Source organism: Aquarana catesbeiana, linkage group LG06 (genome assembly GCF_042186555.1).
Source record: "Aquarana catesbeiana isolate 2022-GZ linkage group LG06, ASM4218655v1, whole genome shotgun sequence".
Classification (NCBI taxonomy): Eukaryota; Metazoa; Chordata; class Amphibia; order Anura; family Ranidae; genus Aquarana; species Aquarana catesbeiana.
The window spans coordinates 20,463,875-20,608,053 of NC_133329.1; the positions used below are offsets into that span (position 1 = coordinate 20,463,875).

Sequence of the window (144,179 nt, forward strand, 5' to 3'; positions counted from 1 at the left end):
CAATGTAGACCTAAAAATTTTCACCAAAATCCTTGCGAACCGGATGAAACCCCTCTTATCAAAAATCATTGGCCCGGAGCAAGTAGGTTTTATGCCTGGTAGAGAAGCCAGAGACAACACCACCAAAGCATTAAATTTAATACACTATGCCAGGAGCTCCAAAATCGAGGGCCTTCTGTTATCCATGGATACAAAAAAGGCCTTCGATAGGGTTTCCTGAGACTATATGTTCTCCACTTGCTCACATATTGGACTAGGAAACAACATGCTAAATTGGATAGGAGCCTTATACCAACACCCCAAAGCCAAAATCAAAATAAACAACACACTATCAGAACCAATTAACATCCACAACGGCACCCGCCAAAGATGCCTTTTATCACCATTACTCTTCATACTTACATTAGAACCACTAATCAGAAGCATAAATTTAACCACAGACATTAAGGGATTCCAAATAAATAAAAAAGAATACAAAATAGTAGCCTATGCAGATGATCTCCTATTTTTTATCTCGCAGCCACACATCTCCATTCCCAACCTCCATAAAATATTTAAGACATTTGGATATATTTCTAATTTTAAAATTAATCAAACCAAGTCTGAGGCACTCAACCTCTCACTATCCCCCAACCAATTGACCATGACAAAAAAGAACTACAATTACAAGTGGGTACGAAAACATCTTAAATACCTAGGGGTTAATCTCACTACAAATATAGATGACATATATGAAGCTAACTATACACCCTTACTGCTCTCAATAACGAAAGACCTTAAAAATTAGTCCACAAAATTATTCTCTTGGTTTGGTAGAGCTTCCATACTGAAAATGACAATTCTCCCCAGACTATTGTATATCTTTAATACCTTACCAATACGTGTCCCAAACGCATTCTTTACCAAACTTAGATATTTACAAGGAAGATTTCTATGGGCAGGAAAAAACCTAGATTAAATTAACGACTACCTACCTCCTCCAAAAACAAAGGCGGCATAGGTCTACCTGACTTCAAAAAATACCATAATGCAACCCATATCACCAGACTGATAGATTGGCATTGCCATGGGGACAATAAAGACTGGGTTCAACTGGAACTCTCTTACAATAAACAACAGCTACTATATTTCCCATGGACAAACCATGCTAAATCACTCAAAAACACGAAACACCCCCTGATTACGACCACAATAGACATTTTGCACAAAATTGCTAAAACACATAACATAGCCTCAATATCTGGCCCACTAACACCAATTGAGGGCAACCCAGATTTTTCACCTGGGATGACTCAAAGATGTCTCCCGAGACCCAAACACAGCTTAAAGTTCCTAACATCCCACTGCTTTCTTGGAAATAAGATGAGATCCTTGGTATCATTTCAAGAAGAATACGGGGAATCATTTCCTGGCCTATGGTTCTACATGCAATTAAAAAATTTCCTGCTGAACAGTAAAAAAAGAGCTTCATACTATCTACCCATGACACCTCTAGAACATATCTGCTACAAACGTTCCCCGATTCTTAAAACCACTTCCATGGCTTATAACTGGCTGACCCAATCGACTCCTATAGACAGCCATAATCATAAAGAAAAGTGGGAAATGGATTTGGGAACCAAATTCAGTGATGCTTAATGGGAAAAAGCTTGTATCTTAGCTCATAAGTGTTCACTAAGCACGAAGGCTCAGGAAATATCATATAAAATACTAACCCAATGGTATGTGACACCGCAAAAGGCCAGGAGGTGGTTCCCTACAACCTCAGACACATGCTGGAGATGTGGTACAGAAACAGGCTCATTTGTGCACATCTGGTGGACATGTCCCCCAATCCAAGATTACTGGAGAAAAATAATATTTTGGATAAAACACATTACTGAGACCAAAATAAACTTAAATGCCGCAGCCTGCCTGATTCATATTAACACATATACACTGAGCAAGTACAAAAAGACCCTCACCAGGCATCTCTTAAACGCAGCTAAAACCTTGATTCCATTGCATTGGAAATCAACCCACACCCCAGGAGTTAAAGATTGGTTTGACAGAGTGCATTATACCTATAAAATGGAAGAAATTCTGGCTATGCAAAAAGAAAACACCAACTTTAACAAGATGTGGCAACCCTGGTATCTGTTTACATTATCAGACGAATTTAAAACAGCAATCATACCGAACTAATAAACCCTGGTTTTAATAGATAGGAATATTTAACCTGTATGCTGCTTTCATTTATTATCTATATCAGAATATTACATATATCTTTAGAAATGTGTATTTTAGTCCAAATATACCAAACCAAATTGATATCATAATGCTCTTTTCTCATCCTTATCCCCCCCCCTTCCCCCTTATTTTTTTTTTCTCTCTCTCTCTCTCTCTTTCCTCTCTCCCCCCCTCCCCCTTCCCTTTTACCCAATTTTCAAAATATTTAAAATATTATTTTCTAAACTCAAATTTTTCAGAATATATATGCAATGTCAAATTGTTCGCTGACATAATGTTACATGTTTAAATAGATGTTTATTATAATATAACATGTATGCTGAATTTGCTTTCAATAAACTTTGATTGTGATAAAAAAAATTAAAAAATAACGATGATGATGAATGTTATTGGCTGATTGTAACCAAAGAGGAGGAGCAGTAAAATAGCTAGAACTAAGTACACACGTACTTTGGCTTATGGTTTGTTGAAAGTTCTAAGAAGATTCGACAGAGCAGCTAAACTATACGACATCGTACAGTTTAGCTGCTCCGTCGAATCTTCTATGAATATTCGACAGACACCATAAGCCTTCAATGACAGATTCAACTTTAATTAATTTGGATTTTTGGACGAATGCAAGTTTTTAACGAAAAACAAAACAAAGAAAAACAAATTTCGGGAGTAACTAAATAAAGTTATTTTTCGGATGAAAACGAAATTCCGAAACAAAATTTTTCAGTGTGCACATGTCTAGGCAGGTCAGTATTATAAGGATATTAAGATCTCAAAGACTGTTTTCATCCTTTCTTATATTTTCCCCCTACAGGTTATCTAAAAACTAGGAAAATGAATAACAGCAAAGTGAAAGTGGCTGTGAGGGTCCGTCCTCTGAATCAGAGGGAGGAAGAACTAAACTCAGAGTGTGTTGTTCGGGTCAGTGGAAACCAGATTACCCTTCTGCCACCCATTTCCTGCAAGAAAAAAGACAGAAAAGAACCTTGTACCTTCACATATGACAACTGTTTCTGGACAGAGGATAGACATGATACTGGGCAGGAAGATGTTTTTGAACATCTCAGAGATGGAGTTCTTGAGAACATATGGCTTGGTTACAATGTGTGTATCTTTGCTTATGGCCAAACAGGATCAGGAAAAACATTTTCAATGATGGGAACAGAAGACCAACCTGGTATTGTGCCAAGAATCTGCTCTGCTTTATTAAATAAAGAGTCCAATGACTTGGAAACAATCAGGATTGAGGCCTCCTATTTTGAGATATATAATGAAGAGGTGAGAGATCTTCTAAGGTCGGAAGAAAAGCAAAGGAAACTAAGAGTTAGAGAAGACCAACTACTCGGTCCATATGTTGAGGAGTTATCTTGTCATGCTGTTCGAAGCTATGAAGAGATTAAATTTCTGCTGGACCAAGGTAACAAACAGAGGGCCATTGCAGAAACCAAGATGAATGAGCAGAGCAGTCGATCCCATTCCATACTAACACTAACTGTTACACAAATATGTAATGATCCCAAGTCTGGAGCCTCCAGAGAGTTGGTGAGTAAGGCCAGCCTAGTAGATCTGGCAGGAAGTGAGAGGTCCGATAAATATGGAGCCCAAGGCAGTCAGCTTAAGGAATGTTGTAATATCAACAAATCCCTCTTAACTCTTGGTCAAGTCATAAATTCATTGGCTGTAATCTCAGAAAATAAAAGGAAGAGTCAATACGTGAATTATAGAGACTCTGTGCTCACATGGCTGCTAAAGAACAATTTTGGAGGAAACAGCAAGACGATTATGTTGGCCACAGTCAGTCCTGCAGCAGATAATTATCAGGAAACGCTCTCTACCCTAAAATATGCAGAGAGCGCCAAAGGAATAGTCAACCAAGCCGTGGTGAATAAGGATGTGAAATCCAAAGCCATAGAGGAGCTACAAGAGGAAATAAAAAGCCTCAGAAAGCAACTTACAACAACAGAGCAAGTGAAAGAGGCAGAAGTACAAAAACTGAAGTCACAGTTAGAGGAAAAAGAACATCTTCTCAGTGATCTGAAAACCTTGTGGGAAGAAAAGCTGAAAAGGACTGAGGTTGCCACACAGGAATGGCAGAAGAATTTAGAGAACATGGGTGTCATTGTTAAAAAACAGAATGTCACATTTAGTAATGAATGCTATCTTATCCAACTTGGTACACCATTAATTATCCATAATATAAATGATATCACCAACATTGTCTCTGGACCTTCTCAAGACATACAGATCTCTAGTGCTGAAGGTGAGTGTGAACATTGTGAGATCAGGAAAAAAGAAGGAGAGGTTTTTCTAACTCCAGTCAACAACTCAAAAACCTATGTCAATGGCTGCTTATCTAAGACAAAGACCCAGCTGTGGCATGAAGATAAAATGCAGATAGGAACAAATGTATTTGTTTTAAACCAACCTAGCAGACCAAAGCCAGAACATATGAAGACAAATGTTTCATCTGAAGCTGAGGTTCAAACATATGATGAATTGAATACAGAAAATGTCAGGTCATCCATATTATCTGAAAGAGAAGGCTGGAATAGTAACATGATTGAGAATGAGAAATCCGAGACTAAATCAGCATTTTACAAGGCAACTGAAAGTTCTGCACCAACCATTCCAGCCTCTGATGATGATCTTAACTCTACTGAGAAAAAGAAAATATCTGATATGTTCACCCCAATCTCTAAAGAGTCAAACAGTCAACCTATTAAAATGAAAGTTAATACCACCAATATAGAATATTCGGAGATAGGTGATGGCACAAAAGTACAAGACTACATGGTTCCATGTTCACCGCAGTATGGTGAGGCCAGTTCTCAAACTTCTGAAATTTTAAGGAACAGTAATTGCTTGCAGAAAACTATAGATCTGGAAGAGCATTCTACTTTACCAAGGTATTTTATTATTTATTTCATGACACATGTAATAGTAAATTGCAGGTGATATATGACACATAAAGGCATATAGTATATCAGAAATTTCTTTTATTTTGGGTATCCTGTAAATACCGTTGTTAATCTTTACTAAACTATGCTGTAACTCGGTCGGGTCTTTGTAGCTGGGCACGTATATTGCAAATGTTTCTTAAACTCCAGTGTTCTAATAGTTTAACTTAAAGATATGTTGAAGCATGGGTGCCACGCAAAACATGAAAAAAAGTTGAATACACAAAGTTATGGATTGAAAAATGCAAGTGAGTGCCAAAACTATCATCATAGCAGCCAATTGGGTTGCTCTGGGGACAATGAGAGCTTGGCTATCTCTGACAAAGCCAGGGTTTTAACATGATTTTTTATTATAACTAACTCCTGTAGGAAGGCCTTGTAAAGGAATATCCCACACTCCGATTGAGTGCTTCCGTCATATACCATAGTCTAAGCACCAAAAGGTGGAAGCATGATGTCAACACAGCCAGTAAGAGAATCACATTGGAGTGGGAGTCTTTCAGTGGCTGCAGCCTCTATTCTCACTGGCTAAGATATTCTGACTCTCTGCATTACACCCACTACAATGTACTCTAATTCTGAGCTGGACTCTAGTAACTAACCTGTTGTAACACTTATAACCAATGTAATAGAGGGTTTGGCATTGACCTCCAATGAAACAGGAATATTCACACTAATCATCAATATAATGGGAGTATTTACACTGATCACTAAGGTAATAGTGGCACTAAAACTGACCATCAAGACAATGGGGTTCACAGCACTCACAAATAATTTAACAAGGGCATTCACACTGACCACCAATGTAATGTTCTTCGATAAATTATAGTGTTGTTATTTTTTAATGTGTGGCAAAATTCTGACTAATTGACCACGAACATGAGATACAATTTAATAATTCTTATGTAGCAATAACTCTCGGTGGAGCTGCTGGTTTAAAGCGAGCTGTTACCGTCACCTTCGTTACCTTTATTTCACCAGAACCGGGTCTAGGTTCCCGTTGAATTCACCACCACACAATGCAGGCACTGGACACTCGAGTATCTTTTCCAAAGCTTTAATAAACTTGAATTGAAGGAAGTAGCAGGAAAGAGGTAGAAGGAAAGTTGTAAGGAAGCTCAAATACCTTTTCTTAGTGTTCTTTATGTAGCGTTAGTGATTGAAGCTTGTAGCTGATTAAACTCTCTCTGTAGAATTGAATTTTTTCCCACCTGGATAGGTTTCTCTCACCAACCTAGCAGCCAGTACTAAGCACAAACAAAAGTCTCTGCCACAGACTTGATTGGAACAAACCCATACGATCCTCTGCCATAGGATGTAATGGTTTATGGTGAATATCAAACACAGCACTAGAACCTTTAAGCCAACCCGGCAGTACTATGCGGTAGGATTACTTTAGGATACGTCCTCCAACTGAGTCACCAGGCCCCTCTCCAGACCAGCACTCTGCATGATCCGTCCATGACGGGTCCTCCCCTGGGATCTCCTTAGTTGTCCAGCTTCTTCACATAGGATAGACAGCCCAGGACCATTCCTCTGCCGCTGTGGTAGGCTCCACACAGGCTTTTGGGCCCACCCACACACTGCAGCGACGTGGGCCTCCCGATCGGAGGACCACAAGGTAGTATTCTTAGCGCATACCTGTAGGCCAGGAGGGCCAGTAGGTGGACGGAAAATGACCTCAAAACATGGCGTCTGTCCCATAAATACCCTCTCCCAGGATGCAAATCGGAGGACCACCTCCACCGAGTTATCCCCGGGACAGAGGAGTACTTATACACTTTAACATGTTGCTTTTCCAACACCGACCTATGGCGACAACGACACCCACAGGCACAGTGTGAAACTACATGCAACTCAGCCAATCTGGAACAGAGGCAAATCTCACTACACATAAACAGATAACCCGCTAAATTTACCTATCAGAGGTAGATAAAAAATCTACCAGCGCTACACTTATAACATGTGTAATCCATATGAGGATGACCGTTCATGGTAGATCCCTCAATAACAACAAGATTGAAGATCTTCCTGTTATTGTTGATTGCCAACAACTCATTAACTGTTTCCAGTGACAGACAAAAACTAGTTGGGCTATTTTTGCGTCTTCCTTGCGTTCTGTCTGAATTTAGTTGGTATGTTCATTTGAGAAAGGTTTTCTAGATTCTCCCCAACCTTGTTCTATTGTATAAATTCAGGAAGAACAATAGGTTGTAAACTCTCTTAAAGAGAGTGGATCCATATACGTTATACATTGCCACATGACATGTTAGGGTTTAGGAATTTGGAAAACAAATAAATATTTTATACATAAACTATCCCAAGCTGCAGAGATTTTCCAGCAAGTCCTAACCGTTTACAATCAATAATAAGCACCTTTGTTACTCAGAGGTTCTCATTTCAATTGTGGATAGGATTGGTTCTCTTTCTCTGTGATTATCTCTAGTTATGTTCAAATGTATCACATAATTGGACCAGTGTTACACTGGTCACATATAGGAAGATCTGATACCTTGGAAAGAGTTAATCCACCCTTGCGTGATTCTCTGCTCACCTAGAATTCTGATAACTAACTTATTGCATGTCATTAAATCTCCCTATCACTGGTAGTGATGCTGATATTAAAGAGAAACTTCAGTCTGCTCACATAATTTGTAATAAAAACATATTTGCCATTCTGAAGCTTCCCTCCAACCACTTTTCATTTTATTTTATATATACTGTGATTCTGTACTTGCCAAATATGCTTCAGAAATCTCCCTCCACTGAGCCTGCATTCATTTTAACTGTGGGCAGCTGAAGCTGCTGCCTGTTCACTTCCTGGATTTACAGAGACACATAGAGGCACACCTCCAGCTATGCAGCTCTGATTGGCCCTCTTATGACTCATTGTCATAAACAGTATGGAGATTCTCTGGGACAAAGCAGTGGTCACAAGGTTTCTCATGAGGAGCATGGACCTGAGCAGCAAGAATTTTGTTACTCAAAGGAGAAGGTAGACTGGCGCAAACAAATCTTTAAATGGCCAAGTGGGAGGAGGATGTCATCTACTCTCACAGGAGCCCCCACCTTATCCTGTGGGCTAGATATATAGATGGCATCTTCCTCCTGTGGAATGGTGATGGCCAGGAGCTTCATGAGTTCATGTCCTCTCTCAATATAAATGATCGAGGGATTCACCTGAATTTTGAGATGAGTCAAACTCAGATACACTTTCTGGATCTTACTTTGACCATCGAAGGGGGTGTTTTGTCCACATCCACTTTTTTTAAGGATACCGATCGCAATTCCTACATCTCATTGCAGACCTGTCATCATAGGCCATGGCTGAATTCAATACCTAAAAGCCAATACATGAGATTACGTAGGAATTGCTCGGATCCTGATACGTTCCTGGCACAGAGCGACATTCTCACTGACAGGTTCCTAGAGAAAGGCTATACCAAGGAGAAGTTGTTGCCTGTGCTTAAAGAAGTATGTGATATGGACAGGGAAGTTTTGTTGCGGGACAAGTCACAGACCAATAATTTAGGCCATGATTTTGGAGTACCCTTTGTCACCACCTATTCTCTTCAGCACAAGAAGGTGAGACAACTGGTCTCCAAACATTGGCATATTATCACCAATGATAGGATTTTGAACCCGGTTTTGCCATCTAAACCACAAATAGTGTTTAGAGGGGCTCCTTCTTTTAGGAATAGGCTGGCTCCCAACATATTGGACCCTCCGGTTAACAAGACCACGTTTTTTGATCAGTTAACGGGTTTCTATAAATGTAACAAATGTCGTGTTTGTTCTTTTAACAACTGCCCTAGTAGGAGAACCCAGTCTTTTGTTTCGACTAGTACAGGACAGACCCATTCTATTAACCCATTCATCACTTGTTCCACCTTTGGGGTGGTCTATTTATTGCAGTGCCCTTGTGGCTTGCAATACATTGGGCAGGCCAAACGTCCCCTAAAAGTTAGGCTTAATGAACATGTTACTAACATCTTGACTGGATTCAAGAATCATTCAGTTTTCAAACACTACCGTTTGGTACATAATAGGGACCCCTCTAACACCCTCTTTTTAGGGATAGACAGATACAAACCCCATTGGCGTGGTAGTTCCATGGTGCGGGAAATTTCCAGGTCAGAAATGTCCTGGATCCATAGAGTTAAGACCTATACCCCACATGGACTTAACATCGACGTAGATGTCAATGCCTTCATTGACAATTCCTGATCTTTTTTGTCATTTAAGCCTGACTAGTACTTTCTTACTATAAATGTGTTGGTCATAGTATTGAAGTTTAACATATTTGGAGTATTATGTACTATTACATTAGATATTCAGGTTTTTTGGTTTTTTTTTTGGGGCTTATTATGATCAGTATATTATTCAAATTTATTGATGTGATATAATATGAGCTCTTTGTTTGTCTTATCTAAATTCAATATGGGATTTGGGGCCATTAATGTTCATCAACCTTTGGGTTGATGTTGTTATAAAAATTTTTTTTTGAGGCTGGTTTGATACTCTTGACCTTGCCTATGACAAAATGTGTTTTGGAACCCCTGTAAAGGCTCAAGGCGTTCTTTATTATAATCATATTTTTTATTAATTTGTGTATCTTTATTGTTTATTTTTATTTTTATTTATAGTTTTTTTTTTCATATTTATTTTGATTTTCATTTCATAATAATTCATTTCTTTAATTTTTTCATTATATTTTATTACTTTTCATTATATTTTATTGTAATATAATTATTGTTAGTATCGATAGAGATATTGGATATAAGTATTCATTTCTGAGCCTTCATTGCTTATTTAGCTGTTAGGGAGAGATAAGTAAGGGCTGGTGTGGTATTTATACTCCTTTTTGGGGTTACTGGGGTCCCCCTTCCCTTTTTTCCCCCTCTCCTAGAACATAAATAATGTTGGTGCCTGTATTTAAATTGACGCTTTATTATTTCCACGGCGGGACTCAGAGTGGCGTTCCCCTATGGGAACATACATGAGTTATGCCCATATCCAAGATGGCGCTCTGTGTTTACCGCAGCGGCACTCAGAGCGAGGCTTGGAGTTTGTATATTTAGTGGTGGTTTAGCACGCTGCCTGTTCCCCATTGAGAACGTCAGCCTATGATGAAACGCATTTGGGAGGGACGTGCTGACGTCACCACGCTGCCTCACAGAAGACGGGAGTTTGTTCGTATGCCGGCCGGCGTTGTGATTTTTTATCTTGTTACACTGTAAGTGTTATTTCTTTATTTTAATAAATAGTTTTTATGTATTACACTATTGCCATCATTTTTCATATATATGCATTGCGGAGCCCGAGTTATGGATGGCTTAATGGATTCCCGCAGCCCTATGCCAGGATGCCAGTTCTGTGAATAAATCAATCTGCCAATAAAGAGCCTGCTGTCTGGTAAGCAGGTTTTTTATGCGGTTTGCAGCACCTTGGTATTCCTTTCATCTTTTTTGCTGAATAGTTATATGCTCCAATTTATATTGAATCTGGTAAGTGGCCTCAGATCTGCACCTTGCTATTCCTTCATCTTTTTTGCTGACTAGTTATATGCTCCAATCTAAATTAAATCTGGTAAGCGGCCTCAGATCCCTTCCCTTTTTTTTTTTTTTTTCCATCTATCATCTGGTGGTCTATCACATGCTTCTTTGGTTTCATCTCTGGTAAGCGGCTTTTTTGTATGATTTTTGCACTAGCTCTTCATACACGAGATTTTTTCACTATTTTTCATGATTGATGTCACTCACCTCATTATTCTTTTTGGGCCTATGGCACGAGATATTGTATAAATTATATGATTTATCACTGGTGGAGTGTCATATTTATTTTTAAAAAATAAATAAAACCTATTTATGTCAGTATTACGCTATGTTATCTAAAAAAATTTTTTGGGTACAACCTTCGTGGATCCGATCCGATCTGTGAGTGAATTCTGTCCAGGACGTATCCGGAAAGGTTCCCCAAAGGCCCAGGCTGGGTTTATAGCCACCTGTCTTATTTGGTTTGCTATCTGGTAAGCATTTCATCTAACAGGAAGTGTGATACCTGAACTTTTACCATCAGCTATTATTGAAAACAACAATTTTCACCATTCAATTTATTAATATTTTGGTGTCGGACATTTTATCACAAGGACTGTTTCACAATTTATTTGATTGATCATTTTTTAAGCACGGCTTTTTTATATATTTGCTTTATTTGTGTAGTTCACTTATAGCTGCAGCTTCACGTTTAGGCTTCTAGCGCAGTTTTTCTTCTTTTTAACCTACATCAGATATGTCTGGTGCAGTAGAGGCACCATGTCCCGATGCCACCTGGGAATCAGCCCCCACCACCTTTTGTACCTGTGCCTGTTGCTGAACAGTGATCTGCACTGATCTGCACTTTTCACTGACCCACCTGTACCGACTCATTATAACTTCAGCAAACAAAAAGTAACAAACAGGGCAGGGTAAGTTTACACAAAAATCCTTATTTTAAACGAAACTCTTTCTGATTTGGTTTATTTAACTGTTTAAAACCTCCTGTTTCGATTGTCCTTAAAAATTGTTCCTCAAAGATACTTCATAATCAATAAATACATTAAAACGAATATCTCCGCATTACTACAGCAAACATGAAAAAATCCTTCAAGCTCGGTATGCAATGCCGGTAAAATGTTCCAACATTCAACGTCCCCTTTAAAACTCAAACAGCTCAGACTGTCACTTCCCGTTTTTTAAAGCACTATTTTTCTCTGCGTGTCATTTCTTATTTCTTTAAAACTGCTCTGAATTCGGCTTGTACGATGGAAATCTTCATTACTAAATAACTCCTCTCACTCTCTTCACCTTCAAACTTAACTTACCTTCCCCTCAACAATGTAGGATGTTTTTTTTAAAAACAACTTTAAACTACTCACTTACAAATCTCATCACACCGTAGGGCGTTCTATGAACATTCCCTTTTCTTATACAACAACCCCCTCCCATCTAAACACATCCCTTTTGCAAACTTCAAAATACCACTCCGATACCATTCCAAGAGTCACCAAAACATGTTAAATATGAACATGTATTCCAAACAAATTACACATTTTTCAAGCAGAATCAAGCATTTATAATTACAATTCTATACACAAATATTAGCAAAGGGGAGAAATCATATTATTCAAATACTATACCATTGTCACTTAAAAAAAAAACCCTTAGCAAACTTATATGAATATGTATAAATACTCACCAAATACCTAGACATAAACCAGGAAAATTGAATTCATTCTAATTTAAATTTGCCCCTTTAGGGACATCATATAACACAGTGAAAACAGGGCTGCCTTACCCCATACAGCCCCATATCCCACACAACAAATAAACAAATTGCCTTATATTCCTACGCAAAATGTGACAGAAAAGAAAAAGCAAGATTAGCAAAAGTTTGTGGGTCCCGGTAGTAATTGCCTTATTAACCCTTATTCTCCTTGCCAAATGGAGCCTAATATGAGGTTTTAAAACTTCTTAATAGCCCCACCAAAGGACAGGCTTCCCAAAAGCCACTTCGTAACAGGCATGGTCCGTCTCCCTTCTCTTTTTTTTTTTTTTTTTTTATCGACTAAGGTTTTATCAGAGCTGAGGCAAGAAAACAAAAATACCTTACCACAGGTGAATACCCTTATCTCAAGTCCTAAATTGAAAAATCTCAAGCAGTGCCTCCATCTGAAGTGGATAAAATGGTATACCTGACAAGACCAGCTAGGTATAATCACAGTAATTATCACACTCAGTACTGAGGAGATAGCTTCTTAAAAACACAAAAAGAGATGATGCAGAGGTTATGTTCAAAGCTATCTGATTTAATTCTGGGTGGATATACAATTTATATTTAAGTTATCATTAACCAATCATTGCATGGAACATGGGAGTGATTTAATACAGGGGTGTACATTTCATATCATTACATATCATTAATACTCAAATGCCCAACCCCTTAAACATGGCTGACATAGCAACTATAGTAACCATACCATCTGCTTCCATGACTCATAGTCATGCCTTTGGTGTTCCCCTTTACACAGGAAAATGTCCAAGACTGCTCTACACAACAAAAGCTTTATATAGAAAGGTACAGAACAAATATGCTGCTGTAAGCTACATTTTCCTATATGTGTGCCTTGCAAAGGTGTTACAGTCTGACAATACAGAACTTAACCACCTCAATACAGTGCACTTACACCCCCTTCCTGCCCAGACCAATTTTCAGCTTTCAGCGCTCTCACACTTTGAATGACAATTACTCAGTCATGCAACACTGTACCCATATGAAATTCTCATCCTTTTTTTTCACACAAATAGAGCTTTCTTTTGGTGGTATTTAATCACTAGTGGGTTTTTTATTTTTTGTGCTATAAATAAAAAAGACCGTAAATTTTGTGAAAAAAATGCCTTTTTCTTTGTTTCTGTCATAAAATTTTGCAAATTAGTAATTTTTCTTCATAAATTTTGGCCAAAATTTATACTGCTACATATCTTTGGTAAAAATAACCCAAATTAGTGTAAATTATTTGATCTTTGTGAAATTTATAGAGTCTACAAACTATGGTGCCAATCACTGAAAATTGATCACACAGATGTACTGATGGTCTCATTTCTTGGGACACTTTTTTTACAAAATTGTCATATTAACAGGTTATTTCTCTCTCAGAGCATATGCATACAGCAAATTACACCCCAAAATATATTCTGCTACTCTTCCTGAGTATGGCGATATCACATGTGTGAGACTTTTACACAGCCTGGCCACATACAAAGGCCGAACATTGAAGTAGCATCTTCATGCGTTCTACGAGCCTAAATGACACATCTCATTTCTCAACCACCATATACACTTTTGAAGGCCCTGGAGCACCAGGACAATAGAATTGCCCACAAACTGACCCCATTTTGGAAAGCAAACACCCCAACGTATAATCTATGAGGCATAATGAGTCTTTTGAAAGGTTCATTTTTTTCCAGAAGTTTTTGGAATATGTGGAAAAAAATGAAAACGCATTTTTTTTTACACAAAGTTGTCCATTTATCAGATATTTCCAACACATAGCATGTACGTAGCAAAGATGACACCCCAAAATACATTCTGCTACTCCTCCTAAGTATGGCGATACCACATGTGTGAGACTTTTACACAGCCTGGCCACATACAAAGGCCCAACATTGAAGTAGCATCTCCATGCGTTCTACGAGCATAAATGACACATCTCAGTTCTCAACCACCTATTACACTTTTGAAGGCCCTGGAGCACCAGGACAATGGAATTGCCCCCAAAATGACCCCATTTTGGAAAGCAAACACCCCAACGTATAATCTATGAGGCATAATGAGTCTTTTGAACGGTTCATTTTTTTCCAAAAGTTTTTGGAAAATGTGGAAAAAAATGAAAACGCATTTTTTTTTTTACACAAAGTTGTCCATTTATCAGATATTTCCAACACATAGCATGTACGTAGCAAAGATGACACCCCAAAATACATTCTGCTACTCCTCCTGAGTATGGGGATACCACATGTGTGAGACTTTTACACAGCCTGGCCACATACAGAGGCCCAACATCCAAGTAGCACCATCAGGCGTTCTAGGAGCATAAATGACATATATAATTTCCTGGCAACCTATCATTTTTGAAAACCCTTCATATTTCTAACACATAGCATGCACATACCAAGAATTACAATCCAAAATAAATTCTATTGCAGAAAGGGTAAAAAAAAAAGCATTACCTGTGCTTTTAGTAGTATCCACAGAGGAGAGCACTGGTCCAGGCAGCAGGCAGGGAGGTGCTTAGCGACAGCAATATTAACTATCCAGGCAGCAGACAGGAATATTGTCTACAGTCGGCACAGCACAGTCCATAGAAATTGTCCAGGCAGAGACAGCCAGCAAAGCCATAATATTGGTCCTGGTACACTGTTAACTGCAGACACTCATTATTGTACCGCTCTCCAGCCCTTCATAAACATACTGCCTCCTGCTACAGCTAATTATTTGCATAGTCCAGGTAGCGGTGTGGTCCATTCATGCGACAGGAATGGGCTTGGTGGCAGTAAGTCAGCAGCAGGCTGAGGGCCACAATTAGGTAAGACCTGTGCACAGGGGCACAGGGGTAGAGGCTTCGACCCACCCAAATCTCTATGAAGCCTCCGGACTCCAGACCCTAATTCCGAAACCCAAGGAAAACAAAAATAATTGTTTTCTCCAACCAGAAAAACAATTCTGGAGCCCCTCACATATGTGAGACCCCTGTGTACTACAGTAGCAGGGCAACAGATCAGTCCAAGCAGTAAGCAAAAGCATAGTCCATAAAACAGGCCAGGGTCGGTTCACATGTAAGCAGTCCAAGCGGTAGGCAGTAGAGTAGTTGATAAAACAGGCCAGGGTCAGTTCACGTGGAGGCAGTCCAAACGGTGGGCAGAGGCATAGTCACAAAACAGGCCAGGGTCAGTTCACATGAAAGCAGTCCAAACGGTAGGCAGAGGCATAGTCAAAAAACAGGCCAGGTTCAGTTCACATGGAAGGCAGTGGCATGGTTATTTGGGAAAGAATGGAAAATGGTCAGCACAGATGATGAAAATGGGGAAATGGTTAAAAATATGGGCTAATATTTTATGGATGTATGATAAAGTTGGAAGCATTCACCAATGCAAAGGCCAGGTTGGGAGGGACACTGGGGACAATGGTAGCTGGTATCTTTTCTAAATCCTCTTTTGGTGCACACGCGACAATTTTTTTGCCGTCTTCGGTCTGCTTCAGATGGTGGAATGCTGAAGGGGAAGTGGCGCTCATGGAGTCGGCAAACAGCCTTAGAGCAAAGGTCTTCTGGGGGGGGTCTTTGGTGATAGATGAGGGACATGACAACTTCTTCTATGAATTTTAGGAAGGGGGCGGGGCTTTCAATGGATTTGGTGTAGACTACTTAGGAATTGTAAATGGCCAAATGGATGAGATAAATTGCTACCTTCTTATACCAGAATCGGGACCTCCTTATTGACAAATAGGGCTGAATCATTTGATCGTTAAAATCTACCCCCCCCCCATGTAGAGATTATAATCTTGGACACATGTTGGCTTTTCAATGGGACTTTGTCTTCTTTGTACCACAATTGCAGTGTCTTCATGGATGGTGGACATCATGTGCACATCCCTCTTACCCTTCCACCTCAAGGCCAGCACTTCGTTGCATCTCAATGATGCTCTTTCCCCCCTTTGCAGCTTTTTGTTCGCTAAAGATTGTGGGAAGCCCTTTCTATTTTTTCTGGAGGTTCCACAGGCCAGGGTTTTTGCAGTGTATAAGTGTTTGAAAAGGGGCAGGCTGGTGTAAAAGTTGTCAACGTAAATGTGATATCCTTTGTTTAGAAGTGGGTATGCCAGGTCCCATACAATCTTTCCAGTTTTGCCCATGTAGGCCGGGCACTCAGGGGGCTGGAGCTGGGAATCTTTTCCTTCATATATGCGGAACGCATACAAATATCCCATGGCTCTCTCACATAGCTTGTATAACTTTACTCCGTATCTGGCCCTTTTGCTAGGAATATACTGCTTTATTCCTAGCCGGCCTGAAAAGGGTACCAGGGACTCGTCGACGCAAATATTCTGATCAGGGACATAGAGTTCTGCAAATTGTTGAGAAAAGAAATTTATCAGTGGACGAATCTTGTATAACTTGTTGTAATTTGGATGATTGTGGGGAGGGCACTGGGTGTTGTCGCTGAAGTGAAGAAAACCCATTATCATCTTGTATCGGGACCTGGACATTAGGGCAGAATAAATGGGCATATTGTGGATAGGGTTGGTGGACCAATAGGCATGTCCTTCATTTTTTTTTGTAATCCCCATGTTTAGGGTGAGGCCCATAAACACTTTGAACTCCTCCAAATTCAGATCTCTCCACTCAAAAGGACAGGCATAGGATGATTGGGGGTTGTTGGCAATATATTGCTGGGCATACAAATTTGTCTGGTCCACAATAAATTGCAGCATAGTGTCGGGCAAAAACATATGAAAGAAATCAATCTCTGAGAAATTTCGGGTGTTGGTCTGCACACCTAGCAGTGCTGTGAACGGGGGAATAATTGGCGATGCCGAGTTGGAAGGCAGCCATATTGGGTTGGCAAGACCATCTGGCATGTATGTAGAGGCCCTGGCTCTTGGGGGGTGTGACACTCCAGTAGTTGGATTGGAATTTCCTGTGCTGGTACTCAGGCGTGATGTGGCGGGACTGATACTGGGCCTGGGCATCTGTTCCTGGGGCCTATTGCCGGCGGCAGCACTGGTACTGGGCCTGGGAATTTGTTCCTGGGGCCTATTGGTGGTGGCAGCGCTGGTACTGGGCCTGGGAATATAATCCTGGTTTTTAGAGTGCCGTGCCCTTTTGGGAGGGACCCATTCTTCCTCTGAATCATTTGCCGATTCACTATTTGGTTCAAATGCCGAACTTGAATCAGAATCCGAATTGGAATCTGATGAGAACTCCCCGTTGCTCTCATTGGTCATGGAGAGGATCTGGAATGCCTCCTCACTGATGTATACTCTTTTGGACATGACGCGGTGTGACAGGTGGCAGGTGACAGTCACTGATGGGCTGTGCGATGGGTGGTAGCTGACGTTCACTGATCGGTGATGACGGTGTGACAGGCGATGGTCACTGATGGGTGACAGGCCACGGACAGTTACTGGTGATGGGTGATGGTCACTAAAAGGTGACAGGTGATCGTGATGGCTGACGGTCACTGATGGGTGACAAGTGATGGGTAACGGGTGATGGCTGGCGGTCACTGATGGGTGACGGGTGATGGCTGGCGGTCACTGATGGGTAACGGGTGATGGCTGGCGGTCACTGATGGGTGACGGCTAGCGGTCACTGATGGGTGACGGATGAAGGCTGGCGGTCACTGATGGGTGATGGGTAATGGCTGGCGGTCACTGATGGGTGATGGGTGATGGCTGGCGGTCACTGATGGGTGACGGGTGATGGCTGGTGGTCACTGATGGGTGACGGCTGGCGGTCACTGATGGGTGACGGGTGACGGCTGGCGGACACTGATGGGTGACGGGTGAAGGCTGGCGGTCACTGATGGGTGACGGGTAATGGCTGGCGGTCACTGATGGTGACGGGTGATGGCTGGCGGTCACTGATGGGTGACGGGTGATGGCTGGTGATCACTGATGGGTGACGGCTGTCGGTCACTGATGGGTGATGGGTGAAGGCTGGCGGTCACTGATGGGTGACGGGTGACTTCTGGCGGTCACTGATGGGTGACGGGTGATGGCAGGCGGTCACTGATGAGTGACGGGTGATGGCTGGCGGTCACTGATGGGTGATGGGTGATGGCTGGCGGTCACTGATGGGTGACGGCTGGCGGTCACTGATGGGTGACGGCTGGCGGTCACTGATGGGTGACGGGTGATGGCTGGCGGTCACTGATGGGTGAAGAATGATGGCTTGCGGTCACTGATGGGTGACAGGTGATGGCTGACGGGTGACAGGTGCACCGCTGATGGTCACTGATTTATGACGGGTGACAGGTGCACCGCTGACGGTCACTGATGGCAGTCCCTTATGTGACAAGTGCACTTTATTGGGTGACTGTGGTGACTGTTCTGATATCTAAAGTTCCAGACTGGAGAAAGCTGTGTGCTGACGGAAGCACTCATGCGGAGTGTGGGACCTTCCGTTACAATTGCCTTGTAAAATATAGTTATATTGTTTGGATAAATGAGGGGCCAAAATAGTGGACATTTTTTTTATAATATGAAGTGTAATAACCATCTGGTCCAGGAGCTGTAGAGGTTTTTAGAGATTTGATAATCCCAATTATCTCAGTGGCAAATTATGGGGCGTTCCAAGTTTTCAATTTGCTGTACCGACAGAGTGGGAAGCAGAACATCCCCACGCCATTCCAGAGAAGATTGCCTTGGTGGGGCTTGAGGACCAGACAGTAGATTTTTATAGAAATCAGAGAAAATTTCCATGACTTCTTAAGGATGAGTGACTCGATTACCATTTGAGTCCCGTAATTTATAAACATGGATGGGTTTATAGATTGTTTTATCTTTCTAGCAAACATGGTAGAGACAGAGTTGCTGTATAACTACATTTTTGCTTTGGACCATCTCAAGGCCTGTTCTGTGTCTGTAGACAATAAGGAATTGAGGGCTCTTCTTTTATCTTGCATTTGGTTATACAAATCTGGGGATGGGGATTGGACATGTTTGTAATATACTGTAGTTTGTCTAATTCCTTAGTTAAAGATTTAATATCAGTTCATTTTGATTTACTTTTGGCTGATGCAATATTGATTAGGTGGCCTCTCATAAAAGCCTTGTGTGCTTTTCATAGAGTGGTGGGAGGCATATCCGGAGATATATTATGAACAAAATAATCTTCTAAGTGTGTTGTAAGCTGTTGAGTAGGGATGAGCCGAACACCCCCCGGTTCGGTTCGCACCAGAACCCGTGAACGGACCGAAAGTTCGCACGAACGTTAGAACCCCATTGACGTCTATGGGACTCGAACGTTCGAAATCAAAAGTGCTCATTTTAAAGGCTAATTTGCATGGTATTGTCCTAAAAAGGGTTTGGGGACCCGGGTCCTACCCCAGGGGACATGTATCAATGCAAAAAAAACTATCGTACCTGGGGGGTGTCTATAGTATGCCTGTAAAGTGACGCGTGTTTCCCATGTTTAGAACAGTCCCTGCACCAAATGTCATTTTTAAAGGAAAAAATCTCATTTAAAACTGCTTGCGGGTTTAATGTCATGTCGGGTCATGGCAATATGGATGAAAATCAGTGAGACAAATGGCATGGGTACCCCCCAGTCCATTACCAGGCCCTTTGGGTCTTGTATGGATATTAAGGGGAACCCCGCACCCAAATTAAAATAAGGAAAGGTGTGGGGCCACCAGGCCCTATATACTCTGAACAGCAGTATACAGGCGGTGCAAACAAGACAGGGACTGTAGGTTTGTTGTTAAGTAGAATCTGTTTGTAATTTTGAACATTTTTAACGTGTTTAGCTCCAGCCAAAAAATCTTTTCTAAGCTTTTTGGAAAACATAGGGAAGGGTTATCACCCCTGTGACATTTGTTTTGCTGTCTTTCCTCCTCTTCAGAAGATTTCACCTCACTTTTTTGTCCCAATGAAAAATGTTTTTTGAAAATTTGGGTTTTTTTGTGGAACAAGGATTGGAAAGCATCAGTGGAAAGGAGAAATTGTTTTCCCATATTAACTCTTACAGGAGAGAATTTCCCTTCCTAGGGGTAGATTTCATCTCACTTCCTGTTGTCTCCTTCCGTTTGCAAGTAGGAGTCGTTTGCAAGTTAGATGTTTGAAAGTAGGGTCCTGCCCTATATACTCAGCAGAAATTTGGGCCTTAGGTGTTGCTGTGGCCACAACACTGTAAGCCCTCACAGGGCCCTGCTGTGAAATATTAGATCAAGAATTGTAATTACATGCCCCTGTTGAACAGGAGCTGAAAAATTAGGCCTTAGGCACTGGTGCTGGTGCCACAACACTGCAACCCCTCACAGACACTCTAGTTGGAACGCAGGAACGAGCCCTGCTGCAAAGTATTGCTTCAAAAATTGTAATTACACGCCCCTGTTAGACAGGGGCAGAAAAATTGGGCCTTAGGCACTGGTGCTGGTGCCACAACACTGCAACCTCTCACAGACACTCTAGTTGGAACGCAGGAACGAGCCCTGCTGCAAAGTATTGCATCAAAAATTGTAATTACACGCCCCTGTTAGACAGGGGCAGAAAAATTGGGCCTTAGGCACTGGTGCTGGTGCCACAACACTGCAACCCCTCACAGACACTCTAGTTGGAATGCAGGAACGAGCCCTGCTGCAAAGTATTACATCAAAAATTGTAATTACACGCCCCTGTTAAACAGGGGCTGAAAAATTGTGCCTTAGGCACTGGTGGTGGCGCCCAGAACCAAAAATGTTCTTACAAGCTGTCAGCGTGATGATTGAGGAGGAAGAGGATAATTACTCAGGGATAGTCACTCAGCATCAGCATAGGCAGTCTTTGAAGGGATCTGAGATTTCAAAAAAAATTATTCGGTTACATCAGCATCAGGTGCTTGGTAGCTGGTGGTGATCCAAGACTGATTCATTTTTATGAAGATCGACCGAGTCGGTGGACAGACGCACCCTGTGATCGGTTACCACGCCTCCAGCAGCACTGAATGTGCGTTCCGAAAGAACGCTGGATGCAGGACAGGCCAGTAGCTCAATTGCATACTGTGCAAGCTCTGGCCAGTGATCCATCCTCAAGACCCAGTAACCCAGAGGATTTTCGGTGGGAAAGGTGTCCAAGTCTGATCTTGCCCCTAGGTATTCCTGCACCATGTAAAACAGACGCTGACGATGGTTGCTGGAACCGATCATACCTTGGGGCTGCGGACCAAAAAATTGTCTGAACGCATCGGTCAGACGGCCACCTTCTCCACCGCTCCTTCTTTGACTGACCGAAGCCTCAGCAACACGTTGTCCAGAAACAGGAGTTTGTAACCTCCCAGTCTCTGGGAACGCGTTGCACAGACCTTTCTGCAAGGCCTCCCGAAGATGTTTCATCCTCTGCTCCCTCTGCGATGGCAAGATAAGGTCCGCAACCTTACCCTTGTAACGTGGATCAAGGAGGGTTGCCAGCCAGTATTGGTCCTTCTCCTTGATACCACGAATACGAGGATCCTTACGCAGGCTTTGCAGGATCAGGGAGGCCATGCAGCGTAGGTTTGCTGAGGCATTCGGTCCGGAGTCCTCTGGGTCACTAAGGACAACAACGTCCGCAGCCACCTCCTCCCAGCCACGTACAAGTCCATGTGTTCCTTGGGACTGATCCCTTAAAGGGGTTGTAAAGGTAAACATTTTTTCACCTTAATGCATTCTATGCATTAAGGTGAAAAAACTTCTGACAGAACCGCCGCCCCCAGCCCCCCCGTTTTACTTACCTGACGCCTCGAAAGTCAGCTTCGCGTTCCCGACATCTGTTCCTCCGCTCACCCTGGCCGCTGATTGGCTGCAGTGGATGGATTGAAAGCAGCGCAGCCATTGGCTCGCGCTGCTGTCAATCACATCCGATGACGCGGCGCGCCGGGGGGCGGGGCCGAGTGATACAGCGAGCGGCTATAGCCGCCGGCTGTATCACGGGAGCGCGCCCGCAAGCACTCACCACCGTGCGAGGGAGCTCGCATTAAGGTGGTGAATGCTTGCGGGGAGGAGCTGAAACAGCCGCCGAGGGACCCCAGAAGACGAGGTTCGGGGCCACTCTGTGCAGAACGAGCTGCACAGTGAAGGTAAGTATAACATGTTTGTTATTTAAAAAAAAAAAAAAAAACACCTTTACAAACGCTTTAAAGACTACTGCTGATGCTGAGTGCCAGGCTCCACCTCCACACTGACACAATCTTCCTCCTCCTCGTCCTCTTCCTGTGTGATCGGCGGGAACGCAGGAACACTGTCTGGATAAAGGGGGCCTTGAGAGCTAAGGAAGTCCTCCTCTTCCTGCCTCTGTTCTGCCTCAAGTGCCCTGTCCATTATTCCACGCAGCGTGTGCTCCAACAGGTGGACAAGGGGGACAGTGTCACTGATGCATGCACTGTCAGTGCTCACCATCCTCGTGGCCTCCTCGAATGGTGACAGGACAGTGCATGCATCCCTGATCATGGCCCACTGGCGTGGGGAAAAAAAACCAAGCTCCCCTGACCCTGTCCTGGTGCCATAGTCGCACAGGTACTCATTGATGGCCCTCTGCTGCGTGTGCAGCCGCTGCAGCATGGCCAACGTTGAGTTCCACCTGGTGGGCATGTCACAGATTAGGCGGTTCTTGGGCAGGTTAAACTCCTTTTGGAGGTCCGTCAGCCGAGCACTGGCATTATATGACCGGCGGAAATGCACACAGACTTTCCTGGCCTGCCTCAGGACATCCTGTAAGCCCGGGTACCTGCCCAAGAACCGCTGCACCACCAAGTTAAGGACATGAGCCAAACAGGGCACATGGGTCATTTGTCCCTGTCGGAGGGCAGAGAGGAGGTTGGTGCCATTGTCGCCCAACCACCATTCCTGCCTTAAGTTGGCGTGGCGTCAACCACCTCTGAACCTGCCCCTGCAGAGCTGACAGAACCTCTGCCCCAGTGTGGCTCCTGTCCCCCAAGCACACCAGCTCAAGCACCGCATGGCATCTTTTGGCCTGCGTACTTGCGTAGCCCCTTGAACGCCTACGGAGCACCGCTGGTTCCGAGGAAGAGGCCATGGAGGAAGAAGAAGAGGAGGGGGTGGAGGAGAGAGGTGTGTCACAATCAGCATTTTGGAGGCGTGGTGGCGGAACAACCTCCAACACTACTGCACCTTGTCCTGCATCCTTCCCAGCTGCCAGCAGAGTCACCCAATGCGCCGTGAAACTTAGGTAACGTCCCTGTCCATGCCTGCTGGACCATGAGTCAGCGGTAATATGCACCTTACCGCTGACCGCCCTGTCCAGCGAGGCATGGACATTGCCTTCCACATGCCGGTAGAGAGCGGGAATCGCATTCCGTGAGAAAAAGTGGCGTTTGGGTACCTGCCACTGAGGAACCGCACATTCCACAAACTCACGGAAGGGGGCAGAGTCTACCAACTGAAAAGGCAGCAGTTGAAGTGCTAGCAATTTTGCCAAGCTAGCATTCAACCGCTGGGCATGTGGATGGCTGGGAGCAAACTTCTTTCGGCGGTGCAGCAGCTGGGGCAGGGAAATTTGCCTGGTACAATCTGACGTCGGTGTACCAAAAGCAGATTGCCCACAAGTACTTGGCTGTGACACACCTAATTCTACACCTTCATTCCTCTCAGTGCAGGTCTCAGAGAGGACTGAAGGTCTAGTGGGGTTGGAAATCTCAGCTGATGAGGAGCAAGGAGAGATCCTCTTTGTTCTTTGGTGTGGGTCTTTTAGATACGCTTGCCAACGAACTGCATGGCAGGTCAACATATGTCTGGTCAAGCATGTGGTACCCAAGCGGGAGATGTTTTGGCCACGCGAGATACGCTTGAGACATATGTTGCAAATAGCAGTGGTGCGATCTGATGCACTCGTCTCAAAAAAGGCCCACACCAAAGAACTTTTTGAATAACGCGCAGAGACTGCAGCGCCCTGCACATGTGGAGCTTTGGGGTGTGATGCAGTCAATGTGCTGCCCTTAGGCTGGCCCCTGGAGGGCATCCTGCCTCGTTGGTGATGTGCCGCCTCCTCCTCCTCCTCCTCCTCTCTCCTATCAGGCACCCACGTTGAGTCAGTGACCTCCTCATCCCCTCCCTCCTCATCACTGGAGCAAACCTGGCAGTATGCTGCAGCAGGGGGAGCATGACTGCCAGATTGCTGTCCTTCTTGGGCACCCCCTCTGTCCGTGCTCATGTTACTGCCTTCATCGAGCTCAGTATCATCATCAGAGCCTTCCAAACGCTGGGCATCCTCCTGGAGCATGTACCCAACACTGTGGTCAAACAGTTCGAGGGAATCCTCATGAGGACATGGTGGAGCTAGGGAAGGAGTCACTGATGACATTGAGCTGAGGGAAGAGGCCGCTGCTTTGCCAGACAAAGCACCCTGGGCATGGGTGAGAGAGGATGAGGAGGATGAGGACGGCTTGGTCATCCACTCGACCAAGTCTTCCGCATGTTGCGGCTCAACACGGCCAGCTGCCGAAAAAAAGGCCAAGCGTGTCCCATGGCCACGTGCTGATGAGGATGCACCGTCTCCACGACCAGCACTAGACACAGAGCCTGCTTGCCCTCTCTTATTGGCTTGTGACTGTCTGCCTCTCCTTCTTGGCCTTCCAGACATACTAATGGCCTGTAGCTGCACTAAGCTGGGATAGAACACCTGTAATTTTCTTCAGGTAGCTTTATATACTGTAACCAGACAAGCCTGCCTGTCAGTAGGAAGATAACAGGAACGGATCTAGCTGAACACTGTGAGCAGGACGCACTGTACTAAATGTAAATAGTCTAGCTGCCTGACCGTGGTACTAATAGGATCAAATAGAACACCTGTAATTTTCTTCAGGTAGCTTTATATACTGTAACCAGACAAGCCTGCCTGTCAGTAGGAAGATAACAGGAACGGATCTAGCTGAACACTGTGAGCAGGACGCACTGCACTAAATGTAAATAGTCTAGCTGCCTGACCGTGGTACTAATAGGATCAAATAGAACACCTGTAATTTTCTTCAGGTAGCTTTATATACTGTAACCAGACAAGCCTGCCTGTCAGTAGGAAGATAACAGGAATGGATCTAGCTGAACACTGTGAGCAGGACGCACTGCACTAAATGTAAATAGTCTAGCTGCCTGACCGTGGTACTAATAGGATCAAATAGAACACCTGTAATTTTCTTCAGGTAGCTTTATATACTGTAACCAGACAAGCCTGCCTGTCAGTAGGAAGATAACAGGAACGGATCTAGCTGAACACTGTGAGCAGGACGCACTGCACTAAATGTAAATAGTCTAGAAGATAACAGGAACGGATCTAGCTGAACACTGTGAGCAGGACGCACTGCACTAAATGTAAATAGTCTAGAAGATAACAGGAACGGATCTAGCTGAACACTGTGAGCAGGACGCACTGCACTAAATCTAAATAGTCTAGAAGATAACAGGAATGGATCTAGCTGAACACTGTGAGCAGGACGCACTGCACTAAATGTAAATAACAGGAACGGATCTAGCTGAACACTGTGAGCAGGACGCACTGCACTAAATGTAAATAGTCTAGAAGATAACAGGAACGGATCTAGCTGAACACTGTGAGCAGGACGCACTGCACTAAATGTAAATAGCAGGAACGGATCTAGCTGAACACTGTGAGCTGGACGCACTGCACTAAATGTAAATAGCAGGAACGGATCTAGCTGAACACCGTGAGCAGGACGCACTGCACTAAATGTAAATAGCAGGAACGGATCTAGCTGAACACTGTGAGCAGGACGCACTGCACTAAATGTAAATAGCAGGAACGGATCTAGCTGAACACTGTGAGCAGGACGCACTGCACTAAATGTAAATAACAGGAACGGATCTAGCTGAACACTGTGAGCAGGACGCACTGCACTAAATGTAAATAGTCTAGAAGATAACAGGAACGGATCTAGCTGAACACTGTGAGCAGGACGCACTGCACTAAATGTAAATAGTCTAGATAGAAGATAACAGGAACGGATCTAGCTAAACTGAATACAGTGTATATATATATATGCAACACCTGGGATGCATATATATACACAATACACTGTAAGTGCAGCTAACTGACTGACTGTTCTGCCTAATCTATCTAACTCAAATCAAATGACACTGTCTCTCTCTCTCTCTATCTCTCAGCACACCGGAACACACACTACACAGGGCCACCGTGCAGGCGGCCTTATATAGTGTGGGGTGTGTACTAAATCCCCTGAGCCATAATTGGCCAAAGCCACCCTGGCTTTGGCCAATTACAGCTCTCTCTACTGACGGCGCTGTGATTGGCCAAGCATGCGGGTCATAGTGCATGCTTGGCCAATCATCAGCCAGCAATGCACTGCGATGCCGCAGTGAATTATGGGCCGTGACGCGCCACACGAATTTGGCGCGAACGGCCCATATCGTTCGCAATTCGACGGACGGTCGAACAGCCGATGTTCGAGTCGAACATGGGTTCGACTCGAACACGAAGCTCATCCCTACTGTTGAGTAATAATGGGATCTGTTAGTAGAGAGTAATTTATATGCCATTTATGGGGAGTAGGGGCTAGGACTATGTGTGAGGTGGTGAGAAAAGTAATGTGATGGTCGGACCAGGGGCAGGAATGGATGTCAGCATTAGCAGAGTTAGCTAAAAGGATTGGGGTCCCAAACATATAGTCTAATCTTGCATAGATTTCATGTGGATGTGAATAAAAAGTACACTATAAGCCCTGGAAAGGCGCATGCGTGGCAGCTCGTAAGATGGCTGCTGGCTATTAGAGCTCCGCTCTACCACGGCCCAGTAACCACCACCGGAGCCTTCTAAGCAGTCCCCCAAGCACCTAACCAGGACACATAAGCAGGGGGGACCCCCCGGATCCCACAGCTGAAAACGGCGCACGTCAGGAGGAACCTCACAAGCCAGATGACCGCGGCAGCCATCCTGGTCAGCTATGCCAAGATGGCGGTGGCTCCACGAGGCCCTCAAAGCATAGGGGAAGCAGAGGACTCCATCGCGGACCAAGACTCACTGCCACCACAATCACCAGGTACAGACTTTCCACCCCTGCCCCTGGCCACTTCTCCCTCATCCACAGAGTCCTTGCTGGGCAGACTGGTTTCCGGCCTCCCCACCACACCTATGATGGACCCGCACACAGGCCTGTTACTGTCTGTGACAGAAGCAAACTCTGTCACACCTACACCCTCTGATTTCCCCTCCATGATGGATGCTTTCTCTTAGCTTCTTTCCAAGAGCTTGGCCCTGAATGCAGCCCAAATTACCTCATCCATCCATGCTGATCTACAGCAGCTTGGGCTGAGAATGGACACAATTGAAAAGAAGGCTGACCAAGCAGTGTCACATATTAATCAAAACTCAGCAAGGATACAAGACATGCAGGATCAGCTTGAAACAGCTTTTGCAAAGATCAACGACCTCGAAAACAGATCGAGACATTATAACTTTCGCATCTGCGGGCTCCCCGAATCTGAAAAGGATGTACATGTATCTGTGAAAACCCTGCTGAGGAACCTTATACCAGACATCACAGAGCACTGCCTGGAACTTGACAGAGCTCACAGAGCCCTGCAACCCCCTCGATCGGATGGTCTCCCAAGAGACATAATTGTAAAACCCCATTTCTACTCCGTTAAGGAGGAGGTGATGAGGAAGTCCAGGGGCTCAGATAACCTCAAATTGCTTGGACACAGGATCCAGATTTTTGCAGCTCTATCACCATACACGGTACAAAAAAGACGCTCTCTCAAACCGTTACTCCAACTGATTAAAAAGAGATCACATATCCTACAGAAATAAAAGTTACGGCTTCTCCTCATTCGCAGAGGGAGAACGTCTGCTGCTTCAACTGGGCTTGATTACACAGGATCCATCCCCTTGCCAGACCGGCAGGAGCTCCACTTCATCTACAAAGAGGCCCTCACCAGCGAGCCCGCTGCAACCTACCTGGCTGAAACAAATCTCCAAACACCCTAAAGAAAATCTCCCTCCATGATGTGCTGGCCCCTCCAAGGATAAGGGCCCTGATCCGGAACTCCCGGTCCTCAGGGACCTTTCTGGGTTCTCTAATTATCTCTCCCTCCATGATCCTCCCATAACAGAACTGACACCTTTACTACACTGCCTTAACCGTACTCCAGTTCCCTGATGCATCAGGACAGGCAGCAGCCATTCCTATGAGTTTACAGGGCTGCAACAGGGGCAGGGGGGTAAGGGGGGGTAATCCTGGATCACTACTAGAAGAATGATAACTTCACTAGGATACCATCACTGGTCTGAATGAATGAATGAATGATTTGTAAACCGCTGCAAATGCGAACTGAATCGCCTCAAGTCGCTAACGCGTTTTGTGCTGTCATCTTCTTAGAAGAGGAAGGTCTTGAGTTTTTTCCTGAAGGCCAGATGGTTTCCTTCCATGCGGATGTGAGTTGGAAGAGTGTTCCATTGCCGAGGTCCCTGGACTGCGATTCCTCGCTCTCCCCTTGCTTTGTAGCGGTATTTTGGAATGAGGAGGATGTTTTGGTTAGATGATCGCAGATTGCGATTGGGTGTGTAGTGTTTTATTTTCTCTCTGAGGTATTGAGGGGCATTACCTTGTATGCATTTGTGGGTACTGTTAGCCAAAGTAGGCTCCTCAGGGATGGGGAGATGGACTCCCAGGGTTTTTTTCCTGTTAGCAGTTTTGCCGCCGCGTTTTGGATGGCCTGTAGGCACGCAAGCTGATATTGGGGTAATCCTATGTAGAGCGAGTTTGCGTAGTCGAGTCAGGAATTGATGATTGTTCCAACTACTGCTGCTTTGTCCTCTTCTGGGATGAAGGGGATGAGTCTGCGTAGCAGGCGGAGGAGATGGTGAGATCTGTTAACTACTGATCCTATTTGTGCATTCATTGTCATTTCTGAGTCAAGGATAACTCCAAGACTCTTGGCTTTGGTGCTCGGAGAGATGGTCTGTCCTAAGATGGTGGGAGGTGTCCACGGAGTCTTGTTTTTGGCATTTTGGTTAGCGTGTAGGAGAAGAAGTTCTGTTTTTGACCCGTTGAGTTTGAGGGAACTAACGGTCATCCAGTCATCTATCAAAGTGAGGCATTTCTCTAAATGCTGATGGTGGTCTTTTTGTCAGGTGATGCGAAAGTAGATTTGGGTGTCGTCAGCATATGAGTGGAAGCAAAGGTCTGATTTTTTGATGATTTTGAGGAGTGGGCGGATGTAGATGTTGAATAGCACTGGCGACAAGGGTGAACCCTGAGGGACTCCACAGGAGATTGTTCGGGTTTCAGAGGAGAATGCTCCTAATTTCACTGTCTGAGAGCGATTCTCTAAGAAGGATGCAAACCATTTTAGACTAGAATCTGTGGCTCCTGCTACTTCTGTGAGGCGGACAAGTAGAGTATTGTGGTCCACTGTATCAAAGGCTGCACTGAGGTCTAACAGTACCAGGAGGCATGATTCTCCGTCATCTGCTGCTTCGAAGGCATCATTTCATATTTTTAGAAGTGCGGTTTCTGTGCCATGGCCATGGCGGAAGCCTGATTGTAGAGTGTTCAGAAGTTGATGTGTGTCCAGGTGGCGTTGTAGCTGTTGTACTACCGCTTTCTCCATAATCTTGGAGATGGTGTTAAGGCTTGTTATCGGTCTGTGGTAGTTAGGGTCCTTAGGGTCGAGATTGGGTTTCTTTAGCAGGGGTTTGACAATGCCTTGCTTGAGGGTGGTTGGCACAATCTCTTCTTTGAACGACTGATTTATGAGGTGTGTTATAGTGGGAGCCAGGATGTCGGAGCATTCTTTAAGGAGTTTCGTGGGAATGATGTCATTTGGTGATGTGCTGTCTCGAAGGCTTCTCAAAATGTCTTTAGTCGTGTCAGTGGTGATTTGGGTCAGGAAGAAGTCCGGCGGTTGTGGGATGTTCATGTTGATATCCTCTTTTTTGCTTTGGTTGGGTAAGGTTGGTTGTTTTTTTTCTGTTGAATTGATTTCCGAATGTTGTCGATTTTGTCAATGAAGAAATTTGATAACTCATTGCAGAATTCTTGGGTATCGTTTGCTGGGGGCTCTAAGCAGGTGGAGTTCATTGACTGGGCGGCTATTTTGAAAAGTTCCCGCGGCCGGTTTAAGGCTGTTGAGATGGTGTTCGAGAAATGTTCTTTTTTGTCTTTGAAGATTGCTATGTAGTATTTCACAGTGAGTACTTTGTAGTTTGTATGGTTTTCCTTGGTAGGATGTCTTCTTCACGCTCTTTCAGCTCTTCTACGTTCTTGCTTGAGTAGGGTGAGAGTGCCATTAAACCATCTCGAGTTTTTTCTGCGGATGAGTGTTCTGCGTTTTGGCGCTACTGAGTCTGCTGTTTGTAGTAATGCCTTGTTTAGGGAGTTGAGTGTTTGTTCTGTTGAGAGGTTTAAGTTTAGCGATTATATTTTGTTTGATAATGTGGTTTTGAAGATTTCAGAGTGCAGTTTCTTCTGAGATCTGTTCCAGTGTGTTGTTGTTGCATGTTTCTGTTTTTGGAGGGTGGTGTTAGTGGTGATTTTAAATTTGATGGCATGGTGGTCTGTCCATGGTAGTGGTGTGTTGTCGAATGTGTTGATGTCCATATTCTGTTTGAAGATGAGGTCTAGAGTGTGTCCTGAGCCATGCGTGGGAGTATTTATCAGTTATTGAAAACCTAGTTCTTCCAGTTAGTTGATGCAGGCGGTCGCAATAGGGTCTTGGGTAGAGTTTGCCCAGAGGTTGAAGTCCCCAAGTACCAGAAGGTTTTTGGTTTTCAAGGTGTGCATTGAAATGAATTCAGTGAGTGGTGTAAGGAGATTGGTCTTTGGTCCTGGTGGCCTGTAGCATAGTAATATGTGAATGGTGTCTTGGGGAGTTGTTTGAAGATGCAGGGGGGAGTATCTCCATTAAAGGCACTGAGTTCTGTGAAGTTGGTTTGGTGAAGGCAAGGTGCGATTTGAAGATCACTGATAGGCCTCCTCCTTTTTTCCTATTCTATGCTCTGTTAGGATGCTGGTCTGGTCTTATCCCCTTAGATGGTCTTTTAGCACGTGTCCCTTGTGGGTAACCTTTAACCTTTATGGCACCCGAATGCTTAAAGTTTACTGTATAAGCTTGCCCCCTTCATACAGTCTTTACTACACAGCTGATATGGTTTGCTGTCTTGGCGGTGCAGTGGAAACTCTCATCACACAGCGGGAGAATATACAGTATCTTAGACCATAGATCTCTCAACGTATTGTGTCTGCCTGCCCCCCTGGGCCCCTATGTGGGAGTGGGACATGGTAGGAGACTCTCGGTTAGTTATTTGTTTTTAAGTTGATATCCTAGTTGGGATGTTCTGTTCTTGGGACTTATTAGACTGCTTTATTGTCTTCAGTTATCTTGAACTATAGGTGGCGGGGCACCTCCAGTGGGAACCAGGAGCACTGATAGTGCCTTTGGTTTCTTGCCCGGCTGTCCTACTGTAAGGGCACTGGTCCTCTCAGGTTTAGGGGTAAGGCATGGCCAGCCCATCCTGCCCCGGGGTTTGGGGGGGTCTGGGGACCCCCGTGTTATTACCTTTTTGTTATTGTTACATGCAGGAATGTATAATGGATCAGGTCTCTGTAACTTCCTTGTTTTCTCTTCTATTCTCTCTCACCCCTCTCCTCTCCTTCTCTCCCACTACTCATCTGAGTGCTCCCTGGCTCCCCGTTCGCCTCTGGCCTCTCCTCCCAGGTCTCGTGTCTAGGGCAAGCTCACCTCTCGGGACCCTCAGGGTTCTCTCCTCTCATCGGCTAGGTAAGACTTGTGACATAAGCATAGCTTCACACCTCCCATATCATGCCTGACCCTTATAACGTCTCTCCCACCCTCAAAATTATATCACATAATACCCAGGGACTTAACTCCCCTCCAAACGGAGAAAGCTATTCCAACTTTACCAGTCCATGCACGCAGATATTCTCTTTCTTCAAGAGACTCACTTCCCCATATCCTATCAAACCACATTTCTCCATTGGCACTTCCCTCCGCGACCAACAAAACAAAAGGTGTAGCCATTTGCTTTTCTAAACATATTAATTTCTCCCAACCAGAGACTGTTGTAGACCCTCGGGGACATTACATTCTAGTCTCTGGGAACATTGATGATGAATTATACAACTTTGTCTCCTAATACTTCCCCATCAAGGGTCATAAAATTTTTTTTGACTCTTTGCTACACAAGCTTCAACCACTCCTTAAAGGTACAATTTTTTTTGGTGGGGACTCTAACACAACTTTTGATTTCTCCCTGGATAAATCTGGAACCGGGATATCAAAACCCAAGCGCCCATCCAGACAAAGCGTTAGAATAGCGAAACTACTACATGATGCGGGATTGATAGACGTCTGAAGGGAAAGTAACCCTCATTCTAAAGACTACACGCATTTCTCGTACCCCATAACTCCTATGCCAGGATAGACCACATCTTCACACACGCCACTGTGATTCCTTTACTTGTGAGATCCAGGATTGTAGATACCCCCCTATCGGACCACTCAATGGTCACTCTGACCACCCAAAGATCCTTGGGTCATAGGGACCCCCCTCGCTGGCGCCTGCAGGAATTCATTCTTAGTGATCCAATACAGTCTATCATCATAGAGGAGTCCATTAAGGAGTACTTCAGCATCAATACTATGACTGACGTATCCCTGGCGACAGTATGGGCTGCACATAAATCGGTGATCAGGGGAAAACTAATTCAATTAACAGCCAAACTTATAGCAGAACACAAAGCAAACACGATTAAACTAACTGCAGATTTCCAATCCCTTGCGAAAGCACACAAACTAAACCCCACTCCGGAATCCCTAGCTAAATTAGACAAGGCCTGGGCCCTTCTCAACCTGACCTTAATGACAGCTGCTGAAAAGTACCTCAGGTGGACAGGAGCGAAATTTTATTCTCAGAAGGATAGGATGGGATCGAAACTAGCGGTCAAACTTAGTCCCAAGCCTCGCCCCCTGGCATTCCCGAAAATTAGGCTACCCAGAATCCTTCCAAGATTATGGAAGCCTTTCTTCAGTTCTATTCTAAACTCTACAAACCAAAACCCCTCCATCAAGTCAGTCACAGAGTGGTTTCCTTGACTCCCTCCCTATGCCTTCTCTGTCTAAGGACCATAGGGAATTACTTGAAAGCGCATTCACCCTAATGGAGGTCCTGGATACAATCAAATCTTTAAAAGTTGGTTCCTCCCCTGGACCGGATGGGTTTTCCACCGGGTACTATAAAAAATTTGGTCCCACCCTGGCCCCACATCTAACAAAGTTTTTCAACTTTCTTAGGGAAGGTTCCCCTTTGGGGGCAGATTTAAATGCAGCCTATATTTCGCTGATTTCCAAACCGGGGAAGGACACAAGCGAGGTTGGGAATTACCGGCCTATATCTTTGATTAACAACAATTTTAAGATTATGACTAAGATACTAGCAAATAGGATAGCAAGTTTTATCCCCTCATATATTCATAGAGATCAGGTGGGTTTTATTCCTGGAAGACAAAGTCCTGATCAGATTAGATGGTCCATAGACATCATCTCACTTCTTAAATCGCAATGGGACGGCGGCCCCCCTCAAAAGGGTTTCCTATTATCGATTGACCTACACAAGGCCTTCAATTCAATAGACTGGGCATACCTGTCTGATATCCTACGGAGATGGGGTTTTTTCCCATACTTTCTAAACCTAATACACTCAATGTACTCCAATCCATCAGCCCAAGTGCGCCTGATGGGCAGATACTCGGCCTCGTTCCCTATAGGACTGGGTACCAGACAGGGATGCCCACTCTCCCCTCTTCATTTCGCAATGGCTATAGAAACTCTGCAGATCATAGTAAAAAAAAAAAAAACGCAATGGGCGGGGTCCTGATGACCAGTATCGTTAGTCAAATCAGGTAACAGGTTACCGGCTCACCTAATAAGGTGGTGTTCCTTGTCAGAACAGGAGAAGTAGTCAAAATAAAAGGAGATTGGGGATAGGACCCAAGGTGTCCTTACCTTCAGTGAAGGAAAAGGAACAAACTGCGGTTTAACCTGATATAACTTTATTAGAACAATTAGTAGAAAAACATTTTAATCATTGAAAGGAAAGCATAAACAATAGGAGATTGCATAAGGTAAAAACTGGCAACGTTGTCAGTTTTTACCTTATGCAATCTCCTATTGTTTATGCTTTCCTTTCAATGATTAAAATGTTTTTCTACTAATTGTTCTAATAAAGTTATATCAGGTTAAACCGCAGTTTGTTCCTTTTCCTTCACTGAAGGTAAGGACACCTTGGGTCCTATCCCCAATCTCCTTTTATTTTGACTATAGAAACTCTGGCCATAGCAATCAGAGCAAATCCCGATATTAAAGGGGTGACATGCGGGGACCAGGAGCACAAATGTACACTTTACGCAGAAGACCTTATACTGTATATAACTTCCCCCCTAATATCCACTCCAGGCATATACAGAGTGCTGAGCTCATTCAGCAAAATCTCAGGTTTGAAGGTCAACATGAATAAATCAACTGCTTTAAATATCATGGTTCCTCCTGACCTACTATCACAGCTTACTAGCAACTTTTTCCCGGGGCCCCACGGCTATTCCCTACCTAGGAATCAACCTAACCCCGGATATAAATAACCTCTTTAAAGCTAATTATCACCCCATGATTATCAAATGTAGGGGAGAGCTGGAAAAGTGGTCTAGATGTGGTCTGTCCTGGCTGGACAGGGTACACGCAGTGAAGATGACTCTCCTCCCCCGTCTCTTATCTTTGTTCCACTCTTTACCAATCCCACTTACGAAGAGTTTCCTCAGTAACTTTCAGTCAGAGATAATACGCTTTGTCTGGAGCAACAAGGGTTATAGGTGCCTGTCCAGAATACTACTTTGCCTAAAGTCCCAGGGTGGAATGGGCTTGCCGGATCTCTGGGGATACTACCAGGCGGCTCGATTGTCACAAATTTCAATGATCTTCTCCAAGGGCCCAAAGCCTGAATGGCTCTCCATAGAAAGGAGGGCAACCCCCCTCAACACCATTGATTTTCTTCTGTGGTGCGATCCCAAACATAGACAAGCCATAATGGCTCCTACCCTATCTCACTCTATTTCATTAAGCACTAAACTATTCACACACACCTCCCTGACCTCTCCCCTGAGACCATTGTCTCATATCTTTCATAATGATAACTTCCCCCCGGGATTAAATATTCAGGCGTCCAGATGGTGGACAGACAAAGGTCTCTACCGGATAGGACACTTCCTTACCCCAGCGGGCCCTCTTACCTTGTCCTACTGTAAGCGTAAATTAGACATGCCTGATTTACACAAATCTCCCATTTCTTAAATTCCATCTGGATTACCAAACCGGAACCTCCCTCAATAACCCGCTACGAGCATTAGTGCTCCAATATTTCGGATCAGAAAGGAGGTATTTCCTTGATACATACGGCACTCCTGACGAATCTGGACAAGCCGTCCTACGCTAAGACCTGGGCGGAGGACACGGGCAGAACGTGGACAACAACAGACTGGTTCCAAACTTGGATACACTCCTACAGAGGTATTTGTAACATTTCCCTTATAGAAGCCAGTCTAAAGGTTCTGACCAGGTGGTATTATGTTCCCTTCAGATTGGCATTGATTTACCCTGGGACATCCCCACTATGCTTTAGAGGTTGTGAACTTGAGGGTACAATGCTTCATATTTTGGTGGACCTGCCCCCCGCATTAGAACCTTTTGCCAGAAAATCTTCTGTACAATTAGTAATCTAACAAATGAATCAGTCGCTCCCAACCCCCACATAGCCTTGCTTAACTACATCATCCCTAATTTATCTAAACACCTACAGGCACTCTCCTTCTGTATTTTGTTGGGAACAAAAACCACTATAGCAAAGGCCTGGAAGAGACCCACAGTTTCCTTTCAGTGTTGTAGGAGGAAAGTATCATGGATCATGTCTCAGGAGCAAATAGTGGCGAAGCTGAATGACAAAATTGGGAGGTTTAGTGCTACCTGGGAACCTTGGGCCACGTTCTGTAACATAACGCTCCTCCCAGGATTGAAATCTGGAAATGGAATTGCTCCTGCTCCCCTTTGAATAACATTCTGTTCTTCTCTGCTTTTCTCCTTCCATTTCACACATTTCCTCTTTCTCTTTCCTGGGACTACCTAGCCCCTTCCACTCCTCTAGTGCATTATGACCTGTAGTTGCCCCTGCGGGGAAATCTTTAGAGATTGATGACCGGACTGTCAGCGGGATCTCGTTCTCTCCATTATGGAATTTTCACACTGTCATCTTGGTAGTAATTTAGAAATGGAGGGCTCCATATCCATAGAGACCCTGGAAGTGGCAGTGGATCCGGAGGGGACCCTATGCACACCTACAGGAAGGTCCCACAGGGGTGGTGTGTATGGGACCTCTCGTGCCGTCCAGCAACCATCTCCCGGAGACAAAGTTCCACGTTTAATGTTGCTCCCTCAATGATAGGTTCCCCCTGACAGTCCTGATCAGATGGTACAAGCTCACTGAACTTAGCTTATCTTTATTTTTCTTGAGCTCTCCTCTAGAATTCTGCTATGTTACTTTATTTGTAATACTGTACTCATGATGCCATTGTTTTGACTTTTGATTGCCTGTACAGTCCTTAGTCACGCATGATTGTTTATACACTGTTCATCTTTTAAACTAAATAAAAACATATTGAATTAAAAAAAAAGTATAAGCCCTGATGCCCACATTATGGGCTCTCCAAGTATCTATTAATTGAAGGTTGTTTAAGAGATTTAGGAAATGCCTTTGATAGTACAACTCTGCTTCTATCAAGTACTGAATTTGCTGCCAAATTAAAATCTCCCCCTATTATTAGGTGTGGGGGATTATATCAAAAAAGTTTTTAAAAAATGTAGATGGTGTGTCATTTGGAGTATAAATTGAGGCCATAGTGATTTGATGGCCTTTGAGGGAACCTTTCAGTATCAGGAATCGACTATTTGGGTCCTTGTATATGTTAAGATAGCATAACATGAGATAACATAAGATAAGTTTCTATAAAACAAAAATAAATGTGCATGATGTATATCATATTTCCAGAAAGAAAAAATATAAACTCATATAACAGGCAATGTGATATACCAACTGGCGCCCTTTTAGACGTGTGGTCCATCTGTTTTCTCTGAACTGTCCTTTAAACTTGCAAACTTTCAAAACTTTTAAAACTTTTCTTTGAACTTGTTGAATAAAGTAGAATCCTTTATTCCAGGGATATGCAATTTGCGAACCTCCAGCTTTTGCAGAACTACAAGTCCCATGAGGCATAGCAAGACTCTGACAGCCACAAGCATGACACCCAGAGGCATGATGGGACTTGTAGTTTTGCAACAGCTGGAGGTCCGCTAATTGCATATCCCTGCTTTATTCCTTATCTTCCTTTAATTCTCATCTCTTTCTTAATGTCATGCTGGTGAAGGGGGGAAAACCATGTTTGTCATAGGATTGAGACATCTTCTTCTTTAGACATCCATATTCCTGAATGATTGTCGCCATCTTCTTTGATCACGTCGTGTGGCTGGAGTACCCCAAATAGGAGATGAACGAGGTGTGGTAGGCGGTCTTGATACTTCATCTGAATCCAGAAGTTCCAACCAGAAGATCTTTACCTTCCGCTACATTAAAGACTGTGTAGATAGTCCCTATATGACAGAAGTTATTTCCTTCATTTTGCGTCTCCTTTCCAGGGTAGCTTGGCAAATGCCAGGAAATATTTGGATTTTTATGCCATCCAATTCAATGTTGTGCATGTTTCTGGTGGCTCTTAATATGTTTTATACTGTGCATGAAGGATTTCATCACTAAAGAATGTCACGTGGAGGTTTGTCTGGAGGTGGTTTGGGACGCAGGGCCCTATGGATTCTGTCACTGGCAAAAGAATATGGAAGTGACCCAGGAAGAAGATCATGGAACAATTTAGAAACTGCAGGCATCAGATCAGAAACTGATTCTGGGATTCCATGAATCCTGAGGTTGTTCCTACGGTTACGATTATCTAAATCTTCTACCTGAGACAATAAGTATGAGTAGGGATGAGCCGAACACTCTCCGGTTCGATTCACAGCAGAACATGCAAACAGGCAAAAAATTTGTGCGACCACCGTTAAAGTCTATGGGACACGAACATGAAAAATCAAAAGTGCTAATTTTAAAAGGCTTATATGCAAGTTATTGCCATAAAAAGTGTTTGGGGACCTGGGTACTGACCCAGGGGACATGTATCAATGCAAACAAAATTTTTTAAAAATATCTGTTATTTCAGGAGCAGCGATTTTAATAATGCTTAAAGTGAAGCAATAAAAATGATCGTGCCTGGGGGGTCTCCTTAGTCTGCCTGTAAAGTAGCGCATCTTTCCCATGCTCAAAAAGTACCACAGCAAAATTACATTTCTAAAGGGAAAAAAATACCATTTAAAATTGCTTGCAGCTGTAATGTATTGCCGGATTCCGGCAATATAGATAAAAATCATTGAAAAAAATTACCACTTTGAGTCTGGTATATAGTAAGATAAACCCCGTACCAAAATGTAAAAAAAAAAATCACGTGGGGCCCCCCAAATCTATACCAGGCCCTTCAGGTTTGGTATGGATATTAAGGGGAACCCCGGGCCGAAATAAAAAAAATGGAGAGGGGGTCCCCCCAAAATCCATACCATATCCAAGCTCGCAACCTGGCAGGCTGCAGGAAAGGGGGGGTATGGGAGAACGCCTCCCCGTCCTGAACAGTACCAGGCCTCATGCCCTCCCCATTTTAAAGGGGACACCCTTGCCCAGTGGTTGTGGGGGTCTGCGGGTGGGGGGCTTATCGGAATCTGGAAGCCCCTTTAACAAGTGGGCCCCCAGATCCCACCCCCCCATGTGAATGGGTATTGGGTACATTGTATTCATTCACCAAAAAAAGTGTTAAAAAAGTAAAAATGACAGGAGAAAGTGTCCCGCAGTCCATCTTCAATCACAGTGTCAACAAATGGAAAAAAAAAACGGAAAAACTCTACCTAGATGGGAGGCATCCCCAAAACTGCAACCTTTTCGTGTACGGGGGTGAGATCTGGGGATCCCCGTGTTAAAGGGGGCTTCCAGATTGCGATAAGCCCCTCACCCGCAGATCCCAACAACCAAGGGTTGTGGGGAAGAGGACCTTGTCCCCATAAACAAGGTATTTTGGGGGACCCCAAAGCACCCTCCCAATGTTGGGGGCATGTGGCCTGGTACGGTTCAGGAGGGGGGCACTCTATTGTCCACCCCCGTTTTCCTGCAGCCTGCCAGGGTGCGTGCTGGGATAAGGGTCTGGTATGGATTTTGGGGGGACCCCACACCGTTTTCTTTTTTAAATTTTGGTGTGGAGTTCCCCTTAAAATCTATACCAGACTCAAAGGGCCTGGTATGTACTGGGGGGGACCCATTCCATTTTTTTCTTAATTCTGTCATAGGGTTCCCCTTAACCACATCAATACACTATATTATATATTTGACACTGCACTATATACCCTGCGCTGTATTATATATACACTACACTGACTGCACTATATACTCTGAACTGCAGTATATATACTATACAGACTGCACTATATACTCTGCTGAAAAATTGGGCCTTAGGTGTTTGTGGTACCAGAACACTGTAACCCCTCACAGTTACACTACACTGATTGCACTATATACTCTGAACTGCAGTATATATACTATACGGACTGCACTATATACTCTGCTGAAAAATTGGGCCTTAGGTGTTTGTGGTACCAGAACACTGTAACCCCTCACAGTTACTCTTGTTGGGCACAGGAATGGGCCCTTCTGTGAAATATTATTTAAAAAATTGTAATTACATGCCCCTGTTAAAAAGGGGCAGAAAGATTGGGCCTTGGGTGGTGGTGGTGCCACAACACTGTAACCCCTCACAGTTACTCTTGTTGGGCGCTGTGCGCTGTATTATATATACACTACACTGACTGCATTATATACTCTGAACTGCAGTATATATACTATACAGACTGCACTATATACTCTGCTTAAAAATTGGGCCTTGGGTATTGGTGGTACCAGAACACTGTAACCCCTCACAGTTACTCTTGTTGGGCACAGGAACGGGCCCTGCTGTTAAATATTTTATAAAAATTTGTAATTACTTGCCCCTGTTCAACTAGGGCAGAAAAATTGGGCCATGGGTGGTGCCCTAAACCAAAAATATTGTTGGAAGCTAGCATCATCAAGATTCAAGAGGAATAGGATAGGCAGTCTTCAAGGGATCCCAGAGCCATAGCAAATTCAATCAGTTACATCAGCATCAGGTGCTTGATAGCTGCTGATCCAGGGCTGATTCATTTTTATAAATGTGAGCCTATCAACGGAGTCTGTGGACAGGCGCACTCTTTGATCTGTTACAAACCCTCCAGCAGCACTGAATGTGCATTCAGAAAGACTGGCTGATGGATTTACCCTGACTGGATACATACCTGGCATTTGGAGTCTTCCTATTCAAAGGTATTTAAAGTGGAGTTCTGAAAAAAATTAAAAGTCAGCAGCTACAAATACTGCAGCTGCTGACTTTTAATAATCAGACACTTACCTGTCCCAGGGTCCAGCGATGTGGCCCTGCTCATCTACCCTTCCTCTCCGCGGTGCCGGCATTGTCATTGTGGGCAAACACTGCGCATGCACGAGCCATGCGGCGCACTGTGACTGGCCGGGCAATCATCTGGAACCTGTGACGTGTCCCAGATGATTGCCGAGAGGGAGGGGGGAGAGGTGAACTTACTTCCGGTGCCGCGGTGTCCGGGGAGGAAGTGGGAGCTGGAACTCTCTAAAAAGAGGGTTTCCGGTCTCCCCTCAAAAAAATGACATGCCAAATTTGGCATGTCAGGGGGTCACCTTCCCTTAAAGCGGACATTCAATTTTTGGGTAGAACTCCGCTTTAACACACATACTTGACCATTTCCACGGTGGTGGAAGCACTGAATATTGAGAACGTGGGAACACTTATGGAATAATTGGATTGTGAATTGATTGTTCGTTTCTGAACTTTGTTTTTCTTTCAAATATTTTTATTGGGTTTTACATTTAAATACATTTGATAACAGTAGAAATCATATACATACATTTCTACACGTAAGACCATATAGATTACTAACATTAAGGTTATGTACTAGCGTGTGTACAGATGACATTTAAGAAAATATAACCTGTCATGAATTAATTATAGTTCTGTATCCTCGAGTGGTGGTTGTTTGCATTTCCCTCTCACCCCTAATGGGATCATACTGTGATAGGCCGATTAGGCTAGTTCCTGGGTCAAGGTTTTGTATTGACCTGTGATTTCGCTGATTAAAGAGGCTACATTTTATCAAAATGGTGTTATGTGAGGACAATTCCAGAAAACATGGTACAGATTCCCGATTTGGTTACACAATCTCCAGCATTTGTTCGTGGAGTCTTTGAATATTTACATCCTGTATGGAGTCATGTACCAGCTATAATACATTTTTTGGAAATTTTCCCAGTGCTCCACACAAGATGACATACGGAAGCTCATATGTATGGACTTCAACCATTGCTGCAGAGAGAATTCTCTCATCGGGAATTTTTCCCATTAAGAGCCCTTGCACACTGGGGCGGTTTGCAGGCACTATTGCGCTAATAATAGCGCCTGCAAACCGCCCCGAAAGTGCCGCTGCTTGTATTCCAGTGTGCAAGCCCAGAGGGCTTGCACACTGGAGCGATGCGCTGGCAGGACGGTAAAAAAAGTCCTGCCAGCAGCATCTTCGGAGCAGTGAAGGAGCGGTGTGTATACCGCTCCTTTACCGCTCCTGCCCATTGAAATCAATGGGACGGCGCGGCTATACCGCTGGCAATGCGCCTCTGCAGAGGCGCTTTGCGGTGGTATTTAACCCCTTATCGGCCGCTAGCGGGGGGTAAAACCGCCCCGCTAGCGGCCGCATACCGACGGTAAAACGCCGCTAATAATAGCGGCGTTTTACCGCCGACGCCGCCCTCCGCCCCAGTGTGCAAGGGCTCTTACACATGTCAGGTGTTTTAGTCGTTAGCATGGGGCCGGTTAGAGTGTTATAAAAGAAAGAAATCCCACGGGTCAATTTGTTAGATCTCCCCTGAAGGAATTCCCAAATAGGATTTGGAATGTCTAAGGTTTCCTTGCATTTGGTAGCAGAATGGAAGTGACTAATTTGCAATGACCTATAAGTGTCTGAAGGTAGATTGCTTTGTCGTAGGCTTTGCAGAAAGTTTATACCCTGTTTACGACAATCTTTAGTATCAAAGCCCACAATTAACCATTTGTACGTTTTGACTGGGATATCTAGCTTGTAGGAATTTTCATTGTGGGTGTTACGTGAGAGTAAAGTACGCCAAGCTTTTAAAGTAGCTTCAATGATGGGGTGAGTCACATTGGAGGTCAGGTGAGGGGACATGAGAGACGCTGTTAGTATCGCTAGTAGGTCCTGGTGGTTTGTAAACTTTGTTCCATATTAACCCATAATTTGTCTTCTGCTAGTGTTATCCAGTATTTAATTTGGTCTAATAAGGATGCATTATAATATCCCAACAAGTCTGGCAAACCTATACCACCATTATCCCTCTTCATTTGTATAGAGGAGAGGGCAATTCTAGGGTTTTTGCTTTGCCAAATATATTCCGCAAGAGGGAGTTGCATTTAGAGAAAAAGGAGCTGAGGATGGGTATAGGGAGAGTTTGAAATATGTATAGTATCCTTGGGAGTACTTGCATTTTAAAGGCGGCCGCTCTCCCCACCCAAGAAAGATGAGTTTTCCCCATTCGCTTCAGCTCTTCGGAGATATTAGACAGTAAGGAGGGGAAATTAGACTCATAAATTGATTTAGCTGGGTAGGAAAGTTGAATGCCTAAATACGTTATTGATTTATTTCCCCATGTATATGAAAATTCATTTTTCAGAAGGTGTATTTGGTCTTTGGATAGTCCCATGGCAAGGATCTGACATTTACTGGGGTTGATTTTGTAGTAGGAGGCTCTCCCAAAGTCCTCAATCAATTGCTGGGTTCTATGTAGGGATTTGGAGGGGTTTGATAGTGACAAAATAATATCGTCAGCGAACAAACCTATTTTGTGTTCGCGTTGCCCCACTCGCAGTCCCTGAATAAGAGGGTCAGTTCTTATGGCTTCAGCGAATGGTTCGATAGCCCTGCCTCGTGCCATTCGAAAGGTCAAACGGAGTGGACAGGATGCCGTCAACATATACTCTTACTGAAGGGTTATAATACAAGGTCATGATAGCTGTATGTATAGCCCCAGATAGACCAAACTTAGTTAGCACCTGAGATAGGTACTCCCAAATAACTCTGTTGAATGCCTTCTCAGCATCCAAGGCGAGGAGGAGAGAAGGCACTCGACAGGCCTCAGCATGATGTATTAGGTTTATCATTTTCCTTGTGCCCTCTGGAGCTTGCCTCCCCTTCACAAAACTAACCTGTTCTGGTCCTAGAGGACGTGGCGTTAAATCTAAAACTCTATTTGCTAGTAATTTGGAGTATATTTTTAGAGTTTAAAAACGATATGGGTCTAAAGTTTTGGGGATGATTAGGCTTCTTCCCATTTTTAGGGAGAGACACAATGACTGCTTCTAGCATTTCCTTCGGAAAGTGTCCCATGGAGACAGCCTGGTTATAAAGTTGAACCAAATAGGGGCTAAGGACTGGGTTGAGATCTTTGTAGTATTCCGAGGAGAGTCCATCCATTCCGGATGATTTACCTAGGGGTAGGGATTTAATGATATTTAGAATTTCTTGTTTTTCTATAGGGAGATTGAGGTGGTTCAATGAGGTTTCATCTAATACTGGTAGGTTAAATTTTTTAAGGAAGTTAGAGATTACCTCTGCATTGGGTTGTGGAGTGAAACAATCCCCCTTCAGATTATACAGTGAGGCATAATAGTCTCTGAATGTTTGAGCTATGTCTGATGGATTTAGGGCAATTTTACCTGTTTTGTGATGTTGAAGTTGTGTAATTCTTTCCTTAGTTCTCTTTTGTTTGAGTTGCCAGGCCATCCTTTTCCCTGCTCTGTTGTTTTGTGAATAGGCTGCTAAGTTAAGGCCTTTGATGTATTTATCGTGTTCTGTTATTAAAGCTGCTCTGAGGTCCTCTCTGAGGAGCGTGAGTCTAGCCAGTAGTGTGTTTAGGGGGGATTTTTATGCTGGTTTTCAATTTCAGCTAAGAGGGTATTAATGTGTAGACTCCTTTTTTTCCTCTCTCTGGAGGCCATCTGTATCAACAAACCCCTAACAAAGGCCTTGTGGGTGCACCAGAGGTTGAAGACACTGCTGGAGGAGTCCGCATTGAAGGCGAACAACTCCTCCAGCCCTGCCCCACAGTATATAGGTATTATTTCTCCACAATGACATAGGTTTACCTGCATGGCTCTCTGAAAGTTCAAGAGATATCGGGGCATAATTGGACCATACAACATTGTGAATTTTTGCCTTTGTTACTCTCTGAAGAAGGTTTCCATCAGTAATAAATCGACACAATCGATCTAGATGGGGGAATCCTTTCCACTGTGTTATTGTATTCTGGCAGCGAGGACTCCTCTACTGTCAGAATACACTGATCGTTGCTGCAGCCAATTGGCTGTAGCACTGATCAAAGGTAAGTTTTCCAGCAAGCCTGTTAAAGAGAAGATGATCATTAGATTGACTTCTCTTGATCAGAAATGGCCCTAGATAGATCGAAATTTGGCTGGTCCCTACTGAACCCGCACAATTTCAACCCATCTATGGTCAGCTTAGAGCAAAACTAAAGGGAGGAATACAAACCTTCTCATAGCTCCATTGACAGCTTTGGCATCTTTTCCTATATGCTAGGTTTCAGCCATCTTCATTGGGCAATGAAGGATGAATCACTTCTGCACGTGCTCAGGCTCTAGTCATTCTGGCACATAGGGTCAGCTTGGCCTCTGTAAGCTGACCTCTGCATACATGATGGGGTCACTGTGAGCAGGTGGGTGGTTTTGTTTTATTGGAGAAGAGACATGTGTGTCTTTTCTGCAGTAAAATACCTGTCTGCTCACAGTGTATCATTATGTAACTTTAAGACTTTAATGAGTTTGAGAAGAATATGATGATTATGGAGGTTTGAAGGAGGAGCAGGAAACATTCTGAAACACACCCTAACTTGGATGCCATATATAGGTTCTACTAGCCATATCCAAATAATCTCTCCATTGCTATCACTTTGAACAAGTGTGCAAAGTGGCGGGAGTTATAAGAGATGGAATGGTTAGGAGGGTGGGGGTACTAAAGAGGAGCTCCAGGCTCCTGCAAAAAAAAAATTAAAGGTCAGTAGCTACACATACTGTAGCTGCCTTTTAATATTTGGACAATTACCTGTCCAGGAATCCAGCGATATCTTCACCCAAGCTGATTTTTTAATTGACTCTCGAGTGCTGCCACCACCATTTCCATGAAATTACCATTTCAGGAAAACTGTCAGTGAAGCCTTTTGGCCTCACAGCTGACTCTCCACTGCACCTGCGCGAAGTGCACCGCACTTTGTCATTGAGCTGGCTGAGGGGGTAGGAGGAGAGGGGGCAAACTCACCCAGAAGTGGTTTTGACAGGTACCCGCTCCCCCAAAAGGTGCCAAATGTGAGCTTTCCTTTTGGGTGGAGCTCCACTTTAAAATGATTGTAAAGGCTAAAGATTTGTTTACTGTACTGCATTCTCTTCAATAGTGTGAAAAATCTTTCCTGTTCGGCTCCCCCCGCACCCAGCCCCCCCAAATACTTACATGAGCTTGATCTCGATCCAGCAATGTGGTCAAGAGCAGCAGCACTGCTCTCTCTTTCCTCATTGGGCATGGAGGTAGCAGTGGCAGCCATTGGCTGCTGCTGCTGTCAATCAAATCCAGTAAAGAGGGAGCGGGGGGTGGGGCCAATAGATGCACACAGCCTGGCTTTGGATTAAGCCTGCATGAGTACCTCCATAGCAAGCGGCTTCTTATGGTGGCACTTGGAGATGAGGAGGAGCCAGGAGCGCCAGTGGGGCCCCCCAAAGAGGAGGATCGGGGTTGCTCTGTGCAAAATCACTGCACAGAGCAGGTAAGGATAACATGTTTTTTATTTAAAAAAAAGGAACCTTTACTATCACTATAAGTACAGATAATAATGGGTTGGGGTTGCAGGAAGAGTAATAGGGGTTTGGGAATGGTAAGTCTGGGGCAGTGGGTAGGCTGCCCAGTTGCTGATAATTTATTGAGTTTAATTGTACCTTATAATATGTCCTAATTGTATTAAGGTTAATACTTCTCTCTCTTTGTTATTGCAGTAATGAACAAATAAACAAATCCCCAGGATTTTTCTTCTGGGACAAAAATACTGAGATACAGTGGCTGCAAGATTTTCTTCCAAAGACTTCAATCACCGATGCCTCTATTTGCTGTATTTCACATCCTCCTGGGAATGACTGGAAAACTCGAGCTGAGAGGTCCTCCCCCATCATTCTGTGTCATTCGTCTACTACAGACACTGAGTGGACCTGTCCAGAGGAATTCCTTACACATTGCAGAGGCTTACATGGTAAGTAATATACAGTATTAGATTTCATCTGAGTTTATTTGGAGTTACAGCATTGTACTATGGGTTATTAGCTATGGTTAAGGCTACACTCCAAAATACGTAAGCCCTGTATTGTTTTGTGTTACACCTGGATTAATAAACTCAACTCATTCAATTGAGTTGTCGGATCTCTTTTACCTGTATGCTTGCCCAGATGATAGGAGGACAAGCCAGCGCACTGACGGCTCACCACCACGAGGAATTACAATAGGTGTCTTCTACTATATTATATATGTTAAGAATGTGGGATTAAAGCCCAGCTCATGCTAACTGGAACAAGCAGTGGGCAAAATAAAAATAAATGACATATAATACAGTCTGTCAGAAGCATTAACACAGCATTTATTTTTTCTGAGCTCCTCCAAGCCCCTCTCCCATCTTACCATAGTTATACTACTATTGATCCTGCCAGTAAGTCTATTTATTTGGTCTGTAACAGCTCAAAGTGGAAGTTAATTCCACCTCTTTCCAGGCAAAACTATGGGAAATTATGTTACATCTATCCTTTTTAAAAATGGTTTATTTTAGCCCTTCCCCCTCCATCATTCTGGCCTAGGCTACTTACATCTCTCAGGAAGATGCAGGATCAGTACACAGAGCGATCAAAGAGCGACTCGAACATTGGCTGTTCGCCTGTTCGTCAAAATTCAAACATTATGGGCCGTTTGCGCCAAATTCGAGCGGCGCATAACGGCCCATAATGCACTGTGGGAGCGCAGTGCATTGCTGTACGATGATTGGCCAGAGCATGCACCATGACCTGCATGCTTTGGCCAATCACAGCGCCCTCAGATAAGAGAGCCATAATTGGCCAGAGCAGGGTTCGGTCAGCAGTAAGGTGCATATTACTGCTGACTAGGGATGAGCCGAACACCCTCCCCGCCCGTTTGGTTCGCTCCAGAACATACGAACAGACAAAAAATTTGTTTGAACACGCGAACACCGTTAAAGTCTATGGGACACGAACATGAAAAATCAAAAGTGCTAATTTTAAAGGCTTAAATGTATGGTATTGTCTTAAAAAGTGTTTGGGGACCCGGATCCTGCACCAGGGAGCAGTGATTTTAATAATGCTTAAAGTGAAACAATAAAAGTGTAATATTCCTTTAAATTTTGTACCAGGGGAGTGTCTATAGTATGCCTGTAAAGGGGCGCATGTTTCCCGTGTTTAGAACAGTCTGCCAGAAAAATGACAATTCTAAAGGGAGAAAAAAGTAACTTAAAAGTGCTAGAGCTAGTGCCGGATATAATGAATTGTCGGGAAAAAAAGTCATTTAAAAGTCATTTAAAAGTGCTTGAGCTAGTGCCGGCTATAATGAATTGTCGGTAAAAAAAAGTCATTTAAAGTGCCGAATTTAAAGTGGATATAAACTCAATTTTTTTATATCATACTGTAGATTATAAGATTTCCTATCATTTGAGCCCAGTCTTGCCACACAGAGTTAATCCATCTCTGAGAAATCCTCTTTTATTGTTCAGTGAGAAAAATCTTGACAAACTGAGAAAAACTTTGTCAAATCCTCCCCCTTGCTGTGAGTGACAGGTGATTTACATCTTGTGCACCAGCCTAAGACATGCATTATTTTTTAATTCCCTCCCCCACTCCTTTCTTCAGCAGCTCTGCAAGGATTGGCTGTTCCACACCTCAGCATGATTCGGCATGCTGAAGTCATGTGGTTACTTTCCTGTCTTTTCACTGGATGTTAGAGATCATAGCAGAAGTTCAGTGTAAGAAATATTCACAGGAGAAAAATGCATATTGACAAGGGGAGTGTAGAGGTGGGCGGGCAATCTACTGACATCCCGACTCCACCCACTGAGCTCCAGACAACAGACCCACCCACAGAATCTGCAGTTTTCGGGTCTCATAACAGACAGAGGGGAGACATTTGACAGGTAAAGATACATGCAGGAGGCATGTATATCCTTATAGATAACCCCTATGGCAGTAGTTTAGAAAGGATGACATTGGGTTTACATCCACTTTAATGAATTGTTGGTCCGGCAATACACATAAAAGTTCATTGATAAAACGGCATGGAATTTCCCCACAGGGGAACCCCGAACTAAAGTTAAAACAAAAAAATGCGTGGGGGTCCCCCTAAATTCCATACCAGGCCATTCAGGTCTGGTATGGATATTAAGGGGAACCCCATGTCAAATAAAAAAAAAAAATGGTGTGGAGTCCCCCCAAAAATCCATTACAGACCCTTATCCGAGCACGCAACCTGGCAGGCCACAGGAAAAGAGGGGGGCAAGAGAGCGCCCCCCCTTCTGAACTGTACCAGGCATAATGCCCTCAACATTGGGAGGGTGCTTTGGGGTAGTAGCCCCCCAAAGCACATTGTCCCCATGCTGATGGGGAGAAGGGCCTCATCCCCACAAACCTTGCCTGGTCATTGTGGGGGTCTGCGGGCAGGGGGGCTTATCGGAATCTGGAAGCCCCTTTAACAAGGGGACCCCCAGATCCTGCCCCCCCTGTGTGAAATGGTAACGGGGTACAAATGTACCCCTACCATTTCACAAAAAATGTGTGAAAATGGTAAAAAAAGACACTACACGCCTTGGGACAAGTCCTTTATTAAAAAAATAAAACTGTCCCACAGAGTCTTCTTCTTCTCACGCTCTGACAAACCGAAAAAAAAAACGCAAGCCGCCTACGATCTGTCTCCATGGGAGGCACCCGCCGTAATGACGGGCCTCTCAGGTGACAGTTCTTTTATAAGTGAGGGCGGAGCCACACAATGTCATTGCCAGGTGACTCCCGCCCCCTCTGACATAAGGGGATATCTCTATGCTTTCCCATAGCGTCAGAGGGGGCGGGCCACCCGGTTACGAAGAAGACTTCGCGGGACAGTTTTATTTTTTAAATTTTTTTAATAAAAGACTTGTCCCAAGGTGTGTAGTGTCTTTTTTACCATTTTAACACATTTTTTGTACCCCGTTACAATTTCACATGGGGGGCGGGATCTGGGGGTCCCCTTGTTAAAGGGGGCTTCCAGTTTCCGATAAGCCCCCTGCCCGCAAACCCCCACAACCCCTGGGCAAGGGGTGTGGGGATGAGGCCCTTCTCCCCATCAACATGGGGACAAGGTGCTTTGGGGGGCTATGCCAAAGCACCCTCCCAATGTTGAGGGCATGTGGCCTGGTACAGTTCAGGAGGGGGGGCGCTCTCTTGTCCCCCCCTCTTTTCCTGAGGCCTGCCAGGTTGCGTGCTCAGATAAAGGTCTGGTGTGGATTTTTGGGGGGACCCCACGCCATTTTTTAAAAAACATTTTGACGGGGTTCCCCTTAAAATCCATACCAGACATGAAGGGTCTGGTATGGATTTTGATTGGTTCAGGGTTCCCCTGTGGGAAAATCCATGCCATTTTTATCAATGAACTTTTATGTATATTGCCGGACCGACAATTCATTATAGCCAGCACTAGCTCTAGCACTTTTAAATTACTTTTTTTCCCGACAATTCATTATAGCCGGCACTAGCTCTAGCACTTTTTAAGGTAGACTTAAGACAGCAAAAAAATCCTGGTGCCTTTGAGACTTCATATCCAAATCATGAGTGTCTGTACTGCAATGTTTCATAGCCCCTCTGCCTTGGAAGAGTGGAACTCCAACATTGATGGCGGGATCCTGGCATATCTAGGCCTGTAACTTGGTAAGACCGTGTAATGGTTGCACCGATTGGATCGGACCGCAAGACAGCACTTTTCAGCATGGTGAAGGACATTTCAGGAGAGTCTTATTTGTTGCGCATTTGTCTCAAGAGAGGACTTGGTTGTCGTTGCTTCTTCCGGTGGTGGTTGGGCGGGCCTCCGGACAGTCGTACATAAATACAAAAAAGAAGGAGATTGTCAGTGTACAGGTATTGGAGGAATACCAGACAGGAGCAGCGGGTAGGCCATTAAGATTAAATGCCCATAAGGGGTGTAATGTGGACGAGTAAAAGTAGGCTCCCCACAGGGAACAGAGTCCGAGCAACAGCCAGTATCATCCATGGCCCTTTATGGTAAGGATAGTCAACACTGCATGCTATTGCCAGGTCCCCGGGTTCACCACACCTGCTCACGGGGCTCAGGTTAAAGCAGTAGGCAGACTAGGGGAGGTAGAATTACATTAAGACATAAAAACGAAGTCAGGCAGAAATGGTAAAGCCTTACAATTCACAGCTCATCTCTGATATTCAAACAAAAGTTCCAGAAAACGAATACATTTACTTTTAAAGATATAGAAGAAGTTAGAACATTATCAGCTAATGGACTGGTACCATCACTTAAAGTGATTAAAGATAAGAATATGAAACAAAGAAAGTAGGAACGAGAAAGAAGAGGGAAAAAAAAATAAAATAAGCAAAAAAACAAAAAAAAAAACAAACATACAGGTTTAATGCTGCTTCAACCCAGCACTTTATGTCAAAGAGCACTGAATCTGCACTTATAAAAACAAACAAATATATAACTATCCTGAAGAATTATTATAAAGTGCCTTTAAAAATAATACATTGCAGCTTTTGCAGCAGCAACTTAGCAAAGAAAAAAAATAAAAATAGGTAACTCCACTCCCATATTAGTGATCAACAGGTGAACAGGATCAGTGTCACTAAAAATGTACAAGTCGGGTACAAAAAATAATTAAAAAAGGGAGAGAATAAAACAATGGTTGCCAAAAACGTTTAGAATTTAGTCAAACCCGACTGCACTTTATTGCTCAAAATTTTTTTAGAGGCTTTTTCCCAAAAATAACAAAAAATATAGTTCTAGGTCCTCTTTTAAATGTGCACAATACTCTACATTGGTCTCCTAATAGCTACCCACATCAGGACAGCAACAGGGTGGAGTTTACTAAAGCTGTGGCCCTAAGACTGTACCTGAATGAACCCACTAAGAAACCTTCATTTGAGATATTTGGATTGACCTCTTTTGATCTTGAGATCACCCAAATAGTTCACTTCACTCCTCCTAAGACATCCTGATTTCTAGCTCCCTTGTTATCTCCTCCCATGCCCAACATCAGGACCGCTCCAGAACCTCTGGAACTCCCACACCCCAATATGTTCAGCCAGGCCCTACCCTTTTCACACCTAGGTGATTTCTACAATAAAAAAAAAACCTCAGCCAGCTCCATATTCCCAGCCGCTATTATTTTTGTACCACCCTCCTCTCCTTAGATCATAAACCCCTTGAGCAGGGCCCTTCTATTCAGGCCCTGCACAGACTGTTGGCAAATCTAAATTCTGTTGCCCAAACTACTCAACTACCCAACTTTTAACTCCTCCCCGAATTTCAACGGAAGTTTCAGTAGGTGTAAGGGGATGTCAGGTTTGCTATAAAACCTTTCAGGGGTGATCGGGGTACATACCGGTGTTCCTGCTATATCCATGCCAAGGGCCAGAGGAGATGTACAATAGACTCCCCGAGGTAGTGTACCCTTCTGAGTACCATTTAACCTGATCCTGAAAACAGTGCATGATACCAGCACCAGTACCCTGGTCTCAAGTATTTTTAACTTTGTTTAGGACCAGTTATGGCACTACCCCAGCATCCATTAGACACGACTCCCTCTCTGCCAGCATTGTTGCCTTTTCCGATAGCAGAACACCTTCCTTTCTCCAGCACTCATCAGTACCAGTCATCTGAGGCTATCCAGACTCAAACCATCAGAACACGATGGACTCCAGGGTGTAACACAGTAGAGTCTGATAGGATAGTACCCAGATTGACCATGATATCTACACAATGTTCCATCCCTGCCATTAGGGATTAAAACAGTGCAAGTTAGATTTTGACGATCCTGGAACTGAATAAGGCCGAGGAATAGGATTGAAAGGGGAATCGGAGCAAGGACCTCTCCAATGGGGTCCTGCCTCTTTCAAAAAGAGAGAGAGAAAAAAGGACTATTGCGGTACCATAAAAAGAAAACTTTGTTTAAAAATATATAAATTTATTTCAAGAATAATAAAAAGTCCTGTAGGGGACATATATTGTACATATTAATGATTTGACATACAAAAACACAAACAATAGTGATTGTTTACAGCATTGTTGACACTAAGTTTAGTATAGCTAATGCCCACACAGGTGCATGGACAAGGGTTATATGGTGTGATACTTGCAGACGTGACCTCTACGGTTTCGCGGTCACAGCCGCTTCTTCAGGAGGCGTCTGGTAGTATAAAGTCTATGAAGGTGAAAAATACAGTATCAACATGACAAGTACAAATACATAAATGATTTTAGAGAATACACAACTTAAATTGGAGAATGTACTTAAAGTTTAAAGATTGCACTCACCACACTATAACCTGAAAGGTTTTCCTGGAGCGATATTGTGAGACACCCTCAAAGAGGCGTTCCCCCGGGGGCGGGCCAGGGAGGCAAATTGGGGTATAGCTATTATAAAAAATTCAATAGAATAAGGTTTTAAAGGGTCATACGGTATATTCTGTTTAGGGGTCACCCGGGAGTGCCAAAATTGAGGTGAGGGGAGGACCAGAAAAATGGGAGAGCAGAAAGGGAAAGAAAGGAGACAGGGAAGAGGGGAAGGAAAGAAAGGAGGGGGAGGGGGAAGAGGAGAAACATGAGAGGAGAAAAGGGAGACGGACAGGGGAGAAACTAAAAGGAGGAAAAGCAAAGGGGGGAAAAAAAAGGGGGAAGAAAAAGAAGGGAGGGGGGGAGAACAGAGAGGGGGGAGAAGAAAGGGGAAAGAAGGCGGACAGGGAGAAAAGAGAAGGAGGAGGGGGGAAAAAAGGAGAGGTATGAGAGGGGGAGGGGGGAAGAAAAAGGGGGGGGAGGGAGGGAATAGAGAGAAGGAAGGGCCAAAGGGGGAGGAGAGGATGTGGGGGGGAAGGGGGGGGAAGGGGGGGGGGGGAGAGGAGAAAGGGAAGAGGGGGGGGGGAAGGAGAAAAAGAAAAGAAGAAAGGGGGTTAGGGTGAAATAGATGTCCCAGTACACCTAATAGGAAAAAGTAAGATAAGAAAGAAGCACAAAAGGTTAATAATAAAGGAATTCATGGTAATAAAGAAATTCCTTTACCTATCGTTGCTGTGGTGAAAGCCTAGACTCAGAGACTGCTGAAACTCAGGTGGACGTGACTAGTGTAGTCAGTGGCTGGAGCGCCACATCACACTGTCACAGAGAATCGCTGCAATGAATGTAAATCAATAGGGGAAATATTAGAAACTGGTTTAAAAGGTAGACAGCAGTCATGAGATATTCAGTACCAGAGAGGAGGGGGGGATGCCATATAAGAATAGTGGGAATCCCCACCTAGCAAAGGGGAGCATAACATGGGTACTCACATGAGCTTCGGATAGCGTCAGCGAAATGCTGGGTGTCCACCTGAGGCTGTAGGCAGCTGGGTCACGGCATCTTAAATGCCTCCAACCCGGAAGTTTCTACGGCAGGAACGGCCGCCGCAATTGCTTCCGGGTCCGGTCCTCCACTATTACGCATGCGCGGGAAAGTCATCCAGCGCAGGCGCAAAGCTCAACAGTGATCAGTGCCTGAGCATTGATCAAAACGAAGCAGCAGCTGGGCTCATATTAGCCCAGCCCGCCGCCGGAGGAGTGCAAGCCCGCCACAGGGGGAGAATTAACTCCTCACATCCCTAATCCTGGAACTGAGTCATCCACCAATCTATTATGACTCATAGGCAACCTGGATACTACCCCCACCTGTCTGTCCTTGCAAAGTGATGCTGGACACAGCAAGTTGGCTTTCCTAACCCCTTCCCTGATATGTAGCACAAGACCTCCAAATGTGGTCCTGAGTATCTCCAGCTCCATAGTGTTTTAAGGTACCCAGTGCCCCACCTCCAGCTCTCGATTAAGCCTCTCTTTTTCCTAAGGATAGGAAATAGTCTGAATACCCGAATTGAAAACCACCTGCCAACAGGTACACTCAATTCTTTATAGAGGCTGCACACCTTATCCCTCTTTTATCAATTCAGTAATCAGACCAAGTTATCCTTCACCCCTACAAAATAAACTGCCTACACTATTCAGACAGGACTCACATGAATGACAGTGGCATAGTGCAACAATGGGGCACTGGTCTTCCTGGCATGCAGGACACAGACAACTAGTTAAGTTACACAAGGAGTCTGGGACAGGAAGGACACCTACAGGTATTAACAGAGGAGAATACGGCATGCTTACACATATATCGGAAGTGAGGGCCCTTGGAACAGCCAAGAGCTGGGAACACCCCACACAATCTTACTGCACAACTTTTTCTCCAAACTCAACCAAAACTATACAATACGAGGCCAGACCTATACAATTTCAACTTGTATGCAATCCGGCAGGCCCTCGTACTTCACATCTGCAGGTAAATCTAAAGGAAATTGGAAAACAAAAATTGCATAATGTGTATCTAACTCGAGGAACTTCTGCTACCAAACACAACTGGCCAAAGGGCAAATAAAAGTCCCTTGCAGCACTGACGTGCCCTTTAAAGCCATGAAACCCAATTATCGAATCTGAGGAATAAAACAATATTTTCCCTGTTCGTGACGATAGTCCTTCAAGTCAGCCTGGAGATTTTCCCGAACTCATTAGTTCAATCTCCCCTGTGGACTTTTCAGAAGCATTCTAAAAAAAATGGCTTAAAGTAGGGCTTATTATTTTTGTTATCTCAAGAATGATTAGAGCAGACTTGGATAACAAAAGAGAATATATGCATGATTCATTTGGGGTTTTAAATGGGGTGTTAAACTTGGCAGCGAGTCGTGGCTTCCCCTTTTTGTCATCTGCTGATAGATGACAATTCCCATCAGCTTCTGAGTATCTTGCCAGCAAGGACCGGGGCGATTGTATAAGGCCCCAATCCTGACGATTCCTCATCGTCCCCCCTGTTCATCACTGTCACTACTCTGGGGATGTTGGTCTAGTGGCTGTCCCTGCTTTTCCCTATTCCTCAGTAGGGATGAGCTTCGAGTTCGAGTCGAACCCATGTTTGATTCGAACATCGCCTGTTTGACCGTTCGTCGAATTGCGAATGTTATGGGCCGTTTGCGCCAAATTCGAGTGGCGCGTCATGGACCATAATTCACTGTGACATCGCAGTGCATTGCTGGCTGATGATTGGCCAAGCATGCACTATGACCCACATGCTTGGCCAATCACAGCGCCGTATGCACAGAGAGCCGTAATTGGCCAAAGCCAGGGTGGCTTTTGCCAATTATGGCTCATGGGGTTTAGTACACTCCCCACGCTATATAAGGCCGTCTGCGTAGTGGCCTTGTGCAGTGTGTTGCGGCGGCGAAGAGAGATAGACAGAGAGACAGTGTCATTTGATTTAAGTTAGAGTAGGCAGGCGAGTCAGTTAGCTGCACTTACAGTGTATTGTGTATATATATGCATCCTAGGTGTTGTGTATATATATATATATATATATATATATATATATATATATATATATATATACACACACTGTATTCAGTTTAGCTAGATCTGTTCCTGTTATTCTCTTCCTACTGAGAGGCAGGCATTTTTACAGTATGTACAGTATTTACAGTTAGTGTACTGTGTCCTTTGCAAAGTGTGCACCTTAGTACCACAGGCAGGCAGCTGCAGTATTTACAGTTGGTGTACTGTGTCTTCTGCACAGTGTGCACCTAAAGCTACCTGAAGACAATTGCTGTTCTGATCCTATTAATACCTACGACAGGCAGCTTCACTATTTACAGTTAGTGTACTGTGTCCTCTGCACAGCGTGCACCTAAAGCTACCTGAAGACAATTGCTCATGTTCTCATACTAATATTACCACAGGCAGGCAGTTGATTCTGCTAGCTGCAGTATCAGTATATATATATATATATATATATATATATATACATCCCAGCTTTGTACAGCTACATCTCACTGCAGGCCATTAGTATGTCTGGAAGGCCAACAAGGAGAGGCAGACAGTCACAAGCCAATAAAAGAGGGCAAGCAGGCTCGGTGTCTAGAGGTAACAGTGCTGGTCGTGGAGACGGTGCATCCTCATCAGCACGTAGCCATGAGACCCGCTTGTCCTTTTTTTTGGCAGCTGGCCGTGTTGAGCTGCAACATGTGGAAGACTTGGTAGAGTGGATGACCAAGCCGTCCTCATCCTCCACATCCAATCTCACATCCAATCTCACCCAGGCTCAGGGTACTTTGGCAAAGCATAGAGGTAAATAGGTCCGCGCTTAGGACAGTGTGAGAGCTGCTGCCTATCCCTAATTAGTACCCCAGGGGGTCTAATTGTTGAATAAGTGAGTGATATGAGAATAGAAACGGCGCTGCCCTCTAATTTAATAAGTGCTATATACCAGTGTGGTATGTGAATCCTAATGATTAAACAGTATGAGAGCTCAGTTAATAGCTGTCAGTGGTGCAGTCTATACCAGATATTCAGAGGTAACCGCAAAAAGGCAATAACACTAGTATAATAAACATTGCTAAGTGAGTCATATCCCCCCAATGGGGTAAATGTATCACCCAAAATAAAAGTAAAGTAAAGAGTAATATGGTGAACTGTGTGGTTAAATAGAAAAAAAAGATAAGTTTCCACACAATTCAAAAGTTTTGGGACAAGATGGCGCCAGGGATAATGTTGATTGTGTAATAAAAAATTATATGTGCATATAGTGCTGATGTGATGTCCGTGTTACCCCTTCCATGTGTATGTACAAAATATTAATTTAGGTCGTGAGTTACCCCAATGTTCAGAAGTATTGGGACACCGTGGCGCTTGTGAGACATGAAATATCTTTTTGTGACACACTATTATAAAACTCCCTATGTGTTAAATACAAAAAATATATATATAAAAACATACATCAACCATAAATTCCAATTTCTTAAGTGTGTAACAGACAATCGTTAGCTTCTAAACGGTTGGATAAATAGTCCATGCAAAGAGTTGTGTATTTATAACCAGGTGGAAAAAACAAAGTTCAGGTATAAATGCTGTTTATTTCATCCTTGGGTACACACCACAGTGACTTCTGTGCGTTTCAATCAAGATGGTGACTTGAAGTGCTCACCCCCCAATGCTACCCCACTCACCAGAATTGATCACCCCTGCAGGGGTACCGAGCGTCAGAGTGGGTGCCACAGGGCAGATGATATTCATTCCTGAATGGAAGCACACCAGGAGTGAATATCATCTGCCCTGTGGCACCCACTCTGACAGGCCCGAAGCTTTATTTGAACTGCCAAAGGATACACGGGGGAGAGGGGGGGATGGGGAAATCTTCAGACCTCCTCTTCTTCCTTGAAGTCCATCAAGTGGTAGTCTCTGAGTAGACTGTGAACCAGTCTGTGACAGTCCTCGATGGACATCCTCTCCCGCTGGTGGATGAGGCGCTTTCTGGCGCACCACAAAGCGTCCTTAAAGCAACACAGCACCCGCCAGGCACCGTCAATGTCCTCCTGTGAATGAGTTCCACAGAAGAGTCCGTTCAACACACCAAAGTGTGTGATAGCAGTCTGTGGCACAAAGTCTTTGAGTTCAGGTTCCAAGGCCCCCAACAGGTCCTGTGCAAAGGGACACTCCCAGAAAACATGCAGAGCAGTTTCCTCCTGGATGATGCAAAAGGGGCTGTGCCTGTATCTGCACAGGTTTCTGGAATGCATGAATGTCCTGAGTGGCAACCCCCCCTGGATTGCCATCCATGCCAGATCTTTGTGCCTGTTGGTGAGTCTCTTTGAAGAAACGTTCCTCCAGACCACTTTACAAGTGGCTGAAGGGAGGCCTGGAACAGTCTCAACAATGCCCGATACTCTAATCAACTTGTGGATAGTTTTGGCTTCCACAAGTTGGGCTTCACTCCATGTAGCCCCAGCTCCTTAATAAACTTGAAGGTGTCCAAGTAGTACCAAGGAGTGTCCCAGTTGTAGGGGATAGAGCTGTCCCATTTGTCCCATCCAAGGGTCCTCCAAAGAGGCAGGAGGAAAAAACGGGACATGGAGTTACCACCAGAGTCCACAGTTCTGTCAACCAATGTCCTGCGGATGCAGTTACAAGCAAAGCACACCCTCAGTAGTGTAGCGATGTCGGGCACACCCTTACCGCCTTTGAGGGGTTCCTTGAACATAACCGCCTGCTTTACTCTGTCCATTTTGGAGCTCCAGATGAAGTGAAACACCACCCTGGTGATGGCCTTACAGGTGTTGACCCGGGGGGGGGGGGGGGGCAGGCCTGGGCGAGGTACTGCAACACAGAGAGTATCTCGCTGCGGAGTACCAGTGTTTTGCCTTCGATGGTGAGTTCTCTGAGGCTCCAAAGTCCAAACTTCTGTCGCATCTTTGACAGTTTTTCCTCCCAGGACCTCAGGGCTGCGCCCTCAGCTCCAAACCAGACCCCAAGGATTTTGATGAAGTCCGTCTTGATGCTGAAAGGAATGGGTGCAGAAGAAGGCAGGAACCACTTTCCGAAGAGCATGACTTCCCGCAGTTGACCTTTGCCCCTGAAGCTTGGCCGAAGTCCTCACAGGTCTGGGCGAGTGTGTCGATGGAGCGTCGATCAGCACAGAACACCGTCACGTCGTTCATGTAGAGTGAGCACTTGACCTCCCGTCTGTCCGGTCCTGGTGCGGTGATCCCTCTGATCTCTGGGTTCCGTCTGATGCTTCGGGCGAAGAGCTCTATACAACAAACAAAAAGCAGAGGTGAGAGAGGGCAGCCTTGTCTGAACCCAGACAAGACTGGAAAGGGGTCAGTTTTCCAGCCATTTACCAGCACCAAAGTAGAAATGTCAGTGTACATTATATCCACATACGAACAAAACATTTCCCCAAGACCAAACCTGCGCAGAGCTCTGCACATAAACTCGTGGGAGATACGGTCAAAGGCCTTCTCCTGGTCAAGACTGACCAGGGCCGCATGCACACGACGGCCATGAATGTACTGGACCATGCCCCGGACAAGCGCAAGGCTGTCCGCAATCATGCGACCAGGAATGCTGTAAGTCTGATCCGGGTGGATGATCTGTCCGATGACAGACTTCAGCCTGTTGGCCAGGACCTTGGCGAGGATTTTGTAGTCTATATTCAGAAGAGAGATCGGACGCCAACTTTTAAGATCCGATCTCTCCCCCTTCCGCTTATACAAAATCTTGATCATCCCCTCCCTCAGTGATGGAGGCATTCTGCCCTCCACCACCATCTCCTCATACAGCTCGAGCAGGTCCGGGCCCACGGATCCCACAGTGCTACATAGAGCTCAACTGGGAGACCATCGCAGCCCGGGGTCCTGCCTCGCCTAAAGGATTTAGCAGCAGAGTGCAGCTCCTCCAACACCAAGGGGGCATTGACAGTTGATGAATCTGCAGGATCAATATGGTTAGAGATACCTGACAGGAACCTGTCGGCCGCCTGTGTGTCCGTTTCCTTCAGGGAGTAGAGGTTGGTGTAGTAGTCACTGACCACTTGCATCACAGCCTTCTTCCCCTTCTGGAGTGTTCCGGTCTCGTCACGCAGCTCTGACAAGGGTGTGTGTCCTGAGTGAAGTTTCCTGAAAAAGAAAGAGTTACACTTCTCACCTTTCTCAAGATTCTCCACCTTGGCACGGAAGACAATGTGCCTGGATTCTTCCTCGAAGTGTCCTTTCAGGCTCTTCTTGGTGTCCTCCAGGTCCTGCCTAATGTCCCAGCCACAATGCTGAAGGTCCTGCAGGGACTGCAACTGACGCTGCAGTCTCCTGAGTTCCCTCCTCCTGGCACACACACGCTGGCGTCCCCTTGCCTGAAAGAAGCTATGCAGCTTAACCTTCACAAACTCCCACCAATCACTTACCCTTCTGAAGAATCTCTTTTCCTCCGTCCAGGTGGCATAGGTCTCCCGGAGTTCCCCCATCAATTCCTCGTTTTCCAGCAGGGTGCTATTCAGCTTTCAGGAATCCGGTCCACGGGCGAAGCCCTCGCCCAGGTCACCCCGGAAGTGAATAGCCCTGTGATCAGAGAAAAAGCAGGGGACCATGGAGAACTCACGATGCTTGACTGTCCTTGAAGTGAGCACGAAGTCAATCCTGGAACGCACAGATCCATCGGGTCGGCACCACGAATAGTTTACAGTCCCTTTCCCTATGGATCCCACGGCGTCCTGCAAGGAGGCCTCCGAGATCATCTCCTTGCCTCCTCGCCTAGAAGTAGCATCAAGTTTTGCGTATATGCTGGAGCTGCGCCCATCCTCCTCGATCAGACAGTTAAAATCACCGCCGATCACTACTGTTCTGGTGGTGGCGAGTTGGGTCCGCAGGGTCTGGAAAAGTTCCAGCCGCGCATTCTTGTCTGGGGGGGCGTACACGTTGATGAGCCTAACTGGCTCTTCCACCCATGAGCCGTCTATGACCAAAAGACGGCCGCAGACTAGCTCATGGATAGAGTCAACCGTGAAGCGCCCACCCCTGACCAGAATGGCTACTCCTGCAGACCTGCAATCGCCACCCCCGGACAAGTAGGAGGGACCAAGGGTCCACTGGGAGGACAGATGAGTGTACCTCCTCAAGGGAGGAAGGGCGCACTCCTGAAGCATGTAGACATTACTCTGCTGACTTGAAAGAAAGGTCAGGACCGCTTGCCTTCTAGATGTATCCTTGATACTCCTCACATTAATGGAAAAGATTGAGATCTCAGCCATAATGAAAAAGGGTATGAGGGTCTAGTTAACAAGGGTCCGAACTTACCTCCCCGGAGGGGGGGGTGGCTCTTCCATTGAGTCGTCTGCCTGTATAGAGAGGTCTTATGTAACCATCCTTCATCTAGACCGTCAGCCAAAGAGGACGGGGGTAGCTCTGGACTGCTTTATACCCCCCCATGCCCCTATTCCCACCAATCCAGGTTCTACCCCCCTGGGACCTTCTCATTGGTCCAGAGTTGCTCACATAAGCATTGGCTACCTCTGAAGCCTCCTAAATGTTCATTGGATAATAGTTGCCTTAAATTCCGATTGGCTGTACCTCAAGCCTCTTTGCCTACCATGCCTAGGCCTAAAAACTTCCAGTGCCTTTCTGTCTATATTTGTTAAGCAACCTCCTTTGATCCCTAGCCCTACCAGTTCCGACATTAGCATGTCAAAAGACCCCAACCAAGTGGTGACACATCAGTGGGCTGCACCAAAGCAATCAGGCACAAAGGTAAGTGAAAAAATATATAGTTATTAAAGATAAAGACACACGTGAAAAACCAAACTCAGCAAACCATGAACAAGCAAGAAATACAAATAATACACAGCAACCCCAAACACACTAACATAATACACAGCAACCCCAAAACACTAACTAAGTGTGTATATATATATATATATATATATATATATATATATATATATATATATATATATATATACACATACACACACATGCACACACACACACAAGCTGAGCACCAGGAACTGGTTTAGCAGGTACCATGACAGCAGGCTGGGCAAAGGGCACCGGATCATAAGGCTGGGCAGCGATCTCCGGGTCATCAGGCTGGGCAGCGAGCTCCGGGTCATCAGGCTGGGCAGCGAGCTTCGGGTCATCAGGCTGGGCAGCAAGCTCCGGGTCATCAGGCTGGGCAGCAAGTTCCGGGTCATAAGGCTGGGCAGCGATGTCTCCGGGTCATCAGGCTGGGCAGCGAGGTCTGGGTCATATGGCTGGGCAGCGATGTCTCCGGGTCATCAGGCTGGGCAGCGATGTCTCCGGGTCATCAGGCTGGGCAGCGGTAAAGGAACCACCAGGCAAGGTATCAGGAATGGAACCATCAGTAACTGGATCATCAGGCTGGATACCAGGTACGGGATCACCAAGCAGATCAGACATTAAATCATCAAGCAGGACAGTGGGCGCTGGGACATAAGACTGGAAAGCGGGCACGTCAGGCTGGAAAGTGGGCACCGGGACATCAGACTGGAAGGCAGGCACGTCAGACTGGAAGGCAGGCACGTCAGACTGGAAGGCAGGCACGTCAGACTGGAAGGCAGGCACGAGACATCAGAATGAACAGCGGGCACCGAGACATCAGACCGGGCAGCAGGTACTGGAACTTCAGACTGGGCAGCAGGCACAGGCGCTGGCACGTCAGGCAGAACAGCAGGTGCTGGCACAACAGGCTGAACAGCAGGTGCATCAGACTTGATAGCAGGTACTGAAACTTCAAACTGGGCGGCCGGTACTGGAACTTCAGACTGGGCAGCAGGCACAGGCACTGGCACAACAGGCAGAGCAGCAGGTACTGGCACAACAGGTACATTGGACTGGACAGTAGTCACTGGAGCATCAGACTGGAACATGGACACTGGGATGTCAGACTGAGCAGCAGGCAATGGGACCTCAAACTGGATAGCAGTTTTTATCACATATGAATATTTACCTAAATTAATTATTTTCATTCTTATACATTTAATTTCTTGGAACATTTATGAATATTTATAACAACAAATAATTTAATTTAAGTGTTTAGAAAATTCAATACACACTGGGGATTGACCCCTGCACTTTTTCTCTTTTCACAACGAGACCTGCTCGGCACATCACAGATCTTGTGGACAGATTACTGGGAGGGGCTGGGGAAGACCCGGCTGTCATGGTGCACGTTGGCACCAATGACAAAGTCAGAGGCAGATGGAGTGTCCTAAAGAACGATTTTAGGGACTTAGGTGCTAAATTGAGGAAAAGGACCTCCAAGGTAATGTTCTCAGGAATACTACCGGTATGGGTTCCTGGAGGACTGGGCCGACTTCTCAGTCGGTAACCGGTACTATAGAAGGGACGGACTGCACCTAAATGAGGAGGGTGCAGATTTGCTGGGAATGAAGATGGCCAAAAAGTTAGAGGGGTTTTTAAACTAGGCGATGGGGGGGAGGGTGCAGAGACAGTGATAGCCAGCGTGGAAGATATTCCAGAGGGTAGTATTGGGGGCATTAGTGGTAGGTTAACCAAAGCACAAAAACACAAGGTGAGTATAGTAGCAAGTCCTAGTTGCAATCTTGAAACACCCAATACGAGGACAATATGCGACCGGTCTAAACTATGTGGCATGTTCACCAATGCCAGGAGCATGGCGGACAAGATGGGTGAAATAGAGATACTAGAGGTGTAATGACACCCCGAGTATGAAAGGGGTTAAAGTCGTTTAGGACATTTCAAAGCCAAACACAAAGGCAGCTACCGAACACTCCAATCAGCCAAACAAGGAACCCATACAAATAATCCACCCCAAAAACGAGACACAGCTCTGTCTTCAGGTTCCAAGCAGGAATGAATCTTTATTCAAAAAACACATGTTATACAGATCCCACTTCAAAACATTTCCCCCCCACCCTTGGAAAACAGGGCGGGTTAAACTGTCCAATAACAATGGACACACAGGTCAGGTGTGCTTAACTTCTCATCAGTAACCAGTCTTAACAATGGGGCTGCTGGAGGAATCCCCCCTCCCTCTTTCCTCACAGCAATACACATCCTGTGATCCAAGGCAGACAAACACAATAGAACATTGGAATACAGCCCCACCCCAAACTAGCAAAGCAAACAGTACACAACACAATGAGACAGCACACATTATATATACACACATATACAGCATTGAGTCTCTGACTAGCACAGATCATAGTGGGGTTCTCATTCACCCTGTGCCCCTATTAGTGACTCCCATCACAATGGCATATCCAGGGTCCCCAGAGTCTGTGTGTCTTGGGGGACATGGACCTGAATCTAAAGTAACGCCACCTCCAGGGTCCCCAGACATACAGCTCACAAAGAGCACCGTCCCCCCAAATGCCAGGGCCCATAATCGGTTTGCAGGAGGCTAGCCATCAGTCCCCTCCAAAAGCCTCTTTTCCGGCTAGGTCTGTCACAAGAGGATTTGGATTTTGTGGGAATTTCAGAGACCTGGTTCAACAGCTCTCATGATTGGCTGGCAAACATTCAAGGGTATACCCTACACCGCAAGGATAGAGAGGGTAAAAAAGGGGGAGGGGTATGCCTATATATCAAGAATAATGTACAAGTGAATGTGAGAGATGACATCACTGAGGGAGCTAATGAGGAGGTGGAATCCTTATGGGTAGAGCTCCAAAAGGATGAAGCTAAGGGGAAAATAATACTGGGAGTATGCTATAGGCCCCCTAACCTGAGGGAGGAAGTGGAGATGGATCTCCTATCACAAATTGGATTAGCAGCAAGGATGGGAAGTGTTATCATAATGGGGGATTTTAATTATCCAGACATAGACTGGGCGGAGGTAACCGTGCATTCATTTAAGGCTCGCCAGTTCCTTAATGTCTTGCAGGACAATTTTATGGGTCAGATGGTAGACGCACCAACTAGAAATAAAACATTACTGGATCTACTGATTACCAACAATACAGACCTGATCACAGATGTGGAAATACGGGGCAATTTAGGTAACAGCGATCACAGGTCAATTAGTTTCAGTATAAATCACATAAATAGGAAATATGAAGGGAACACAAAGACACTAAATTTCAAAAGAGCCAACTTCCCTAAACTACAAACCTTGCTAAAAGGCATAAATTGGGATAAAATATTAGGAACAAAGAATACGGAGGAGAGATGGGTTTGCTTTAAGAGCATATTAAATAAGGGCATTAGCCAATGTATCCCATGGGGTAATAAATTTAAAAGAGCGAACAAAAATCCTGGATGGCTTAACTCCAATGTAAAAATGCATATAAAAGCAAAGGAGAAGGCCTTCAAAAAATACAAGGTTGAGGGATCATCCTCAGCATTCAGACTTTATAAAGAATGCAATAAGAAATGTAAGGGTGCAATTAGGACGGCTAAGATAGAACATGAAAGACACATAGCGGAGGAGAGCAAAAAAAAAATCCAAAGAAATTCTTTAAGTATGTAAACAGTAAAAAAGGGAGGACAGACCATATTGGCCCCATAAAGAATGAGGAAGGACATCTGGTTACAAAGGATGGGGAGATGGCAATGGTATTGAATTTATTCTTCTCCTCAGTATTCACGAGTGAATCGGGGGGCTTCAGTAACCAAAATTGCAGTGTTTATCCTCATGACACAACACAGGAAGCACCTACATGGTTAACAGAGGACGGAATTAAAATTATACTTGAGAAACTTAACATTAATAAATCACCGGGACCAGGTGGCTTGCATCCGAGGGTACTTAGGGAACTCAGTCAAGTGATTGCCAGACCGTTGTTCCTAATTTTTACAGACAGTCTATTGACTGGAATGGTACCAGCTGATTGGAGAAAAGCCAATGTAGCACCAATATTTAAAAAGGGCCCAAAAAACATCCCTGGGAATTACAGACCAGTTAGCCTAACATCAATAGTATGTAAACTCTTGGAGGGGATGATAAGGGATTATATACAAGATTTTAGTAAAAAGAACGGTATCATTAGCAGTAATCAGCATGAATTCATGAAGAATCGTTCTTGCCAAACCAATCTATTAACCTTCTATGAGGAGGTGAGTTGCCATCTAGATAAAGGAAGGCCCGTAGGCGTGGTGTATCTGGATTTTGCAAAAGCATTTGACACAGTTCCCCATAAACGTTTACTGTACAAAATAAGGTCCGTTGGCATGGACCATAGGGTAAGTACATGGATTGAAAACTGGCTACAAGGGCGTGTTCAGAGGGTGGTGATAAATGGGGAGTACTCGGAATGGTCAGGGGTGGGTAGTGGGGTTCCCCAGGGTTCTGTGCTGGGACCAATCCTATTTAATTTGTTTATAAATGACCTGGAGGATGGGATAAACAGTTCAATCTCTGTATTTGCAGACGATACTAAGCTAAGCAGGGCAATAACTTCTCCGCAGGATGTGGAAATCTTGCAAAAAGACCTGAACAAATTAATGGGGTGGGCGACTACATGGCAAATGAGGTTCAATGTAGAAAAATGTAAAATAATGCATTTGGGTGGCAAAAATATGAATGCAATCTATACACTGGGGGAGAACCTCTGGGGGAATCTAGGATGGAAAAGGACCTGGGGGTCCTAGTAGATGATAGGCTCAGCAATGGCATGCAATGCCAAGCTGCTGCTAATAAAGCAAACAGAATATTGGTATGCATTAAAAGGGGGATCAACTCCAGAGATAAAACGATAATTCTCCCGCTCTACAAGACTCTGGTCCGGCTGCACCTGGAGTATGCTGTCCATTTCTGGGCACCAGTCCTCAGGAGGGATGTACTGGAAATGGAGCTAGTACAAAGAAGGGCAACAAAGCTAATAAAGGGTCTGGAGGATCTTAGTTATAAGGAAAGGTTGCGAGCACTGAACTTATTCTCTCTGGAGAAGAGAAGCTTGAGAGGGGATATGATTTCAATTTACAAATACTGTACTGGTGACCCTACAATAGGGATAAATCTTTTTCGCAGAAGAGAGTTTAATAAGACTCGTGGCCACTGATTACAATTAGAAGAAAAGAGGTTTAACCTTAAACTACGTAGAGGGTTCTTTACTGTAAGAGCGGCAAGGATGTGGAATTCCCTTCCACAGGCTGTGGTCTCAGCGGGGAGCATTGATAGCTTCAAGAAACTAATAGATAATCACCTGAATGACCGCAACATACAGGGATATGTAATGAAATACTGACACATAATCACACACAAAGGTTGGACTTGATGGACTTGTGTCTTTTTTCAACCTCACCTACTATGTGACTCTATATATATATATATATATAAAAAATGACCAGTTACACTTACCGGTAACTGTGTTTCTAGGAAGTCTTCCAGGATGGCACCCTGAGAGATGACTGGTCCACCTGACAGAAAACACAATCAATCAAAGAGGTTAAAACCCCAGCCCCTCCCCGTGCTCCTCAGTTGTGACAAAGTATTGACATACACCAGTGCACGAGAGTGAAGAAAAAAGACTAACACCACCACACTCTATATACTAGACATACCTAAACAGAACGGGTGGGAAGTAGGCCTGCCATCCTGGAAGACTTCCCAGAAACACAGTTACCAGTAAGTGTAACTGGTCATTTTCTCAAGTCGTCTTCCAGGACGGCACCCTGAGAGAGGAGCAAGTAGCTCAGGCCTACCTTAGGGCAGAACAACCGCTTGCAGGACCTTCCTGCCAAACACCAGATCTTGAGGAGACAGTAACTCCACCCTGTAATGCTTCAGGAAGGTGTTCTGGCTTGTCCAAGAAGCGGCTTTACATATCTTCTCCACCGAAGCTCCGGCCCTTTCCGCCCAAGAGGTTGCCAGAGATTGCGTGGAATGTGCCTTGAAGTTCCTAGGGGCTGCCTTACCGGAATGCTCATAGGCCAAGGAAATAGTGTGCTTAATCCATCTAGCTATGGATGCTTTAATTGCTTGTAGGCCCTTCTTTTGGCCAGAAAAGTTAACTAAAAGATGGCTGGACTTTCTAAACTCCTTAACTTTATCTAAGTAGGATAATAAACAACGTCTGACGTCCAGACAGTGAAAAGAAACTTCCCTTTAATTTTTGGGGTTGTTGCAAAAGGAAGGCAGCACTACTTCCTGAGTTCTGTGGAACTTAGATGCTACCTTAGGGAGGTACAGGGGGTCTTGCCTAAGTATCACCCTGTCCTCTAATAAATGAAAAAATGGTTCCTTAACTAAAAAGGCCTGAATCTCACCTACCCTCCTGGCAGATGTGATTGCTAGTAGAAAAGTCGACTTAAAGGTGAGGATCCTAAGGGGAATTTGATCTATAGGTTCAAAAGGGAGCCTTAGCTAGACTTTCCAATACCAAGGTAAGATCCCAAGGTGGAAAGCTAGACATCTTGACATTGGCCATCCTCTCTCTGACCAAAAGGAATCTCTTGATCAGGGGGTCCAAAGCCAAATATCTTTCCAAAAAACAGGATAGGGCAGCAACCTGTACCTTAAGCGTCTTGGTTGCTAACCCTTGATCTGCTCCATCCTGGAGAAATTCCAGAATGGCGGGGATCTCTTGTTGAGAAGTTCCTCTCGCTTGACACCAGCGAGAGAAAACCCCCCAAGTCTTAGCGTAAATACGCCTAGTGACCTGCTTCCTGCTAAGAAGAAGAGTATCTACTACTCTGTCCGACAGGCCCTTCTCCTGCAGGTTCCACCTTTCAAGTGCCAGGCCATCAGCCTGAAGAAGCTGGGGTCTGGGTGACAGACTGGACCCTGAGGTAGAAGGTCGCGCCGAACAGGAAGGTGAAGAGGCGGGGCTATGGACCAATGCTGTAGGGTTGGAAACCAAGCTCTCTTGGGCCACCACGGGGCTATCAGAATTAGATTGCCCTCTGAGAGAAATAACTTCTGCAGAACTCTCGGGATAAGCCCCAGGGGGGGAAAGCATAAGCCAACCGGAACTTCCAAGCCTGGGCCAATGCATCTATCCCCTCCGCGCCCATTTCTCAAGCAAGGGAAAATAATCTCTTTACCCTTCTGTTCTACCTGCGGGCGAAGAGATCTACTTCTGGGACGCCGTATTGCTGGCATATCAAAGAGAAAACCTCTGGATTCAGCAGAATTGGCTGGTGACTGAGATAATCGGCCTCTATATTCAGAGTTCCCTTTATGTGAACTGCAGAAACAGAGAGAACCCTGTGCTCTGCCCAACCCAGGATCTCTAGTGACAGAGTCAGGAGGGACGTGGATCTGGTGCCCCCTTGATAATTCAGAAAAGCCACTGCTGTGGCATTGTCTGAAAGGATCTGAACTTCGTGGTTTTCTTTTCTCCCCTTGAACGCTTTCAACACCTTTCCGACAGCCAAAAGCTCTTGAAAGTTGGAGTAGGATCCTCTCTGACTCGAGTCCCAGGACCCCTGAGCTTTTAGATCCTCTAGGTGTGCCCCCCGCCCCCAGGAACTTGCGTCTGTCGTTATTCTGAGAGGCTGAAGCTGACCCCAAAGGAGGCCCCCCTGAAGAAGCCACCAGTGAAGAGATTCTTTCACTTTCACCGGAATGACGACTTTTGGGTCTAGAGAGCGCTTTTTCTTGTCCCAAGAGGATAAGAGGAAATGCTGGAGGGTCCGGGAATGTAGTTGTGCTCAAGGGACTGCAGGGATAGATGCAGTCATTAGGCCCAAAACTCTCATAATACCCCTGTATGAGGCCATCCTTGCCTCCCCCTGAAGCCTCCCAGGGTGCCATAAATTGGTTTCTGCCCTCCGATTCCTCTGATCCTTTATGTTGCCCGTGTCCTCAAAGGAGAGATCGGACTGTTTAGACACTTAAGCTAAGGAGGGGGTCTAATCTAGGGGTCTTAAAAAAATTTTCCTCAATTTCTTCTGTAAAGGGGCATCTATGCTTCCACGTTTTGTATTTCAGGAGCCTCTTCTTTGGTTCCTTCCACTCCCTCAAGAAAACATCTTTAAGGGCAGAATGTACCGGAAGAATCCGAGCTTGTGGCTTAATTAAGCCTCTGTACATTTTGTCCTGGGCAGAAACCTGCTCAGTGGGCTCCTGAATTTCTTCGGAAGCATAATTGGCCCTCAGGAGGCCCTCCATGTCGTCGGCTGAAAAAATATGCCTACTAGACCTGGAGTCCTTCCCTTCCTCCTCCTGGCTGTCTGCTACCCCTTCATCCGAAAATCTCTGCTCAAGAGATTTGGTTTCTAGTTCTTCCTCCGAATCCTGAGAAAAGGAGTACTTTGGGATATCCCTGACACGTTTAGATCCTCTAGAGGAAGCGGAGCCCTCCTGGGAGGAGGCATCCTTACTGGTATGGGCCTCTGACTCCCTCACCTTAATGGAGGATTGAAACGCCTTTAGGGTGGAGAGCATCTCAGTTTGAACTGTGAGAAAATCCTTCATGATCTGAGATATCTCCTTTCTTGTTAGTTTCTGTATAACATTTAAAACAGAAAGGTTTAGGATGATTTGGGGGTAACCTATCATTACAATTCCCGCATCTTTTAGAACGGGTAGCTTTAACGGGACGGCTGGCAACCTCACGGGCAATGGCAACGTCCCCTGAAACAAAATACACAGGCATAAATATAGCACTGTAATACCCAGAGGAGAAGAATTGGCGTACCCTCCCCCATCTGAACCTCTGGCGGCAGGTCAGACTCACCCCCCGTGGCCATGGACCCTGTAGGTCTCTCCTCATGTTCCGTGCTGCACAAATAGCTTGGTCTGTGGGAAAAATGGGTGCCTGCTCCAGGTGGATTTATATCTCCTTCTTATGATGAGCAGCTGTGCTTCTTTCCCCCTCCACCGCGCTGACGCCGCCTCCATCTTGCCATAGACCGGAAATGACACAGGCAGCGCTGAGCTCACTTCCTGTGTAGTGGAGGAAGTGATGTATTACAACACCACTCCTCCCCTATCCTCAACAAAATGACGCCGAGCGCCCACAGGACACTGAGAAGTGCAGGCACTCTCCCCCAGCTTACACTCTGCACAGCTGGGGGAGAAAAAACGTGCGGGCGGGATGGTGCCGACGCCGTGAAGCATGAAGGCAGCCACCCTCCTCATCCCCCTGCTGACCAAGGCCCATCCTGACCAGCACCTCTGCCCTAGGGGAAAAGGTAAGACAAATTCACCTCTTACAGACACACACCACCCAGAAGGGAGGAGAACCAGGCTCCTTTTCTGCACAGCCACCGTGCAGGTAAGGAGAGGAGGCAGGAAGATAGGCCCCTGAAGTTCTTGGTACACCACTGTACCCAGGGTCCTTCTCTCAGGGGGGTTCTTCAGCTTGTGTTGCCCCCCTGAGGAAAAGATAGGGGAACCCCAGCAAGGAAGGATAAAATATCCAGAGGCTTCCCAGGCATTTGGTCTGACTCCCAGGGGGAGACCACCAGCCCCAGGCTCGGGTCTATAGAAAAATAACGGTTTTGCTGTGGGGAAACACAATCAAAAAACTGAGGAGCACGGGGAGGGGCGGGGGTTTTAACCTCTTTGATTGATTGTGTTTCCTGTCAGGTGGACCAGTCATCTCTCTGGGTGCCGTCCTGGAAAACGACTTGAGAAAATTCCAATTTCTCCATTAGCTTAACTACCCTAAAAATCAATATGTATATAATATATTAACTACTTCAAGGTAGTAGGTGCCTATGGCCCTCACTCTCTCCCCCCCCTTTTGGAGTGCCCAATAATTTGTGACCACTTGTAAGTCCCACGGCCGGCCCTCTACGGGGTCAAGGTGGGGATGGGCTCCCCAGCAGTCTTCAAGACCACCAGTGGGAATATCAACTAATTTGTGTGTGTTTGTTTTAATAAGAAATCTCTGGATAAGCAAGCTAATTTGACGAAGAGGGTAAATATGATGCAATTATTGTTTTGCTTTTTGATTTATATACATGATATATGCATAATTGATTATGAATGGATATCATATTTCATACTATTGAAAACTGTCTTTTGATGTAATTATAGAAACACATGAACCCCCTGAGGAAGACCATAAATATATAGGTCGAAATGCATTGGGGCTTTGTTCCAAACATCGGACAGCACAACCACAATTCAATTATTGTAGGTTGCAGGATCAGATAATTTCACCCCTTTTTTCAACCTTTATGGTATTGCCAATATTGTGATTTTTCCCCTTTTCTACACATTAGTCTCGCATTGTATATACCCAGAGCTCATGTTTTAACTTATGTGTTTATATTGTCCATTTACTTTTTTGATAATAAAATCATTTACATTTTTTTATAAATTTGTTGACTCACAATTGCTGCTAAAAAACCCCACGGGGAAATTTTCCTTTCCTACAACAGGCATTGGCACGTCAGGCTGGGCAGCAGACAGGAACACATCAGGCTGGGCAGCAGACAGGAACACGTCAGGCTGGGCAGCAGACAGGAACACATCAGGCTGGGCAGCAGACAGGAACATGTCAGGCTGGGCAGCAAACAGGAACACGTCAGGCTGGGCAGCAGACAGGAACACATCAGGCTGGGCAGCAGACAGTGGCACATCAGGCTGGGCAGCAGACAGGGGCACATCAGGCTGGGCAGCAGACAGGGGCACATCAGGCTGGGCAGGAGACAGGGGCACATCAGGCTGGGCAGCAAACAGAAACACATCAGGCTGGTCATCAGGCACCTCAGGCTGGGACACCGGATCTTCAGGCTGGGACACCGTCACCGGAACATCAAGCGGGGACACAGGCACCAAGACATCAGACTGGACAATGGGCACACCAGATGGAACAGCAGGCACTGGAATGTCAGACTGGACAACAGGCAGAGACACTGGCAAAACAGGCTGAACAGCAGGCATCGGAATATCAGGCTGGAGTAGATTAACTGGTGTGGAGGCAGGATTGGGTGATGGCAGGATGGTATGGGTTGGGAAAAACTTCTGCTTCTTTTTGGTTTTAGGCACTGAAGATTTGTATGTGGATACAGGGCTGTAGGTAATGGGTGCAGCTGGTAGAGGTGAAGAGCGGAAGAATGGCGAAACAGAGGGCACAGATTTTGAAGGGGATTTTGGTGGAACTGATTGAAGGCAGCTGATAAGAAGCAGAAGGGTTAAAGGCAGGGTAAGTGCAGCAGGAGGAAACAGGGTACTGGTACTTCATTGTTAGAAGGGTGTATTGGTCAACAACTGTGGTAGTTGGGGGAAAAGGAGAGGAAGACATCCCAGCAGGCTGGTGTCTAGACACAGAAATGGGTGGTTGGGAGTACAACAAACTTGACCAGGCCTGTAATAATGGTTGCACAAAATCAGGTTTGGACACTGTTTGACCACAGACTGCACTGATGTAATACATTTTGCAAGCACCTGTTTAGGACAAGCTGAGTACTGCTTAAAGAAAAAGGGTGAGTCATCTTCCAACAGCCACACCAAAGACTCTACCTGAGATGCACTAAAAGGGGCTGTATAGTCATCACCTCCACTAGGGGCATCAGACAGGGCCAACTCTGTACTCTGATCAACTCTGTAGATCCGAATCAATGGCTGCACGCCCTCAAACAGAAAACTGCCCTGATCAACAAAAACATGGGCTATACGGATGCATTCCAGCAGCTGCTCTCTAGTGTAAACACTTACTGTCTGATGACAAAAATCTCTGTCATCTGTTGCCAGGAGCGAAAGATACAGAATATCTTCCAGATGCTTTTTTTTTAAGCAATAGCAATAGCCCAGACCCAATTCCTAAGTACAGCCGATCTGTTTGTATGGCTTCAGAATTCTCATGGAAGAGATGCCTAACAAAGGCATCCAGCACAGAGTAAACAGATCAGTGGGCTGCACTAAAGGAATCAGGCACAAAGGTAAGTGAAAATATATATAGCTATTAAAGATAAAGACACACGTGAAAAACCAAACACAGCAAATCATGAACAAGCAAGAAATACAAATAATACACAGCAACCCCAAACACCTAATCTAACTATATATTTATTAATTAATATATATACACAAGGAATGGGAACACATATACATCAACAAGACAGAGACGAGAGACAAGGGGAACAAGAGGTCACATAAAGGGAGCAGAAGCAAGGGGGAGCTGGAAGCAGGAATCAAGGGACAAGTCACAGGAACAGGGTACAGGAAACAGGGCAGGAAGTGGATCAGGAACGGGTTTCAGGCAACGGATCAGGTCAGGCAGGGACAAGACTTACAGAGGGAATACTGAAGCCCTGAGCCTCAGTGAAGGGTGGGCTTATATACTCCCAGGAGCTCACATCAGGTGCAGCTTGATCAATGAAAAGTCCATCTACTGCGAGACACCCGCTGGTGGCCACCAGAATTACACCCAGGCAATAACACTTATCATAACACAAGTCTGATATGACAATGAAGGAGTAACTTAATTATCACCAACCTAAAACATTAAAAAGCTTTTGAGAACCAGGAAAACAAGGAGTATTTTTAAAATCTGGGCTCAACCTGATATCACAAAATATATAAAATCCTGTAAAAACATATACATACATGTATATATATATATATATATATATATATATATATATATATATATATATATATATATATATATTTAATGGGGCATGGTAATTTAATTAGAGAGTCCTTTTATTAGAGAGTTCCCTTGAAGATATAAATATGGATTTCAAAATCTCCACAACAGCTGTAAGATCATCAGATACAGAAGAGTCTGAGGAATCGACAGAGACAACAACAACTCAGAATATGGAAGAACCATCCGGGACACTGAGAGCTGAAAGATCATTAGATACAGAAGAGTCTGAGGAATCCACAGAGACAACAAATAAAAACATGAAGGAACCATCCAGGACACTGAGAGCTGTAAGATCATCAGATACAGAAGAGTCTGAGGAATCGACAGAGACAACAACAACTCAGAACATGGAGGAACCATTCAGGACACTGAGAGCTGTAAGATCATCAGATAAAGAAGAGTCTGAGGAATCAACAGAGACAACAACAACTCAGGACATGGAGGAACCATCCGGGACACTGAGAGCTGTAAGATCATCAGATACAGAAGAGTCTGAGGAATCCAAAGAAACAACAACTCAAAACATGGAGGAACCATCCGGGACACTGAGAGCTGTAAGATCATCAGATACAGAAGAGTCTGAGGACTCGACAGAGACAACAACTCAGAACATGGAGGAACCATCCGGGACACTGAGAGCTGAAAGATCATTAGATACAGAAGAGTCTGAGGAATCGACAGAGACAACAACTCAGGACATGGAGAAGGAACCATCCAGGACAATGAGAGCTGGAAGATCATCAGATACAGAAGAGTCTGAGGAATCGACAGAGACAATAACAACTCAGGACATGGAGGAACCATCCGGGACACTGAGAGCTGTAAGATCATCAGATACAGAAGAGTGTGAGGAATTGACAGAGACAACATCTCAGAACGTGGAGGAACTATCCGGGACACTGAGAGCTGAAAGTTCTTCAGATACAGAAGAGTCTGAGGAATCAACAGAGACAACATCAACGCAGAACATGGAGGAACCATCTGGGACACTGAGAGCTGTAAGATCATCAGATACAGAAGAGTGTGAGGAATTGACAGAAACAAGAAAAACTCAGAACATTGAGGAAGCATCCGGGACACTGAGAGCTGCAAGATCATCAGATACAGAAGAGTCTAAGGAATCGACAGAGACAACAACAACTCAGAACATGGAGGAACCATCCAGTACACTGAGAGCTGTAAGAACATCAGATACGGAAGAGTCTGAAGAATCGACAGAGAAAACAAAAACTCAGGACATGGGGAAGGAACCATCCGAGACACTGAGAGCTGCAAGATCATCAGATACAGAAGAGTCTAAGGAATTGACAGAGACAACAACAATTCAGAACATGCAGGAACCATCCGGGACACTGAGAGCTGAAAGATCATCAGATACAGAAGAGTCTGAGGAATCAACAGAGACAAGAACTCAGGACATGGAGAAGGAACCATCCGGGACACTGAGAGCTGGAAGATCATCAAATACAGAAGAGTCTGAGGAATCAACAGAGACAACATCAACCCAGAACATGGAGGAACCATCTGGGACACTGAGAGCTGTAAGATCATCAGATACAGAAGAGTCTGAGGAATCCACTGAGACAACATCTCAGAACATGGAGGAACTATCCGGGACACTGAGAGCTGTAAGTTCTTCAGATACAGAAGAGTCTGAGGAATCGACAGAGACAACAACAACTCAGAACATGGAGGAACCATCCCGGACACTGATAGCTGAAAGATCATCAGATACAGAAGAGTCTGAGGAATCAATAGAGACAAGAGCTCAGGACATGGAGAAGGAACCATCCGGGACACTGAGAGCTGGAAGATCATCAGATACAGAAGAGTCTGAGGAATCAACAGAGACAACATCAACCCAGAACATGGAGGAACCATCTGAGACACTGAGAGCTGTAAGATCATCAGATACAGAAGAGTGTGAGGAATTGACAAAAACAACAACAACTCAGAACATTGAGGAAGCATCCGGGACACTGAGAGCTGCAAGATCATCAGATACAGAAGAATCTAAGGAATCGACAGAGACAACAACAAATCAGAACATGGAGGAACCATCCAGTACACTGAGAGCTGTAAGATCATCAGATATAGAAGAGTCTGAGGAATCGACAGAGACAACAACAACTCAGAACAAGCAGGAACCATCCGGGACACTGAGAGCTGAAAGATCATCAGATACAGAAGAGTCTGAGGAATCGACAGAGACAACAACAACTCAGAACATGCAGGAACCATCCGGGACACTGAGAGCTGAAAGATCATCAGATACAGAAGAGTCTGAGGAATCAACAGAGACAAGAACTCAGGACATGGAGAAGGAACCATCCGGGACACTGAGAGTTGTAAGATTAACAGATACAGAAGAGTCTGAGGAATTGACGGAGACAACAACTCAGGACATAGGGGAACCATCCAGGTCACTGAGAGTTGTAAGATCATCAGATACAGAAGAGTGTGTGGAATCAACAGAGACAACATCAACCCAGAACATGGAGGAACCATCTGGGACACTGAGAGCTGTAAGATCATCAGATACAGAAGAGTGTGAGGAATTGACAGAAACAACAACAACTCAGAACATGGAGGAACCATCCGGGACACTGAGAGCTGCAAGATCATCAGATACAGAAGAGTCTAAGGAATCGACAGAGACAACAACAAATCAGAACATGGAGGAACCATCCAGTTCACTGAGAGCTGTAAGATCATCAGATACGGAAGAGTCTGAGGAATCGACAGAGACAACAAAAACTCAGGACATGGGGAAGGAACCATCCGGGACACTGAGAGCTGCAAGATCATCAGATACAGAAGAGTCTAAGGAATCGACAGAGACAACAACAAATCAGAACATGGAGGAACCATCCAGTACACTGAGAGCTGTAAGATCATCAAATACGGAAGAGTCTGAGGAATCGACAGAGACAACAACAAATCAGAACATGGAGGAATCATCCAGTACACTGAGAGCTGTAAGATCATCAGATACAGAAGAGTCTGAGGAATCGACAGAGACAACAAAAACTCAGGACATGGAGGAACCATCCGGGACATTGAGAGCTGTAAGATCAACAGATACAGAAGAGTCTGAGAAATTGACGGAGACAACAACTCAGGACATAGGGGAACCATCCAGGACACTGAAAGTTGTAAGATCATCAGATATAGAAGAGTCTGAGGAATCGACAGAGACAACAACAACTCAGAACATGGAGGAACCATCCCGGACACTAACAGCTGTAAGATCATCAGATACAGAAGAGTGTGTGGAATCGACAGAGACAACAACAACTCAGAACATGCAGGATGCATCCGGGACACTGAGAGCTGAAAGATCATCAGATACAGAAGAGTCTGAGGAATCAACAGAGACAAGAACTCAGGACATGGAGAAGGAACAATCCGGGACACTGAGAGCTGGAAGATCATCAGATACAGAAGAGTCTAAGGAATCGACAGAGACAACAACAACTCAGGACATGGAGGAACCATCCGGGACACTGGGAGCTGTAAGATCATCAGATACAGAAGAGTCTGAGGAATTTACAGAGACAACATCTCAGAACATGGAGGAACTATCCGGGACACTGAGAGCTGAAAGTTCTTCAGATACAGAAGAGTCTGAGGAATCAACAGAGACAACATCAACGCAGAACAAGGAGGAACCATCTGGGACACTGAGAGCTGTAAGATCATCAGATACAGAAGAGTGTGAGGAATTGACAGAAACAACAACAACTCAGAACATTGAGGAAGCATCCGGGACACTGAGAGCTGCAAGATCATCAGATACAGAAGAGTCTAAGGAATCGACAGAGACAACAACAACTCAGAACATGGAGGAACCATCCAGTACACTGAGAGCTGTAAGATCATCAGATATGGAAGAGTCTGAGGAATCGAAAGAGACAACAAAAACTCAGGACATGGGGAAGGAACCATCCGGGACACTGAGAGCTGCAAGATCATCAGATACAGAAGAGTCTAAGGAATCGACAGAGACAACAACAAATCAGAACATGGAGGAACCATCCAGTACACTGAGAGCTGTAAGATCATCAGATACGGAAGAGTCTGAGGAATCGACAGAGACAACAAAAACTCAGGACATGGGGAAGGAACCATCCGGGATATTGAGAGCTGCAAGATCATCAGATACAGAAGAGTCTAAGGAATCGACAGAGACAACAACAAATCAGAACATGGAGGAACCATCCAGTACACTGAGAGCTGTAAGATCATCAGATACAGAAGAGTCTGAGGAATCAACAGAGACAACAAAAACTCAGGACATGGAGGAACCATCCGGGACATTGAGAGCTGTAAGATCAACAGATACAGAAGAGTCTGAGGAATTGACGGAGACAACAACTCAGGACATAGGGGAACCATCCAGGACACTGAAAGTTGTAAGATCATCAGATACAGAAGAGTGTGTGGAATCGACAGAGACAACAACAACTCAAAACATGGAGGAACCATCCGGGACACTGAGAGCTGTAAGATCATCAGATATAGAAGAGTCTGAGGAATCGACAGAGACAACAACAATTCAGAACATGCAGGAACCATCCGGGACACTGAGAGCTGAAAGATCATCAGATACAGAAGAGTCTGAGGAATCAACAGAGACAAGAACTCAGGACATGGAGAAGGAACCATCCGGGACACTGAGAGCTGGAAGATCATCAAATACAGAAGAGTCTGAGGAATCAACAGAGACAACATCAACCCAGAACATGGAGGAACCATCTGGGACACTGAGAGCTGTAAGATCATCAGATACAGAAGAGTCTGAGGAATCCACTGAGACAACATCTCAGAACATGGAGGAACTATCCGGGACACTGAGAGCTGTAAGTTCTTCAGATACAGAAGAGTCTGAGGAATCGACAGAGACAACAACAACTCAGAACATGGAGGAACCATCCCGGACACTGATAGCTGAAAGATCATCAGATACAGAAGAGTCTGAGGAATCAATAGAGACAAGAGCTCAGGACATGGAGAAGGAACCATCCGGGACACTGAGAGCTGGAAGATCATCAGATACAGAAGAGTCTGAGGAATCAACAGAGACAACATCAACCCAGAACATGGAGGAACCATCTGAGACACTGAGAGCTGTAAGATCATCAGATACAGAAGAGTGTGAGGAATTGACAAAAACAACAACAACTCAGAACATTGAGGAAGCATCCGGGACACTGAGAGCTGCAAGATCATCAGATACAGAAGAATCTAAGGAATCGACAGAGACAACAACAAATCAGAACATGGAGGAACCATCCAGTACACTGAGAGCTGTAAGATCATCAGATATAGAAGAGTCTGAGGAATCGACAGAGACAACAACAACTCAGAACATGCAGGAACCATCCGGGACACTGAGAGCTGAAAGATCATCAGATACAGAAGAGTCTGAGGAATCGACAGAGACAACAACAACTCAGAACATGCAGGAACCATCCGGGACACTGAGAGCTGAAAGATCATCAGATACAGAAGAGTCTGAGGAATCAACAGAGACAAGAACTCAGGACATGGAGAAGGAACCATCCGGGACACTGAGAGTTGTAAGATTAACAGATACAGAAGAGTCTGAGGAATTGACGGAGACAACAACTCAGGACATAGGGGAACCATCCAGGTCACTGAGAGTTGTAAGATCATCAGATACAGAAGAGTGTGTGGAATCAACAGAGACAACATCAACCCAGAACATGGAGGAACCATCTGGGACACTGAGAGCTGTAAGATCATCAGATACAGAAGAGTGTGAGGAATTGACAGAAACAACAACAACTCAGAACATGGAGGAACCATCCGGGACACTGAGAGCTGCAAGATCATCAGATACAGAAGAGTCTAAGGAATCGACAGAGACAACAACAAATCAGAACATGGAGGAACCATCCAGTTCACTGAGAGCTGTAAGATCATCAGATACGGAAGAGTCTGAGGAATCGACAGAGACAACAAAAACTCAGGACATGGGGAAGGAACCATCCGGGACACTGAGAGCTGCAAGATCATCAGATACAGAAGAGTCTAAGGAATCGACAGAGACAACAACAAATCAGAACATGGAGGAACCATCCAGTACACTAAGAGCTGTAAGATCATCAGATACAGAAGAGTCTGAGGAATCGACAGAGACAACAAAAACTCAGGACATGGAGGAACCATCCGGGACATTGAGAGCTGTAAGATCAACAGATACAGAAGAGTCTGAGGAATTGACGGAGACAACAACTCAGGAAATAGGGGAACCATCCAGGACACTGAGAGTTGTAAGATCATCAGATATAGAAGAGTCTGAGGAATCGACAGAGACAACAACAACTCAGAACATGGAGGAACCATCCCGGACACTAACAGCTGTAAGATCATCAGATACAGAAGAGTGTGTGGAATCGACAGAGACAACAACAACTCAAAACATGGAGGAACCATCCGGGACACTGAGAGCTGTAAGATCATCAGATATAGAAGAGTCTGAGGAATCGACAGAGACAACAACAATTCAGAACATGCAGGAACCATCCGGGGCACTGAGAGCTGAAAGATCATCAGATACAGAAGAGTCTGAGGAATCAACAGAGACAAGAACTCAGGACATGGAGAAGGGACCATCCGGGACACTGAGAGCTGGAAGATCATCAAATACAGAAGAGTCTGAGGAATCAACAGAGACAACATCAACCCAGAACATGGAGGAACCATCTGGGACACTGAGAGCTGTAAGATCATCAGATACAGAAGAGTCTGAGGAATTTACAGAGACAACATCTCAGAACATGGAGGAACTATCCGGGACACTGAGAGCTGTAAGTTCTTCAGATACAGAAGAGTCTGAGGAATCGACAGAGACAACAACAACTCAGAACATGGAGGAACCATCCCGGACACTGATAGCTGAAAGATCATCAGATACAGAAGAGTCTGAGGAATCAATAGAGACAAGAGCTCAGGACATGGAGAAGGAACCATCCGGGACACTGAGAGCTGGAAGATCATCAGATACAGAAGAGTCTGAGGAATCAACAGAGAAAACATCAACCCAGAACATGGAGGAACCATCTGAGACACTGAGAGCTGTAAGATCATCAGATACAGAAGAGTGTGAGGAATTGACAAAAACAACAACAACTCAGAACATTGAGGAAGCATCCGGGACACTGAGAGCTGCAAGATCATCAGATACAGAAGAATCTAAGGAATCGACAGAGACAACAACAAATCAGAACATGGAGGAACCATCCAGTACACTGAGAGCTGTAAGATCATCAGATATAGAAGAGTCTGAGGAATCGACAGAGACAACAACAACTCAGAACATGCAGGAACCATCCGGGACACTGAGAGCTGAAAGATCATCAGATACAGAAGAGTCTGAGGAATCGACAGAGACAACAACAACTCAGAACATGCAGGAACCATCCGGGACACTGAGAGCTGAAAGATCATCAGATACAGAAGAGTCTGAGGAATCAACAGAGACAAGAACTCAGGACATGGAGAAGGAACCATCCGGGACACTGAGAGCTGTAAGATTAACAGATACAGAAGAGTCTGAGGAATTTACAGAGACAACATCTCAGAACATGGAGGAACTATCCGGGACACTGAGAGCTGTAAGTTCTTCAGATACAGAAGAGTCTGTGGAATCAACAGAGACAACATCAACCCAGAACATGGAGGAACCATCTGGGACACTAAGAGCTGTAAGATCATCAGATACAGAAGAGTGTGAGGAATTGACAGAAACAACAACAACTCAGAACATGGAGGAACCATCCGGGATACTGAGAGCTGCAAGATCATCAGATACAGAAGAGTCTAAGGAATCGACAATGACAACAACAAATCAGAACATGGAGGAACCATCCAGTTCACTGAGAGCTGTAAGATCATCAGATATAGAAGAGTCTGAGGAATCGACAGAGACAACAACAACTCAGAACATGCAGGAACCATCCGGGACACTGAGAGCTGAAAGATCATCAGATACAGAAGAGTCTGAGGAATCGACAGAGACAACAACAACTCAGAACATGCAGGAACCATCCGGGACACTGAGAGCTGAAAGATCATCAGATACAGAAGAGTCTGAGGAATCAACAGAGACAAGAACTCAGGACATGGAGAAGGAACCATCCGGGACACTGAGAGTTGTAAGATTAACAGATACAGAAGAGTCTGAGGAATTGACGGAGACAACAACTCAGGACATAGGGGAACCATCCAGGTCACTGAGAGTTGTAAGATCATCAGATACAGAAGAGTGTGTGGAATCAACAGAGACAACATCAACCCAGAACATGGAGGAACCATCTGGGACACTGAGAGCTGTAAGATCATCAGATACAGAAGAGTGTGAGGAATTGACAGAAACAACAACAACTCAGAACATGGAGGAACCATCCGGGACACTGAGAGCTGCAAGATCATCAGATACAGAAGAGTCTAAGGAATCGACAGAGACAACAACAAATCAGAACATGGAGGAACCATCCAGTTCACTGAGAGCTGTAAGATCATCAGATACGGAAGAGTCTGAGGAATCGACAGAGACAACAAAAACTCAGGACATGGGGAAGGAACCATCCGGGACACTGAGAGCTGCAAGATCATCAGATACAGAAGAGTCTAAGGAATCGACAGAGACAACAACAAATCAGAACATGGAGGAACCATCCAGTACACTAAGAGCTGTAAGATCATCAGATACAGAAGAGTCTGAGGAATCGACAGAGACAACAAAAACTCAGGACATGGAGGAACCATCCGGGACATTGAGAGCTGTAAGATCAACAGATACAGAAGAGTCTGAGGAATTGACGGAGACAACAACTCAGGAAATAGGGGAACCATCCAGGACACTGAGAGTTGTAAGATCATCAGATATAGAAGAGTCTGAGGAATCGACAGAGACAACAACAACTCAGAACATGGAGGAACCATCCCGGACACTAACAGCTGTAAGATCATCAGATACAGAAGAGTGTGTGGAATCGACAGAGACAACAACAACTCAAAACATGGAGGAACCATCCGGGACACTGAGAGCTGTAAGATCATCAGATATAGAAGAGTCTGAGGAATCGACAGAGACAACAACAATTCAGAACATGCAGGAACCATCCGGGGCACTGAGAGCTGAAAGATCATCAGATACAGAAGAGTCTGAGGAATCAACAGAGACAAGAACTCAGGACATGGAGAAGGGACCATCCGGGACACTGAGAGCTGGAAGATCATCAAATACAGAAGAGTCTGAGGAATCAACAGAGACAACATCAACCCAGAACATGGAGGAACCATCTGGGACACTGAGAGCTGTAAGATCATCAGATACAGAAGAGTCTGAGGAATTTACAGAGACAACATCTCAGAACATGGAGGAACTATCCGGGACACTGAGAGCTGTAAGTTCTTCAGATACAGAAGAGTCTGAGGAATCGACAGAGACAACAACAACTCAGAACATGGAGGAACCATCCCGGACACTGATAGCTGAAAGATCATCAGATACAGAAGAGTCTGAGGAATCAATAGAGACAAGAGCTCAGGACATGGAGAAGGAACCATCCGGGACACTGAGAGCTGGAAGATCATCAGATACAGAAGAGTCTGAGGAATCAACAGAGAAAACATCAACCCAGAACATGGAGGAACCATCTGAGACACTGAGAGCTGTAAGATCATCAGATACAGAAGAGTGTGAGGAATTGACAAAAACAACAACAACTCAGAACATTGAGGAAGCATCCGGGACACTGAGAGCTGCAAGATCATCAGATACAGAAGAATCTAAGGAATCGACAGAGACAACAACAAATCAGAACATGGAGGAACCATCCAGTACACTGAGAGCTGTAAGATCATCAGATATAGAAGAGTCTGAGGAATCGACAGAGACAACAACAACTCAGAACATGCAGGAACCATCCGGGACACTGAGAGCTGAAAGATCATCAGATACAGAAGAGTCTGAGGAATCGACAGAGACAACAACAACTCAGAACATGCAGGAACCATCCGGGACACTGAGAGCTGAAAGATCATCAGATACAGAAGAGTCTGAGGAATCAACAGAGACAAGAACTCAGGACATGGAGAAGGAACCATCCGGGACACTGAGAGCTGTAAGATTAACAGATACAGAAGAGTCTGAGGAATTTACAGAGACAACATCTCAGAACATGGAGGAACTATCCGGGACACTGAGAGCTGTAAGTTCTTCAGATACAGAAGAGTCTGTGGAATCAACAGAGACAACATCAACCCAGAACATGGAGGAACCATCTGGGACACTAAGAGCTGTAAGATCATCAGATACAGAAGAGTGTGAGGAATTGACAGAAACAACAACAACTCAGAACATGGAGGAACCATCCGGGATACTGAGAGCTGCAAGATCATCAGATACAGAAGAGTCTAAGGAATCGACAATGACAACAACAAATCAGAACATGGAGGAACCATCCAGTTCACTGAGAGCTGTAAGATCATCAGATACGGAAGAGTCTGAGGAATCGACAGAGACAACAAAAACTCAGGACATGGGGAAGGAACCATCCGGGACACTGAGAGCTGCAAGATCATCAGATACAGAAGAGTCTAAGGAATCGACAGAGACAACAACAAATCAGAACATGGAGGAACCATCCAGTACACTAAGAGCTGTAAGATCATCAGATACAGAAGAGTCTGAGGAATCGACAGAGACAACAAAAACTCAGGACATGGAGGAACCATCCGGGACATTGAGAGCTGTAAGATCAACAGATACAGAAGAGTCTGAGGAATTGACGGAGACAACAACTCAGGAAATAGGGGAACCATCCAGGACACTGAGAGTTGTAAGATCATCAGATATAGAAGAGTCTGAGGAATCGACAGAGACAACAACAACTCAGAACATGGAGGAACCATCCCGGACACTAACAGCTGTAAGATCATCAGATACAGAAGAGTGTGTGGAATCGATAGAGACAACATCAACTCAAAACATGGAAGAACCATCCGGGACACTGAGAGCTGTAAGATCATCAGATACAGAAGAGTCTGAGGATTCGACAGAGACAACAACAACTCAGAACATGCAGGAACCATCCGGGACACTGAGAGCTGAAAGATCATCAGATACAGAAGAGTCTGAGGAATCAACAGAGACAAGAACTCAGGACATGGAGAAGGAACCATCCGGGACACTGAGAGCTGGAAGATCATCAGATACAGAAGAGTCTGAGGAATCGACAGAGACAACAACAACTCAGGACATGGAGGAACCATCCGGGACATTGAGAGCTGTAAGATCAACAGATACAGAAGAGTCTGAGGAATTGACGGAGACAACAACTCAGGAAATAGGGGAACCATCCAGGACACTGAGAGTTGTAAGATCATCAGATATAGAAGAGTCTGAGGAATCGACAGAGACAACAACAACTCAGAACATGGAGGAACCATCCCGGACACTAACAGCTGTAAGATCATCAGATACAGAAGAGTGTGTGGAATCGATAGAGACAACATCAACTCAAAACATGGAAGAACCATCCGGGACACTGAGAGCTGTAAGATCATCAGATACAGAAGAGTCTGAGGATTCGACAGAGACAACAAAAACTCAGAACATGCAGGAACCATCCGGGACACTGAGAGCTGTAAGATCATCAGATACAGAAGAGTCTGAGGAATCAACAGAGACAAGAACTCAGGACATAGAGCAGGAACCATCCGGGACACTGAGAGCTGGAAGATCATCAGATACAGAAGAGTCTGAGGAATCGACAGAGACAACAACAACTCAGAACATGGAGGAAACATCCGGGACACTGAGAGCTATAAGATCATCAGATACAGAAGAATCTGAGGAATTGACAGAGACAACAACTCAGGACATGGGGGAACCAACCAGGACACTGAGAGCTGTAAGATCATCAGATACAGAAGAGTCTGAGGAATCGACAGAGACAACAACAACTCAGAACATGCAGGAACCATCCGGGACACTGAGAGCTGAAAGATCATCAGATACAGAAGAGTCTGAGGAATCAACAGAGACAAGAACTCAGGACATGGAGAAGGAACCATCCGGGACACTGAGAGCTGGAAGATCATCAGATACAGAAGAGTCTGAGGAATCGACAGAGACAACAACAACTCAGGACATGGAGGAACCATCCGGGACACTGAGAGCTGTAAGATCATCAGATACAGAAGAGTCTGAGGAATTTACAGAGACAACATCTCAGAACATGGAGGAACTATCCGGGACACTGAGAGCTGTAAGTTCTTCAGATACAGAAGAGTCTGTGGAATCAACAGAGACAACATCAACCCAGAACATGGAGGAACCATCTGGGACACTAAGAGCTGTAAGATCATCAGATACAGAAGAGTGTGAGGAATTGACAGAAACAACAACAACTCAGAACATGGAGGAACCATCCGGGATACTGAGAGCTGCAAGATCATCAGATACAGAAGAGTCTAAGGAATCGACAATGACAACAACAAATCAGAACATGGAGGAACCATCCAGTGCACTGAGAGCTGTAAGATCATCAGATACGGAAGAGTCTGAGGAATCGACAGAGACAACAAAAACTCAGGACATGGGGAAGGAACCATCCGGGACACTGAGAGCAGCAAGATCATCAGATACAGAAGAGTCTAAGGAATCGACAGAGACAACAACAAATCAGAACATGGAGGAACCATCCAGTACACTGAGAGCTGTAAGATCATCAGATACAGAAGAGTCTGAGGAATCGACAGAGACAACAAAAACTCAGGACATGGAGGAACCATCCGGGACACTAACAGCTGTAAGATCATCAGATACAGAAGAGTGTGTGGAATCGATAGAGACAACAACAACTCAAAACATGGAGGAACCATCCGGGACACTGAGAGCTGTAAGATCATCAGATACAGAAGAGTCTGAGGAATCGACAGAGACAACAACAACTCAGAACATGCAGGAACCATCCGGGACACTGAGAGCTGTAAGATCATCAGATACAGAAGAGTCTGAGGAATCAACAGAGACAAGAACTCAGGACATGGAGCAGGAACCATCCGGGACACTGAGAGCTGTAAGATCAACAGATACAGAAGAGTCTGAGGAATTGACGGAGACAACAACTCAGGACATAGGGGAACCATCCAGGACACTGAGAGTTGTAAGATCATCAGATACAGAAGAGTCTAAGGAATCGACAGAGACAACAACAACTCAGAACATTAATGAACCATCCGGGACACTGAGAGCTGTAAGATCATCAGATACAGAAGAGTCTGAGGAATTTACAGAGACAACATCTCAGAACATGGAGGAACTATCCGGGACACTGAGAGCTGTAAGTTCTTCAGATACAGAAGAGTCTGAGGAATCAACAGAGACAACATCAACCCAGAACATGGAGGAACCATCCGGGACACTGAGAGCTGCAAGATCATCAGATACAGAAGAGTCTAAGGAATTGACAGAGACAACAACAAATCAGAACATGGAAGAACCATCCAGTACACTGAGAGCTGTAAGATCATCAGATACGGAAGAGTCTGAGGAATCGACAGAGACAACAAAAACTCAGGACATGGGGAAGGAACCATCCGGGATACTGAGAGCTGCAAGATCATCAGATACAGAAGAGTCTGAGGAATTGACAGAGACAACAAAAACTCAGGAAATGCAGGAACCATCCGGGACATTGAGAGCTGTAAGATTAACAGATACAGAAGAGTCTGAGGAATTGACGGAGACAACAACTCAGGACATAGGGGAACCATCCAGGACACTGAGAGTTGTAAGATCATCAGATACAGAAGAGTGTGTGGAATCAACAGAGACAACATCAACCCAGAACATGGAGGAACCATCTGGGACACTGAGAGCTGTAAGATCATCAGATACAGAAGAGTGTGAGGAATTGACAGAAACAACAACAACTCAGAACATGGAGAATCCATCCGGGACACTGAGAGCTGCAAGATCATCAGATACAGAAGAGTCTAAGGAATCGACAGAGACAACAACAAATCAGAACATGGAGGAACCATCCAGTACACTGATAGCTGTAAGATCATCAGATACGGAAGAGTCTGAGGAATCGACAGAGACAACAAAAACTCAGGACATGGGGAAGAAACCATCCGGGACACTGAGAGCTGCAAGATCATCAGATACAGAAGAGTCTAAGGAATCGACAGAGACAACAACAAATCAGAACATGGAGGAACCATCCAGTACACTGAGAGCTGTAAGATCATCAGATACAGAAGAGTCTGAGGAATCGACAGAGACAACAAAAACTCAGGACATGGAGGAACCATCCGGGACATTGAGAGCTGTAAGATCAACAGATACAGAAGAGTCTGAGGAATTGACGGAGACAAAATCTCAGGACATAGGGGAACCATCCAGGACACTGAGAGTTGTAAGATCATCAGATATAGAAGAGTCTGAGGAATCGACAGAGACAACAACAACTCAGAACATGGAGGAACCATCCCGGACACTAACAGCTGTAAGATCATCAGATACAGAAGAGTGTGTGGAATCGATAGAGACAACAACAACTCAAAACATGGAGGAACCATCCGGGACACTGAGAGCTGGAAGAACATCAGATACAGAAGAGTCTGAGGAATCTACAGAGACAACATCTCAGAACATGCAGGAACTATCCGGGACACTGAGAGCTGTAAGTTCTTCAGATACAGAAGAGTCTGAGGAATCAACAGAGACAACATCAACCCAGAACATGGAGGAACCATCTGGGACACTGAGAGCTGTAATATCATCAGATACAGAAGAGTCTAAGGAATCGACAGAGACAACAACAACTCAGAACATGGAGGAACCATCCAGTACACTGAGAGCTGGAAGATCATCAGATACAGAAGAGTCTGAGGAATTGACAGAGACAACAACTCAGGACATGGGGAAACCAACCAGGACACTGAGAGCTGTAAGATCATCAGATATAGAAGAGTCTGAGGAATCGACAGAGACAACAACAACTCAGAACATGGAGGAACCATCCGGGACACTGAGAGCTGCAAGATCATCAGATACAGAAGAGTCTAAGGAATTGACAGAGACAACAACAAATCAGAACATGGAAGAACCATCCAGTACACTGAGAGCTGTAAGATCATCAGATACGGAAGAGTCTGAGGAATCGACAGAGACAACAAAAACTCAGGACATGGGGAAGGAACCATCCGGGATACTGAGAGCTGCAAGATCATCAGATACAGAAGAGTCTGAGGAATTGACAGAGACAACAAAAACTCAGGAAATGGAGGAACCATCCGGGACATTGAGAGCTGTAAGATTAACAGATACAGAAGAGTCTGAGGAATTGACGGAGACAACAACTCAGGACATAGGGGAACCACCCAGGACACTGAGAGTTGTAAGATCATCAGATATAGAAGAGTCTGAGGAATCGACAGAGACAACAACAACTCAGAACATGGAGGAACTATCCCGGACACTAACAGCTGTAAGATCATCAGATACAGAAGAGTGTGTGGAATCGACAGAGACAACAACAACTCAAAACATGGAGGAACCATCCGGGACACTGAGAGCTGTAATATCATTAGATACAGAAGAGTCTGAGGAATCGACAGAGACAACAACAACTCAGAACATGCAGGAACCATCCGGGACACTGAGAGCTGACAGATCATCAGATACAGAAGAGTCTGAGGAATCAACAGAGACAAGAACTCTGGACATGGAGAAGGAACCATCCGGGACACTGAGAGCTGGAAGATCATCAGATACAGAAGAGTCTGAGGAATCGACAGATACAACAACAACTCAGGACATGGAGGAACCATCCGGGACACTGAGAGCTGTAAGATCATCAGATACAGAAGAGTCTGAGGAATTTACAGAGACGACATCTCAGAACATGGAGGAACTATCCGGGACACTGAGAGCTGTAAGTTCTTCAGATACAGAAGAGTGTGAGGAATTGACAGAAACAACAACAACTCAGACCATTGAGGAAGCATCCGGGACACTGAGAGCTGCAAGATCATCAGATACAGAAAAGTCTAAGGAATTGACAGAGACAACAACAACTCAGAACATGGAGGAACCATCCAGTACACTGAGAGCTGCAAGATCATCAGATACAGAAGAGTCTGAGGAATTGACAGAGACAACAACAACTCAGGACATGGAGGAACAATCCGGGACATTGAGAGCTGTAAGATTAACAGATACAGAAGAGTCTGAGGAATTGACGGAGACAACAACTCAGGACATAGGGGAACCATCCAGGACACTGAGAGTTGTAAGATCATCAGATACAGAAGAGTGTGTGGAATCAACAGAGACAACATCAACCCAGAACATGGAGGAACCATCTGGGACACTGAGAGCTGTAAGATCATCAGATACAGAAGAGTGTGAGGAATTGACAGAAACAACAACAACTCAGAACATGGAGGATCCATCCGGGACACTGAGAGCTGCAAGATCATCAGATACAGAAGAGTCTAAGGAATCAACAGAGACAACAACAAATCAGAACATGGAGGAACCATCCAGTACACTGATAGCTGTAAGATCATCAGATACGGAAGAGTCTGAGGAATCGACAGAGACAACAACAACTCAGGACATGGGGAAGAAACCATCCGGGACACTGAGAGCTGCAAGATCATCAGATACAGAAGAGTCTAAGGAATCGACAGAGACAACAACAAATCAGAACATGGAGGAACCATCCAGTACACTGAGAGCTGTAAGATCATCAGATACAGAAGAGTCTGAGGAATCGACAGAGACAACAAAAACTCAGGACATGGAGGAACCATCCGGGACACTGAGAGCTGTAAGATCATCAGATACAGAAGAGTCTGAGGAATTTACAGAGACGACATCTCAGAACATGGAGGAACTATCCGGGACACTGAGAGCTGTAAGTTCTTCAGATACAGAAGAGTGTGAGGAATTGACAGAAACAACAACAACTCAGACCATTGAGGAAGCATCCGGGACACTGAGAGCTGCAAGATCATCAGATACAGAAAAGTCTAAGGAATTGACAGAGACAACAACAACTCAGAACATGGAGGAACCATCCAGTACACTGAGAGCTGCAAGATCATCAGATACAGAAGAGTCTGAGGAATTGACAGAGACAACAACAACTCAGGACATGGAGGAACAATCCGGGACATTGAGAGCTGTAAGATTAACAGATACAGAAGAGTCTGAGGAATTGACGGAGACAACAACTCAGGACATAGGGGAACCATCCAGGACACTGAGAGTTGTAAGATCATCAGATACAGAAGAGTGTGTGGAATCAACAGAGACAACATCAACCCAGAACATGGAGGAACCATCTGGGACACTGAGAGCTGTAAGATCATCAGATACAGAAGAGTGTGAGGAATTGACAGAAACAACAACAACTCAGAACATGGAGGATCCATCCGGGACACTGAGAGCTGCAAGATCATCAGATACAGAAGAGTCTAAGGAATCAACAGAGACAACAACAAATCAGAACATGGAGGAACCATCCAGTACACTGATAGCTGTAAGATCATCAGATACGGAAGAGTCTGAGGAATCGACAGAGACAACAACAACTCAGGACATGGGGAAGAAACCATCCGGGACACTGAGAGCTGCAAGATCATCAGATACAGAAGAGTCTAAGGAATCGACAGAGACAACAACAAATCAGAACATGGAGGAACCATCCAGTACACTGAGAGCTGTAAGATCATCAGATACAGAAGAGTCTGAGGAATCGACAGAGACAACAAAAACTCAGGACATGGAGGAACCATCCGGGACATTGAGAGCTGTAAGATCAACAGATACAGAAGAGTCTGAGGAATTGACGGAGACAACATCTCAGGACATAGGGGAACCATCCAGGACACTGAGAGTTGTAAGATCATCAGATATAGAAGAGTCTGAGGAATCGACAGAGACAACAACAACTCAGAACATGGAGGAACCATCCCGGACACTAACAGCTGTAAGATCATCAGATACAGAAGAGTGTGTGGAATCGATAGAGACAACAACAACTCAAAACATGGAGGAACCATCCGGGACACTGAGAGCTGGAAGATCATCAGATACAGAAGAGTCTGAGGAATCGACAGAGACAACAACAACTCAGAACATGCAGGAACCATCCGGGACACTGAGAGCTGAAAGATCATCAGATACAGAAGAGTCTGAGGAATCAACAGAGACAAGAACTCAGGACATGGAGCAGGAACCATCCGGGACACTGAGAGCTGGAAGATCATCAGATACAGAAGAGTCTGAGGAATCTACAGAGACAACATCTCAGAACATGGAGGAACTATCCGGGACACTGAGAGCTGTAAGTTCTTCAGATACAGAAGAGTCTGAGGAATCAACAGAGACAACATCAACCCAGAACATGGAGGAACCATCTGGGACACTGAGAGCTGTAATATCATCAGATACAGAAGAGTCTAAGGAATCGACAGAGACAACAACAACTCAGAACATGGAGGAACCATCCAGTACACTGAGAGCTGGAAGATCATCAGATACAGAAGAGTCTGAGGAATTGACAGAGACAACAACTCAGGACATGGGGGAACCAACCAGGACACTGAGAGCTGTAAGATCATCAGATATAGAAGAGTCTGAGGAATCGACAGAGACAACAACAACTCAGAACATGGAGGAACCATCCGGGACACTGAGAGCTGCAAGATCATCAGATACAGAAGAGTCTAAGGAATTGACAGAGACAACAACAAATCAGAACATGGAAGAACCATCCAGTACACTGAGAGCTGTAAGATCATCAGATACGGTAGAGTCTGAGGAATCGACAGAGACAACAAAAACTCAGGACATGGGGAAGGAACCATCCGGGATACTGAGAGCTGCAAGATCATCAGATACAGAAGAGTCTGAGGAATTGACAGAGACAACAAAAACTCAGGAAATGGAGGAACCATCCGGGACATTGAGAGCTGTAAGATTAACAGATACAGAAGAGTCTGAGGAATTGACGGAGACAACAACTCAGGACATAGGGGAACCACCCAGGACACTGAGAGTTGTAAGATCATCAGATATAGAAGAGTCTGAGGAATCGACAGAGACAACAACAACTCAGAACATGGAGGAACTATCCCGGACACTAACAGCTGTAAGATCATCAGATACAGAAGAGTGTGTGGAATCGACAGAGACAACAACAACTCAAAACATGGAGGAACCATCCGGGACACTGAGAGCTGTAATATCATTAGATACAGAAGAGTCTGAGGAATCGACAGAGACAACAACAACTCAGAACATGCAGGAACCATCCGGGACACTGAGAGCTGACAGATCATCAGATACAGAAGAGTCTGAGGAATCAACAGAGACAAGAACTCTGGACATGGAGAAGGAACCATCCGGGACACTGAGAGCTGGAAGATCATCAGATACAGAAGAGTCTGAGGAATCGACAGAGACAACAACAACTCAGGACATGGAGGAACCATCCGGGACACTGAGAGCTGTAAGATCATCAGATACAGAAGAGTCTGAGGAATTTACAGAGACGACATCTCAGAACATGGAGGAACTATCCGGGACACTGAGAGCTGTAAGTTCTTCAGATACAGAAGAGTGTGAGGAATTGACAGAAACAACAACAACTCAGACCATTGAGGAAGCATCCGGGACACTGAGAGCTGCAAGATCATCAGATACAGAAAAGTCTAAGGAATTGACAGAGACAACAACAACTCAGAACATGGAGGAACCATCCAGTACACTGAGAACTGTAAGATCATCAGATACAGAAGAGTCTGAGGAATCAACAGAGACAACAACAACTCAGGACATGGAGGAACAATCCGGGACACTGAGAGCTGGAAGATCATCAGATACAGAAGAGTCTGAGGAATTGACAGAGACAACAACTCAGGACATGGGGGAACCATCCAGGACACTGAGAGCTATAAGATCATCAGATACAGAAGAGTCTGAGGAATCGACAGAGACAACAACAACTCAGAACATGGAGGAACCATCCCGGACACTGAGAGCTGTAAGATCATCAGATACAGAAGAGTCTGAGGAATCGACAGAGACAACAACAACTCAGGACATAGGGGAACCATCCAGGACACTGAGAGCTGTAAGATCATCAGATACAGAAGAGTCTGTGGAATCGACAGAGACAATAACAACTCAGAACATGGAGGAACCATCCCGGACACTGAGAGCTGTAAGATCATCAGATACAGAAGAGTCTGAGGAATCGACAGAGACAACAACAACTCAGGACATGGAGAAGGAACCATCTGGGACACTGAGAGCTGTAAGATCATCAGATACAGAAGAGTGTGAGGAATGGACAAAGACAACAACAACTCAGGACATGGAGGAACCATCCGGGACACTGAGAGCTGTAAGATCATCAGATAAAGAAGAGTCTGAAGAATTGACAGAGACAACAACAACTCAGAACATGGAGGAACCATCTGGGACACTGAGAGCTGTAAGATCATTAGATACAGAAGAGTGTGAGGAATCAACAGAGACAACAACAACTCAGGACATGGAGGAACCATCCAGGACACTGAGAGATGTAAGATCATCAGATACAGAAGAGTCTGAGGAATCGACAGAGACAACAACAACTCAGGACATGGAGGAACCATCCGGGACACTGAGAGCTGTAAGATCATCAGATACAGAAGAGTCTGAGGAATCAACAGAGACAACAACAACTCAGGACATGGAGGAACCATCGGAAACATTGAGAGCTGTAAGATCATCAGATACAGAAGAGTCTGAGGAATTGACAGAGACAACATCTCAGAACATGGAGGAACCATCCGGGACACTGAGAGCTGTAAGATCTTCAGATACAGAAGAGTCTAAGGAATCAACAGAGACAACAACAACTCAGTATATGGAGGAACCATCCGGGACACTGAGAGCTGTAATATTATCAGATACAGAAGAGTCTGAGGAATTGACAGAGACAACAATAACTAAGAACATGGAGGAACCATCCGGGACACTGAGAGCTGCAAGATCATCAGATACAGAAGAGTCTGAGGAATTGACAGAGAAAACAACTCAGGACATAGGGGAACCATCCAGGACACTGAGAGCTGTAAGATCATCAGATACAGAAGAGTCAAAGGAATCGACAGAGACAACAACAACTCAGGACATGGAGGAACCATCCGGGACACTGAGAGCTGTAAGATCATCAGATACAGAAGAGTCTGAGGAATCCAAAGAAACAACAACTCAAAACATGGAGGAACCATCCGGGACACTGAGAGCTGTAAGATCATCATATACAGAAGAGTCTGAGGAATCGACAGAGACAACAACAACTAAGAACATGGAGGAACCATCCGGGACACTGAGAGCTGCAAGATCATCAGATACAGCAGAGTCTGAGGAATCGACAGAGATAACAACAACTCAGGACATGGGGGAACCATCCAGGACACTGAGAGCTGTAAGATCATCAGATACAGAAGAGTCTGAGGAATCCACAGAGACAACAACAACTCAGGACATGGAGGAACCATCCGGGACACTGAGAGCTGTAAGATCATCAGATACAGAAGAGTCTGAGGAATCCACAGAGACAACAACTCAGAACATGAAGGAACCATCCGGGACACTGAGAGCTGTAAGATCATCAGATACAGAAGAGTCTGAGGAATTGACAGAGACAACAGCTCAGAACATGGAGAAACCATCCGGGACACTGGGAGCTGTAAGATCATCAGATACAGAAGAGTCTGAGGAATCAACAGAGACAACAACAACTCAGAACATTGAGGAATCATCCGAGACACTGAGAGCTATAAGATCATCAGATACAGAAGAGTCTGAGGAATCCACTGAGACAACAACTCAAAACATGAAGGAACCATCCAGGACACTGAGAGCTGTAAGATCATCAGATACAGATGAGTCTGAGGAATCGACAGAGACAACAACAACTCAGAACATGGAGGAACCATTCAGGACACTGAGAGCTGTAAGATCATCAGATACAGAAGAGTCTGAGGAATCAACAGAGACAACAACAACTCAGGACATGGAGGAACCATCCGAAACATTGAGAGCTGTAAGATCATCAGAAACAGAAGATTCTGAGGAATTGACAGAGACAACATCTCAGAACATGGAGGAACCATCCGGGACACTGAGAGCTGTAAGATTATCAGATACAGAAGAGTCTGAGGAATTGACAGAGACAACAACAACTAAGAACATGGAGGAACCATCCGGGACACTGAGAGCTGCAAGATCATCAGATACAGAAGAGTCTGAGGAATTGACAGAGAAAACAACTCAGGACATGGGGGAACCATCCAGGACACTGAGAGCTGTAAGATCATCAGATACAGAAGAGTCAAAGGAATCGACAGAGACAACAACAACTCAGGACATGGAGGAACCATCCGGGACACTGAGAGCTGTAAGATCATCAGATACAGAAGAGTCTGAGGAATCCAAAGAAACAACAACTCAAAACATGGAGGAACCACCCAGGACACTGAGAGCTGTAAGATCATCAGATACAGAAGAGTCTGAGGAATCGACAGAGACAACAACAACTAAGAACATGGAGGAACCATCCGGGACACTGAGAGCTGCAAGATCATCAGATACAGCAGAGTCTGAGGAATCGACAGAGATAACAACAACTCAGGACATGGGGGAACCATCCAGGACACTGAGAGCTGTAAGATCATCAGATACAGAAGAGTCTGAGAAATCGACAGAGACAACAACAACTCAGAACATGGAGGAACCATTCAGGACACTGAGAGCTGTAAGATCATCAGATACAGAAGAGTCAGAGGAATTGACAGAGACAACATCTCAGAACATGGAGGAACCATCTGGGACACTGAGAGCTGTAAGATCTTCAGATACAGAAGAGTCTAAGGAATCAACAGAGACAACAACAACTCAGTATATGGAGGAACCATCCGGGACACTGAGAGCTGTAAGATTATCAGATATAGAAGAGTCTGAGGAATTGACAGAGACAACAACTCAGGACATGGGGGACCCATCCAGGACACTGAGAGCTGTAAGATCATCAGATACAGAAGAGTCTAAGGAATCGACAGATACAACAACAACTCAGGACATGGAGGAACCATCCAGGACACTGAGAGCTGTAAGATCATCAGATACAGAAGAGTCTGAGGAATCCAAAGAAACAACAACTCAAAACATGGAGGAACCATCCGGGACACTGAGAGCTGTAAGATCATCAGATACAGAAGAGTCTGAGGAATCGACAGAGACAACAACAACTAAGAACATGGAGGAACCATCCGGGACACTGAGAGCTGTAAGATCATCAGATACAGAAGAGTCTGAGGAATCGACAGAGACAACAACTCAGGACATGGAGAAGGAACCATCCGGGGCACTGAGAGCTGGAAGATCATCAGATACAGAAGAGTCTGAGGAATTGACAGAGACAACCACTACTCAGGACATGGAGAAAGAACCATCCGGGACACTGAGAGCTGGAAGATCATCAGATACAGAAGAGTCTGAGGAATCCACAGAGACAACAACTCAGGACATGGAGAAGGAACCATCCGGGACACTGAGAGCTGGAAGATCATCAGATACAGAAGAGTCTGAGGAATTCACAGAGACAACAACTCTGAACATGGAGGAACCATCTGGGACACTGAGAGCTGTAAGATCATCAGATACAAAAGAGTCTGAGGAATGGACAGAGACAACAACTCAAGACATGGAGAAGGAACCATCCGGGACACTGAGAGCTGGAAGATCATCAGATACAGAAGAGTCTGAGGAATCAACAGAGACAACAACAACTCAGGACATGGAGGAATCATCCGAGACACTGAGAGCTGTAAGATCATCAGATAGAGAAGAGTCTGAGGAATTGACAGAGACAACAACAACTCAGAACATGGAGGAATCATGCGGGACACTGAGAGCTGCAAGATCATCAGATACAGAAGAGTCTAAGGAATCGACAGAGACAACAACAACTCAGAATATGGAGGAACCAACCGGGACACTGAGAGCTGGAAGATCATCAGATACAGAAGAGTCTGAGGAATCCACAGAGACAACAACTCAAAACATGAAGGAACCATCCAGGACACTGAGAGCTGTAAGATCATCAGATACAGAAGAGTCTGAGGAATTGACTGAGACAACAACAACTCAGAACATCGAGGAACCATCCAGGACACTGAGAGCTGTAAGATCATCAGATACAGAAGAGTCTGAGGAATCGACAGAGACAACAACTCAGGACATGAAGAAGGAACCATCCGGGACACTGAGAGCTGTAAGATCATCAGATACAGAAGAGTTTGAGGAATCCACAGAGACAACAACTCAGAACATGGAGGAACCATCTGGGACACTGAGAGCTGTAAGATCATCAGATACAGAAGAGTCTGAGGAATCGACAGAGACAACAACAACTCAGGACATGGAGAAAGAACCATCCAGGACACTGAGAGCTGAAAGATCATCAGATACAGAAGAGTCTGAGGAATTCACAGAGACAACAACTCAAAACATGGAGGAACCATCCAGGACACTGAGAGCTGTAAGATCATCAGATACAGAAGAGTCTGAGGAATCGACAGAGACAACAACAACTCAGAAAATGGAAGAACTATCCGGGACACTGAGAGCTGTAAGATCATTAGATACAGAAGAGTCTAAGGAATTGACAGAGACAACATCTCAAAACATGGAGGAACCATCCGGGACACTGAGAGCTGTAAGATCTTCATATATAGAGGAGTCTGAGGAATCAACAGAGACAACCACAACTCAGGACATGGAGGAACCATCCGAGACACTGAGAGCTGTAAGATCATCAGATACAGAAGAGTCTGAGGAATCGACAGAGACAACAACAACTCAGGACATGGAGAAGGAACCATCCGGGACACTGAGAGCTGGAAGATCATCAGATACAGAAGTGTCTGAGGAATCCACAGAAACAACAACTCAAAACTTGGGGGAACCATATGGGACACTGAGAGCTGGAAGATCATCAGATACAGAAAAGTCAGAGGAATCGACAGAGACATCTGGAAGTTTAGAAGGTACAGAAGAAGAAGAAGGTTTCGAAGTTTTGGAACCACTAGAGACAGAAAAAATTCAGGACACGGATGGCCCATCTGGTACACAAATATCACCTGAAAATAAGCCAATCACAGAGACACCCAAATGCACACAGTCATTAGAGGCGAAGACGGTTGGGGATTCTGTCCCCCTGGACAGGTATGTTCTTTTACTAAATATCTTGCCTTATTTTGTCAATTTTACAGCAGTGTACTCACCCTAAATGCCACTTAAGGTGTATATAAACCCCAACAATTCATTTCTCTAAGCTCTCATGCACACAGAATTTTTTACTAGCTTCTGTGTCCTCAAGCATAAAATCCCCATCATAAGCGGAGAGGCACACCTAACAAATTCAGCTGCCAGTAACAGTGAATGGCTGTACGGGGCTGCATCCGCATATTTCCCAGAACATGAAATTGGGCAGTAAAAAGGTAGATAATGCTGGACGTCCTCCAGCCAGGAAATGATGTGGGATCTCTCTAACTTGCTGCAGCTTCTTATTGTGGGAAGCTCACAGTGTGCAGTGACAATAGGGATAAGTCATTGTAGTACAGAAGAGAAACCTGTACATCTGTTCCAGAGGTGAGGAAAGGCTGGAGGTCAGATTTATTTAACCACTTGCTGACTGTATACCTTACATATACGGCGGCAAAGTGGCACTGCTGCTCCGGATCATGTACCTAGTACATGATCCAACACTTCCAGGCCTGGCCACTCTCGCTGTGATTATACACATCGGAACTGATCGGTGGGTACCGCAGACTCGATGTCCACCGCCACCTGCTGATCCTTCGGAGAACTGCGATCTGTCTATGTAAACAAAGCAGATTGGCATTCTGTCAGTAGGGAAGGCATGGACTCTGTGTTCCTGCAAAGTAAAAGCACCTCCCCCACAGTACAAAAAATCACTGGCTAGGCACACTGTTATTCCATTGATCGCCCCTGATGTTAACCCCTTCCCTGCCAGTGTCATTAGTACAGTGACAGTGCATTTTTTTTAGCACTGATCACTGTATTAGTGTCATTGGTTCGCACAAGGTGTCAAAAGTGTCAGTTAGTGTGCAACTGTCCACCACAATATCACAGTCCTGATATAAGTCGCTGATCGCTGTCAATCCTAGTAAAAATATAAATAAATCTATCCCATAGTTTGTAGACGCTATAACTTTTGTGCAAACCAATCAATATACGCTTATTGGGATTTTAATTACCAAAAATATGTAGCAGAATACATACTGGCCTCAATTTATGAAGAAATTCGATTTTTTTTTTGGATATGTTTTATAGCAGAAAATAACAAATATTGTTTTATTTTTTCAAAATTGTCGCTCTTTTTTTTTGTTTCAAGTACAAAAATTAAAACCCCAGAGGAGATCAAATACCACCAAAAGAAAGCTCTATTCGAGGGAAAAAAATTACATAAATTTTATTTGGGTACAACATCGCACGACCGCGCAATTAATCACATCAGCTCCGGAAGATTTTAACCCCCTCATGACCAGGCCAATTTTTGCTATTTAGCACTCTGCTAATTTAACTGGTAATGGAGCAATCATGTAACATTGTACACAAATGACATTTATATTTTTTTTTCACACAAATAGAGCTTTCTTTTGGTGTTTTTTTAAAAGAAGAGAAGGTACAAAAACAGAGCCTCTATGCATTCCCCAGCTCATAAAGACAAAACAAATAAAAAAAAAATAACAAAAACTGAAGTAAAACATCCCAAAGTCTTGATGCTTAACCACTTGCCTACCGGGCACTTTCACCCTCTTCCTGCCCAGGTCAATTGTCAGCTTTCAGCGCTCTCACACTTTGAATGACAATTACGCCGTCATGTAACACTGTATCCATATGACATGTTTATCATTTTTTTTCCCCACAAATAGAGCTTTCTTTTGGTGGTATTTGATCACCTCCTGGGTTTTTTATTTTTTGCTAAACAGATAAAAATTAAAAAAAAGGTTTCTTTGTTTCTGTTTTAAAATGTTGTAAATAAGTAAGTTTTCTCCTTCACTGATGAGGTGGCACTGATGGGCACTGATGAGGTGGCACTAAAAGGGTGGCACTGATGGGGCACTTATATGCAGAACTAATGGGCACTGATAGGTAGCACTGATGGGCACTCATAGGTGGCACTAATGGGCACTGATGAGGTGGCACTAAAGGGGTGGCACTGATGAGGCACTTATATGCAGCACTAATGGGCACTGATAGGCAGCACTGATGGGCACTCATAGATGGCACTGATGGGCACTGATGAGGTGGCACTGATAGGCACTGATGAGGTGGCACTGATGAGGCACTTATATTCATCACTAATGGGCACTGATAGGCAGCACTGATGGGCACTCATAGATGGCACTGATGAGCTGGCACTGATAAGGTGGCATTAAAGGGGTGGCACTGATGAGGCACTTATATGCAGCACTAATGGGCACTGATAGGCAGCACTGATGGGCACTCATAGGCAGGACTGATGGGCACTGATAAGGTGGCACTAAAGGGGTGGCACTAATGAGGCACCTATATGCAGCACTAATGGCCACTGATAGGCAGCACTGATGGGCACTCATAGACGGCACTGATGGGCACTGATGAGGTGGCAGTGTAGGGCACTTATAGGCAGCACTGATGGTCACTGATAGATGGCACTGATAGGCAGCACTGATGAGGAGGCACTGACAGGCGGCACTGATAGGCATCCCTAATGGGCACTGATTGGCATTCCTGGTGGGCTTTAGTGGGCATCTCTGGTGGGTCTGCACTGATAATCAATGTGGTGAATATCAGCGCAGCCCCCCCCCGTCAGGAGAGCTGCCAATCGGCTTCTTGGCTCTCTTCTACTCGCACCTTGTCAGTGTGATAAGAGGAAAAGCTGATAGGCAGCACTTCCTGGTTACCATGTGATGAGCTGTGATTGGACACAGCTGATCACATGGTAAAGACCCAGTACCGTTCTCAGAGATCCGGTGTGTCACACCGCATTATTGATCGCCGTGTTATCCTGCTGGATGACACATGACGCCCAGTCAGGAAAACGTAACCAGTTTGCGGCCGTCATTCTGCTATATGGCGGGTGGGAAGTGGTTAAATAAGGAGGAGGTGGAGGTGGTCAGGCATGCTAAGCAGTGTGGGTGTTGGGGGGTGAAAACCCCTGCCAGAAACACCAGCAACTTTTACTCATTTCCGCTGTGTTGATATTCATAGGCGCACAGAGAACTTGATTCATTTGTCAGGTAGTGTATCAACTTTACCATACCTACAGAACACGGTTACCCAATTTTCCACCTGTGAGGGATTATTTAAGTCATGTTAGTCGCAGGGTCGTGCTGTTCAGTCACAGTGGTGATGGACTTCTTTTGGTGGTATTTGATCACCACTGCATTTTTTATTATGTAAACAAACAAAGACTGAAAATTAAGAAATAAAAAACAAACAAGGGACAGTCCCTTGAAATCCGGGACATTATAAGTTGCTGATCACCACCATTAGAGTTGCCATCTAGATAAAGGAAGGCCCGTAAACGTGGTGTATCTGGATTTAGCAAAAGCATTTGACACAGTTCCCCATAAACGTTTACTGTACAAAATAAGGTCCGTTGGCATGGACCATAGGGTGAGTACATGGATTGAAAACTGGCTACAAGGGTGAGTTCAGAGGGTGGTGATAAATGGGGAGTACTCGGAATAGTCAGGGGTGGGTAGTGGGGTCCCCCAGGGTTCTGTGCTGGGACCAATCCTATTTAATTTGTTTATAAACGACCTGGAGGATGGGATAAACAGTACAATCTCTGTATTTGCAGACGATACTAAGCTAAGCAGGGCAATAACTTCTCCGCAGGATGTGGAAATCTTGCAAAAAGACCTGAACAAATTAATAGGGTGGGCAACTACATGGCAAATGAGGTTCAATGTATAAAAATGTAAAATAATGCATTTGGGTGGCAAAAATATGAATGCAATCTATACACTGGGGGAGAACCTCTGGGGGAATCTAGGATGGAAAAGGACCTGGGGGTCCTAGTAGATGACAGGCTCAGCAATGGCATGCAATGCCAAGCTGCTGCTAACAAAGCAAACAGAATATTGGCATTAAAAAGGGGATCAACTCCAGAGATAAAACGATAATTCTCCCACTCTACAAGACTCTGGTCCGGCCGCACCTGGAGTATGCTGTCCAGTTCTGGGCACCAGTCCTCAGGAGGGACGTACTGGAAATGGAGCGAGTACAAAGAAGGGCAACAAAGCTAATAAAGGGTCTGGAGGATCTTAGTTATGAGGAAAGGTTGTGGGCACTGAACTTATTCTCTCTGGAGAAGAGACGCTTGAGAGGGGATATGATTTCAATTTACAAATACTGTACTGGTGACCCCACAATAGGGATAAAACTTTTTCGCAGAAGAGAGTTTAACAAGACACATGGCCACTCATTACAATTAGAAGAAAAGAGGTTTAACCTTAAACTACGTAGAGGGTTCTTTACTGTAACAGCGGCAAGGATGTGGAATTCCCTTCCACAGGCGGTGGTCTCAGCGGGGAGCATCGATAGCTTCAAGAAACTATTAGATAATCACCTGAATGACCGCAACATACAGGGATATCTAATGTAATACTGACACATAATCACACACATAGGTTGGACTTGATGGACTTGTGTCTTTTTTCAACCTCACCTACTATGTAACTAAGTTTATCCCTTTGATCTAAGAAGGAAGCTTAGTTACAATGTTTCAAGTTAAAAACTTGGCAGAATGCCTGAATGTTTTCTTTTGACAGCTGAGTGAGCAGATAATTCTCTCCACTTGTTATATGAAAGAATCGGCAAACTCTGCAATAGAGATCGTCAGGGGGGTTAAAGCAAGATCACAATTAATTGTGCAGCTCTAGTAGGTATAGAAAAGTTGATACACTATCTGCTGAATAAATCAGGTTCCCTGTGCGCCTATGGATATCAACACAGCAGAAATCAGTAAAAGTTGCTGGTGTTTCTGGCAGGGGTTCTCTCCCCCAACACCCACACTGCTTAGCATGCCTGACCACCTCCACCTCCTCCTTATTTAACCACTTCCCACCCGCCATATAGCAGAATGACGGCCGCAAACTGGTTACGTTTTCCTGACTGGGCGTCATGTGTCATCCAGCAGGATAACGCGGCGATCGATAGTGCGATGTGACACACCACATCTCTGAGACCGGTACCGACTCTTTACCATGTGATCAGCTGTGTCCAATCACAGCTCATCACATGGTAACCAGGAAGTGCTGTTTATCATCTTTTTCTCTATTCACACTGACAAGGTGCGAGTAGAGGAGAGCCAAGAAGCTGATTGGCAGCTCTCCTAACAGGGGGGGGTCTGCACTGATAATCAGTGCATTGATTATCAGTGCAGATCCACCAGGGATGTCCACTAGAGCCCACCAGGAATGCTAATCAGTGCCCATTAGGGATGCCTGTCAGTGCCACCTCATCAGTACCCATCAATGCTGCCTATGAGTGCCCATCAGTGCTGCCTATCAGTGCCCATTAGTGCTGCATATAAGTGCCTCATCAGTGCCACCCCTTTAGTGCCACCTCATCAGTGCCCATCAGTGCCGCCTATGAGTGCCCATCAGTGCTGCCTATCAGTGCCCATTAGTGCTGCATATAAGGGCCTCATCAGTGCCACATCATCAGTGCCCATCAGTGCCCATCAGTGCCACCTATCAGTGCCCATTAGTGCTGCATATAAGGGCCTCATCAGTGCCACATCATCAGTGCCCATCAGTGCCCATCAGTGCCACCTATCAGTGCCCATTAGTGCTGCATATAAGTGCCTCATCAGTGCCATCCGTTTAGTGCCACCTCATCAGTGAAGGAGAAAACTTACTTATTTACAAAATTTAAAACAAAAACAAAGAAACCTTTTTTTTATTTTTATTTGTTTGGCAAAAAATGAAAACCCAGGAGGTGATCAAATACCACCAAAAGAAAGCTCTATTTGTGGGGAAAAAAATGATAAACATGTCATATGGGTGCAGTGTTACATGACGGCGTAATTGTCATTCAAAGTGTGAGAGTGCTGAAATCTGAAAACATTTTGCTGTCAGACTGTTCTAAACACGGGAAACACGCACCACTTTACAGGCATACTATAGACACCCCCCAGGTACGATATTTAAAGGAATATTTCATTTTTATTGTCAGAAAAGGGGGGATTTATTTGGCGGGACTTTAGGGGTGCCAACAAAAAAGAGAAGGTCATGCAATGCTCGACAGTAGGTATGTAAAAGATTTTATTGTTACATACAAAACATCATAAAAATTCCAATATAGGTTATACACACATGTTCAAGGATACATCTAGAAATTTAAAATAGATGATGAAGTATATTCACTAGATAGTAGCATTGGAGTGATTGTCCTGACATGTTTCGCCACTTTTGGCTCGTGAGGGGACGTTTTAAAAGCAAAATAGATGTAACACTGCAATTAAATGTTGGGAACAAGGAAAACCCTCGCTGAATGGTGCGCATGGAATATGCTGGAAGAGGCCCAGATGAGCTTGTCAGCTGCAATATTCATAGGGACAATAAATATGAGGGAATGAAAAGGTGCCAGGATTTGCAGACTGAAGTCTTGTGTATGACAAATTTCCAGCATGACTAACCTTAGAAGTGTCTAGCCTTTTAGGTTAAAGTCCCGCCAAATAAATCCCCCCTTTTCTGACATTCACTACAGGGATGTTGGTGCCCTTCATTTGCCACTGCCACCCACCCATACTATCACTCCATTTCATTTTTATAGTTTCACTTTAAGCATTAAAAAAAATCACTGCTCCTGAAAAAACGGCTGTTTTTAAAAAAAATGTTTGCAGTGATCTATGTCCCCTGGGGCAGGACCCAGGTCCCCAAACACTTTTTATGACAATACCATGCATATAAGCCTTTAAAATGAGCACTTTTGATTTTTCATGTTAGTATCCTATAGTCTTTAACGGTGTTCCGGCAGCTTTCAAATTTGCCACGAACACTGCATATTGTTCGCTGTTCCCCCGAACATCCAAAGTTTGGCCAGAAAATATGATCGGGCCAAACCGTTCGCCCATCCCTACTTGGAAGGCACACTGTCTGATCAGAGGTCATCAGAAGTCTACTGGCTCTAGATCTAGGTGAGATATCTGCCATGTATGGTCCCTCTGGGGATTTATTTCCCTGTACCTGAGGCCAAAATCATCTCCTCCATTGTCCTGTGATTGTTCATTACATAGAAGTCCTTACTAAGTGTTCATACCACCAACCATAGAGCAAAGCACAGCTACACTTCCTTTAGGCTTTTATTTGAAACTGTTTTACACAAATATTCTACTGGTTTCTAAAACTAGAAAAATATGTTTTGTTATCCATTGTTGTCTTTTGTGACCTGTTTTGAAATTTTCCAGTTCCCAATCCCATAAACTATGAATGGTTTTGTCAGGAAAATGTTCTGATTGGTTTGTTTTTTGTATCCCTTTCACTACAGCCAAAGAGGTGATTTGGTGCCAGTACAAGATAATCCACAACTTTATCCTCTACAACGGCTCTTGCGTTTCAGGTCTCGGTTTAGTTTTCCAACATCACAAACCCCGTAAGTTGATTCCACTGGTTATGTAGATATAGTATGTCTCTTATCTATCCTGGTATATTGGCTTCGGAATGTAAACAAGTCTTCCTGCAAAGAGAGGAGCTTCTGGAAGGAAAAGTTCTGGAGCTTTTTTTGTGGCTCGAATCGGGCAGATTTAAACGTTTCTGGCACATTTTTATTTTTCGTAGAAATTAATAGAAATGCGCCATTCGCGCATTTTGTCACATGTTCCGATTTTATACTCAAGTGTAATTTTTTTAAAAAATAAATTGTAATAATGTATGATAAATAATTAATTAATCCCTAACCTTAAAAATATTAAATGGATTATTAATATTGTTATTATTATTATTATTATTATTATTATTATTATTATTAATATTATTATTATTAGTAATAATAAATAAACACCCAAACCCGAACAAAAAAAATAAATTAACAATAATAATAATAATAATAATAATAATTTATTTATTTTGTGTTAGGGTTAGGGCATTTTTTTTTTTAACGGTTAGGGGTTAAGGTTAGGGGTTAAGTATTCATTTATTATTACTTAGTATTCATTTATGTATTTATTATTTTTTATTTATGATTATTTTTATTCGTTTGTGCATTTATTTTATGTTTATTTATTCATTTATTATTATAATTGTTGTTAGTAGTAGTAGTAATAGTAGTAGTAGTAGTAGTAGTAGTAGTAGTAATAGTAGTAGTAGTAGTATTAACACCCTAACAAGAAAAAATGAATTAATAACCTTAACCCGTAATCCTAACTCACACCCCAACTCCTAATCCTTAACCTGACTCTGACCCCTTATCCTAATTAAAAAAATTAAAAATAAATGAATAACAATAATAAGAGAAACAGGACAAGAAGGGTTTATCTGGACAGTTGCTGTGGCTGACCATGGATAATTCCTATCAAGTAGGTTGTACTGGACTATCTCGGTACTGATACACAAACACATTGTTCTGTTTAATTATGTCTTTTGATGATATATTACTGTATATGTTATTGTATGTTTTGTTTTATAGACAGTTCCTCCTGAGGAAGTGGTTTCAATCCGCGAAACTAGTAGGGCATCAATTTGTCTATACCCCACATCAACAGTTACCCTTCGGGTGATCTCGTTAGTAAATGTTTGTGGCTGAATTTGAATTTTATTCTTTGTTTTTTGAATATGTTTTTTTATATGTATTCAAATTATATTTTTATATGAAAAAATGTATTTGTGTATCAGTACCGAGATAGTCCAGTACAACCTACCTGATAGGTATTATCCATGGTCAGAACCGCAGCAACTCTCCGGATAAACCCTTCTTGCCCTGTTTCTCTATACTAATTTGGATGATGGTACTTTATTAATTCTTACAAGTTTCTTGTTATGTGAGGCAATACTCATAAATTTCAAATAACAATAATAAAAAAAGAAATAAAAGCTAATGTAGAAGTTAGTATCAAGGAAGAAATACCGTGGACTAAACTAAAATAATGCAAAATGAATTATATGAAATGAACATAAGCTGCCGACCAATTTTGCATGATATATGCAAACACAGTACATGGAAAAAGAAATAGAAAGCTGCGCTGTAGAATAAAAATGATAATAATAATAATATAATTAGACTAACATAATGTGACAGTCTATAAGCCGTGAAGTAAGATAATGAATCCCCACATGGAAGGTGATATCATAAAAAAAATGGTAAACGATCCTTTTAGTGCAAATGATGACTGAAAACACCAGTGACAGTGAACCTCCACCTTAAAAAATGCACACTTACCAGAAGGCAAGCAATAGCTAGCCTGTAACGAAATCAATGTCCTGACATCAGACCAGCACCAGCAGTGGATCGCTTGATGGTAATGAGGATTGGAACTCACAGAATGGACCAACGATCAGCATTACAGGGACAAAAAGAAAAACTCTCCATAGTGTGAATCTGTATACATCATTTATTAAAAAAGGAAGTATTGCACTTACATCAAACAGGAGAATAAAACGCTTATAGGAGAATGCTGGCCGGCTCGCAGACACCCGTCCACCAGTACACAATACACCGCAATGACGTCAGCACACCTACCACCCGACGTACGTTTCGTCAAAGATTGACTTAGTCATGGGGAACTTAATGTAGAAGTTAAAAATCTGAAATACCTAGCAACGAATGATGCAACAGATTAGTGTTTTCTCTGTTGGCTAATACAAAAATGCCAAAGCTCAAAAACATTGCATAAAAAACTTTCACGCATAAAAACGCGCCAAAAAATGCTGAAAAAACTCAAAGAAGCTACGCTCAGGTGTGAAAGCAGCCAATTGCTAGGCTCAAGCACTGTCACATGACAAGAAGTGACATCCTAGCTCTCTACGGACATTTTTTTATTGCCAGCCAAAGAGAAGGAAGAAAGGACAAGGGGAGCGATAATAAAGGGTGAGTTATAACGAGGTGAGGGATGACTTCACAGAGGAGCTGCCATTTTGAATTGCATGGTGGCAATAGGGTTCATTTACCAAAATCATATGGGCTAAAATATATTTCAATGAAAAATGTTTGTGCGCGAGAGTTCAGAGTTCAGCTTTAAAGTAGTAAAGAAACTGACATCTAGAACAGTCTATAACTAAACAAAAAGAAATCCTGTACAGAATATTTATTACAAATCTGTTCTATATTTGATAATTTCTCTTATTATTATCTCGTATAACTTGTTATATTTCTGGTTTCTTTCAGTGAAGAAGATCCCGGTAAGAACCTCTGCAATACCACAACTGGTAACAAAGTATAATGAAAAATGGTCCCTGTAATGTCTCAAAATCATTTTTAACATTAACTAATAATCATTTTCTACATTTTTTAAGGCGTTGAGAATTTTTAACTACTTCAATACCGGGCACTTATACACCTTCCTGCCCAGACCATTTTTCAGCTTTCAGCGCTGTCGCACTTTGAATGACAATTGCGCGGTCATGCTACACTGTACCCAAACTAAATTTTTATATATTTTTTTCCCACAAATAGAGCTTTCTTTTGGTGGTAATTGATCACCTCTGGGATTTTTATTTTCTGCAAAAAAAAAAAAAAAAAAAGACCTAAAATTTTGAAAAAAAAAATTGTTTTTTGTTTCAGTTACAAAACTTTGTAAATAAGTAAGTTTTCTCCTTCACTGATAGGCACTGATAAGGCGGCACTGATGGGCACCGATGAGGTGGCACCAATGAGGTGGCACTGATGAGGTAGCATTGATGGGCACTAATATGCGGCACTGATGGGGCACTGATAGGCGGCACTGATGGGCACGGATAGGCAGCACGGATTGGCACGGATAGGCGGCATGGATGGGCACTGATAGGCAGCACAGATGGGCACTGATAGGCGGCATGGATGGGCACTGATAGGCGGCACGGATGGGCATGAACGGGCACTGATAGGTGGCACTGATGTACTGTTATATATGGTAGTGATGGATGCCAATCAGTGCCAAACATTAATGCCTGCCAATCAGTGACGCCCATTGTGGGCACTGATTGGCATTAATTGTGGGCACTGATTGGCATCCTTTGTGGGCACTGATTGGCATCCATTGTGGGCACTGATTGGCATCCCTGGTGGTCTAGGTCGGCATACCTTGTGGTGACATCCCTGGTGGTCCTAGTGGTGTCCCTGGTGGTCCAGTGTGGGCATCCTCGGGGGGGCTGTGCTGATTATCAATCAGCCCAGACCCCTCCTGTCAGAGGAGCAGCCGATCGGCTCTCCTCTACTCACGTCTGTCAGACGCGAGTGAGGAAAAGCCGATCACCGGCTCATACTGTTTACATTGTGATCAGCCGTGATTGGACACGGCTGATCCTGTCAGAGACTCTTTACCGAGATCATAGTTGCGGTGTGTCAGACTGACACACCTCAACAACTATCGACGCAATGCACGCCCCCTGGGGCGTGCAACGGTTAATATCCTGAGGACGTCATATGATGCCCAGTCGGGGTATTGAAACCACTTTGCCGCCGTCATTCTGCTATATGGCGGGTGGCAAGTGGTTAAATTGGGGAAAAATAAAATAAAAAAATAAAGTGTGGTTATTGCTTGTAGCAAAATCCTTAAAGTGGACCTTCAGTCATTTTTTCATCTTTCCATCTACTAAATCTTCTGCCCTTGTTGTTGTAGTTTTACCTTTGGATAGTAAAACATTTTTTTCTGCCAGTAAATCCCTTATACAGCCCACTTCCTGTTTCTTGTCTGGTCATTAGCTTAGGATTATGACATCATACACAGCTCTCTCTCTATCACTCTTGCAAGAGTTTGTCAGGAAGGGAGGGGGGATGAGTTATAAGAGGGTAAATGAGAGCTGCAGGGCTGCAGAGCTGGAGGTGTGCCTCTGTGTGTCTGTGTAGATCCAGGAAGTGAACAGGCAGCAGCTTCAGCTGCCCACAGTTAAAATGGCTGCAGCCAGACTCAGTGGAGAGAGATTTCTGCTGCATATTTGGCAAGTACAGAATCACAGTATATATATAAAATAATATGCAAAGTGATTGGAGGGAAGCTTCAGAATGGCAAAAATGTTTTTTATTACAAATTATGTGAGAAGACTGCAGTTCTTTTTTAAAGCCCAAAATAATTTTCAGTTACTTTTCAAATGCATCAAAACAAAAGGTGTACAAAGTCGTAAGCCTGGTACAAACTAGTGCTTGTTTTTTTAATTCAACCTAGCGGGCTGAACAAAAAAAAACTAAAGAGCTCGGGAGGAGCCGCTGTACTGACAATTCGATGTTAGTACAGCGATCTCCCTCACCGAGCTATTGTCCCACCAGAACACAGGTGTAACAGGGGTCATAGTACCTGTGCAGTGTGAGTATCTGAGTGTTGTCTGAGTAGTGTGTGTGGATCGTTAGTACTTGTGTATTGTGTACCTGTGTATTGTCTTGTTGTGTACCTGTGTATTGTCTTGTCGTGTACCTGTGTATTGTCTTGAGTATTAGTGCACTATTAGGAAGCTAGTTGTTAGGTAATTTGGACAGGGTAAAATCCCCAATCCTCACTAAATTTAATAGGTACGATGCCCGGCGGGTGTGGAGAGGCGACTCTTTGTACATCTTGTCGCATGTATGCTTTCCTTGATCATCCAATCGAGGGCGAATACTGCTGTGCAAAATGTAAGCACATTGTTTCCCTGGAAGCCCAGGTTCTGAATCTGGGGAAGCAACTGTCAGCACTGAGAAGTCCCTCCAATACTAAAGATGAGCCAGGAACGTACACGGCAGGTGCCGGCAGGGGCCAGCACAGAGGCGGGTGGAGACAAAGAGGTGCAGGCACTAGCAAAGAGTAGATGGGTGACAGTCAGGAGGGGTAGAGGGGGAAGTGCCAGGGAGGCCGATCCAGGACTGGAGCATCCCAATAAGTACGCTCCATTGAGTGACATTGGTGAAACCAGTCAGGGACCAGCACTGCTGGAGATGAGGGACTCTCCTAGCTGCCAGGGGAAGAACTCCTCCAGTGAGAGTGGGGGAGCAGCAAAGGGAAAGGAAAGACAGATTCTGGTGGTAGGGGACTCAATTCTTAGAAGGACAGAGAGGGCAATCTGTAACCAAGACCTGAAGCGCCGAACAGTATGTTGTCCACCGGGCGCTCGGGTTCGGCACATCACAGATCTTGTGGACAGATTACTGGGAGGGGCTGGGGAAGACCCGGCTGTCATGGTGCACGTTGGCACCAATGACAAAGTCAGAGGCAGATGGAGTGTCCTAAAGAACGATTTTAGGGACTTAGGAGCTAAATTGAGGAAAAGGACCTCCAAGGTAGTGTTCTCAGGAATACTACCGGTACATCGAGCCACACCAGAGAGGCAGAGGGAGATTAGGGAAGTAAACAAGTGGCTGAAGAGCTGGTGTAGTAAGGAGGGGTTTGGGTTCCTGGAGGACTGGGCCGACTTCTCAGTCGGTAACCGGTACTATAGAAGGGACGGACTGCACCTAAATGAGGAGGGTGCAGATCTGCTGGGAATGAAGATGGCCAAAAAGTTAGAGGGGTTTTTAAACTAGGCGATGGGGGGGAGGGTCCAGAGACAGTGATAGCCAGCGCTGAAGATATTCCAGAGGGTAGTATTGGGGGCATTAGTGGTAGGTTAACCAAAGCGCAAAAACGCAAGGTGAGTATAGTAGCAAGTCCAAGTTGCAATCTTGAAACACCCAATACGAGGACAATATGCGACCGGTCTAAACTATGTGGCATGTTCACCAATGCCAGGAGCCTGGCGGACAAGATGGGTGAACTAGAGATACTGTTGTACAAGGAGGATTTGGATTTTGTGGGAATTTCAGAGACCTGGTTCAACAGCTCTCATGATTGGCTGGCAAACATTCAAGGGTATACCCTATACCGCAAGGATAGAGAGGGTAAAAAAGGGGGAGGGGTATGCCTATATATCAAGAATAATGTACAAGTGAATGTGAGAGATGACATCACTGAGGGGGCTAGGGAGGAGGTGGAATCTTTATGGGTAGAGCTCCAAAGGGATGAAGCTAAGGGGAAAATAATACTGGGAGTATGCTATAGGCCCCCTAACCTGAAGGAGGAAGTGGAGACGGATCTCCTATCACAAATTGGATTAGCAGCAAGTATGGGAAGTGTTATCATAATGGGGGATTTTAATTATCCAGACATAGACTGGGCGGAGGGAACCGCGCATTCATTTAAGGCTCGCCAGTTCCTTAATGTCTTGCAGGACAATTTTATGGGTCAGATGGTAGACGCACCAACTAGAAATAAAACATTACTGGATCTACTGATTACCAACAATACAGACCTGATCACAGATGTGGAAATACGGGGCAATTTAGGTAACAGCGATCACAGGTCAATTAGTTTCAGTATAAATCACACAAATAGGAGACATGAAGGGAACACAAAGACACTGAATTTCAAAAGAGACAACTTCCATAAACTACAAACCTTGCTAAAAGGCATAAATTGGGATAAAATATTAGGAACAAAGAATACAGAGGAGAGATGGATTTGCTTTAAGAGCATATTAAATAAGGGCATTAGCCAATGTATCCCATTGGGTAATAAATTTAAAAGAGCGAACAAACATCCTGGATGGCTTAACTCCAATGTAAAAATGCATATAAAAGCAAAGGAGAAGGCCTTCAAAAAATACAAGGTTGAGGGATCATCCACAGCATTCAGAATTTATAAAGAATGCAATAAGAAATGTAAGGGTGCAATTAGGATGGCTAAGATAGAACATGAAAGACACATAGCGGAGGAGAGCAAAAAAAATCCCAAGAAATTCTTTAAGTATGTAAACAGTAAAAAAGGGAGGGCAGACCATATTGGCCCCATAAAGAATGAGGAAGGACATCTGGTTACAAAGGATGGGGAGATGGCAGAGGTATTGAATTTATTCTTCTCCTCAGTCTTCACGAGTGAATCGGGGGGCTTCAGTAACCAAAACTGCAGTGTTTATCCTCATGACACAACACAGGAAGCACCTACATGGTTAACAGAGGACGGAATTAAAATTAGACTTGAGAAACTTAACATTAATAAATCACCGGGACCAGATGGCTTGCATCCGAGGGTACTTAGGGAACTCAGTCAGGTGATTGCCAGACCGTTGTTCCTAATTTTTACAGACAGTCTATTGACTGGAATGGTACCCGCTGATTGGAGAAAAGCCAATGTAGCACCAATATTTAAAAAGGGCCCAAAAAACATCCCTGGGAATTACAGACCAGTTAGCCTAACATCAATAGTATGTAAACTCTTGGAGGGGATGATAAGGGACTATATACAAGATTTTAGTAATAAGAACGATATCATTAGCAGTAATCAGCATGGATTCATGAAGAATCGTTCTTGCCAAACCAATCTATTAACCTTCTATGAGGAGGTGAGTTGCCATCTAGATAAAGGAAGGCCCGTAGACGTGGTGTATCTGGATTTTGCAAAAGCATTTGACACAGTTCCCCATAAACGTTTACTGTACAAAATAAGGTGCGTTGGCATGGACCATAGGGTGAGTACATGGATTGAAAACTGGCTACAAAGGCGTGTTCAGAGGGTGGTGATAAATGGGGAGTATTCAGAATGGTCAGGGGTGGGTAGTGGGGTCCCCCAGGGTTCTGTGCTGGGACCAATCCTATTTAATTTGTTCATAAACGACCTGGAGGCTGGGATAAACAGTCCCATCTCTGTATTTGCAGACGATACTAAGCTAAGCAGGGCAATAACTTCTCCGCAGGATGTGGAAATCTTGCAAAAAGACCTGAACAAATTAATGGGGTGGGCGACTACATGGCAAATGAGGTTCAATGTAAAAAAATGTAAAATAATGCATTTGGGTGTCAAAAATATGAATGCAATCTATACACTGGGGGGAGAACCTCTGGGGGAATCTAGGATGGAAAAGGACCTGGGGGTCCTAGTGGATGATAGGCTCAGCAATGGCATGCAATGCCAAGCTGCTGCTAATAAAGCAAACAGAATATTGGCATTAAAAGGGGGATCAACTGCAGAGATAAAACGATAATTCTCCCGCTCTACAAGACTCTGGTCCGGCCGCACCTGGAGTATGCTGTCCAGTTCTGGGCACCAGTCCTCAGGAAGGATGTACTGGAAATGGAGCGAGTACAAAGAAGGGCAACAAAGCTAATAAAGGGTCTGGAGGATATTAGTTATGAGGAAAGGTTGCGAGCACTGAACTTATTCTCTCTGGAGAAGAGACGCTTGAGAGGGGATATGATTTCAATTTACAAATACTGTACTGGCGACCCCACAATAGGGATAAAACTTTTTCGCAGAAGAGAGTTTAATAAGACTCGTGGCCACTCATTACAATTAGAAGAAAAGAGGTTTAACCTTAAACTACGTAGAGGGTTCTTTACTGTAAGAGCGGCAAGGATGTGGAATTCCCTTCCACAGGCGGTGGTCTCAGCGGGGAGCATTGATAGCTTCAAGAAACTATTAGATAATCACCTGAATGACCGCAATATACAGGGATATGTAATGTATTACTGACACATAATCACACACATAGGTTGGACTTGATGGACTTGTGTCTTTTTTCAACCTCACCTACTATGTAACACACCGTTCAGCGCATTCAGCCATTGGCTGATTGGGTGCCGATCGGCAGACCTTTTTCGGTCATGCCCCATCAATAGAAGCCGGCCATATGGACCAGCTGCCGTACACATGGGCCGAATGTCAGCCTGTTTCTGTTGAACCAGCCGATGCCGCCCGATGCTCAGCCAATGTGTATGGCTCTTAACAGTTGTTGTTTCTTAAGAAGCATCCACAGATTTGCAGAAAAACGTCTCCTCTACCAGCATGCTGCAGTGAAGGACCTTTGCTTTTTGTGTGGAAGCAGGGGTCTCTCTGAAGAGGTCTGACATGCCTCCAACTGAGTCAGAGCCAGAACTCTTCCATCAGTAAAACTCATGCTCCTCGCTGATTGGAAATCTCTAGCTCTGGCTCAGCAGGAGGGATTTCAGAACTCTGCAGAGAGACCCCTGCTTCCACAAAGAGAGAATGTCCACATTATAATGCCGATTCATTCATGTGTATTGGTTATTATTGGCTGTATGCAGTTATATTAAACTGTTATGCCCATTCCTCACTATGTATATCACAATTTTATTAATACATTTTTTTTACTTACCCCCTTCATGACTAGCCCATTTATTTGCTATTCAGCACTGTGCTAATTTACCTGGTAATTGCTCAGTCACGCAACACTGTACACAAATAAATGTATACAATTTTCAGCACTGTGCTGAAAGAAAAAAAGGGGGTGATAATGGCCGCTGAAAATGTCAGCGAGATTTTGCCGCAACTTTACCTTGCGTGTGATGTGTTTTTCATACTGTAGGTTATGTGATTCAAAAATGCAAACTGGTGCATTTGCTGAGTTTTCAATGCATTTCAATGGGGATGTGTGTTTTTGGTGTGGTTTTTTTTTAACTGACCAAATATGCACCAAAAATGCAGCTAGCAGAATTGTTAACACCTCTTCAAAAGGAGCCGATAATGGCCAACACTAAATTCATATTCATTTAAATTCATGATTATAATTAAGAAGTCGAGTATAATACAATTACATGTATTTATTAAAATATATACCGTATATACTCGAGTATTAGCCAACCCGAATCTAAGCCGAGGCACCTAATTTTACCACAAAAAACTGGGAAAACTTATTGACTCGAGTATAAGCCTAGGGTGACAAATGCGCAGCTACTGTAAGTGGAAAAGAGGGTCAACAATGCCCATTTGCAGCCTCAATGTGCCCATCTGCAGCCATAGGTCCCCCGAACTTCAAACTCAGTAGTTAAGGGTTCCTAGATGCCCCCTAGCTGCAGCCAAAATTTGGGGTCTCTGAACCCAAAGGGCCCCGAAATGACATTGCTGCAGATGGACACAGTTGACCGACTTTGGGGCCCCGCATGTTGGGGCCACTTGGTGTTAGGAACCCCAAATTTGGTGTGCAAACCCAGTGGAACTAGCACTACAACATATAGCTGGGGTTCCTAGCACCAAGTGGCCCCGAGATACAGGGCCCCAAAGTCGGTTCGGAAAATGTCATTCTCTGCTGCAGAAAAGTGCTTGACTCGGGTATAAGCCGAGGGGGGCATTTTCAGCACAAAAAAATGTGCTGAAAAACTCGACTTATACTCGAGTATATACGGTAGATTTTTTAAAAAAATGTCAATTTCGGTTTCAGCCAAGTGCATCCTGAAGTTTCATTTGGTGCACCTATAATTTTTCTTACACAAATAGAGCTTTCTTTTGGTGGTATTTGATCACTTCTGGGTTTTTTATTTTTTATTATAGTATTATACAATAAATATAATAGGAGAGCCTATTATCTATATAATATATATATTTGTGTGAAAAGAATTTATATAAATGTAATATGGGTACAGCATTGCATGACCCCGCAATCGTCAGTAATGCTGCGTACACGCGATCGGAAATTCGGCCAGCAAAAGACCGATGAGAGCCTTTGGTCGGAAAATATGATCGTATGTATGCTCCATCGGACTTTTGCTGGCCGAATTCCAGCCAGCAAAAGATTAAGAGCATGTTCCCTATTTTTCGGTCGGAAAAAGTTCCTATCCAAAAATGCGATCGTCTGTAGCAATTCCGACGCGCAAAATTCCCACGCATGCTCGGAAACAATTCAACGCATGCTCGGAAGCATTGAACTTCCGGCAGCACAGTGATGTAGTGGTTAGCACATTCACCTAGCAGCAATAGGGTCGCTGGTTCAAATCCCGATCACGACACCATCTGCCTGGAGTTTGCATGTTCTCGCTGTGCCTGCGTGGGTTTCCTCCGGGTACTCCGGTTTCCTCCCATAAACACCAAAGACATGCTGGTAGGTTAATTGGATCCTGTCGAAAAAATTGGCCAAATATGTGTATGTTGTATGTGTATGTGTTTGTAAGCGTGTCAGGACCCCATGGGGCAAGGCCCGCGCTATACTGCAGATGGACACCGGCAGCAAAAAGCGCCCTGAGGCGTTTCAGTTCGCATAGGTAGCGCTATACAAGTCACTCATTCATTCAACTACATTTTCTCGGCTCGTCGTAGTGTTGTACGTCACTGCGTTCTTGAGGGTGGAAAGTTCAGAGAACTTCTGTGTGACCGTGTGTATGCAAGCCAAGCTTGAGCGGAATTCCGGCGGAAAAAACATCCAAGATTTTTCTGATGGAAAATCCACTCGTGTGTACGCGGCAAAAGGCTCCATTCACACTTCTAGGACTCGGGATCCGATTTGTGAGACCCCAAGTTGCAGGACATATGAAATTCAATGTATTTCACTAAGAGTCATTCCTACCGACACTACAGAATTCGCTAAGAACAAAACAAAAAAGTCCGGATGGCCGCACTCCAATGAAAAATGATTCCTTTATTTAATGTAGATCCAAACAGCAGGGATAAAACTGCTAACGTGTTTCGCACCTGCGGTTTTATCCCCGCTGTTCGGATATACGTTAACTAAAGGAATCATTTTTCATTGGAGTGCGGCCATCCGGACTTTTTTGTTTTGTTCTTTGCATATGGTTGCCTACTGAGCCACACCCACACCTGAAGAGGGAAGAGACACCTGGAGCGGGTTCTCCTCTACTACAGAAGTCGCTGCGACTTCAGAAAAGGTTCCTGCATTACCTTGGTCCGACTTTTGATGCGACATTGGTCCAGAGAATGTAAAGTCAGATCAAAGTTGCATCAAAGTCACGCTCCAATGTCACACTGGAACTTACGTGACTTTGGAGACGTCCTAAGGTAAAAGGAGCCTTAATATAAGGTGACCAGATTTTTTAAATGAAATCCGGGGACATATTTTTTTTTTTTTACTAGTAATGGCAGCAATCGACGACTCTTTGCCCGTCTCCGCCGCCCGCTTTGCAGCCTGTCAAGTCTAAAGCCCCATACACACTATCAGATTTTCTGCTGATTTTTTCCTTCAGATTTACCAAAACCATATAATATGAGGTCAAACCTTAGGAGTTTCAATTTGTATGCAATCAGGCAGGCTCTTGCACTACGTGGTTTTGGTAAATCTGAAGACAAAAATCAGCAGAAAATCTGATAGTGTGTATGGGGCTTTACTCTTCGGGCCCCGGCTACTACTGGGTGGGGAGCAGAGGAAGATCACTCCACCAGGGAAGGCAAGAAGATAAGCAGGCAGGCGGCTGGCCGGGACTTGAGCCAAGGCAGAAGAATATGCACCCGAAACGGAAGAAATAGTCCCTCCGCTCCAACCAGCACATGATCATCAGAAAGGGGCACAGATAATGGAAAAAAATAAACCCCCATAAGCTAGTAGGAGCGGAATGCGCTGTCTTTGAAATTGCCCCAGCCCCTGTTCAAATCCAATCCGGGGATTTGCAACCCAGTATTAAAAAAGTGAAAGTTTGATGGATGATTGTTAATCTGTCCCATTACTTTTGGTCCCTTAAAAAGTGGAAGGCACATATACAAACTGTTGTAATTCCTACACCCTTCACCTGATTTGGATGTAAATACCCTCAAATTAAAGCTGAAAGTCTGAAATTAAAGCACAGCTTGTTCGTTTCATCTCAAATCCATTGTGGTGGTGTAAAGAGCCAAAAAGATTAGAATTGTGTCAATGTTCCAATATTTATGGACCTGACTGTACATCCTTGCATCATTTTTAAGGTATTTTGCCAAATTTGCTGGACTTCTCCTCAAATCATGAACCTGTGGAACTTGGACATGTGACTCAAAACGCACCAAAAACGCACCTCGGTACGTTTTTGATGCAGTTTCCATGTATTTTATGGGGAGGTGCATCATGCAGGCCTTTTAAAAATGCACAGCACCCACAGAGCACTGCTGTAAAGTGTTCCATAGGATTTAAAGGGCTACAGTTTTCATTCATTTTTCTTCTGTTTTTTTTTTTTACCCCAACAATGCATCAAAAACAGATCATTGTGAAAGGGACCTAATAGTGCATAGATCATGTTGTTTTGCTTGAGGTGCCAATCTATTCACCAATAATATTTCACTTAATGGCAGTGGATTGATTCACTCACTAGCTTGATATCCATCTAAACACTGGTGACAATGTTTCTTACGTCTAAATTATTTGCTCCACCCACCTACCAATAACGTTGTGAGGGGTCCTGCTTTTCCTTTTTTCATTCATTTTACAGTATGTCACAAAAGTGAGTACACCCCTCACATTTTAATAAATCTTTTCTTCTATCTTTTCAAGTGACAACACTGAAGAAATGACACTTTGCTACAATATAAAGTAGTGAGTGTACAGCTTGTATAACAATGTAAATTTGTTGTCCCCTCATAACTCAACACACAGCCATTAATGTCTAAACCGCTGGCAACAAAAGTCAGTACACCCCTAAGTGAAAATGAAATGTTTTCCCTCCCCGGTGTCATGTGACTCGTTAGTGTTACAAGGTCTCCGGTGTGAATGGGGAGCAGGTGTGTTAAATTTGGTGTTATCGCTCTCACTCTCTCATACTGGTCACTGGAAGTTCAACATGGCACCTCATGGCAAAGAACTCTCTGAGGATCTGAAAAAAAGAATTGTTGCTCTACATAAAGATGGCCTAGGCTATAAGAAGATTGCCAAGACCCTGAAACTGAGCTGCAGCACGGTGGCCAAGACCATACAGCGGTTTAACAGGACAGGTTCCACTCAGAACAGGCCTCGTCATGGTCCACCAAAGAAGTGGAGTGCACGAGCTCAACGTCATATCCAGAGGATGTCTTTGGGAAATAGACATATGAGTGCTGCCAGCATTGCTGCAGAGGTTGAAGGAGTGGGGGGGTCAGCCCGTCAGTGCTCAGACCATACGCCACACACTGCATCAAATTGGTCTGCATGGCTGTCATCCCAGAAGGAAGCCTCTTCTAAAGATGATGCACAAGAAAGCCCGCAAACAGTTTGCTGAAGACAAGCAGACTAAGGACTTGGATTACTGGAACCATGTCCTGTGGTCTGATGAGACCAAGATAAACTTATTTGGTTCAGATGGTGACAAGCGTGTGTGGGGGCAACCAAGTGAGGAGGACAAAGACAAGTGTGTCTTGTCTACAGTCAAGCATGGTGGTGGGAGTGTCATGGTCTGGAGCTGCATGAGTGCTGCCCGCACTGAGGGGCTACAGTTCATTGAGGGAACCATGAATGCCAACATGTACTGTGACATACTGAAGCAGAGCATGATCCCCTTCCTTCAGAGACTGGGCCGCAGGGCAGTATTCCAACGTGATAACGACCCCAAACACACCTCCAAGACCACCACTGCCTTGCTAAAGAAGCTGAGGGTAAAGGTGATGGACTGGCCAAGCATGTCTCCAGACCTAAACCCTATTGATCATCTGTGGAACATCCTCAAATGGAAGGTGGAGGAGCGCAAGGTCTCTAACATCCACCAGCTCCGTGATGTCATCATGGAGGAGTGGAAGAGGACTCCAGTGACAACCTGTGAAGCTCTGGTGAACTCCATGTCCCAAGAGGGTTAAGGCAGTGCTGGAAAATAATGGTGGCCACACAAAATATTGATACTTAGGGCCCAATTTGGACATTTTCACTTAGGGGTGTACTCACTTTTGGTGCCAGTGGTTTAGACATTAATGGTTGTGTGTTGAGTTATTTTGAGGGGACAGCAAATTTACACTGTTATACAAGCTGTACACTCACTACTTTACATTGTAGCAAAGTGTCATTTCTTCAGTGTTGTCACATGAAAAGATAGAAGAAAAGATTTACAAAAATGTGAGGGGTGTACTCACTTTTGTGAGATACTGTAGCTGATTCCTAACACAGACAGTAGTGCCCTGTACACTCGATAGGATTTTCCGATGGAAAATGTGTGATAGGACCTTCTTGTCGGAAATTCCGACTGTGTGTGGGCTCCATCACACATTTTCCATAGGAATTTCCGTCACAAAAAATTTTAGACCTGGTTCTCAAATTTTCGGACAACAAAATCCGTTGTCGGAAATTCCGATCGTGTGTACACAATTTCGACGCACAAAGTTCCACGCATGCTCGGAATCAAGCAGAAGAGCAGCACTGGCTATTGAATTTCATTTTTCTCGGCTTGTCATATGTGTTGTACCGCGTTCTTGACGTTCGGAATTTCAGACCAACCCCTCCTAGCCCCCGCCCACTATTTTCAAGAATGTTCCCCAACATTCTAGAAACAGAGAGCTGCCAGGATGAGTCATCCAGCCCTGGCCCCTAATAACCCTGACCCAGATTCAATGACTCAGGTTTATTTATTTTTTTCATTATTAGAATATACTTTAAATACTCTTATTTATAGTAACAAACATTAGAGGTGCTACATGTGTTTCGGGTAGCACGGTTCATCACTCCCCTTCCCCCTACCCAGGTCAGCTACTTTAGTCACATAATTCTGCTTGCTTGGGAAACATCTAGTGAGCTTTGTCTGGCCTTGCCTTGTTCTGCACTTTATGTCTGTGTGGAGGTGGATATTGTATAGAGCAGTGGCGGCTGGTGCTCAATATTTTGGGCTTGATCGATCGACCAGGGAGGCGGTGATCCACTCGCACTACCCCCCAGCACTCGATCAACCGATAGGGCAGGTGACGATCCATGGCCTTATCTTATGCTGTGATAGAGGTGCGGGGAGGAGAACGATGACGAGGTGGTGGTGTTGGTGCTGAATCCGGGGTAGGACTCCTGGAACAGGCTGTTGCTGCCCCTCTACCTGCTGCTCCTCGCTGCACATGGCCCACAGCTTGTGGAAGGAAGAGCCGGGGGCCGTTGCTTCTACTCCCGGCTGAAGAGGAAGCAGGTCCTGAGACCCGATTGGCTGGGAGTCCTAAGAATCAGGACCCACTTCCTGATTGGCCAGGAGGAGAAGCAGGAAGACATTAGTGAATATTCATTTGCTAATGTCACACAAGTGGGTGGGCGCAGGGCCTTAGGCTCTGATCATGTGCTTCTAAAAAAAAAAAAACCCCACATTGAAATCCAAGGCATCCCACGCCCTGCATGGAGATTAGGGGCCGGGCGCATGGATTAAGGGGGGGGGGCACTACTGGTATAGAGGCAGTGATTTGTTTCTTCATGTCAGAGATGCCCCCTGATGACTAGTAATGATCTGATGGCTGGTGATCTGATGTCTGGTGATCTGATGTCTGGTGATCTGATGTCTGGTGATCTGATGTCTGGTGATCTGATGTCTGGTGTGGTAATAATGCAGAAGGAGTTTTATATTTAATGCCCTCCTGGTGACACCATAGGAGTTACTACCACTATTACTATCACTACAATTACCATCATCACTACTACTGATATTTTTACCAACACTAATTATTATTATTTTAATAGAAGGTTTATATAGAGTCATCAGTTTGATTAACACTTTACATTATAAAGGGAGACACTGCAGCCACTATACAATTTAAAACAAGAGAGTTAGAAGGACCTTATTTCCTACAGCTACTACTACCCCATCTACTACTATTCCTACTGCTTCTAGTAACCAAACTACTACTACTCCTACTACAGCTACTACCCCAACTACTACTATTCCTACTACAGCTACTACTAACCCATCTACTACTATTCCTACTATAGCTACTACTACCCCAACTACTACTATTCCTACTGCAGCTACTACTAACCCAACTACTACTATTCCTGCTACACCTTCTACTACCCCAGCTACTACTGTTCCTACTACAGCTACTACCACCCCAACTACTACTATTCCTACTACACCTTCTACTACCCCAACTACTACTATTCCTACTACACCTTCTACTACCCCAACTACTACTATTTCTACTGCTGCTAATAACCCAACTATTACTACTCCCACTACAGCTACTATCCCAACTCCTACTATTCTTACTACAGCTACTACCCCAACTACTACTATTGCTACTACAGCTAGTACCCAAAATACTACTATTCCTACTGCCGCTACTATGCCAACTACTACTATTTCTACTGCCACTACTACCCCAACTACTACTATTCCTACTACTGCTAGTAACCAAACTACTACTACTACTCCTACTACAGCTACAACCCCAACTAGTACCATTCCTACTGCAGCTACAACCCCAGGTACTACTATTTCTACTGCCACTACTACCCCAACTACTATTATTTCTACTGCCACTACTACCCCAACTACTACTATTTCTATTACAGCTAGTACCCCAACTACTAATATTGCTACTGCTGCTACTACCCCAACTACTACTATTCCTACTGCCGCTACTACCCAAACTACTACTATTATTACTACAGCTACAACCCCAACTACTACTATTTTTACTGCCACTACTACCCCAACTACTACTATTCCTACTGCCGCTTCTACCCCAACTACTACTATTTCTACTACAGCTACTACCCCAACTACTATTCCCACTACAGCTAATACTATCACATTTGCAGCATTAATCCTATGTAAATATTTTGGCATGGACATCATGTATGTATTCGATGTATAATGATGTATTTTATACACAGGGAAGGAGAATGTGATTGTGGTGGTTGATGATCTGGAGGACCCCAGTGATGGAGAGAAGACCCGGATCCTGGAGAGTCAGCCAAGTATTGGACATTTGGCCAGAGATCTCTTCCTATTCAGTGCAGATGACAAACCAGTGATGACAATCAGTGAGATAACACAGGAGTCATAAATCATACATACATGGAAATACTCTGCTGTTGTTGTTAAAGGACGTTACTTTAGCTTTTATTAAAGGAATCCCTGATGATCCCGCCATAAACATCCTTGTTCAGACACTTCCTATTATGGGGTGACCACTGTCTCTGCATTGTGCTCCTGTTGTCACCTTGTCACATGTGGCCCTGGTGTAGACCACAAGGGGCCCCACTGACACACATTCTGTTGGCTCGGTCTCAGGAATCTGATCCTAAGCAATGATGTGCGGTCAGTGCGGGAAGTCCATCTCTGGTCAGACAGTCCTGTGACTGAAGCACCTCTTCTGTGTTACATCTCAGGGCTGCTGATCTCCTGCAGCCTCTCTGCAGCCGTTTCATGTTGGCATGCACCCCAGAGATGGTGAATGGTATTTCTCAGGGAGGGTTCCCTGATGGTGACACCAACGGACACCACGCCTGTGTCATGTGTGTGGAAATGACAAAAAGAAATTTATACTCAGCGCTGCCTCTCTAAATCATAAATGTACAGCTACTCACATCAAATGTGTATCATAAAACAACATATAACACATACATACAACAAAGTGCCGATATAGTGCCAACAATTGCATACAATCAAGTTCAATAAAGTGCAATAATAAGGTGCAATCAATAAAGTTCTTACACTATATCGGCACTTTGTTGTATATGTTGTTTTATGATACACATTTGATGTGAGTAGCTGTACATTTATGATTTAGAGAGGTAGCGCTGAGTATAAATTTCTTTTTGTCATTATTCGGGGTATTCACCTTACACTATAGCGGCAGCCCTACTGCATATTAACATGCGTGTGTATACATACAAATAAATGCAAAATGTATATATACATTTTGCATTTATTTAGAATTATTATAGTTTTTTTTTCCACGGCGCAGGTTTTTTTTCTTATTATTCATGTGTGTGGAAATAGCCATTATACTGGAATCTTGGGTAACAGGGTGACAACTCAAGAGCACAACTGGGAGACAGGGACAGAGTGTTGTCACCTTAGAACAGGAGGTGTTTGAACAAGGACCTTCATGGCGGGATCACCGGGGAGTATTTTAATGAATTCTGCAAAATTAATAGTATTGAAAATGACTTTTGAAATCACATTAATATGGTAAAACGTGTTTATGTGTTTAATATTTGGGTGTAATTAATTAAATGGGTGTAATTAATTAATTAATTAATGGTTTTAAATATCTTGATAATGAAGACATTTCCGGGATGGATATCTTCAATCTTTTTTTTTTTTTTTTTTTTGTATATTTATCAACAGTGTAAATCTTGTCTTGGTTTGATGTCACTTTCAACATCTTAGTTTATCTCTCATTTATCATCCACAATAATTTCTATGTTGGTGTTTTTATTTTTTTTTTTCAAATCAAATCCACATCTTCAGTGATCCTTTTTTTTATGTATTTGTTTGTTTTTTAACACTTTTAAAATATTTTTCTTCAGTTAACTTTATTGTTATCACAAGAGGCCAACAATTCCCCCATGTGATAGCATGGGCAGGTTCTAAAAATAAAAATAAATCACCCTTAATTACCCAAAGAAAGGGAGCAAAGTGATTTTAAATGTGCCACGAGAAATCACACATAGGAAGTAAAATACAATTTCTTTAAGACCAGGCATCATTATCTGACACTTTTTGTTTACAAGTAAATATTAGTATTTTTTATTTTTTGCTATAAAATTACTCAGAACCCCCAAACATTATGTAGTACACCCCTCACATTTGTGTAAATCTTTTCTTCTATCTTTTCATGTGACAACACTATAGAAATGACACTTGTCTACAATGTAAAGTAGTGAGTGTACAGCTTGTATAACAGTGTAAATTTGTTGTCCCCTCAAAATAACTCAACACACAGCCATTAATGTCTAAACCGCTGGCAACAAAAGTCAGTACACCCCTAAGTGAAAATGTCCAAATTGGGCCCAAAGTGTCAATATTTTGTGTGGCCAACATTATTTTCCATCACTGCCTTAACCCTCTTGGGCATGGAGTTCCCCAGAGCTTCACAGGCTACCACTGGAATCCTCTTCCCCTCCTCCATGATGACATCATGGAGCTGGTGGATGTTAGAGACCTTGCGCTCCTCCACCTTCTGTTTGAGGATGTCCCACAGATGCTCAATAGAGTTTAGGTCTGGAGACATGCTTGGCCACTCCATCACCTTTACCCCTCAGCTTCTTTAGCAAGGCAGTGGTGGTCTTGGAGGTGTGTTTGGGGTCGTTATCACGTTGGAATACTGCCCTGCGGCCCAGTCTCTGAAGGAAGGGGATCATGCTCTGCTTCAGTATGTCACAGTACATGTTGGCATTCATGGTTCCCTCAATGAACTGTAGCCCCTCAGTGCGGGCAGCACTCATGCAGCTCCAGACCATGACACTCCCACCACCATGCTTGACTGTAGACAAGACACACTTGTCTTTGTACGCCTCACTTGGTTGCCCCCACACACGCTTGTCACCATCTGAACCAAATAAGTTTATCTTGGTCTCATCAGACCACAGGACATGGTTCCAGTAATCCAAGTCCTTAGTCTGCTTGTCTTCAGCAAACTGTTTGCGGGCTTTCTTGTGCATCATCTTTAGAAGAGGCTTCCTTCTGGGATGACAGCCATGCAGACCAATTTGATGCAGTGTGTGGCGTATGGTCTGAGCACTGACGGGCTGACCCCCCCACCCCTTCAACCTCTGCAGCAATGCTGGCAGCACTCATATGTCTATTTCCCAAAAGACAACCTCTGGATATGACGTTGAGCTCGTGCACTCCACTTCTTTGGTGGACCATGACGAGGCCTGTTCTGAGTGGAACCTGTCCTGTTAAACCGCTGTATGGTCTTGGCCACCGTGCTGCAGCTCAGTTTCAGGGTCTTGGCAATCTTCTTATAGCCTAGGCCATCTTTATGTAGAGCAACAATTCTTTTTTTCAGATCCTCAGAGAGTTCTTTGCCATGAGGTGCCATGTTGAACTTCCAGTGACCAGTATGAGAGAGTGAGAGCGATAACACCAAATTTAACACACCTGCTCCCCATTCACACCGGAGACCTTGTAACACTAACGAGTCACATGACACCGGGGAGGGAAAACATTTCATTTTCACTTAGGGGTGTACTGACTTTTGTTGCCAGCGGTTTAGACATTAATGGCTGTGTGTTGAGTTATGAGGGGACAACAAATTTACATTGTTATACAAGCTGAACACTCACTACTTTATATTGTAGCAAAGTGTCATTTCTTCAGTGTTGTCACTTGAAAAGATAGAAGAAAAGATTTATTAAAATGTGAGGGGTGTACTCACTTTTGTGACATACTGTAAAATGAATGAAAAAAGGAAAAGCAGGACCCCTCACAACGTTATTGGTAGGTGGGTGGAGCAAATAATTTAGACGTAAGAAACATTGTCACCAGTGTTTAGATGGATATCAAGCTAGTGAGTGAATCAATCCACTGCCATTAAGTGAAATATTATTGGTGAATAGATTGGCACCTCAAGCAAAACAACATGATCTATGCACTATTAGGTCCCTTTCACAATGATCTGTTTTTGATGCATTGTTGGGGTAAAAAAAAAAAACAGAAGAAAAATGAATGAAAACTGTAGCCCTTTAAATCCTATGGAACACTTTACAGCAGTGCTCTGTGGGTGCTGTGCATTTTTAAAAGGCCTGCATGATGCACCTCCCCATAAAATACATGGAAACTGCATCAAAAACGTACCGAGGTGCGTTTTTGGTGCGTTTTGAGTCACATGTCCAAGTTCCACAGGTTCATGATTTGAGGAGAAGTCCAGCAAATTTGGCAAAATACCTTAAAAATGATGCAAGGATGTACAGTCAGGTCCATAAATATTGGAACATTGACACAATTCTAATCTTTTTGGCTCTTTACACCACCACAATGGATTTGAGATGAAACGAACAAGCTGTGCTTTAATTTCAGACTTTCAGCTTTAATTTGAGGGTATTTACATCCAAATCAGGTGAAGGGTGTAGGAATTACAACAGTTTGTATATGTGCCTTCCACTTTTTAAGGGACCAAAAGTAATGGGACAGATTAACAATCATCCATCAAACTTTCACTTTTTTAATACTGGGTTGCAAATCCTTTGCAGTCAATTACAGCCTGAAGTCTGGAACGCATAGACATCACCAGACGCTGGGTTTTATCCCTGGTGATGCTCTGCCAGGCCTCTACTGCAACTGTCTTCAGTTCCTGCTTGTTCTTGGGGCATTTTCCCTTCAGTTTTGTCTTCAGCAAGTGAAATGCATGCTCAATCGGATTCAGGTCAGGTGATTGACTTGGCCATTGCATAACATTCCACTTCTTTCCCTTAAAAAACTCTTTGGTTGCTTTCACAGTATGCTTCGGGTCATTGTCCATCTGCACTGTGAAACGCCGTCCAATGAGTTCTTAAGCATTTTTCTGAATATGAGCAGATAATATTGCCCGAAACACTTCAGAATTCATCCTACTGCTTTTGTCAGCAGTCACATCATCAATAAATACAAGAGAACCAGTTCCATTGGCAGCCATACATGCCCACGCCATGACACTACCACCACCATGCTTCACTGATGAGGTGGCATGCTTTGGATCATGAGCAGTTCCTTTCCTTCTCCATACTCTTCTCTTCCCATCACTCTGGTACAAGTTGATCTTGGTCTCATCTGCCCATAGGATGTAGTTCCAGAACTGTGAAGGCTTTTTTAAATGTTGTTTTTTCAAACTCTAATCTGGCCTTCCTGTTTTTGAGGCTCACCAATGGTTTACATCTTGTGGTGAACCCTCTGTATTCACTCTGGTGAAGTCTTCTCTTTATTGTTGACTTTGACACACATACACCTACCTCCTGAAGAGTGTTCTTGATCTGGCCAACTGTTGTGAAGGGTTTTTTCTTCACCAGGGAAAGAATTCTTCGGTCATCCACCACAGTTGTTTTCCGTGGTCTTCCGGGTCTTTTGGTGTTGCTGAGCTCACCAGTGTGTTCTTTCTTTTTAAGGATGTTCCAAACAGTTGATTTGGCCACACCTAATGTTTTTGCTACCTCTCTGATGGGTTTGTTTTGTTTTTTCAGCCTAATGATGTCTTGCTTCACTGATAGTGACAGCTCTTTGGATCTCATATTGAGAGTTGACAGCAACAGATTCCAAATGCAAATAGCACACTTGAAATGAACTCTGGACCTGTTATCTGCTCCTTGTAAATGGGATAATGAGGGAATAACACACACCTGGCCATGAAACAGCTGAGCAGTCAACTGTCCCATTACTTTTGGTCCCTTAAAATGTGGGAGGCACATATACAAACTGTTGTAATTCCTACACCGTTCTCCTGATTTGGATGTAAATACCCTCAAATTAAAGCTGAAAGTCTGCAGTTAAAGCACATCTTGTTCGTTTAATTTTAAATTAATTGTGGTGGTGTATAGAGCCAAAAAGATTAGAATTGTGTCAATGTCCCAATATTTATGGACCTGACTGTATATGCATTTCTATTGTGTTTTTTGCAACAGAGAAGTGTGAAAGACCCCCTAGGCCCCTTTAACACTTGTGCTACTCCAAAGTCACGTGGTTTTGCAGCGATTTCGTGGCCACGATTTTGACAAGACAGTCATACGACTGTGGATCTGACTTTGCCCTATGACTTGAATTACGACTTCAATGACCAGGGACACGACTTTTATCCCCCAAAAATTAAGGGGAACTCCATGCCAATGTTTTAAAAAAAAAATGACATGGGTTCCCCCTTCATGAGCATACCGGGCCCTTCGGTCTGGTATGGATTTTAAGGGGGAACCCCCCAAAATCCATACCAGACCCTTATCCGAGCACGCAGCCTGGTGGTTCAGGAAAGGGGGTGGGGACGAGCGAGCGCCCCCACTCCTGAATCATACCAGGCCGCATGCCCTCAACATGGGGGCGTGGGTGCTTTGGGGTGGGGGGCCTGCGCCCCCCCCGCCCCAAAGCACCTTGCCCCAATGTTGATGAGGACAAGGGCCCCTTCCTGACAACCCTGGCCGTTGGTTGTTGGGGTCTGCGGGCGGAGGGCTTATCGGAATCTGGGAGCCCCCTTTAATAAGGGGGCCCCCAGATCCTGGCCCCCACCCTACGTGAATGAGTATGGGGGGTACATGGTACCCCTACCCATTCACCTGGAATAAAAAGTGTGAAAAATAAAACACACAGGCCGGAGAGAGCGGAGAAGAAGGAAGAGACCCCCAAAGTCAGAAGAGATCCCCGGAGCTGCCTAATAAATTACTTTAAAAACCTGTTGAGGGCATGCGGCCTGGTATGGTTCAGGAGTGGGCACTCGCTCATCCCCACCCCCTTTCCTGACCTGCCAGACTGCGTGCTCAGATAAGGGTCTGGTATGGATTTTGGGGGGACCCCCACGCCGTTTTTTCGGTGTGGGTGGTTCCCCTTAAAATCCATACCAGACCGAAGGGCCCAGTATGCTCATGAAGAGGGAACCCATGTCATTTTTTTTTTTTTATTGGTGTGGAGTTCCCCTTCATGCACAATTTGCATGCCAAAGTCGGATCCGTTATTACGGGATCCGACTTTGAAAAAAAGTAATGCAGGAACTATTTTGAAGTTGGCATGACTTAAAGTATGCCAATAAAGTAATACCAATATATGTGTAAACCCAACATTTTATATTCCTGATATGTGTCTGAAGATCAACTGATCTTTTGATGGATAAATACCAAGATTTTGGCCTGGAATATTATTTAATTCAATTGTTTTTTAGTGGATTTATGAGGCCGGGTTCACACTATTGGATTTATGAGGCCGGGTCCCACACTATGCGGGATCCAAGTCGCAATAGCAGGAGAGTGTGACAGGCTCTCTATGGAGCCGGTTCACATATCTCCGTTGCAGCTCTGGTGCAAATTTGCACAGGAGACCTGTGTGTCTTTTGGTCCATTTAAGGTCCGAATTCAGCCCAAAATTCGGGCTGAAATCGGACCTGAAACGGTGAACCAGGATGCACCGGAATCCGTCTGTGAGCCGCATCGGCATTCAGTGTGAACTCAGTCTAAATGAATACAAAATTATACTTAGATACGTAGATGCAGTTTTGTTAAAAAAAAAAAATAGGTAGAACATCATGTAAGAACAGTGTACAATATACATCTCATACAGTAGTAGACTGGAAAGAGCACACACCTAGTGGTCAGTGGACATGTGCAATTCGTTTTTGTTCCGATTTCGTTTATTAACGAATTTCGACAAATTTGTTCATTTGGAAAAAACCCAAAAATTCAAATCTGAAATAATAACTAACTAACAATAACTTAACTATTACTAACTAATAAATTATAGGTACTGGAATTTCCTTTCAAGTTTGGCTGTTAGTGAACGTAACAAATACAAATGTATCCAAAGTTATGAATTATCCGAAATAACGAAAGCCGTATCTAAACGAATGGAATGTAACAAGTTAATAATAATAAATAATAATAATATTAATAAAAACGCTTTATTTAATATTAATTTGTTCTGTTCCATTTGGTTTAGATGCGGCATTTGTTATTTCGGATATTTTGGATAATTCTGAACTTCGGATAAATATTCATATTCGTTACGTTCACTAAGAGCCGAATTTGAAAGGAAATTCCAATACCTATAATTTAATAGTTAGTTATTATTAGTTAGTTAGAATTTTTGGATTTTCTTTCTTATTTTCTGATTTTCAAATTTACAAGTTTTTGAATTTACAAATTTACAAATTTTCGAATTTACAAACTTACAAATTTACAAATTGCGATCATAACGAAAAACTGAAAAAATAACTGAATGAAAGGAATACAAACACATTTTTCAGCAGTGCATATTTCTAGTGGTCAGCTCTATTGTGAGAATTTCAAAGTATACAAGCTTAGGGTTTAGCCCAGGATAGCCATGGGCGCCATGATTTCTCAAGTTTGCTTGACATGCCAGAGTGCACTCGGGCATAAGGAAGAAGGTTGCGAAGCATGTCTTCCACATAACACGTGGGGTCATTACCCTCCGAACCCTCCGCCAGGCTGACTATGCACAGGTTGTTGCGTTTATTTCTGTTTTCGGCGTCTTCACCACTACACTCCAGGGCTTTCACCTTGGTTTGGAGTGTGTGAAGCACTGCACCATGCTCTGCAACTGTATCCTCAGTGTTATTGACCCTCTGCTCTGTTTCTGGCACCCTGGATCTAAGTTTGTCCATATCCTGTCTTAGAAGGCCCACATCCATTTGTACAGCCTCTATTTTTGCAGTGAGAGTGGATTGGCAGGTGGCTATGGCTGCCATAACCTCTGTTAGCCAGGGCGGTCTGGCTTCATCTGTCTCTATGGGGTCTGTTTGTGATGCCCTATGTGTGCTGCGTGAGGCCCAGGGGTCTGCTGGTGGGTCTGGTGGTGACAAGGGGGTCTCTGGGATCAGAGGGAATTTAATCTTTCTCTCTTTACCGGTCATTGCTCCCGACTGTTGGCACTGCATTCAGGTGGCTCTGAGCCCATGTGTGAGGCCTCATGCACACTGGGCTCCGTGTGCTGTGCCTCATGGGGAGGACAGAGCGGGAGGAGAAGATCCTATGGCGGTCGCTACATGCCAATTCAGAGCCTGCCAGCTGATTCCCCGGATTGTCCGCTCCTGGGGCACCCTCTGCCAGAGGTCAGGCGGGTATCTGGCACTGATGGTCCGGATTAGGGCTCGATTCTTGGCAGAGCTCTGAAATAAGCATCCGCTCACAGCACCATCTTGGACACGCCCCCCCCACAGGTGGTGGGAGGGGACTCATCCACCCGACTGCCTCCCTAAGGTGCTTCTCATGGCTCACCCGTGTGAGGCAAAGAATGAAACTGCCTGTGGCGGTGGTTTACCATAGAGCTGACCGTGGAGCAGATTGATCCTGGCTATCTCTATGACCCTCGGAGGCCAGAAGCATCACTTCTGACCAGGGGCGGCCTTTCCATTGAGGGTGCATGGGCGCCGCCTCCCCTATCCCTTCCGCCACCCCCCTATTCATACGCCCGGCCCCTTTCAAGACGCCGGACGTATGTTTTATAATTGCGGTGATGGGTGGGGGAGGTTCTAATAGGCTTCAAATTAGGGTGGGCTCGGGGCACAGAGAGTGCGCTCTCAGTCCACCCAGGTGTGTTACAACAGGGAATGAATATTCACTGTTGGAACACTAATCCTCCTTCTGGCCAATCAGTTAGCGGGTTTGTACACCCATCACATGATTGGCTGAAAGGACAAGCGATCCTATTGGATTGATCCTATCTGTCCACTCACAAAAAAAATTTAAGGGAAAGTGTAAAAATAACAAAAATAAAAAGCAAATAAATAATAAAAAAATAAAAAATGTAAACCACCCCTATTCCCGCACACAGGAGCAAACGCATACGTAGGTTGCCCCCGTATATGTAAACGGCATTCAAACCACACATGTGAGGTATTGCTGCAAATGTTAGAGCGAGAGCAATAATTCTAGCACAAGATCTCCTCTGTAGCTCCAAACAGGTAACCTGTAAACATTTTTAAAGTGTCACCTGTGGAGATTTTTAAGTACCAAAGTTTGGCACCATTCCACAAGTGTGTGCAATTTTAAAGCGTGACATGTTAGCTATCTATTTACTTGGTGTAACATCTTTCACATATTAAAAAAAATGGGCTAACTTTAGTGTTTTGTTTTTTTTTTTTAATTCATGAAAGTGTTTGAAAAATTCCTGCACAAATACTGTGTGACATAGAAAATTGCAATGATCACCATTTTATTCATTAGGGTCTCTGCTAAAAATATATATATATATATATATATATAATTTTTGGGGGTTCTGAGTAATTTTCTAGAAAAAAAAATATGACAAGTTTTACATGTAGGAGAGGAATGCCATAATTGGCCTAGTATTAACTAACAGGAACATCTGCTTGTATAATCCTAAGGATGTCAAGTGTATCCTATTGACACTGATTTTTGTTTGTTATATGCATGTGAGTCAGCAGGTCAGTATTATAAGGATAAAATATATTTTAGTGCAGCGCTAAATTCTTGAAGCAGAAGAAATATAAATTAAGTGAAAACAAACTGAACCAGAAAACTAAAGTAGACAATATTAAAATGTGCTATTGTTATGAAAATTAAATCACCCGGTGACATAAAAATAAATCACATATACATAATTGATATGCACACTAACAAAATAGCGTTGGTGATCCTCAGATGTGGATCAGTGTAATCCAAAATAGCAGTATTCAGAGTTCCAATACATTTGCAAGAGGAAAAAAAAGGGGGTGGCCAGTGAATAGTACGATCGGCACTGTGATGAGAAAAGGAGTCCCTTATCCAATGAAGGGAAACACCCAGGTGAGTAAGTTATCTCCTTACCAGGAGTCTCCAGCTGGTCAATCTGCTACTCTGCTCTACTCTGTGATACTGCCAACCACAGACGGAGCAGCCCCTGGTCCCTTTCATCCTCTCTGGTGACACAGATGCCACAGTCCTGAAGTTCCTTTAAGGTTTTTGGGAGACCATAATTCCCTGGGCTCGGTGAGACCAACATATTGCTCTTTTCAGCTGGTAAGGAGACAACTTACTCAACTGGGTGTTTCGTAGGGATGAGCCGAACGCCCCCCTGTTCGGTTCTCACCAGAGCATGCGAACAGGAAAAAAGTTTGTTCGAACACGCGAACACCGTTAAAGTCTATGGGACACGAACATGAATAATAAAAAGTGCTAATTTTAAAGGCTTAAATGCAAGTTATTGTCATAAAAAGTGTTTGGGGACCTGGGTCCTGCCCCAGGGGACATGGATCAATGCAAAAAAAAGTTTTAAAAACGGCCATTTTTTCAGGAACAGTGATTTTAATAATGCTTAAAGTCAAACAATAAAAGTGTAATATCCCTTTAAATTTCGTAGCTGGGGGGTGTCTATAGTATGCCTGTAAAGGGGCGCATGTTTCCCGCGTTTAGAACAGTCTGACAGCAAAATGACATTTCAAAGAAAAAAAAGTCATTTAAAACTACTCGCGGCTATTGCATTGCAGGTCCGACAATACACATAAAAGTTCATTGATAAAAACGGCATGGGAATTCCCCACAGGTGAACCCCGAACCAAAATTAAAAAAAAGACGTGAGGGTCCCCCTAAATTCCATACCAGGCCCTTCAGGTCTGGTATGGATTTTAAGGGGAACCCCGCGCCAAAATTTAAAAAAAAAACGGCGTGGGGTCCCCCCAAAAATCCATACCAGACCCTTATCTGAGCACGCAACCAGGCAGGCCGCAGGAAAAGAGGGGGGGACAAGAGAGCGCCCCCCCTCCTGAACCTTACCAGGCCACATGCCCTCAACATTGGGAGGGTGCTTTGGGGCAGCCCCCCAAAACACCTTGTCCCCATGTTGATGAGGACAAGGGCCTCATCCCCACAACCCTGGCCGATGGTTGTGGGGGTCTGCGGGCGGGGGGCTTATCAGAATCTGGAAGCCCCCTTTAACAAGGGGACCCCCAGATCCCGGCCCCCCCTGTGTGAAATGGTAAGGGGGTACTTGTACCCCTACCATTTCACTAAAAAACTGTCAAGAATGTTAAAAATGACAAGAGACAGTTTTTGACAATTCCTTTATTTAAATGCTTCTTCTATCTTCTTTCTTCTTTCTTCTTTCTTCTATCTTCCTTCATCTTCATCTTCTGGTTCTTCTGGTTCTTCCTCCGGTGTTCTCATCCAGCATCTCCTCCGCAGCATCTTCTATCTTCTTCTCCTCAGGCCGCTCCGCACCCATGGCATGGAGGGAGGCTCCCGCTTTTCTCTTCATCTTCTTCTCTTCTTCATCTTCTTCTCTTCTTCATTTTCTTCTCCGGGCCACTCCGCATCCATGCTGGCATGGTGGGAGGCTCCCGCTGTGTGACGCGTCTCCTCTTCTGACGGTTCTTAAATAACGGGGGGCGGGGCCACCCGGTGACCCCGCCCCCCCTCTGGCGCACGCTGACTTGACGGGACTTCCCTGTGACGTCACGGGGAATGCCACAGAGAAGTCCCGTCATGTCCCGTGCGTCAGGGGGGTGGGGTCACCGGGTGGCCCCACCCCCCCGTTATTTAAGAACTGTCAGAAGAGGAGACGCATCACACAGCGGGAGCCTCCCACCATGCCAGCATGGATGCGGAGCGGCCCGGAGAAGAAGATGAAGAAGAGAAGAAGATGAAGAAGAGAAGAAGATGAAGAGAAGAGCGGGAGCCTCCCCCCATGCCATGGGTGCGGAGCGGCCCGAGGAGAAGAAGATAGAAGACGCCGCGGAGGAGATGCTGGACGAGAACACCGGAGGAAGAACCGGAAGAGCCAGAAGAACCAGAAGAAGAAGATGAAGGAAGATAGAAGAAAGAAGAAGCATTTAAATAAAGGAATTGTCAAAAACTGTCTCTTGTCATTTTTAACATTTTTGACAGTTTTTTAGTAAAATGGTGGTGGTATTTTTGTACCCCTTTACCATTTCACACAGGGGGGGGCCGGGATATGGGGGTCCCCTTGTTAAAGGGGGCTTCCGGATTCCGATAAGTCCCCCGCCCGCAGATCCCCACAACCACCGGCCAGGGTTGTGGGGATGAGGCCCTTGTCCTCATCAACATGGGGACAAGGTGTTTTGGGGGGCTACCTCAAAGCACCCTCCCAATGTTGAGGGCATGTGGCCTGGTACGGTTCAGGAGGGGGGGCGCTCTCTCGTCCCCCCTCTTTTCCTGCGGCCTGCCAGGTTGTGTGCTCGGATAAGGTATGGATTTTTGGGGGGACCCCACGCCATTTTTTTTTTTACATTTTGGCGCAGGGTTCCCCTTAAAATCCATACCAGACCTGAAGGGTCTAGTATGGAATTTAGGGGGACCCCCACGCCATTTTTTTTTTAAATTTTGGCCAGGGTTCCCCTTAATATCCATACCAGACCTGAAGGGCCTGGTATGGAATTTAGGGGGACCCCCACGTCATTTTTTTTTACATTTTGGTTCGGGGTTCCCCTGTGGGGAATTCCCATGCCGTTTTTATCAATGAACTTTTATGTGTATTGTCGGACCAGCAATGCAATAGCCGCGAGTAGTTTTAAATGACTTTTTTTCCTTTGAAATGTCATTTTGCTGTCAGACTGTTCTATACATGGGAAACATGCGCCCCATTTACAGCCATACTATAGACACCCCCATGTACGAAATTTAAAGGGATATTACACTTTTATTGTTTCACTTTAAGCATTATTAAAATCACTGCTCCTGAAAAAACGGACGTTTTTAAAACTTTTTTTTGCATTGATCCATGTCCCCTGGGGCAGGACCCAGGTCCCCAAACACTTTTTATGACAATAACTTGCATATAAGCCTTTAAAATTAGCACTTTTGATTTCTCCCATAGACTTTTAAAGGATGTTCTGCGGCATTCGAATTTGCTGTGAACACCCCAAATCGTTTGCTGTTCGGCAAACTTGCGAACAGCCGATGTTTGAGTCGACCATGAGTTCGACTCGAACTCGAAGCTCATCCCTAGTGTTTCGCTTCATTGGATAAGGGACTCCTTTTCTCGTCACAGTGCCAATCGAACTATTCACTGGCCACCCCCTTTTTTCCTCTTGCAAATGTATTGGAACTCTGAATACTGCTATTGTGGATTACACTGATCCACATCTGAGGATCACCAACGCTATTTTGTTAGTGTGCATATCAATTATGTATATGTGATTTATTTTTATGTCACCGGGTGATTTAATTTTCATAACAATAGCACATTTTAATATTGTCTGCTTTAGTTTTCTGGTTCAGATTGTTTTCACTTAATTTATATTTCTTCTGCTTCAATAATTTAGCGCTGCACTAATATATATTTTATGATTTTGGGATTTGTATTGAAGACTCTTGGCGTGGGCTGCTTATGTTTTGTTGATTGTTTGTTTTAATATCTTTATCAGTAGTTAATTAAGCACAATTTTAACGCAGCGTTTGGCCATCCAGCCTCTTTTTCCTTTTTCAGTATTATAAAGATATTCAGATCTCAAAGACTGTTTTCATCCTTTCTTATATTTTCTCCCCAAAGGTTATCCAAAAACTGTAAAAATGAATAACAGCAAAGTGAAAGTGGCTGTGAGGGTCTGTCCTCTGTATCAGAGGGAGGAAGGACTAAACTCAGAGTGTGTTGTTCGGGTCAGTGGAAACCAGATTACCCTTCTGCCACCCATTTCCTGCAAGGAAAAAGCCAGAAAAGAATCTCGTACCTTCACATATGACAACTGTTTCTGGACAGAGGATAGACATGATACTGGGCAGGAAGATGTTTTTGAACATCTCGGAGATGGAGTTCTTGAGAACATATGGCTTGGTTACAATGTGTGTATCTTTGCTTATGGCCAAACAGGATCAGGAAAAACATTTTCAATGATGGGAACAGAAGACCAACCTGGTATTGTGCCAAGAATCTGCTCTGCTTTATTAAATAAAGAGTCCAATGACTTGGAAACCATCAGGATTGAGGCCTCCTATTTTGAGATATATAATGAAGAGGTGAGAGATCTTCTAAGGTCAGAAGAAAAGCAAAGGAAACTAAGAGTTAGAGAAGACCGACTACTCGGTCCATATGTAGAGGGATTATGTTGTCATGCTGTTCGAAGCTATAAAGAGATTAAATTGCTGCTGGACCAAGGTAACAAACAGAGGGCCATTGCAGAAACCAAGATGAATGAACAGAGTAGTCGATCCCATTCTATACTAACACTGACTGTTACACAAATATGTAATGATCCCAAGTCTGGAGCCTCCAGAGAGTTGGTGAGTAAGGTCAGCCTAGTAGATCTGGCAGGAAGTGAGAGGTCCTATAAATCTGGTGCCCAAGGCAGTCAGCTTAAGGAATGTTGTAATATCAACAAATCCCTCTTAACTCTTGGTCAAGTCATAAATTCATTGGCTGTAATCTCAGAAAATAAAAGGAAGAGTCAATACATGAATTATAGAGACTCTGTGCTCACATGGCTGCTAAAGAACAATCTTGGAGGAAACAGCAAGACGATTATGTTGGCCACAGTCAGTCCTGCAGCAGATAATTATCAGGAAACGCTTTCTACCCTAAGATACGCAGAGAGTGCCAAACGAATAGTCAATCAAGCCATGGTGAATAAGGATGTGAAATCCAAAGCCATAGAGAAGCTACAAGAGGAAATAAAAAGCCTCAGAGAGCAGCTTACAACAACAGAGCAAGTGAAGGCAGAAGTAAAAAAACTGAAGTCACAGTTAGAGGAAAAAGAATGTCTTCTCAGTGATCTGAAAACTTCGTGGGAAGAAAAGCTGAAAAGGACCGAGGTTGCCACACAGGAATGGCAGAAGAATTTAGAGAACATGGGCACCATTCTTAAAGAACAGAATGTCACATTTAGTAATGAATGCTATCTTATCCAACGTGATACATTAATTATCCATAAAATAAATGATATAACCAAGATTGGCTCTGGACCTTCTCAAGACATCCAGATCTCTAGTGCTGAGGCTGAATGTGAACACTGTGAGATCAGGAAGACAGAAGAAGGAGAGGTTTTTCTAATTGCAGTCAACAACTCAAAAATATATGTTAATGGCTGCTTATCTAAAACAAAGACCCAGTTGTGGCATGAAGATAAAATACATATAGGAAACAATGTATTTGATTTACAACAACCTAGCAGACCAAAGCCAGAACATATGAAGACAAATGTTTCATCTGAAGCTGAGGTTCAAACATATGATGAATTGAATACAGAAAATGTCAGGTCATTCATGTTATCTGAAAGAGAAGGTTGGAATAGTAACATGATTGAGAATGAGAAATTCAAGACTAAATCGGCATTTTACAAGGCAACTGTAAGTTCTGCACCAACCATTCCAGCCTCTGATGATGATCTTAACTCTACTGAAAAAAAGCAAACATCTGATATGTTCACCCCAATCTCTAATAAGTCAAACAGTCAACCTATTGAAATGAAAGTTAATACCACCAAATCAGAATACTTGGAGATAGGTGATGGCACAAAAGTACAAGACTACATGGTTCCATGTTCACCGCAGTATGGTGAGGCCAGTTCTCAAACTTCTGAAATTTTAAGGAACAGTAATTGCTTGCAGAAAACTATAGATCTGGAAGATCATTCTACTGTACCAAGGTATTTTATTATTTATTTCATGACACATGTAATAGTACATTGCAGGTGATATATGACACATAATGGCATACAGTATATCAGAAATTCCTTTTATTTTGGGTATCCTGTAAATACTGGTGTTAATCGTTACAAAGCTTTGCTGTAACTCGGTTGGGTCTTTGCAGCTGGGCACGCATGTTGCAAATGTTTTTTAAACTCCAGCATTCTAATGGTTTAACTTTAAGATATGTTGAAGCATGGGTGCCATGCAAAACATGAAAAAAGTTGAATACACAAAGTTATGGATTGTAAAATGCAAATGAGTGCCAAAACTATCATCATAGCAGCCAATTGTGTTGCTCTGGGGACAATGAGAGCTTGGCTATCTCTGACAAAGCCAAGGTTTTAACTTGATTTTTTATTATAACTAACTCCTGTAGGAGGGCCTTGTAACGGAACATCCCACACTCCGATTGAGTGCTTCTGTAATATACCATAGTCTAAGCACCAAAAGGTGGAAGCATAATGTCAGCACAGCCAGTAAGAGAATCACATTGGAGTGGAAGTCTTTCATTGGCTGCAGCCTCTATTCTCACTGGCTAAGATATTCTGACTCTCTGCATTACACCCACTACAATGTACTCTAATTCTGAGCTGGACTCAAGTAACTAACCTGTTGTAACACTTTTTACCAATGTAATAGAGGCTTTGGCATTGACCTACAATGAAACAGGAATATTCACACTAATCATCAATATAATGGGAGTATTTACACTGATCACTAAGGTAATAGTGGCACTAACACTGATCATCAAGACAACGGGGTTCATAGCACTCACAATTAATTTAACAAGGACATTCACACTGACCACCAATGTAATGACTACATTGGCACTGATCACCAAAGCAATGTTCTTTGATAAATTGTAGTGTTGTTATTTTTTAATAGAATCAAATCAAAGAATGAGCTTGCGTGGCAAAACTATAACTAATTGACCATCAACATGAGATACAATTTAATAATTCTTATAACATGTGTAATATATATGAGGATGACCGTTCATGGCAGATCCCTCAATAACAACAAGATCTTCCTGTTATTGTTGATTGCCAACAACTCATTAACTGCTTCCAGTGACAGAGAAAAACTATTTGGCCTATGTTTGCATCTTCCTTGGGTTCTGTCTAAATTTCGTTGGTATGTTCATTTGAGAAAGGTTTTCTAGATTCTCCCCAATCTTGCTCTACTGTATAAATTCAGGAAGAAAAATAGGTTGATAATTCAAAGAAATGCGTTTGCCCTAGATAAATATAAAAATGAAAATCTGTATGTGCAAATATATACCAATATATTCTAAAACAATATTTAATGAATAACAATCTGTGATAAAAATAAATTATTAATAAATTAGCAAAGTGCAACGTGCCTATATAGTACTGAAATCCAAGTGCAAATTAAAGCTGAAAAAGTGCACATTCTTTCCAAGGAACAATTGATAAAGTTCATAAATGATGAATATATAGTGCAAAAATAATACAGTGTCCATAAATAGTGGTATCCAACATGCTCATCCAAAAAGTGCAATAAAAGACATGCTCCAGTGTTCTTCTGTGATTCCCCAAAAGCATATGCGCTCATCTCAGAGCGTGTGACACAGTAACCAAACCATGTCAAATCACGCTTTGGAGCCACTCCTGGGCTTTGAAATGGTGTGTAGGTGATGACCTCCAACTGCTCAGTAAGTATTGCTCCAATTCCTCTTTCTATAGTAGTATAAGAGTAGCTGGTGCAGAGCTTACTGTGGACCTGACTGTGCAACAATAGGTTGTAAGTTCTCCTAAAGAGAGTGGATCCATATACATTATACATTGCCACATGACATGTTAGTGCTTTATGAATTTGTAAGACAAATAAATATTTTATACATAAACTATCCCAAGCTGCAGAGATTTCCCAGCAAGTCCTAACCGTTTACAATCAATAATAAACACCTTTGTTGCTCAGAAGTTCTTATTTAAATCCTGATAGGATCAGTTCTCTTTCTCTGAGATTATCTATAATTATGTTCAAATTATTACAACATTGGACCAGTGTTACACTGGTCACTAGGGATGAGCCAAAC

At 44.2% G+C, this 144,179-nt stretch overlaps 3 protein-coding genes and 2 pseudogenes across 3 annotated transcripts; all 5 read left to right on the top strand.

Moving 5' to 3' along the window:
• The first annotated feature begins 3,041 nt into the window (after nucleotides 1-3,041).
• LOC141147875 (kinesin-like protein KIF13A pseudogene) lies at nucleotides 3,042-47,062 on the top strand (annotated as a pseudogene).
• Nucleotides 47,063-75,468: 28,406 nt separating this feature from the next.
• Nucleotides 75,469-78,631, top strand: LOC141147877 (uncharacterized). Its single transcript, XM_073635040.1, has 4 exons — nucleotides 75,469-76,215; nucleotides 76,942-77,469; nucleotides 77,800-78,366; nucleotides 78,566-78,631. The coding sequence occupies exons 1-4, from the start codon at nucleotides 75,469-75,471 to the stop codon at nucleotides 78,629-78,631; spliced, it is 1,908 nt and encodes a 635-aa protein (XP_073491141.1).
• A 1,862-nt stretch (nucleotides 78,632-80,493) lies between these two features.
• On the top strand, nucleotides 80,494-85,307 carry LOC141147878 (uncharacterized). The gene is made up of 4 exons (XM_073635041.1): nucleotides 80,494-81,129; nucleotides 81,970-82,382; nucleotides 82,944-83,237; nucleotides 85,142-85,307. The coding sequence occupies exons 1-4, from the start codon at nucleotides 80,494-80,496 to the stop codon at nucleotides 85,305-85,307; spliced, it is 1,509 nt and encodes a 502-aa protein (XP_073491142.1).
• A 4,873-nt stretch (nucleotides 85,308-90,180) lies between these two features.
• LOC141147879 (uncharacterized) lies at nucleotides 90,181-98,881 on the top strand. Its single transcript, XM_073635042.1, has 6 exons — nucleotides 90,181-90,480; nucleotides 93,853-94,155; nucleotides 94,570-94,768; nucleotides 96,236-97,094; nucleotides 98,097-98,706; nucleotides 98,837-98,881. Exons 1-6 carry the CDS (start codon nucleotides 90,181-90,183, stop codon nucleotides 98,879-98,881), a joined length of 2,316 nt encoding a protein of 771 aa, XP_073491143.1.
• A 26,735-nt stretch (nucleotides 98,882-125,616) lies between these two features.
• LOC141147880 (kinesin-like protein KIF13A pseudogene) lies at nucleotides 125,617-143,881 on the top strand (annotated as a pseudogene).
• Nucleotides 143,882-144,179: the final 298 nt, after the last annotated feature.

Coding starts and splice junctions, on each gene's coding strand:
- LOC141147877 (XM_073635040.1), top strand. CDS start 75,469: ATGGAGGAACCATCCGGGACACTGAGAGCTGTAAGATCATCAGATACA. Junction 76,216..76,941: donor CATCCGAGACACTGAGAGCT/GCAAGATCATCA, acceptor GCTGCAAGATCA/TCAGATACAGAAGAATCTAA. Junction 78,367..78,565: donor AACAATCCGGGACACTGAGA/GCTGGAAGATCA, acceptor CTTCAGATACAG/AAGAGTCTGAGGAATCAACA.
- LOC141147878 (XM_073635041.1), top strand. CDS start 80,494: ATGGAGAAGGAACCATCCGGGACACTGAGAGTTGTAAGATTAACAGAT. Junction 81,130..81,969: donor CAACAAAAACTCAGGACATG/GAGGAACCATCC, acceptor GCTGGAAGATCA/TCAGATACAGAAGAGTCTGA. Junction 83,238..85,141: donor AGATCATCAGATACAGAAGA/GTGTGTGGAATC, acceptor AGGAATTTACAG/AGACAACATCTCAGAACATG.
- LOC141147879 (XM_073635042.1), top strand. CDS start 90,181: ATGGGGAAGGAACCATCCGGGATACTGAGAGCTGCAAGATCATCAGAT. Junction 97,095..98,096: donor ATGGAGGAACCATCCGAAAC/ATTGAGAGCTGT, acceptor ATCATCAGATAC/AGAAGAGTCTAAGGAATCGA. Junction 98,707..98,836: donor CATCTGGGACACTGAGAGCT/GTAAGATCATCA, acceptor AGGAATCAACAG/AGACAACAACAACTCAGGAC.